The sequence below is a fragment of the Megascapheus bottae genome, chromosome 19, assembly GCF_031878675.1.
Source record: "Megascapheus bottae isolate mThoBot1 chromosome 19, mThoBot2.hap1, whole genome shotgun sequence".
In the NCBI taxonomy this organism is placed as follows: domain Eukaryota; kingdom Metazoa; phylum Chordata; class Mammalia; order Rodentia; family Geomyidae; genus Megascapheus; species Megascapheus bottae.
In genome coordinates this window covers 7,035,735-7,179,913 of record NC_143527.1, presented here as the reverse complement: position 1 = coordinate 7,179,913, position 144,179 = coordinate 7,035,735, and the positions used below count along the sequence as shown (strand labels likewise).

The 144,179-nt window shown below is 37.0% G+C and overlaps 1 protein-coding gene across 1 annotated transcript; it reads left to right on the top strand.

Moving 5' to 3' along the window:
• Positions 1-33,375: 33,375 nt before the first annotated feature.
• Positions 33,376-127,115, top strand: Cdh7 (cadherin 7). Its single transcript, XM_090352980.1, has 11 exons — positions 33,376-33,600; positions 75,130-75,424; positions 76,143-76,262; positions 85,148-85,315; positions 88,055-88,242; positions 102,524-102,777; positions 111,315-111,451; positions 112,792-112,913; positions 113,567-113,684; positions 116,423-116,674; positions 125,829-127,115. The coding sequence occupies exons 1-11, from the start codon at positions 33,391-33,393 to the stop codon at positions 126,320-126,322; spliced, it is 2,358 nt and encodes a 785-aa protein (XP_090209106.1). The 5' UTR covers positions 33,376-33,390; the 3' UTR covers positions 126,323-127,115.
• The last annotated feature ends 17,064 nt before the right edge of the window (positions 127,116-144,179 follow it).

The window sequence follows — 144,179 nt, the reverse complement described above, 5'->3', positions numbered from 1 at the left end:
GTGCAGCAGTAAGATTCATCCCTTTGGGATTCAATGATTTCTACACAGGGGGTTTCTTTTATAGGTGTTTGTATAACATGTGGAAGAAATGCCTAAAGAAAATAACAGGGTACATGCATCAGTGTTAAACTGAAATGAAAACATTTAATGGTGTTTCTTGATCAGTTGCCTTTGTCAGAGAAACATGATACTTTTTTAACTATGAAGAAATCAGTTCAGGTATTTTGGCACAAACATTTTCAAAAACTAACAAAGTCACTGTTGAATGATACTTTTCTTTTTTATATTAAGTTTTATTGTTAGGGTGATATATGGAGGTGTTAAAGTTACATTCATCAGATAGTGTTTACATTACTTCTTGAACATTGATACCCCTTCCCATGTTTTTCTCCCACTTTGCCTTCCTCACCACCAGCCAGCCATTTTGTTTTTCTCCTTCCCTTCCCCATTTCAAATGAACAAATTAACCTATATACAATAAACCTAGAACCAAAGTCAGATACAGTAACAGCATGAGATAAACCATAAAGGGAAAAGGGAGAAGAGGAATAACTTCACATAGTACACTAAGAACAACAATCACAAAAATAAACCTCTTCTTTCCATATCCTGGAGTTCCTTTTGCTAAACCTCATCTTATATGGAAATGTGTATGTATCTTTTGAGCTATTATGATCCTCTGTTAGGTGGATCCTAGATGTATACTGTTACAAATGAGGGAAACCATGTTTCTTTGGGTCTGGCTTACTGCACTTAATTTGACTTTTTCCTAGTCCTTCTATTTCCTTACAAATGGGGCAATGTCATTCTTTCTGATGGCAGCATAGAATTGTGTTGTATATAAGTACCACACCTTCTTGATCCATTTATCTACTGAGGGGCATCTGGGTGGGTTCCAGAGCTTAGCTATGGTAAATAGTGCTGCAGTTTACATGGTTGTGCTGGTAGGAGTAGTATGATCTTGTTCCTGGATGATTGGGTAAATGCCCAGGAGTGGGATTGCTGGGTCATAGGGGAGCTCTATGTTTAGTCTTTTGAGTAACTGCCATACTGTTTTCCATAGTGGTGGAACAAGTTTGCACTCCCACCAACAGTGTAGTAGTGATCCCTTCTAACCACATTCTCATCAGCATCTGTTGTTATTAGATTTCTTGATAATGGCTATTCTAACTGGAGTGAGGTAGAATCTCAAAGTTGTTTTGATTTTCATTTCTTTTCTGACCAGAGATGTTGAGCATTTCTTCATGTGTCTATTGGCCATTCCTATTGATAGACACTGCAAAGAAGTCTCTCTTTAAGTCTTTAGGCCACCTCTAAATGGGATGTTTGTTTTTTTGAGGATTTGTTTTTGAGGGATTCCATTTTTTGAACTCTAGGCATCTCGACACCCAGTGCCACCAAGGAAAATCCTGAAACTCACAGAAATTGAACACAATACATTGCTGAATCTCCAGTGGGTCATTGAAGAGATCAGAACAGAAATTCAACAGTTTATGGTATTTAACAAAAAGGAGCACACAAAATACCAGCTCCTTTGGGACAGAGCAAAGGCAGTTCTCAGGAAAATTTATCGCTCTGATTGCCAATATAAACTAATTGGAGAAGTCTCAAACCAACAACTGAATGGTGCACCTTAAGATCCTGGGAAAAGAGGTGAAAAAAACAAACCCAAATCTCAAAGATGGAAACAAATTATTAAAATTACATCAGAATTAAATGAATTAAAGTGAAATGAATTAGAGTACAAAAAGGCCATTAATGCACCTTCTATCTGGCAAATATCATGTAACCCTTTTATTAATTACAATAAAAAATATCAAAAAAGAAAAAATCAACAGAACAAGAGTTGGTTTTTTGAAAAAATTAACAAAATTGACAGACCCTTAGAAAATCTTAGCAAAAAGAGAAGACAGCAGAACCAAATAAAATCTGGGACAAGAATGGAAATATCATATCATGACTGAAATTACCAAGATCCCGAACATCATAAGAAAATACTTTTCAAACCTTTATGATAACAAATTTGAGAATCTGGAATAAATAGATGAATTTCTAGGAAATATAGATTTACACAAACCAAAGGAAGTGGAAAAACCTCCTATGTTCTTGGATTAGAAGAATTACCATTGTGAAAATGGCAATCCTGCCAATGGCTATCTACAAATTCAATCCAATATCCATCAATATCACAATTTTATTCTTTAATGAAAAAGAGGAGCAATCCAAAAGTTCAGGTGCAAAAATAAGAGATCTCTTATAGCAAAACAATCTTTAGCAGGAAGAACAACTCTGGAGGACTATCCAAACAAAACTACAGACTCTTGCAGAAGAATAGTAATACAAACAGCATGGAACTGTCACAAGAAAAGGCCTGAGAACCAATGGAATACAGCTAAAGACCCAGAAATCAACCCACATGCCAATGGCTATCAAAGCTTCGATAAGGGAGCCAAAACAACAACAACAAAAATAACAAAACCAAGATGGAAGGAAGATAGCCTTTTCAACAAATGGTGCTGGGAGAATTGGTTAAGAACCTGCAGAAAACTAAAGTTGGATCCTTCTATGTCACCCTGCACCAGGATTAACTCCAGATGGATCAAAGACCTCGAGGTAAAACCAGAATCACGGACAACTTTACAAGGAGGAATAGGAGATACAGTAGGGCTCCTTAGCACAGCTAAAATTTTTTTTAATAAAGGTCAGAAAAACAATAAATTAAAATATGTTTAGACAAATGTTTAAACTGCAGATTCTGTGTGCAAAAGACACAGAAAGTTAAATTGAAAGCCTGCAGAGTGGGAGAAGATCTTCACTAGCCAAACAACAGGCAAGGTCCTCATATCTAAAATGATACTTTTGTTTCCCTTTTCAATTTTGCTTCTCATTTGTTAATTGCCAGGAAAATCACTTATTAACAAGAAATCTAATTTATGTGTTTTTTGTTATATTTAAGATGAAGGATTTCAGAAGAAAATATCTTCCTTTTTTTGATAGTACCTAGGCTCATACATAACAATACATTAGTACAGGCACAATGTATTCAGCTTTGCGCTTTTCAAACCCACTTTTTTTTTTTTGCCAGTCCTAGGCTTGAGCTCAGGGCCTGAGCACTGGCCTTGGACTTTCTCAATGCTAGAGCTCTACCACTTGAGCCTCAGCACCACTTCTGGATTTTTTTCTATGTATGTGGTACCGAGGAAACAAACCCAGGTCTTTGTACATGCTAGGCAAGCACTGTACCACTAGGCCAAACTCCGGGCCCTCAATCCCACTTTTAAGTGTTATAAAAGTGGTTAGAAAAACACTGAAAACTCTTCAATAGTAAAATAGACTGAATTCACTATTTCTGCTAATCCAACATCAATAAAGCAACATATTAAGATTATTGTGGCTCTGCTTCATTTCTAAATGATGATAAATCTGTGAACATAGATGCTGCTGCTCCTCCTCCTACTTCCCACTTCCCCTCTCCTCCTCCTCCTTCCCCCTCCTCCTCCTCCTCCTTTTCCTCCTCCTCCTCCTTTCTCCCCTCCTCCTTCCCCCCCCTCCTCCTCCTCTTCCTCCTCCCCCTCCCCCTCTTCCTCCTCCTCCTCCTCTTCTTCTTCTTCTTCTTCTTCTTCTTCTTCTTCTTCTTCTTCTTCTTCTTCTTTCTTCTTTCTCGTGTGGTTAAGTATACCCATCCCTACCATGATTAGAAGAGTTAGTGATATATAATCTGATATGAATTAGAAGCATATAGATATGCAAAAATTTAAATGAAAATGCAAAATTAGTATTTCCACCTCACTAACTGTTATGAGGATCAACACAGGTAATACTCACTGCCCACACATTGTGGACAGCTGGTGGTCAAGATATGGAGCTGAGAAGACACTGTCACGAGCTCCAGGATGGCCTGTTTGTTGTTGGTAGACTTTGGAGAGACACCAAGCGTTAGGTACAGGCTCTGAGGATACACAACATGCTGTGGAATTGCACTGAAAGAAAAAGGATGAATGGAGAAAGCCTAACTGAACAAATCACATTTGAAGAGAAGCTTAAAGATTGAATGGGCATTGATATAGTAGGAAAACAAACAATGTAAGCAAAGTTAATGGGCATAAACATTTGTCTAAGCTCAAGAATAATAAATACCCAATAAAATATGTACTTCCTGCCAGAGCTAAAAGGCAACATGTGGCCAGAACTTGGATGCAGCCCTAAGGAATGTCAATCTGACTTGTTAGGTGATACAAGGATACTGCAGGTTGGAGGAGAAATTACAGGGTGGGGGGAGGTAGAGTAGGAGGGAACAAACTAATTTAGGAAAATCATTACGTCTGTGAGCAAAGGCAAAGAAACCCAGGCAAGAAGAGAGGCTAATTTGAATCTCCCTCCAAAGTCTACCTATAGGATAAGAACAGAAGCCTTCAGCTAAGTACCGATTACAAGAATGAAGAGGTGCAGGAAGAAGAACATGAAACTGCCTGTCAATGAAGAGAGGCTAAGGAGGCAGAGGTGACATGACATTCCCTTTGTGGTGATATCAGGATTGGAAAGTAAATTCATTATTCTGGCAAATAACTTGTTAGGGAAGATGACAAATTCCGTGAGAATCCTAATAAGAAACTCTTCTCACAATAAGAACCAGCAACATGAAGAGAACCTAATACCATTTGTCATGATAGGACAACCACGAATGTTCAGAAGTTGTCAGGGTTGGGGACCATGGCTTTCAGCCTCCCGAGGAAGTAAGATTATAAGATGGCACCTGGCAGCTCACTAATGAGTCAATACTTGCTGACCAGGAAGTTTCTTTGCATTTGTTGATTGGTTTCTTCCGTGCTTGTGGATAGAGTGGATCGCTAGATTTCTTCCAGGTTTGTTTGCTGCTTTGCAGATGACCTTTACTGTGATTGGCTGCTTAAGGATATAAATAGTGTGGGGTTTTCGGGAAGAGGAAGAAGGGAGAAAAGATGGAGAAGGGAGAGGAGAGAGGAGAGAGGCAGAGAAGAAACTGCTTGCAGCAATTTGAGTCTGTGATCATTCCCAGTACGCCTCCGAAGTGACATGTTGTTGCAGCGGGCAGTGACATGTCAGCAATCCATCATGTTTTTGGAAAAAATAACTAAATTCCAGAGGTATTAAGATCGAGAGCAAACTTCATCTGTAAACAGAACAATGTCATCAAAAGAAGGACTGTAGTATTTTGGGGGGTCGGTGGTGAGGATTGAACTCTGGGCTTGGGTTCTGTCCCTGAGCTCTTCAGCTCAAGGCTAGTGCTCTACCACTTGAGCCACAGTGCCACTTCCAGTTTTATGGTGGCTAATTAAAGATACGAGTCACAAACTGTATGCCTTGGCTGGCTTTACACCAAGATCCTCAGATCTCAGCCTCTTGAGTAGCTAGGATTAGAGGCCTGAGCTGCCAGTGCCAGGACAAGGCTGTCATTTTTTTAAGTGCCTGTGTCTATGCCTTGCCAATAAAATTGAGTGATTTAAATCACCCATTGTATGTGAAGATACAATTTCATGTGATAATATTCACAAAACTTAAACAGAAGATAGAGCAAGTTTACATGCATATATCAGAACTATACTAAGAAATCTCTTAGAGGACAATAATCTTTCCAAAAGTCTGTTACTAAATGCCCATAATGTTTTTGTAGGATTTTTGTCTTGTACCTGGTATATTTGCTCATTAATGAAGCTGTTCCTCCATGACAGCCTAATTCTAATATATGATCAAAGTAATTCACTGTAATCATTGAGGTTTTGTAGAAGTCTGGATGTACCGTTTTGACAGCTGACAACCACAGTGCAATGTTTCCACTCAAAATTCTCACACTACTCTTGCAGGAGGCTGGTGGAAACAGGAAGACTTTGAAATCGGACCAGCTCTATGGCTCACTTAAAGAATCCACTAGCCCAAGGGAAGTGGAATGGAAAACAGGTCTCAGATAAAATTTGGGGTAAAATAAATAGCTTAATAAAGGAGCAAACAAACCAACAAAACACCTAATGCACCTTCCCAAAGGAATAAGAAAGAAAAGTTTGGAAGGAAATTGAAAGCACTGGTAAATAATAAGCCATTTGGCTAGACACGGGAGCCTGTTTTAGCCTGATGGTTGATATATTTAAATTACATATCTAACCAACTGACTGGTGACTTCATGCTCACCAGCTAGCAGCCTGATGGCCGTGTGGCTTTCCATGTGGTGTGCCTGCAGGTGGAGTGTCTGGTTCCCTCTCCAATGAGATTGCTCATTACAAATTGATAAACTGGTGTGCATTGTTCTTTTGGAGCCAGCCTCGCTTGAGACCACTCTTGCTTCTGCTCTGTTGATAAATCATGTCTCTAAGCTTCCTAGACTTTGAGCCAACCCTTGCCCTATGATGAATTTGAGGGTGTCATTCTACGAAGCTTTTCTAGGAGACAGATAGAATTTCTTCCCTTCAGGCTTCCAGCATCTCATTGATTGCAGCTTTTATGAATTACGTCACAGTAATTGCCTCTATTGGCAGAGTGAAGGTCAGGATGAGATAAAATACAAGGTGGTGTGTTTGGCTCAGTATTGTCATCTTGCCAAGGTGAGCTTATAATTTAGAGTTCAATACCAGATCATATTTGTGAGTGAAATGCACAGCTCACAAAATGTGAGAACAGGAGGCATAAACAAACACAGTCCCCAGAAAGCCTGGACATAGAGTCACTTTATGTCTAACCCAAGGTGTTGGACCTACCTGAAGACTGAGCTGGAGTTTTTCATGATGATTCCTTGGTAAGTCTAGTAAGAGCCAGCAGCGGCACAGACGCAGTTACTCCTCAGTCAGGTAAGTGCAGATGTTCTGGAAGAGATGTCAGAACTCTCTGGGGGCGGGGTCCCGGAACACACACTGCTGTTAGGAGGATTGGTTACCCAGGATGAGATTAATCTTGACAGTATGGGGTGTGGATTTTTAAAGGATGTATGCTCTTTATTGTTCTCAGCAATGTTTATCTTTTCTTATATTCATTTGATTTTTATTAAAATAACCTATTTGTTTCTTTGCTTGCTTATTTTTTTTTGCCAGTCCTGGGACTTGAACTAGGGGCCTAGGCACTGTCCTTGGGCTTTCTCAAGGCTAGTGCTCTACTGCCAGAGTCTTCCAGCCTTTTCTGTGTATGCGGTGCCAAGGAACTGAGCCCAGGGCTTGGCACATGCTTTATAAGCACTCTACCACTAGGCCATGCTCCGGGGTCCCCGGCCACCCTCCTATTGATTACTGAGGAAGCTTACACTGACTGAAGTGGTGAAATGAGATGTTGAGGCTCAGGTTTCATTTGCCTGGAGAATCCCCTGGGAGCCCTTTCCAGAAAGAGACAGCTGCTCTACATCTTGTGAAACTAAATGGTATATTTCAAATGTCTGAAAATTAAAACACACATCACTAAGGGAATACACAAAAATAATTCTAAACTGAATAACAAATACCCCGGCTTAACATCATGGCTGTGTTTGAAGTTACTTTCAGCTGCAATGTCAGGGTCTGTGGAAGGAGCCTTAAGAGCCATTCTAAAGCCAGGAGCACCAGAGTGCAAGGAATTATATCTAGCATATCTAGCGAATGAGAGGTGGTGCATATGCCATGTTGGCTTGAGTTATGTATAGTATCATTTTCTTCTGAATGGGGAGAAGGTTGTCTTCCAATCTACTGTCAGACAAATTAATCAGATTTTAGGGCAGCCTGGTCTAGTAGATACAATAATCAAGATTTTTTGTTTGTTTTAAAAACTTTATGTCAATATAACTATGCTTACAGAAATACACTCATATCAGTCAACAGAATGCAATTTAAGTTTAAGTTACCTTACACAATTTCAACCAAAAAATTGATTTACAGGCTCCAGCTCAGAGCCCAGGATGCTGTCCCCTGTTATTTTGCTCCAGGCTGGTTTTCTACCACTTGTGCCACAGATCTACTTCCAGATTGTTAATTGGAGAGAAGAGTCTCTCAGACTTTCCTACCCATGCCAGCTTAGAACTGTAATGTTTAAAGCTCAGCTTCCTGCTTAGCTAGGATTACAGGCAAGAGCCATGAGCACCCAGCAAAAATAAATTGAAGTAAAGATAAAAGCTTTGGTTACATCATGTGGTTGGTGTTTGTATATGGCACCTCTATATATAATATAGTCAGAAAGAAGGACTGAGATGAATGAGTGATCTCCAATCCAATGCCTGAAGAATTAGGAGATTTATTTGTGTGGCATTTCTTCTGAGGGAAGGCAAAAGCAAAATGTTTCATAGTTTCATACATATCCACTAGCATATTTTTCTCTACACGTCCACTTAAATTTCTCTAGGGCACTTAATAAAGGATTCACCATCTTGAAGAAATTATTGCTAGGAAATTTGTGTGTGTAGAAATTTCTTCTACTTGTAATGACAAAATAATGGCATCATATGCTGATTGTGACAGCATTTGTGGAATGCTCACCAAACAGCAGAGATTCTCAAGGACTCCATCCACATCCCCTATGTAACATCGCAAACAGGCTGGCGGCATGAGGAAATGATGGCCGAAGGGTTTCTCAAATTCATATTGCTAGAAGATTGTGTCACCAGAATCCTTACCTAAGAAATCAGTTATCAGATTTCTCACCTTTCTTTGTCTCTGTGAGAGACAAAGCACAAGTGCTACATCACTGTGACATGCCAGTCTTCCTGTTGACTGTTAAATAATATTCATGAGTACAGGAATGATATGCAAACTATTCTACATATTGAAAATAAATACAGTATGCATGGAATGAAGTTTATGTGCTGAAATTTTAAAAGAAATCGTTTTAGAGTATTCTTAGTTTTTTCCCTTATTTTGAAAATAGATTCTGATTTTCATTAAGGAAATTTGTAGGCGATACTTTGAATTATTGACTGCATTCCCCTTACACACCCCCAGTCTCCATTCTCCTCTTCATTGGTATCTAAGATTCATTGGTCTAAACTTCTCCCTTTGGCCCCAACTGACTTCTTGCCAGTGTCTTGTTTTTTGGTATTTATGTTTCCTGGAAATTAGACATAAGCCATAGAATGGGAGAAAGCATTTGTAAACCAATTTGTAAGGGATTTGCATGTGGAATCGAACAAGTACTTTGATAACTCAATAATAAAAAGATATATATATATGCTAATTAAAAATAAGCAATAGATGACTTTTTTGAAAAGGGAAGTGAAGGATGCAGACTGTGATAATGCTGAGAATTTAGAGGCAAGGGAATCAATACATAGAAGGTCATTTATCCACAGGAAAATAAGGAGATTGTACACAGGCTCTGGACCTTCAAGGTATGCCAGTGTCCTAGGCCCACAGTGCCTGCCATATTTCCTGTGAAGTTCCAGCTGCTATTTGGGGTGTAGGCTTTACTGAATCTTGATGCAAGGAGCAGCCTAGCAGTGGAGAAGTGCAAAACAAATCATTCTACCCATGTGGCACCATGGAAAAGGGTGTCCATTTCAGACATGTCTGAAAACCATGTCCTATTCAGAGGTCTAAAAAAGGGAAGAAACATCCATCCCAATGTAGAGATGCCAGCTTTACGCACTTAAGCATTATACATATTTCGTTCAATACATTTATTAGTTATGAACAAAGATCAAAAATAAATCCAACAAGAAACGGTATTGATATTCAAGCAATCCTTCTTTCCCCTCCCCTACTTTAGGAGTTCTGTGAAAACTCAAGAGTTTCTAACTGAACTGTTGGACATTCCATGAACGTAAAGGTCGTTTCATTTCCATTAGTACTGGGAATTCTTTTCTGGGAAATTATAGGTGTTATTTACCATTCTGGAACTGACAGAGGGTAGATCTACTGTGGTAGCCAGTGCCAGATGTCTCACTGAGAGGAATAAGCCTTTCTTCACACACTTAATTTCCCAGTCCCGTGCCCAGGGGGTACTGTCTCCCTGACCCATCTGGAGAGCAGCTTCTGCCCCATGCAGGAAGATGGATAGTTGGTGAACCTCTAGCCCAGCCAGTGAAACAGAACTGCAGATGCTCGTCTTCCTCTTGTGAAGGCTAATTACTTGCAGTATTATTTCCTCTGGTTCACATTCTGTTGCCTAGCATTGCATGGGTTAAAAACTTTGTGAATCCTAAAGTATTATTCTGCAGCAAAAAAATAATGTTTAATACATTATTCTCTTTTAATAACTACAGGCCAATTTTCTTTAGCACGCTATTTCATTTTTGCTATACATGCTCAGTAGAGTGGCATTGTCTCAAAAATAAAATCATCAGTCTCATTTTCCTATGCCAAATATCTGTTTGTTTTCTGTGATAATTAACAGTCCCAAACAACTTACTTCACGTAAATTTCACTGTAATTTTCATTGTGTCACCATCCACCCTCTTGATTGCAATATTGGAGCACAATGCACTGAATTTATCTTTTCAAGGTGCTATTCATACCAGTGTTAGCAGTGTAATTAAATTCCAAACAGAGATATAATGCCCCAGCATCATTATTAATATCTATGTATTTGGAAAGCTGCTTTTACTTGCATCTTACCTTTTGTGGATAAATTCCGAACTCTATGTGAATTCTGGAATATGCAGGACCTCTAGGCACAGAACACTTTTTAACATATATGATACCCCATTGTTACTGAGGCAGTGACTCTGTATCAAGACATTTGCTGTGTGCTTAATGAGAACTGGAAAAAAATGTGCAATAAAAGGAAAATGTATATATCATATATGTGTATATATTGTGTCATTATATTCAACAGACTATCATTTCAACAAAATTTACTTGTTCATTGTGTTCCATGCTATGTAAGACTCCACAACGGTATACTCACATGGACAAGAAATGTCAGGACCATCAATTTTACATATGGGAAGAAAGATATCCAACATTTGGCAATTTAACACAATGAACTTCAACACAAAGATGGATGCTCTTTTCTTAAGGAACATAATACCTTCAAAGAAGAGAAGGAACCTCACCTGAATTTCAATAATATTCCAAGTATTCTCACCCAAGTTAAAAAATCAGGAACATCTTTTTTTTTAATAGTAAGAATGAGGTTAAATTATGTGTGTTTACATGTCTTCATTTAATCATAGCAAGAACCTGATTGGAGAACGAAAATGTCATTGAAGTGAATTTGTACTACGTTCCATTTAATTCATTCCTGCTACTATTTGGACACAGCTTTTCTACCATTTTGCTTTTGATATAAATCTTACTTGTTTTAAACTTCTTATGCCCATCTGTGCTGAAATCAAGAAACTGTATATGGCTTTGTCTAACTATCACTTCTTGCTATCTGGCTATTTTCCCTTCTTTCTTGTCAGCCTATCTGTAAGTGTCCTCTGCACTTAAATAGTTAGTTATATATGCAGAATCTAGTGAGAGCTCTTCAGGAAGATACAAAATCTACATGGTGCTTAATAATTAACTGAAATAATAAATGTCAAGGCCTGAATTTCTGTAGTTATTTATATAACTATCTTGTAGTTTCTTATATCATTAAGGCCTACTTTTCAGTAAGGCCATTTCTTAATATCGAGGGTATCAATTCTAATCCTATGGTTTATTGTAGGCAACCCCAGTGGGTCTGTTCTAAGCTTTTTTGCCTAGCTTCAACGTGAATGGAAGCTATACTTATGGCCTGCTGGTGGCTTGAATCACCTCCATTTGTTCTGGCAATCAGAGGCAGTTGCTTCAGAACGGCCTGAAGACCACTACATGTGACATTAGGACTGACCTCAAGCCAAATGTAACATTCTCAGCCTTTCTACCAAGCCAGCGAAGCATGTGCAAACAGATTTGTTGAAGTGTAAAATGGTCCAGTGATTTAAAGCAAAGCTTGGTCTCTTATTCTTCCCTCCCCCCACCATTCTGTCTTTTCCTCTCTCAGGTTTTCCCTTCAAAATGAAAGAGGACAGTGGATAGGCTGGCTCCATCTTAGCAACATCTGTTGGCTTTCACAAGAGCCTTGGCTGTAGACAATAACTTTTCAGAAAGGGTCTGGCCTCTTTTCAAAAAAGGTGAAATAAATGATCTCCACTAAAAGGAGTTGGGTCACACTGCCTTACAAGCAGTTGAGTTTGAGAATTCTATAAATACACACACACACACACACACACACACACACACACACACACACACACATACGCACACACACATACACACACAAAATTTTTTATCTCCTTTTTTAAATTTCTGATAAAACTGACAAAGAAAAATATTTTCCCAATTAATGTTCAGTGGACTTAAAGCACTGTAAAAAAAAGTTACCTATCAATTATATTTTCTTTTAGTCTCTCAGAGTCAATTTATCTGTGTGTGAAGTGTAAGGAATTTATGCACAGCATTTTTTCCATATCTATTAGCATGGCCTTTGTAGATCAAATAATATTTTTTTGCCAGTCCTGGGCTTGGGCTTAGGGCCTGAGCACTGTCCTTGGACTTTCTCAAGGCTTAGCACTCTACCACTTGAGCCTCAGCACCACTTCCAGCTTTTTTCTATGTATGTGGTACTGAGGAATCGAACCCGGGTCTTCGTGTATGCTAGGCAAGCACTCTATCACTAGGCCAAACTCCCAGCCCTCAAATAATATTTTTAATATGGTCAGACTGATCAAAATCAAGTGTTAGCCTATTTCTCCATATTTTCCCCCAACATTTTAAAATTACCCCCCTGGAATTTGTTCTGTTTATTTTATCATGATCATATGTTTATATTTACATTGAATTATCTGTTTGGATTTTTTTTGCATGGTGGGTGTTTTATAAGAATATTTTTCTATTTCAACCATTGTATTCTCTCATGTAAATGAGTGAGTATGCAGATTATGTATGTGAGTTCCAATTATCCTAGTTTCTTTTTTGTGTTTAACTGAGTGGAAGACTGAACTCAGGGCCTTGAGCTTGCCAGGCAAATGCTCTTCCTCTGCACTAAATCCCCAGCCCCATTACTGTTTCTTAAAAAGCGACCAACAAAAATGAACTGTAATTTCTGTGTGTTTATTAACTATAGGATAGAGTTTTCCATCCATTCCAACAACACATCACAGAAAACTTCCCCAGCATTGTAATAAGTATGTATAATAAGTATGTATATAAGTATATACATGTAGAAGTATAGAAGTAAATAAGTATAATAAGTATGTATAATAAGCATTATAATAAGTATGTACAAGTGTTTGTAATGTTTAAATGGAAAGCATTTAGTGTTTATTTCTGTATCTTACCTTTAATGGTGGAGATTCTTCTGATTTGCCTATAGACATTCAGCAGATAATGCAATCTCCCTATGCTGAGATGCAGTTAATGAACTTTCCAAGGAATTAAGTAATAAAGCAGAAATTTTTTTTTAGTTGGCTCAATCTGTAGAGAAAAGATAGCATCATAAAGAGACATAATAGAGAAATGTTTATAGCTATCAAACTACCAGTGTCTATTCTTGTTTAAAGTAAGTGTTTATTGTTGGGACAATTTGGTATTTTTGAACAATAAAAAGGCTGACTTGGGATTCAGTATGGATTTTAATACCAAATGACTTCTTGGTTTAACATGTTTTTCTTTAATATGTATGTACTTTAAAACCAAATGACTCATTCCATTCATTTTCTGCTAAGAATGAGGATTGTGATTAACCTTAGGATTTAAATAAAAATTGAAAGCACAATGAGTCATGTATGTAGAATGAATATGGATCTGTTTTTACAATTAAAAATCCACTGTAGACTAAGCTATGGAACATTAAAAATGAATAAATTTATAGTTATTTACTTATTCTGGATTTTAGAACAGTTAGAAAATGTAAACAAAAGACCTACTTTTTATTTGAAATGCAAAATATAAATATAATCTTCAACTAATTATATCTGGAAATGTGTCTCTGGGAATAATGATTTGGTTTTGATTCATATCTGCACATTTAAAATTTGTCATGAGATTAAGAGCCAAACCTTTAATTTCCTGAATTTCAGGTTAATCACTAATAAGAGAACATGCTTAAATGTCTTCAAAGATGTATTATATAGGTCATTCCATGTATAGGTACAGAGACCAATTATCTAGCATGTCTGTGCCTCCCTGGTAATTTACTTGCTTAATGAGGCTCTTTACTTCTATTCACAATTATATTCAGAAGGAAATCTTTACATGACACCCTAGCATATGGTTCTGTAAATGATAAATGGGAAAAGTACTAACTAAATAAATATGCTATAGCAATTATTAATTTCCACCAAATCCTATTCTCACACAAGTACAGAAATAAGTTGTGATATATTCATATCATGCTTTGTTCATGTGGCCTTATTTGTGTGTGTATGTGTTGTTTTTAGTAGGTGATTATCAACTGAATCTTTCACTATCCCTCAATTTTGTGTTTCAGCGAAGTAATCATTTTGCAATCTAGGTAGGGTGTAAAGATGGGTGTGATATTTCTTTTTAGTCATTGAAATTTAGAAGTGGAAGGTGGATATACTTTGCAGTTCTCAGAGATAACGACTGCTTCTGAATTCACTCTTGTGTGAGAAGCAGTTTGAGTTCATAAAAAGACTACCTTCCTTCATCAAGGTGAGTGTTTTCAAGGAAAGTACAGTTTCAATATTTTATTAAGTACATTTGCCTTCCCAAAGTTCACCTTCAAAGGAACGGACGCATTTCATCAAAGCCTTCTTCCTAAGGTATGTAGTTTCTTCTCACATTTCTCCTTTCTGGATTTTCCTTTTGAATATGAGTTTAGCCTCGAAGTCTCATACACCAGAGGTCTGAACTTCTGGCTCTATCCATCTGCTGGAAGTAGAGTCATTCCTCCATGCCCCTTGATGTGTGCTAGGCGAGCACTAAATATAATTGAGTAGCACCAACTATAAAACGTGCAGAACACAAGGCAAGCCAGCCTCACGCAGGGACCAATCAAGTTAGGGTTGCTGAGAAAAATAAATGTCGTTCCTGAGAAGAATCAGGGGAACCCCTGTCCCAGATGCAAACACCAGTGGAACCGGTGGTTACAGGCAAACAGCTTCGGCATTCTGTGTAAGTGAAGATGAGTTTGCAGAGGAGAATCTCATTTACCTACACAAAAACCTCCTCAACCCTTTTTCCTTCTGTGTAGTGGACTTTTCAAACACTTTCCTGATTATCTGCTCTCTCTTACTGGCTATACTTGTCTCAAGGCACACATGAAATATCTGTCATAATGAGTTATGCTGTTAGGACATATTATGTTAGGACAAATCACATATATCTACTTTTTCCAAACACTGCCTGATAATCTGACACACAGTATATTATCACTCTTTCTACATAGCTCTGCATATGCAAGTACTTCCCAGGGTCCTGGAAGCTTCCTTTATAACTTCTGCAATTTGTGTCATTAAATGGCTGTATAGCACACACACACACACACACACACACACACACACACACACTTAATGAATATTTGTGTGTGAAATAAGGCACTATTATAAAAATGATTTGCAAACAATAAAGTCCTCTGGATTATCACAGAGTCATAGATAGTGCCATATGCAGAAGAAATTTGCATTATTTTCTTTCTCTGCTTTTGTAAAAAGTTTTGATTGAATAATTGTAATTCAAGAGGCAAAAATAGGCCTTGCTTTATTATTTCGGATGACTTTCATTTGAGCTGTTTAAAAAATAATTTGTGTTCAGTATATTGAGTTGAGAGATGCAATTGCCTATCAGTAGTATCATTTACTATTTAACTAAGTAACTCTCTTGGCATTTGATTCTAAGTGCAAATAAAATGTTTATCAGAGTATAAAATGTCAAAAAAATTCAGCTTACAGCAGCAGAAATTAAAGTCCAGTTTTAGACTATAATGAACGACTCTCAGTATCTTAAAATTGTATTCAGGAGCCCAAAGAAGAGACTAGGATAAATAGAAAACTTGAAATAATTGAACAACTGCATTGCTGAATACAGCACTGAAACAGATTCCTCACCTCTGCTTTCCAGCTCAACCCAAGTTTTATTTTTTCTTTTATTCTTATTATATTTCCTTTTTTTTCCTTTCCTTTCTTTTCTCTCTTTCTTCTTCTTGTTCTTCTGAGTCTTGAATTCAGGACCTTGTCATTTAGTTTTATTGCTCAAAGCTGAGAGGCTCCAGCACTTAAACTACAATTCCATTCAACTTGTTTCTAGGTAATTTGAGATAAGAATCTCACAGACTTTTGTGTGCAGGCTGGTTTGGAAATGAGATCCTAAGATCTCAGACTCCTGAGCACCTAGGATTACAGATGTGAGCCACCAGGTTCCAGACTTGTGTTATTTTTGTTGTCTATTTCTAAAGATCTCAGGTAAAATCAAAGTTGACTTGCATCTTTGCAGTACAGGCTGAAAGTTTCAGAAAGTCCATCCCTGAGAATTTATACTTTCTCCACTCTCGACTACGTAGTTTACTATTCTTTTAATGACTGAGGTTCCTTAGAGGCAATTTTCCCTTTATCTCACAGGGGAATGTTTCTTGAAGGAATTTCAGGAAAATATTTCTCAGGTATTATTAGACCTTCTGAAACATCCTTGCATCTTGACACGTTCTTGTGGTGTCTATGCAGGTTATTATCCCTGCAGTGCTTTCAAAAACTATTGTTGGTGTGATATCCCTGCAAGTATCATTTTCTTCTTTTTAGACATATTGAGTTTTAAGATAAGGAATGAGAAACCCTTGAGGACATCAAGTGAGGCAAAACTGTATTAGCTCACAATTTTTTATTTTTCTTTAAGATCATGTTCACCAGTGAGATGCTACTGAGATAACATTCCATGATGCAACATTGATAATTATGTGCAGGCAATATTTAAATCTCTTGTATGTTCCAAATACATGCACGGGAGTAAAAATATTATTACCAATGTCAAAATGAAAGTTTAGACCACATTTTTTCTTACCTGGGTTTCTGCAACATTCTAAATATTTATAATTTCATCTCTCATCCAAACCAAAATTAAGGTTTATTGGGGATTTTTGCTGTGTGTGTGTGTGTGTGTGTGTGTGTGATATGTGTGTGTATCTGTCTATCTTTCTGTCTGTCTGTTGTCCATCCATCTTTAGTTTGATTTCCAACCCTCCTACTTTCCAAGCCTTATTCTGTTTGTTGTTGTTTTATTTTTGTGTTGTTTTCATTTTTGATTAAAGCTCTACCACTTGAATCATACCTTCACTTGCAGTTTTTTGCCGATTAATTGGATATTCACAATAAAATATAAAATGGCCTGATTCTTTAATAATTTGTCTGATGGAGGAGATTTTTAACTGTATCCAATGGAACAGATTTTTTTTATCTTTGTCCACTCCTAAGTTCTTCTTGCAACAGTTCTTCAGAATTATTTTTTTGTTAGTTCTGGGGCTTTAGCTCAAGGCCTGAGCACTGTCCTTGGGCTTTCTCAAGGCTAGAGCTCTACCACTTGGGCCACAGCACCACTTCTGGCTTGTTTTCTATGTATGTGGTACCGAGGAGTTGAACCTGGGTTGTAGTTCATTCTAGGCAAGCACTCCACCACTAGGCCAAACTCCAGGCCCCCAGAATTCTTTTTTTTTTCTTATGCGAAAGAATTAGTTTATTGTATGTATCCAACTTGTTATTTTTCATAATTAACTTAGTTTCAATAATAACTTATCATGTCTTTAGTATCACATACAATAATTGTATCATTGACTATCATTGAATTATTATCAATGGAATAGATGTTAACTTAAGCTAATATATCTTCTTATTTGGATCAAATCTACTTTGGAAAGTTCAATACCTATGGAAACACTACCCTTGCTCACAGAAGTAATAATAAACTTCTGTTATATTGATGATTCCTCCCTCTTCAAAAAATAGAAATAGTTCAAGTAACTTTTATTAACTGAATCAGGTCACTCATTGACTTCATGAGTTGAAAAGAATTCTTTAGCATAGAATGGATGAAACTAATCAGCTAATTTCATAAGGGCACTGGAGAAATGGAACTTTGAAGCTGACTTCCTGAGAAGTACTGAAAATAAGAATATGAAGAGAGTTCAAGGCCAGACTACACAGGAGAACTTCAATCCATTCTGAATAAGATAGCCCAGGGAGAAAAGTCCAAAAAACAGAGACCAAAGAATGGAAGCCAATCCTGATAGTGCCAGATCTACTGCAATCCCAGTGGCTATGTGCAATCTAAAAAGACACTAACTGTGGCCCAAGCACCAATTAAGACAGGACGTGAGACCCTATCCTGAAAATAAACAGTGAAATATCAGGCTCAAGGCATGGCTCCAGCCTAGCAAATTTGAACCCCTCAGTTCAAACCCCATACAGAAAGGTAGAAGAAGAAAGATAAGAAAGTAAATTTGATAGGATGAGACTAAATGAAAGGAACTCTAGCATATGGAAACAAGAGGTTTATCTTGTGTGATTGTTGTTCTTAATGTACTATATTATTTCTCTTCTCTTTTTTTACCCTTACTGTTAATCTCATGTTGTTACTGTATCTGACTGTGTTACCTGGTGTATATATATATATATATATATATATATATATATATATGGTCTGTCTATTTGAGATAGGGAATGGAAGGGGGAACCATATAATTGGGAGGGGGTGTGGGGAGGGAAACGGGGACAAAAACATGAGAAGTGGTATCAATGTGTGAGAAGTAATGTCCCTACTACCTGATGAATGTGACTGTAACCCCTCTATATATTATCCTGACAAAATAAATTTTAGAAAAGAAAGTAAATTTGTGTGTGTGTGTGTGTGTGTGTGTGTGTGCATGTGTAAAGAAAATCACCACCAGATACACTTGACATTTATAGGGAAACACATTATGAAATGCCATATGTAGTTAAATAATTCCTAACAGTTATGGCTTTTCAAAAAAATTATTTCATGGGATTGCAAACTGTTGCTAACTCTCACTATTTACACTTTTCAGAAAAGTGAATTGTCTGATGAGTCTGTAATCACAGAGAAAGGAGAGAAATAACCCAATAGAGCCAGTTTTTGCGTTAAGTATAACAGAGAACTCTTACTGTTTCCTCTTAATGTTTCATTTCTCCTAAGAACAAGAAGCCCCTGAAGGGTCTAGCCCATGGCACTGTCTGGCACAAACCACGTCCCTGCAGTCTTCACCCTCCCTGGCTAGTTATTTACACTTTTCACAGACACCCAACACACTCCTTCTGCAAATTTCACCCTTCTGAATTCAGCGGAAACCATTCTTCCTTTGGGTCTTTACAAAACGCATACTTTTTCAATATTTAAACTCAACTGAAGTGCTGCCTTCTTAGAGAGGGATTGAATATTAATACTGATGATCAACCTGCTTGGTTGAGAAGTACCTAGGTTAGTAAAGACAAGTCTCTAGGTAGTACTGCGAGGCCTTTTTCCTACCGAAGTAGAGTGGGTGGGCTCTGAGCTCCTATAGAATGGTACACCCCATTGGTGGATTCCAACGGTTGGACAGTTGGGTGGAGCTTTGGAAAGTGGTGCCCAAGAGAAGATAATAGTCAGCTGGCAGAATGTCCTTCCCCTGCCCACTTCCTGTTACTACCTGGTTCTTGTTCCAGTCTGTCCCATGTGAAAAACCTTGTTTGCCGTGTTTTCTAGCCACCATGTTGTTCTGCTTTATCACAGGAATATAGGCGTCAAGTGACTGTGGACTGACCACCATGAAAAGATGAACTCTAATTTATGTCCTGTGGTTGTGTAAGTCACAACCCCAAGTCACTTGGGGCACAGGAACAAAAAGCCTAACCTGGGTGGATGAAAGGAGGCCTCCATGACTGAAGCAGCACCCTGATGTCTGACCTCTTCCCTCAAGGATGTGCCTCACGTCAGGAGGAAGGGGGGTGTCTGTCTAGAATGAGCAGTTGCATGCACAGTTACTGAGGGAGCTGGCAAACTGAACTGCCTCTGCTCCCTCTCAACCTCCACAGCAGGTGTGCCTCACAGAACTCCTGCGAGGAAATGCAGATAGAAAGAGAACCATTTGAGTTCAAGGTGGAAGCCTGAATCACAACCCACGTTTATGTAGGGGTATAATGAATATAATGAACAAACAGTGGAAAACTGGAGGAAGAAATGTATCGCTAAAATAACTTTCTTTAATAGTTCGCTAACATTTTCATATCCTGTGTGATATTCTTTCATTGAGAGCCAGATAAAGAAGTTAGTAATGCACATAGCTTTTAGTCACACTTATCATCTTTCATCCTTCTCAACTTACCCAGAGTCAGCAGTTTGTAACTTGTCTGGCATGCTCAAAAGTTAAATGTCACTTGAAATATATACATGCAACTTTCTATTCGCAAGCAATTTACTACCGACAAGATATGTGCTGTTGTGTTGATACAGAATATTAAAATTTACCCCCTAAAGCATGTAATCCAGAGGGATGATCAGAAAATGTTCTATCCCAGAAATCCCCTCATTAGGTAACACTAGACAAATTTATGTAAGGCTATAAGAAGAAAATGTAAACGTCTGGATTGGGTGAAACCGGTGTGAGAAATTGAGGATGTTTAATATGAAAAACCTTTGCAAACATTCATCCACAGGCAGTGTGTTCACAAACGTCTTTGTTGAGTGGCAACCTCTTTGCACAACAACTTAAAGAAGAGAGAATTTATTATTATTATTATTATTATTATTATTATTATTATTATTATTTTAAGGAGGGAGGGAAGGAGCATGAGGGAGGGAGGGGTGGGGGGGGAGTGTGGTTGGGGTACCTTGTCTGTCTGTCTGTTTCAATGAACCCTCAGTTTACAACTGACATATGCTAATAAAGTCCTTTTGAAAAGTTTTCTTTAAAAAAAAAAACATATCTCAAAGAGCTTAAAACGAAGCCGCGTTTGTCTGGAGAAAGAGTGCTTCTCCCAGAGAAGCCCAGATGGGAGGACGTGCGGGGGGCTGTCTGGGAAGCCAGGAAGGGCTGTGAGTTGGGACGATCTCGGCGGGTGAGCGGAAATGGATCCTCGGATGAACCCCCACGCGCGTCAGGACGCGGGGGACTTGGTGAGGGGCGGGCAGCCCCGAGGCAGGGCGACTTTAACCCTCTGCTCCTGGAATTGCTAGCACAGAGATCCGCTTCCACGGGAGGCGACGCCAGGGGAAGGGGGGTGGGGGGGGGACAAGGCCAAAGGTCGGGTGGGGGTGGGAGGAGATGGCCGGGCGATGAGCCACCCGCTAGAGTGAGCAGGAGACCCGAGACCCCGGCAAGGACGAGGACACTCTCCGCGGAGCCAGGCTCCGGAATTCGCGCTGCGGGAGGAGGCCGAGGGCCGAGCCCGGGAAGAGGACCTGCCGCCGCCTCTCACCCGGGGACCCAGCGCCCCCGCTCCTCCGCGCCCGCCCGCGTCCGGCCCCGGAGCCGGGAGAGGAACCCGGCCGCGCTGCAGACCACCGGCTGCGGGGACCCTGGGGCGGGCGCACAGCCGCCGCCCACCCTCCCCTCTGGGCCTCGAGATGGTCTCCGCTGCCACCCTGCGTGGAAACCCCACACCTCGGAAGTGGCGCCTTCGAGAGCCCCGCCGGGGAGCAAGTAATCTTCAAGTCCACAAAGTGGAAGCGGGGCCGTCGGGGGAGATGGAGAGGGCCAGACCGCCATGCGGGGAGACGCCGGGCTCCCATTAGTTTCACGACTTCGTCTTTGGGCGCCTGGAGCCCCATCGATCCACGGCCGGGAGGGGGGCGGGCAGGAGAGGACGGGCTGGGGAGGGCAGTGGCCCTCGGGGGCGGACGCCCTCTCCAAACTCCCCGGCGCGGACTTCGTGGCCAGCTCCCCGCCAGCGCCGCCGCCGCCGCAGCTTCTCCTCCCAATGCTAGATTTTCCTGCGAAGGCTTCCATCTGCACCAATCTGTCAGGAGGGAGTTGGAGGAGGGTGCGCGTGTAAGCGTGTGTGTGTGTGTGTGTGCGTGTGTGTGTGCGTGTCGGTGTGGGGGGGAGGAGAGCGCGCCCCCGCGCGCGCGCCTGCTAAGCGGTTCCCTCTTGGAATCGTGTGCCAAAGGCCGCCCGTGGGTCTGCGGGAGCTTCTGGAGTCTCCCCGGGCGCCCGGAGCCGGCCTCGGACCTCTCCCACCCGCTCCGCCGCCGGGGGTCAGCGTCGCGCTCCGGCGCCCGGCCGCTCTCTCCGGGCTGCGCGCCCGACGCGGCGCCCTCTCGGGACGCGCGTCCCCGGTGGCTCTGGACCTGGTGTGGCAGCCGCCAGCAGGTGCCGAGGGTGAAGAGTGGGGAGCGGATCCTCCCTGGAGGAGGAGGCGGACCACCCCGGACCCTCGCAGGCTGGGCAGGGGCCCGACGCCCCACGGAGTGAGCTGTGATTGGAGGAAGCCCGCGGCGGCCCAGGCAGGTGCGCAGAGGGCGCCTCCAGTCCGCCCCTCGCGCACCGGGCTGCGCGCACTGGGTCCCCAAGCGCCCTCGGGCGCCGGGAGGCTGGGCGCGCGTTCAGTCGGATGCCAACGCCAAGATTCTGGGCATCTGACGCCTCCCCGAGGGCAGCGAGGCCTCAGGTAAGTGAGTGAGCGTGTGAGTGTGTGCGCGTGTGCGCGCGCGTGTGCCGGGCCCGGGGGAAAGGCTGTCGCGGCGCGGGGCGGCGGGGGCTCGCTGTGCACTGACTTCCCCTGGCGTTGCCAAGTTGCTGTGTGCCGCCGGGAAACCTGGTCCTGCCGGGTGCCGGGGGGCGCGCGGCTCCGGGAGCGGCGGTGGCGACACACACCAGGTGTGAGCCGGGGTGGACACACGCCCGCGGTGACGCGGGAAGTAGTTGAGCAAATCCTGGCTCCCTCCAGATGCAGCCATAAACACCACTGGCTTTCTGCGGGACTCGGCTTCCGGAGGGCCGCCAGCGGGCTCCCTCTCTTGACTTCAGACTGCTAGGGGCACCACTCTGGGCCACCAGGGATCTCCAGGGGTCTCCAGCTGGAAGGGAGTGGGAGCCTGGCTGCGCAGGAGTCCGTTGCGCCCTACCTGAACTCACCTAAGGCTGCCCCCTTCTTGGGGGACTGAGTATTCTGCCGCTCTGGTGTGGCGCATCTGCAGGGTTCATCCTGTTGTCCCGCTGCCTGCTTGTACCTTAGGGGTGCGCTGGCGGAGGGGGTGGGGAGAGGGCGCCCTGAGGCTCTGAATGCATGGTGAACTTCTCCCTGGGTTCGCGTGGTTCAAGACTCTGCTGATTCCAGTGTGGATTGATGTGCGTGGAACTTTGTTCCTTATGCCTGCTTGGTTTTAGACGCTTAAAGCTCCGGATCTCTTAGATGTCATAGTTCAGGTGAGTAAAGCCTGTCCCTTAGCTGGCGCGGGCCTGGGCCAGGGCTGGCAGCTCAGAAAAGGGACAAAGACTGTAGGTCTCCAGACTTGGGGGAATTGCACATTGAACTACGAATATGCTTAAAGCATACTTACCTTTGCAAGAAATGCTGTGTCTTTATTCGGTCATTTACTAAATGAAAGCTCTGGGTGAGACTGACCCTTCATAAATAGCTGTAAGCACACAGATGTTCAGGATATTTTTAATGCCATGGTATATAAAGAGTAATGGAACTTTTCAATACATAGCCTTTGAAAAGTAATAGTTAGCAGCCCTTTTAGAGGAAATCATTCACAGATACAGTGCTTGCTTCATCGAAATACTTTTTTTTTTATAGGATCTGTCTAAAGAGAGATTGATAAGGAGAGGGAACAAAAAAGAGTTAACAGAAAACACAAAGGAGTTGTTTTTGGACCTTTAGAAACTTGCAATTTGTACTGCATTTATAAAGAATCAAGGATACTTTCTGTTGACCTAAGTTCTTTCCTGATTTCTCTGTGCAAAGGAGAAATGCTTTACGAAAAAAAAAACTCACCAGTTTTCTTAATTTTAGGGCTATTCCTAAAAGTAAGAATTAAAATGCAACTGCATGACGACAAGTGGTGGGGTAAGTTGGTGGAAGGCTGGCTTGTATGCTTTACAGTGAGGGGTGAGTTCACAGAAGGTGACTGCATTTCGTGTTAATATTTTCTTCTGGTAAAGCTTGCTGAAAGTCTGGAAAGAAAAATAGCAGACCCAGCTATCGGTATACAGCCTAGCACTTGACTAAAAGGTATAAATGGTTGCAGCTTTAATAAAGGGACGTGGTGCATGTAAAAATGTGTGATATTATTGCAGTTAAGTGCTGCAATAGGTCATTAGAGTTGTGTTAGCCATCAGTTGACAGACCCACAAGTCTTCTTAAGACTACTTTTATTGATTTCATAGCACTAAGCCTTTTCTCTTTCTTATAAAAGTGTTCTCCTTGTAAAGCATCTGTATCGCTGCAATTTACCCTTGAATTGACTCTGGGTTTTAGTACCAATGAGGAAGAGAGTTAGGAGGGCACATTTATTTGGCCACTATTCAGCCTTTCTTGGGCTAAAAATCAAACTACTGTGTCTCTTCTTGAGCACAATTTCTCTGCCAGACTCACTATTATTCTGCATTTCTTGCTCACTTTAGTGGCAAAGCTGATATTTAAACTGCTCAGAATGCATTCGACTATGGAGTAGTAAATGGATCTTTGTGTGAAGTTTAAATAGTTTCTTTGTCAAAATTATCAGAAATTCTTTATGAAGTAAAAAATCCCCACATTGTTTTTTGTTATGAATGCTTACTGCCGAGGGATTTCGATCTTGTTGGATTTTAAAAGGTTTTTATATTTATTGCATTCACTTTGTGTCCATGTTTGCTCACATACAAGAATTAAAAAAAAGGTATGTGTGAGAAAACTATGACTGGAACAAAGCCTCAGCTTCCATTGGGAGATCCAGAAACTTCTAAAGTAACTAACTCTCATCCATTCATGGCAAAGGGACTATGATGGAAGCTCCTCCAGCTCCTCCCCTTGGGTGAAGGAATCGGATATTTTTTGGTGCCTTGAGAAAGGGGAACTGAGGACAAGGATGGAAGGCATGTGATCAGAGCCCTGAGTGTGACCACGTTGCCAGCCGCTGACAGCAGAGCTGATCTGGTGGCATGCAGTGATACAAGAGTGCCTCCTCTGGGAATCTGCTGGTCTTGCAGAGAGATGCCCTGGGAACATTTCCCCCATGGCATTAGACAAGTCTCCTCACTGATTAAAAAAAAAAAATATCAGCGCAAATGAATGTGGAGACATCTGTCCATACATTCATTCCAGAATGGAGTGGGGGTTTTCATCCTGGCACAGTTCATTTTGCTCTCAGCTTTTGCCTTCCACTCCTAGAAACATGGTGCCTTTTATTGAAGTCATATAAATCATACCTGGCTCAAGGTAAAAACAAGGACAGATGAAATTTAAAATAGGCACAGCTAAGAGGTCTTATAAAAGTACTGTAAAGATAAAACCTTCTTAAGCTATGTCCTTAGCATTTGTTTTCATCTAAGTTATTATCTAGTTCAGAAGGATTGTGATTTGTGACTTCATTAACATTTACATTTACCTAGGTTTCTTATGGTTCCTTATAAATCTGTCTTCTCCCTTTTTCCTCCTTTCACTAATGGTAGACTTAGTCTGTGCTTAGTTGAAACAGCTTGACAATCCTCTTACAGAAGTTTTCTTTCTGGGTCTGACAGCCAGATGTGCAGGACAATCTATGTGACTCATTCCCATGGCCCTTGCCTGCATCTTTCGGCCACTGAATGGCAGGTGGTGGTGATCTGTGTTGTCCTGCTATCTAGCCCAGGGAGCTAATAGAGTTTTGTTGAGAAGTTACATATCACAGACAATTCCAGCTTTACTCATTGAACTGTACTCACACATCTCTGTCTGTCTGTCTGTCTGTCTGATAGAATCAAATGATAAATTTTAAGTTGTATAAAGATGCCAGTGATCTCAAGGGTAATATATTCCTATGCTAGACACTCAAGGTTACGAACCTTAATCTAGAATAATTATAATGAAAGTATTCTGAGAAAAATCATCATTATCATAACATTCAAATAGTACAACTTATGTTACTTAGTTTTCCAGATAAAATTGGTACACACACACACACACACACACACACACACACACACAGACTCTGAAGCATATTTTGACTTGATCCTTACTTCTAAATCTTTCAATAGGACATTGTTCAATTTTTAGAGGAAATAGCTAATGTCTTGCTACCTCAGTGCAGTAGGAAGTTAATTTTTGAATCACTACGGTTAATGAGAAGGGGGAAGGCAATTTTAAATTTGGATAATGCTTGCTTTCAATTTTTATACCTACAGCACACCCAGAGAGATCGCTAGATGTTTCTGTGGCCTCTGAATCACCTGTCCTTGTCTTCCTGCATGCTAATCACCATCATGTTCCCTTTCTTTGAGATTCATGGTCATATACAGGTTTGATAATGATCAAATCTGCTTTTCTTAGCTTTGGGGAATGATGATAAATTGCAAATAGCATTCATTTGTAGAAATCTTTACTACCAGAATGAATAATTTTAAGAATTAAACAATATTGGTCACTTTTAGTTATGCCCAGCTCTGTTGCTTAGTAATTCCGTGGCTAAGGGATTTCATTGAGAATTCTGTCGTTTTAAAGACAGAATAGAATTCGTGTAGGTTTTTTTATATCAAGTTTATTTCAGCTTGAATATATGTGTGGTTCTACCACTTTAGAAATCTTCAAACAACAGTTGTAGTAGAAGAGTTGTAAGTTTCTCTCTGTGTTTGTATGTTTATGTGTGTAAGTGTTGTGTGTATGTGTGTGTATGTGTACACCCACATTCCCCTTGTGAAAACTGAAATATTTCATTCTTCTGTGCTGAAGTGATATTCCTTTCTCTTAGAAGACACAGAAATTGTACACGTTTTCTTAGCTTGTGATGTTATGGTTGGAAATCAACTGTGGCTTATGCTCTAGAGAGGTCATTTCTCCTGGCCTACTTCTCTTTAGTGTTGAGAGTTCTTAATTGCTCCATGATGAGTGAAACGTGATGGGAATATATCTTTTCCATTTCAGTACTTTTAAAAAATGGATTATATCATTCTACTTTAAAAATAGTTAAAATCAATGTTTTTGTTATTTCCTTTTAGCATATTTGCTTACGTTCAGTAAACTAATGTTGTGGACAGAGATAAATCAAAGGACAGGTGGTCCAAAGTGGCTGCTATCCAGGAAGAAGACAAAGCAGAAGAAGAAAAACACTGGCAGAATCAAAGAAAAACAGTGTCAAGAAAAACAGGTTATGGCTAGGGAATGTACATAGGAACCATGTTCCCCTCCTGCCCCAGAGGAAACCAAAAATCTTGAACGTAGAAAGTTCTTAGATAAATGATAATAGTTTTCATAGAGTCTTTAGCTACTGTAGAGTGAGTGGCCACCTTTCCCCTTTTAGACAAGGAAATTTGTTAGCCTCCATCAGTACTAAGAATTCATTGCTTCTTCCACTGTAGCTTATCTTTAAAGCCATCTCCATAACTTTTGTTTCCTCTCAATAGGCCATGAGAATGGATTCTTCCTTTCATTTATACGTTTCAGTACACCCATGACTTCTTGTATATTATGTGTTATAGATGAAACAGCAAACTATCCAAGAGAATATCAGTTAACATTCTGGAGTCTTAGTCAACTGAATAACTCTGATTTCCCGGAATGTTCTATTAGATACATGAGAGTGTCAAAATACCACTGGGATAATTGCTTTCCTAGGAAAAGCACAGTAATTCAATCTGTTTGAGGTAATCATGTCCTACTTAATCCACACCCTTCTTATTATATTTTGAAGAATTCGTTGAGGAATAACTTCTTGTCATAAATACTATGAAGTAAATACAATGTCTGTGTCACTGTGGCTAGAGCTAATTTTGTATGTGCTAGCACCGTTAGACCTATATCTGATGCAGATTTTGAACATAAACAATTGCTTCCTGCCCTGTAGGTTAGAGAAACTTTGGGTGTGTGACATAGCTGTGATTAGCCATACTTTATTTGTATTGCACTGAAATAAACAGCTCCCAATTTAACTAAATTTAAACAGGTAATAAGTTTCCTTTCAGTATAATTTATAATCCTTTAAGGGCACAGTTTATTTGTAGATAATAATGGAGCTGTTTTTAGAGGTGAATATATAGTAATTGCAATATATTTTAATCTATTGTTGTGCTATTAGCATGCTCACTTGAAGTGGGACAGGCCTTTTTCTAATTAACAATTGGAATGTTGTTCATTTAAAACAGTCTTTTGTATCAAGAGTCATCATTTTTAAGGAGAAACAAAATATTTGATTAAGAGCATGATCTAAATTGATCTCATTTTTAAAAGTGGTTTGCAGAGATGCTAAGTGAGCTAGAACATCCAGGAAATTTTATAATCATGAACTCATTTTGGTAAAATAATATTAGCTGTTCATGTGAAATGAATAAAAATATCTATTTTGAAATAATCATTTGACACTTAGATGAACACAAAACAATTGAGGCAAAATGATAGCATGACAAAGTGATTTCAGTTCAAGTAAGTGATTTTAGTTCAAGTATTGGTCCTTGAAGTGTCACAGTAAACAAAAATCTTCAAATCAGCCTCTCTGTTGAGTCTTTGGCTCAGATATAACCTCTTTCTATCATGTTCCTCCCAGAGATCCTCATTTATAACTAAACAGAGGTGAACACAATTGAGCACAAGTTATCTCAACTGGATGCCTTTTATGCTGAGCTATCCTTAGTGAAGCCTTCCATCGGTCATCCTCAAAGCTTTCCCACAAGGTCTACCTCCAAATGTACAGAGTGATCACAGAGGGCTCTGCTTCTTCCTCACGTGACTTGTGATATTGCCTCCTGTGCATGCAGCTCAGGCAGGAGGAAAAAGAGTGGGGCAAGGGAGAGAGTGAGCCATGCAGACCTGTGAGGGAGGATGGAAAAGGGCAATACTTTGCTTTGAGAGTTTTTGTTTTATCAGTCCATATTTTAGCCCATTGTGAAAAGGTGGCAGCTATAATTTGTCCTTGTTTAGAGAGGCTAGGGAATGCAAGAGGAAGTCATGGTCTGTTTAACAACCACACACACACACACACACACACACACACACACACACACACACTCACACATCCCAAAACAAAAAGGGTTTTCCAACTCTCCAAGGTCCTTTCTCAGATCATAGACCAACTCAGGGTATTTAGGAGGAACTGCTGGACCCAGCTTTACCTGCAGAGTCAGATGCAATGGTAAAGCAAAGCATTGGAGAAGGCTGGCTGAGACTGGAGACAGCTGACCTGTGTCAGGGAATAACCCTCTGTTCCCATGGGCCACGGTCCTCACAGAGGCCATAGCTACTGAAAATATTGGTAGCTGTGACTTGAACAGCCTCATAAGAGTTAATATATACTGGTGTAGTATTACAGATTCCAATGCATAGTTGTTTTAAAGGTTCAACACTTTGACACATTCTCCAAATAATGTAGAAGAGAAATACAATAGAATTGTTTATAAAATGGTGGTGAGTCATAAACTTGGTAGCATTAACTAATATATTTCTAATATATTATGTGTTTATTTTTCCATACCAAAAATGTAATTCACCACTGTGTGAATGTTACGTAAAGAGGTTTTGAATGTTGGTTGTAAACTTACCCCTTAGTCTAGATGCCATATAGCGAGAGATAAGAGTGGGATGAATCTTTTCTTTGAGGATCAGATTCACTTTGGATGCTGTGAGAACCCTCAGATTAAATGGGCAAAAGGAAACCAAATTCTTGGGTGCCTTTCCTTCACATCTCAGATCTCAGTTGTCACCTGTGGCACCTTCTAGTCCTGTCCTATGTATATTCTATCTGCTTTGATAAACCTCCAGTCGTGTGTGAAAGAGAAGTATTTTTAGGATAGAGCGTTTCCTTGTAGAGAACATGCTGCATTTCATAAGCAAACCAAATGATTCCTTAATATTCTGTCCACATTCTTAAATTTTTCTATCCTTTATATTTAATTATTGGACATATGCTCCTTATCACAGCTTTAAAATGCCAGAAAAAGTCTGTTTTATATAATTAGCAAAAGCTTTTATTTCAGATTCATGAGAAGTCTAGTATCTGTCAATGGGGTTCTGAGAGACTTGATTGACACTCCCACCGCTCTTCACTCCTATGCTCAGATATAACCTAATTTTCTTGTTTTCCATCTCAGCACTATAACGCTCCACATGTATGTGCATGTTAAAAATGAACACAGATCCGTAGAAGTTACCTTTATTTTCCTTCATGTTTGATTTGGATGAAACAAGACTTTATAGAACATGTTAGTTCAAGTTCTTCATTTTGTAAACATGGAAAATAAAGTTCAGTAGGATCCAAGTTCAGAGAGGAAGGTTATGATTGTAATGATTTTGGGGTTTTGCTCCTTATCCATGGAATCCATGTGAACTCAGCAGACTTCTATCATTTGGACAACAGAAACATAAAGTAATAGAAGTAAGGCATTTAGGAAATAATTACATTGCTTTTACTGAAGTATTTTGATGCTTCTGTATCTATCTAGATTTCTTGACTCATGAGCATAATTTTTATTTTCTGGTATCAACTAGAACTATCATGAGTATTTTCATTTAGTACAATAATTTTTTGAGATGTCATACGATTGGCAATATTAGAACAAAAAGTAATTTTACTCCACAAATTAACTTTCAGGCAGTATGTTACTGCCTGGTTGGTACTATATAATAGTTCCCATTATTTTCATTTACATTTTTGAGAGGCTGAACTGTTCTCTTAGAGCTTACTTCTTACAGTTGTACTTACTCAAATCCTCTCTTCTAGCAAAAGTGTACAATTCAAACATAATGGACCCAAGTTGGACTCTTAGCTCAGTGCAAACATCCACAGTCTTCACGAGTATAGGATTCTAGAAATGCCTCATGTTTGGGATTCCTAAGCTCATCTACTCTTCAGTTCCATTACAAGAGAGCCCACATTAACACTGAAGCACTGTTTTCAAGTGTACTCTCTCCGTAAAGAGCCTAGATAATATATCCTGGCTATATTGCATCTAAAGGTCATCTTTATGAAATAAAGCATGTGGCTATTTAAAAAAAATCATGTTTCTTTCTCTCTAGAGAAGTGGGTGTGGGATCTAGAAAGGATTTGGGCTCTCAGGCTCCCATACTGACCTCAGCCTTCTGATCGTAAATCCCCGCAACTTTCTCCAGTCTACTCACTCAGTTTGCCACTCAATGACAGAAACAGTGGCTGCGTGATTCCTTCTTCCTGTGGCTGAAGTCCACGGCCACTGCTTCATTCCTCTTGTAGCACCTGCTTCTCTTCTGTACCTCTTGATTCCCTCTCAGACTGCACCTAATCACCACCAGCTTTCCACCTAGCTGAGAAACTTGTAATAACCTTTCATGACATGACACTAAATAAGTTTAAGACAGCTAATATTCTATGGAGGTTCTATATGGGAAAAGTTCTGTTTCTTGGCCTTTTCACATTCATCAGTACATAATAATTTTAAATATTGTGTGGTACACTATGATATTTAGACTAGTGGACACCATGCAGGTAATGATCAAATCAAGGCAATTCTAAACTGTTTATAATTTCTTTAGGTTTTGAAAACTCAAAACCATCCCTTTTAGCTAATTTTGAAATGTAAATGGATATAACCATTACTGAGTCATCTTCCTGTGTTATTGAATGCTATGAATTCATCTATCCAGCAAGCTGAACTGTTATATCTTTAACCAAATCACTTTTGTGACCTTTAACACCATCCCCCAGGCCTGCCTCAGGTCACAGGATTTGGGGAGAACATATTTAATCAGTGAATGTGATTATTAGGAATCACTCATTCAGTATGCATGAATTTTGTGGATAGTAGTAGCTCATTCTGAATGCCCCTTGGAGCATCACAACTTGATAGTTCTTTATAATATATTAATAACATTCAAATCTGGAAGAATCAGTTTTGTCTCATATATGTACCATTTAATCTAAGTTTTTCATTGACAGTTCTCCTACTATATTTAATAGAATAGTTTTTTGTTACATGTATTTTCTTTCTTAAACACTTTGATGGTCAGAAGTGTTGGTCTTTTGAATTAGTGGATATTTTTGTCATGAAGAAAAGTGCAAATCCAAAGCTCATAGTACTCCATTTTCGCCTCTAGTTGGGAATTATCCTTTGGTTTTATGTGGTTAAACTTAATTTTTCTTTTGTCAATACACACACACATACACACACACACACACACACACACACACACTTACATGCTTTTCCTTCACTATCTCATTGATTTATTTACAGGAGAAGAATTGAAATCACAGGCAAAGTGAAATGTAAAGATTTAAGGGAGCAACTTATCATAAACACTCTTGCCTCTGCATTTTGTTATTGTGACTGAAAGTTTGTTTTGCAATTATTTAAGACCTTTTATATAATCACAATTCTGTGACTGTTATACATAAGCATTGGGAGAAAATGATTTTTCTGTGTGGTCACTGAGCAGTCCAACCTGGGTGCTAGCAAACCACAGTGGGACTAAGCTATCGATCCATGTTAGGTTCATAGGCCCTACTATGCACAAGCCAAGAGCAAAAGTCTTTAGCAAACATGTATAGCAGAGAAATGATCAGAGCAGTGTGACATCGTCTCGTACTCTGCATAGACTCCATGACAATACGTGTGAAGAGTGAAAAGCGGAAAGTACTGAGCTTTGTGTCTGATCACAATCAAATCAGAACACATCAAAACAACTGGCATTCTGTGACTCAGAATCGATCAACAGCAGATTGTAAATCACCTCATATTTCTTTATTTGTCTTCACTGGTTTCACAGAAGACATTAAAACCAGCCTCTGTCCTAACCATTCAATTTAATCCTGGCTTTGAGCTGCTAGGCTTTCACATTCTGTACCAGTGAGTAAAATTAATTGGTATGCATGTATATGCATATATGTATGTATGCATATAGGCTGTTGTTAAAATGGTCTTTATAATAGTGCTGCTTCATTTGGGTGAGATAAACCATATGCTCAAATAAAATGCTCCAGAAGTAACATGAAGTTTTAAGGCTGACTGATCGAATGTAGATTACAATACATCAAGATTAAAATATATCACAAATATACTATATGTGTGTGTGTGATTTCATATTATGGCAATGATTATTGCATTTAAAGTGTATCATTCATACAGTCGCGATTATAATGGCAATTCAAGGTACGTTGATAAGTGAAAGAGCAATATTGTTCTGTGTTCTGGTTGGTGACATGAGCTCTTCTCTTTTTTCTGATAGGTACTTCTTACAACATTCTTTGGCAAAAGCTATTCTGCACTGGTGACCCCATCCAATCCACCACTCTACAAATTATTATCTCTGGACTCGCAGTTGACACCCTGCCGGAGGCAAGAGCTACTAAGCCAACTGGAACTGTGCCTTTTCCTTTGTCAAGGTTTCTTTCTTACACAGGAAAAAGAAAGAAAAAAAAAAAGGAGATGAAGTTTGGCAAAGTGGAGTTCTGCCATTTTCTGCAGCTGGTAGCTCTTTTCTTGTGCTTTTCGGGAATGAGTCAAGGAGAACTCTCAAGATCCAGATCCAAGCCGTATTTCCAATCAGGGAGGTCCCGGACCAAGCGCAGCTGGGTATGGAACCAGTTCTTTGTGCTGGAAGAATACATGGGCTCAGACCCCCTGTACGTCGGCAAGGTAGGATTTGGCCTTCCAGACCTGCCAGTGGTCTTGTCAATGTCTATGGTTGCATGAAGAATGAATCATTTTGGCTTTGGAGATTGGAAACAGAAAACAGAGGAGTTTATGAAGTGTTTTGTCAATGGCTACTGTGAAGTTACATCCAGGATGTCATCTAGCTCAATGAAACCATAATTTAGGGAGTGGTGTCTTAACCTGTAGAACAGCTGAGGTCTCCCAGAGGCCTGGTTTTTCTAGTATACACAGATTGCAAAACTATTGTTAGCAAACTTACAATATCTGTCAGTAAATGAAAAATAATGGATTACTACAATAGTTGAGATTTTAGATGTTTCTTTATGAGATGCTGTATTACGTAAAATACATTTATGTTTATGTAAGTTTAATGTGTATTTATTATGTGTATATATATATGTGATAGAGCTTAGAAACAGAAAGTGAAATACATCTGTATACACTATCTATCTATCTGTCTGTCTGTCTGTCTATCTACCTGTCTGTCTGTCTATCTTTCTGTGTAATATAGATTAGAAGCAAAGTGAAATGATTGAATTTAAGCTTTCCAGATTATGAGTAATTCAACCCATGTTTGGGAATGGCCGTGTACATAGGTTTGGGGTTTTGTTTGTTTTTCTTTCTCTTTAATTCTCCTTTTAGTTAAGGTGAACGAGAATGGAAGTCATCAGAAGTGGTGTTACACAAGTGATGAGATGTTGTGTCCTGTTCCTTTAGTGGTTGTTGAGACTGGAATAATCTCAGGTATATTTGGGTAGCAAACATTTGTCATCTGAGACCTGGCTGAAAGAAGGGCATGTTCTTTCCCTTGGAGTACTTAGATAAGATTTGTGGTTTCTTCTTGTTTAAAATCTGTGAAGATTTTCTGAATTTCTCAGACTGCTGTTTAGCACTAGTGAAAGTTTCCAAGGCAGTGCATATTCCAGAGGAATCTATATATCTTTATTTCTGTTCTTCAACTTGTCATTTTAATGCATGTGCTCCTTATTAAACAAAGTATAGCTAAATGATGAATTGATCCAAAAATCAATTTTTCAATAGAAAGATCAAAGTAGAATCTTAGCAATATTATATCATGGGGTACATTTTCATTTGAACACAGTCAAGGAGGGTAAAATATTTTTGTGATGAGAATCTACAAGTCTAAGGCAATTTTTATGATATTTATTACTTTTTAATAATATCCCTGAATTTTATAAGTAGTGATTGGTATTATACAATAAACAGGGGTATTTAATAAGCTAATTTGTCTAAGTATATAAATTATTTTGGGTTCATGCCAAATAGCACTTTTCTTCCTTAAGAAACCACATATAACACATACATTCTACTTTTTTTCTAATATTTTCTTAACTTGTTATCTTATAGAAAGTAAAAACAGAGAGAAATCTCATAATTCAATCTCTTGAACAAGAATCTAGCTCTTAATTCCATTCATTTCAATGACTATATAACAAAGGAAGCATTTTTCAACTTATGGAACATAATATATAATTAATTTTAAGTGGTATTTACTATTAAGTGATGGCAAGATCTTTTGGAAAAAAATATATACTTATATGGGTTATAGTGCTTCAGTCAAGGCCCTGGGAACTCCCCCTGAGCCTCTTTTTGCTCAAGGTTAGAACACTTCCATTTTTGAGTGGTTATTTGGAGAATGACTCACCAATAATCTCTAGTTATTTAAAAGAATGAAATTTGATAACCTTAAAGTTATTTAAATTCCAATGTGTATGATGTGATGGGATAATACCGTTTGGTTTTTCAAGAAATTGCATGTGTGACTATTTTAGCAGAATCCACACAACAAGAACCTAAGTGTGTGTATATTTGTCTTTGCATGCTGAGTATTTCGGGTTTGATATGAATGTTCTGCAGGAAATGTGCTTTTATTCTTTTTGAAAAATAATATAAAAATGTCAAAATAATCATCCAAGATGATGTCAAGATTTTATAGATTAAAAAATAAAATAAAAGTACTAGCATTCCACTTCTAGTTTATGATTTCTTAGAGCAAGGTGACAGATGGGAGAAGTTGAGATTGAGGACATGAGCGGATGGTATGTTCTTTCTCAATATATATTGGTTGGAATAAATCCCTTTCAATTTAGAACATTTAAATTCTTTTTTATGAGTTTGCTAGGGCTTGAAGTCAGGGTCTATGTGCATAAGATTGGCGCTCTACCACTTGAGCCACAGTTCTGCTTCTGGCTTTTGGTGATTAATTGCAAATAAGAATCTTTTGGACTTTCCTGTCTGAGCTGGCTTTGAGTGATGATTCCCCAGATCTCAGCTCCCTTAGTAGCTAGAATTACAGGTGTGAGCCATTAATGCCTGGCATTCAGTACATATTTTATCCCTTTCATATGTATAATAAATGCATTTTCTGTGAGTATTTGTTGCACCTAAGGAAAAAAGAGCATATAATGGAAGATTCTAAACAATGCTTTGTGGGAATGGCTAGGCAGGTAAACACAGGAAAGGACTTTAGACAATAGATGTTAAAGTTGTGCTATATTGATTTTCGACTGTTAGCCATGCTACTATGGGTAGCTCCTTAGATGATTTGTCAAATCTAGATGAATACTTTGATAAAATTATGGCTTATTTTGATCATATAATGAATAACATAATGAGTGTCAACTACTTCAGCTTTATTGTTGACTCTACCAAAGCCTACTGGTTGTATAACAGCTTTTTCCTCTTATCTATAAAATTGGCATAATGATATTTACCATCTTATTCTGCTACTTAAGAAGTGACCTCAAAGTATTTTAGTATTCGTTTGACTAACATAGGCATATTTTCTACTTTGTTACACATGAGTGATCAATTGAGAATACAGACGATCTACTGTATTTGCACGAGAAATGCTATATGTGTGATTGATCAGAAGACAATCGACACTTCAATAAACTGAATAGTATTTGTGTCTATTCCAATTAATCAAGGGAATAATCTGCTTTGAGTCTATGCAGAAATTCAGAAATCATATCTCTACAATTTTTCCAGCCTTTTAAATTTGGGGTTGGTATTAAAGTCTTTTCCCAATAAGATCAATTACATGACTTTGGGGGTGAATTATATTTGATCAGTAAGGCACTAAGGATAATGAGGCAACAATATGTCTTTCAGCCTTATTACTTGAACTAATGTACAGAACTTGCTTGACACATGATAACCTAAGACTGAATTAGAAAAATCTGTTGAATGGGCTCAGGAATATCTCACTGAAAACACTCAAGGCAGAGATTTCAGGACTATTTGGGACAACGATAATCTGACTTTTACCATTGGCATTGTACTGTTTTTCTTGTCATGTAATTTGAACAGATGTTGCTTCTAACTGTGTAAACTTAAGCAGAGTTCTTAGACCTTTCATTGCCTGATTTAAAGAATCAGAGCTATATTTTATAATAGATAGCATATATGTTTACTTGGGATATAATTTGATAAACTATTTGTCATTAATATGTAAGACTTAAGGACAGAGAAATTATCTTGACTATTTAGAATTCAAAGAATAATAGCCAAATTTCATATATATAATATATATAGGATATATATTATGTATATACATATATGATTCACACACCCATTTTCTTGCCCTTCTTTGGGGAGTACAAATTGGAAAGCCTGCTCACGTCATCTTCTATTCTGTTTTTTCCCCAGAATATTAATTTTCAGTCATTGTACAGAGGATTTTCAATTTGCCATGTCAGGGTACGCATAGAATTCATCTTGATCAAAGTCACCCCTCCATCATTCTACTCTGTCTTTCACAGCCCCATCCATCCCCTCAAGATTTCCCCTTCCCTGTCTCATCCTCCCTGTGAGTATGTTGTCTCATCTCCCACCTTTCCTTCAGTGCTCTGGCTACTCAGGGTACTCAGAAAGTCACAAATTCCACCCATTCCATTGCTTCCTAGTGAAATTTCCCAGCCCATGTTTTCCCCACCTTCCTGTGGTTCACTTGAAGTCTCATCACCTTGAACAAAAAACACAAAGCAATTCTGCTCAACCGCCCAGCCTCTGTTCCAGGAATTCAGTGTTTTCCTTCAGTCTGGGATGGCTGTGCCTGAGGCTTTTGCACTGACCTAGGTCTGTGTTCTCAGCCTACCTTGCTGGCCACTCCCCCTTTCCTCTAGTCACTCAAGGAGAATTAATATCCATTTCTCTGTCAGAAATGCAATGCACAGAGATCCACCATGCAGGATACACTTTCTTCTAAATTGAAGCTTGAGTGGAACTGTCAGGAGCAATGCCCCTGTGGTTTCTGATATCTCAGAGGCAGGCACCTCTCCTAATGCAGTCTCCTCTTTCCTAGTACAGTCTCCCCTCTCCTAGTACAGTCTCCTCTCTTCTATTACAGTCTCCTCTCTGCTAGTACAGTCTCTTCTCTCCGAGTATAGTCTCTTCTCTCCGAGTATAGTCTCTTCTCTCCCAGTACAGTCTCCTCTCTCCTACTATAGTCTCCTCTCTCCTATTCCAGTCTCTTCTCTCCTAGTACAGTATCCACTCTCCTAGTAGTCTCCCCTCTTGTAGACAAAGCTGCAAACCTCACCACTACAAAAACAAAAGATTGCCTTAAATAAACACACTGAAAAGATTTTATGTTTGGTACACAAAAAGAAAATAATGAATTCCAAAATTTAATTACTTAAGAGAAGAATGTGTTCAGAGGAGTAAAACTTACATTGTATATATTCTAGAGAAAAACAAACAGCCTTTGTATATGTATTTTTCCTCACATCAGATTAAATCTTAGTAGAAAGCAAAGGCAGATTTTTTTTAATGAATGTCTACAAGCACAGAAAGTTTATAACGAGAGTTAGGCAGTGAGGACTCTGTTCTAATATACAAGGTGGCCTGCTGATAAAAGCGTGGAATCCCTACTGGCTTCAAAAGGCATCTGGACATAGATCTGCTCTGTGGGAGGCAAATAAGTTCAGATTTTTAGAAATTGCCCCTGGCAGTCATTTTTTGCTCTTATAATAATCCTGTGCTTCTATAAGGTATTAAATGCATTTTCTCCACACAAAATCAATAATTCAACATTTTTGTTCTTATTTTTTTAACCTTACAAAAAATAGAATATGTTATACTGTGACACTAAGATATGGAAACCAAAGTTATATAAACAGGATGGGACGTGTTGTGTTCAGTATCATCTCTAGGACAAGTGATGATAATTCCTAAAAGCATTAGAAAATGGAGCTAGGTAGATAATAGTCGGAAGAAGCAGGGAAGTTTCCATTAGATTCCTAATATGTAGCCACACTAGGCAGGTCTTGATCATGCTGCAGAGTTGTTCTTTTGAGACTATAAAAATCATCTATAATGCTGTCTCCCTTCTTTACTGTGTGTGTTTATACACACTCACCTTGATACCTGTTGGGTGAGGAGAGGCCATACCTGAACTTTTATACTATATTAATGATGCTTTTAAGTATAAAAGCAAGGCATAAACTGACTTTTGGTGGGTCTGTAGAAAGAATACTATAATTGTTTGGGTTAGGCCTAGATAAAGAGTCAGTGAATATGCCACAGTCTTTGAGATTAAGATTAAGCCTTGCCTGTTGTAAGGACATGAGGCTAGTCAGTATAATGCAGACATCTTGCCTTGAACAGTTTCATGTTATGTCTACCAAGTGTATGTCTTAAGTGGGCTGCAAGGAGGAAGCTAGTGGTATACTTTACATTGTATCCAAAACTGTTCTCTTTCAGGGGCTGTTAAATGGTCTTCTTTCTTCCCCCTTTCCTTTCTGCTTCACATGCTGACCAAGTTCTTACTTTGTGATAGGTTTTGTACTTGACTGAAAAGTTAAAACTAAAGAGACTGTTATAAAATCACAGTCTGCTTGACAAGCCAAGCAGGTAACCAAATTGCAAAGAAAGGCAGTCAATTTTGAGGCTAAACTCCAGCTGTTGGAGTGGATCAAACAGAAAGCTAGCGCAGGGATCCATGAACAAATGTTTGCATGAAATATGTAACTCACCTGCATTTTTTTTTCAGAATCATTTTTATGTAGAACTCAAGTAAAATAAGGAAATTGGTTTTCTTCAAAACTAGGGCAGAGCCTTCTACAACTCTATTAGGAGAAACTTTATGTAGTAAGGGGATCTGGTAGAGAGACACAATCCTTAGTTTATCATTACAATTTCCTCATTACTCTGAGCAGTGCTTTGAAACAATACATTATGATTTTTTCTCATTTATCCAATTGAGATCACCTAGGTAAGACTTTACATTCTTTTCCTTCAGTTTACTTTTTACATTTTTATTTATTTATTTAGACTTTGCCAGACATGGGGCCTGACCTCTGTCCTTGTACATTTTTTCTCAAGGCTAGAGCTCTGCCACTTGAGCCACAGCACCACTTCCAGCTTTTTTCTATATATGCGGTATGGAGGAATTGAACCCAAGTCTTCATGCACACTAGGCAAGCATTCTAAGATTAGGCCAAACTCCCTGCCCACGTTTACTTTTTTTATTTATGAAGTACCAGTGATTAAACATACAACTTGATAAGAAAAATCCTCTGCATTATGCCTAGCTTTGTACCTACTTAGTTTTTGTACTTTTAAGGTAGGATCTCAGTGACTTTGTCTAATCATGTCTCCAACTTAGAATCTCTCCACCTCCCTGTGCTGGATCCTTGGATAACACCATACCTCGCTAAAACCCACTTCCAAGTGATCTTGGACTTACTAATGATTTGTAAATTTTGTTCTTTAAATACATGTTCCCATCCAAAATTGCGATATCTTCTGTGATGACAGCACCGCTTTAAAGCAGGAAATTAAACTTGATGCAACACCAATCACCACATGAGCTTCATGTTTTGCTAAGCATCCCAACGAAACACTCCTTTTCACTTGGATTACATTTGAGACAGTGTCCATGGTGATGCCCTGATTGACCCAAACAGATACTTTCCTATTAGTGCTGAGACCCAAAGCATTGGCTGTTGCAACCAGTTAAAGTTTGTGATATGAGTTTTCCTAAGTCCTTGTCTGCCCTAAATTGGAACTGCAATCCTTCTGATCTCATCCTTCTAAGTATCTTAGGATACCAGCCTGAGCCATTGCGTCCTGTTATTGTCTTTCTTGAATGAGCTCATTCCATGCATTGTACTTTTGGCTACAATACTACAGCTAGGTTTTCCATGCTCATTGATACATATGAGGAAATTTGAGAGATGGTATATTTTATTCCCAGTGATATTTGCTATGATTACTTGTTTAAAGTGGTGGCCTTCCAATTTCACCTGCTGGAAAAATATGGCATCCATAAGTTTAGAAGTTTTGAAAGAGAAAAATAATGATCCATGCTCATCGAATAATGACTCAAGGCATTACAGATGATACCAAATGCAGTATCAGAGAACTCAGAGAATGCCACTGCCAACATTAAGGAGAAAGACAGAGCTCATCTGAAATCTGGGCAAAGCCTAAATCTATGATGTCATTAAAAGAGTGCACAATTCTATGTAGTCATCGATCAGGGTTTTCAGAAGGCCATCAATTAGTTTGTCCAACAAAATTGATTGTATTTTTCTTTCTGAAAGTTTCAATAACGCTGCTCATAGTTGAGGATTCTAAGGCAGTGTACCACCAATCTAATGTTAAAAACAAAAGCTCCTATTCAGTTATTTACAAAATACAATGAAATATTTTACACTGTAAGGATGAGAACTAAATAGTATTTTATTAATATATCACGATATCAAACATAAAGGGCAGAAGAAAATGCAATCTAATATCTTCCATACTTTATACATCAATCTATTCAGACATGGAATATAAACAGGGAATATAATTATATTTATTATTGAATAGATTTAGTTATACCGACAGTTCCTTGTAATTATTCTTCTTTAATCTATGAGATTATGTTTGAAAATCATTACTGAATAAATCTTCAAATGCCTTAGATGTCAGAAAGCATATTCTTTTATGTTAGAAAAGAAGTAATAAGTATATATGAAAATAAAATATATGCATTTGAACAGAAGTGAGAGAATTAGAAACAGATATTAGAACTGACACAGAAAAGAGTTAGGATGCCTACCAGTGTGTGCGTATGATATGACCCCCTCCCTTTAAATTATAAAATCTTTGAATAATTCACACTAAAATTAGCACTCATTTTCTTTTCTTTTTTTTTTTTTTTGCCAGTCCTGGGCTTGAGCTCAGGGCCTGAGCACTGTCCTTGGACTTTCTCAATGCTAGAGCTCTACCACTTGAGCCTGAGCACCACTTCCGGCTTTTTTCTATGTATGTGGTACCGAGGAATCGAACCCGGGTCTTCATGCATGCTAGGCAAGCACTTTAACCACTAGGCCAAACTCCCGGCCCTCGTTTCATTTTCTAAGGGAGCAAATCAATGATATTTTGATATGTTGCATCATGTATTAGTCTCTACAAGCTTCCATAACAAAAGGGTAGGTGGCTTCAGCAACAGGAGTCAATTTCATACCATTTGGGGAATGTAAAGTCCAAGATCAAAGGGCCCACGGAACAGATTCTGCCAGGGACTCTTTCTTGCTTGAAGAATGCAGCCAGTATCCTCAGAGGGAAAGAGAGGGAGGTGCCTTGCCCTCTTGTCAGGCCACCTGCGCTATGGATTTAATTTTCCAAAGGTAGGTTCCCACACAACCCTACCTGCCCTAGGCATAAATTCCATCCATTAGGAGCCAGAGTTCTGGCCTATGAATTTTAGAGAGCTGGAAGTCAGCTCACTTAGCTAAACTTCCACTAACTCACAAAGCAGTGGCCTTTAACAACAGTTCGTTTGGCCCTTCACATCTGCTTGTTCTTTATCCACTTACTCAACCAGCTATGGATGGGTCAGAAATCTTTGGGATAAAGTTGTTTTGTGCAAAAGCCCTTCCAAGTAATAAATGCCTAATAATAGAACAATTGTTTTGATAAATTTTATGTTATATCACAGATGGAAAGTAATATAGAAATGCCATAATATATAGAAACTGTAACTTATACATGATTTCTCTGCTGATTTGAGAGAATTGGACATTTGTGCATTCTTGTATCCAAAAAGGTTTTGAGAGCAAATTTTTCCCTGAATACTAATTTTTTTTACTTTTGAAAATATCTTTAAGCAATTGTAGAAGGGAGTGCATTTAACAAAGCAGTTTATGAGCGCAATATATCTTGATCAATGCCACCACTTTCAGCATTCTTACGCATTCTTGTCCTACCTATCCTTTCCCTCAGTCTTCTTAGTTTTGTGAGGATATACATTGGACTCTTGACTGCATTATCCCTCTCCTCTCTTCTTCATTTCTATTACTCACCCCTTGAACCCAATCCACCCCTTTTGAGGGCCTACTTCTTTGTGTTTTATTTGGCTGAACTTTCTCATGCTTATTTAAATGAACTACATGTATTATTGGAGTTTTTTAATTTCTTTTCATATATTTTTTACTGTAATTAATAGAAGGGTTACAGTATATTCACCAGATAGAAGGTGCATTACTTCACATACTTTGATACCCTTTTTCATGTCTTTGTCCCCATTTTCCTCCCCCACCCCCGCTCCTTATCTTGTTTTCCTCCCTTCCCTATCCGACTTCAAATAATCATATACAATATATCAGATAACCAGGTGAAATATTGTAACAATATGAGATAATCAATGGACAACAAAAGAGATGAGAGATAACATAGTACATAAAGGACAATAATCACTCATTATATGGCTTTTGTTTCTATATCCTAGAGGTCCTTTCATTTAGCATCATTCTATATGGCCTTATGTATCTAGGTTTTGCTCTATTGTAAATTTCTGCTAGGAGATCCCAAGGTTTCTACAGATTATGACAAATGAGGGAAACCATTGAGCCCATGTTCCTTTGAGTCTGGCTTACTTCACTTAATATGATTTTTTTTCTAAGTCTTTCCATTTCCTTACAAATGGAGTAATACCGTTCTGACAGGAGCATAGTATTCCATTGTGTATAAATACCACATCTTGTTGATTAACTAAGGGGCATATTGGTTGGTTCCATATCTTAGTTATGGTAAATAGTGCTACAATGAACATCGTTGTGCTAGTGGATTTAGTACGTCCTTGTTTCTGGATGGTTGGGTAAATGCCAAGTAGTGGAATTGTGTCATAGGGGAGCTCTATGTTTAGTCTTTTGAGGAACTGCCATACTGCTTTCCATAGTGGTTGAACGAGTTTGCACCCCACCAACAGTGTAGTAGTGATCCCTCCTGACCACATACCCTCCAGCATCTGTTTTTAGATTTCTTGATTCTGGCCATTCTAACTGGAATGAAGTGGAATCTTAGAGTATTTTTTTTATTATTTATTTGCATTTCTTTTATGACAGAGATATCTTGGAATTTTTTTCTTGTATCTGCCATTGTTATGCATTTGTGTCGAAGACTACTTAATTAAAATATGATTATTTTATTATGAAGACGATTGTGTTTAATGTTCAGTTTTAATTAAAAGTTCACTTACTGCTTTAAAATATTTTGTGGAAATGTGGCTTAACTAAATGGTTTAAAAATTTCTCTCAGGTTTTCTGGAGAGTAAGAGAGAATTGTTTGTGAACTGTCTTCTGTCCAGTTGCCATGGAAAAGAAAAGGAGAAAATGAGAAGTTAGGGTTGGCGGAGGGAGGAGGACAAGCAGGAGAATATGATTCAATCTTGTCTACATTTTAACTAGGCTCCAATCCTTGTCTTCTGTGAGAAACACGCAGAAGGGTAATTTCTCAGGATGTGGCTGTTTTACTGGAACAGTAATTAAAGCACCAGAACCAGAAAGATTAGCATCATTCCAGCAAGTTCTGTGTGTAAACAGTGCACAATTATCTAAGAAGAATGCTTCCCTTAGAATCCTTATTTATCTCCACAGTTAAAATTCTGACATGTTTTAAGGTATTTAGCCAAAAACATACAAACAAAATTTGGCCAACATATACATAATGTTCAACAGATGTAAGATTGAAAGGTTTATGATTGTCACTAGTGAGATTAGTCAAGCCAAGCTTAAATTAGATTTTTTTTCTGATTCGTGAGTCACTTAGGGTCCATACTGGAGCTCCGTATGCAGAGAGAGAGAGATTACACATTCTATACTGTGTTCTTGGGAATAAAGATGTAATACGAGAAAAACTGGCATTTTTTCCCCCAAAGCATATGTAAGAAACTCCTTTCCATATCTCACATCTTCTCTATCCCTGACATAGTTTACATAATTTTCTGAACCGAAGCACAACAGGACTGATTTTAGGTAGTTAACTATTCTGCCTCACTTGTTCAAAGAAAGCAAATACTAGTATGCTCTAGAAACTGAATTTCTTTATATTATACCTGTGAAAGTAAATCTTATATAAAGTTCTACAATTTTTATATCAATTAAAATGATTATTAAAAATATAGATGAGAATGATCACACTGTGATAAGCACATCATGTTTTCTTGGAAAGCTAAAGTCTTGCATAGAATTTATGAAGGAAATATGGGAAAGGGAAGGGGGAAAACAAGATGAGGGGAGGGGGTGGGGGAGGGAAATGAGGACAAATACATGAGAAGGGGTATCAGTGTGTGAGAAGTAATGCACCTCCTATCTGATAAATATAACTGTAACCCATCTATTAATTACAATGAAAAGAAAAGAAAATGTGTAAAAAAATAAAGCAAGTCTGCACATACACACTTGTAAAGGTATGCTTAGGAGGAGAGTGTTGAATATGAGCTTCTCATTGAAATGGAGACATGTCTTTAATACAGTGAAGTTATCCACTTGGCAGATTGTTTTAATACTTGAAAATAGTCATTTACTTGTGGCCACACAGCTGTGTTTAGTGAATTTGGTGGAACATTTGTGACATGGAATAATCTGAAACGAGATTGCTTTTCCCATTGATTAGGTCACATGTAGGGATTTTGGGCAACATGGATGATGAAAAGTAGACACAAGTAAGGCAGGAATTGAAGTGAGCTTTGAGGAGGGATTCCATTCTACTTCAGATCTAACTAAAAAGCCATGGGGCGTGCATACGTTCTCAGACTGTATTTGAAGATGGATATCTTGTGATAGTCTTTTCTCAGTGTTCCTTTTTCATGTCATGCATTTTTAAGCTTATTTCCTCTGTAAATTTTGATGATAATAAAAATTGATGATTTGCTGATTTTGATGATGATTAACAAATGGCAACACTTCATTTCTAACTTTCTGCCTTCTCAGAAAAAAGGCACATATCAGAGACAGAGAAATGTTATTGATGCAAAGTTCATCTTATTTAAGAAGCCTGAACTTCTATTTAGCAGCCTTTTATTATTACTATCTTTCCAAGCAATGATTTCTCTTGGAGTTCAATAAGATATAAAATTAAGACACACATACGTCACAAACCCACCTATAATGATATTTTTATTATTCCATGTTTTTGTAGTACATCCAAGTATGTATTATAATCAGATATTTTCATTGTAAAGAAAAATAGTATATTCCTTTTTTTTACTAACTTTAATATTAGAGCAGCTTGAGGCTTTTAATTTCATTTACTGTTATTCCCCAAAACTCCAGAATCCTTTGCATAACATGCCTGGTGGGTGATCCGGCAGCTCAGCTCTGTTTCTTAGAGGGTGAAGAGGTTGTCGTGGAAACACACACTGAAGAGTTATAGGATCTGAGTCTGCCTTTTGGCTTCACCACATAGAAATGGTGCAATTTCAAGCAAATAACCTATTTTCTCATTTTATTCACTTGTAAAATAGGTATAACAATGCTAACCTAAAAAAGCAGTGTAAACACAGAAAGGAACACAGGAAGAATATGAAAGCATAAGTGTAAATAAGAGAATAGATTTCCAAAAGCTGGTGAGCTGCCTGAGCAAAGGTTCAGTGCAAGCACAGTGATCCAGTGTCCAGGGCTTCATTGTGGGTCCCAGAGAAGACCCTAAAACGTTCAGGAACAACGCCCACCTCTAGATATATAAATTATATCTAGCTGTTAACATATTAGAGGGCAAATAGTTTTCACCCTTAATCCCTTCCAATTTCAAATGACCACTTGAAAAATGTTAATAATGCTTGATTTCAAGAAATTCATACATTATGATTTTCTTCCCCGCCCCACCTCCCCTGAGCTTTTCTGACTATACTAGGACTTGAATTCAGGATCTCACTCTTTCTTGACAGGCACCCTTCCACTTGAGTGAATCTTCTAACTCGATTTGATTTAACATTGTTTTGAATAGGTTCCCCAACTTTTTCCTGAGTCAAAAGTTAGTCTGAAATCTTCCTGCATTTACAAACTACAAGTGGAATGAGGCACTGTCATTTTTAGCCTGGTGCTTCTTGAGAGTCTACAATAGAAGTAACAGAATTAAATTTCTGTAACCTACAGTAAGTCACAAGCACATCCACAAACAGAAGTAAAGAATTTTTTCTTCTTAAAACAAGGGTTTAAATCAGGGCTGGGAGTTTGGCCTAGTGGTAGAATTCTTGCCCATCATGCACAAAAATCTGGGTTCAATTCCTCGGTACCACATACATAGAAAAAAGCCAGAAGTGGTGCTGAGGCTCAAGTGGTAGAGCTCTGGCCTTAAGGAAACCCAAGGACAGTCAGTGCTCAGGCCCTGAACCCAAGTCTAGGACTGGAAGAAGAAAAAGGTATGAATTATATCTTCCCTTGAAACACTGAGCCATAGTTACAATAGGTATTATTTTATATTTAATTTCATAATTTTAAAGATAGCGATAGAGTGAAAATTAGAGTTTGATATTAACATATGCAGTAAAACATAAACCAATGACTACATTAAAAAGGAACCTATGATAAAATTAAATATTAATGCTGAAAGTCTCTCCAAGACTTTCTCCACAGGAAAAAAAATAATAGCAGAATCTTCTTTTCCATGAAAATCTCTGTAACTGAAAGCTATTTGTTTATGTTTCTTCCGGCCTACCAGCCATCTTATTCTTCTCCCACATTTTGAAACGACTGTTTTCATCCCCTGTGCAGTCTCTCTTCCATGCTGGAGCAGGTTATTGCGAGGTTTATGCATTTCTTGGCTGTGGGCTGACAGACTTCCTTTCATGTTACTGGCTCTCTTATGGCCATGTGGACATTCTAGCCATAGCATTGCAGGTGTGGGTATGGCTGGCAACTCTGGTGGCTCTGGTCATGCTGATGGTGGGATAGGCTCAGGAGACAGGGGGCTAAGAATCTGGGCGATGGTTCAACCAACCTGTCACTGTTAATTCACAAATTGTGTCATCTTCAAAATATGTTTGATAATTTTGACTCTTTTCCAAGATTGCCCACAGAGGAAGTGGAACAACAACAAAAAAACATGATTGGAGAAATACCTAAATTGTGGCTGTCAGGAGAGGTCAATGTATGCAGCAAAACTTGTCAACTGGTTTTCTGATCGGCCTAGAAAATAACAGGAAGGAGAAATGGCATGTAAAGAAGTGATACTTAACATTTTAATCTCGTTTTATTTTTCACATAGAGAATTGGATAAAGCCAGTGTTTAATTTTGAGGAGATAGTCTTGATGTTACCTTCTTGACTCAAGAAGATCTCAATATGTTACAACTTAATCACTCAGCTTAAATGTCTCAACTCCTCTGGAAAACGAATTTAAATAAGTCTACTAAAGTACAGTCCTAAAACTAAACTATGACACTCCACGTTTACTCTATAGAAAGCATTCTCTAGGAATTTGTTGTTATTGTTAGTAATAGTGGTACTTGTTTTACTCTGTTCGATTACTGCATATACTATAAAAGACCTGATTCAACTGTTTTCTGAAAGCATTTATTAAACATCTTGTTCAGTGTAAAGAATAAATAAGAAGAGACCCAAGCATGAGTCATCACAATATTCACAACTTCCTGTGCTTTAAATCTCTTGCTGTGTTTCTCTTATCATCACACAGTGTCTGGAAGAGCTCTGCCTCCTCCCCACACCAATCAAATTTCAATCAGATAACCTCTGCTAATGGGCGTTGTAATGCATGCAGTAATAAATGTTATGTTAAGGGTATTGTTCTTTGAAAGAGAATGCACCCTGATGAGACATTAACACAGGAACAGAATTTGTAGCTCAACCATATGGCACTCTTATTGATGAAGAATACTTGGACAGTGTCTTCTGCTTATTTCAGAGGAATAAGACTCTTAGAACACCTTCAAAATGTGACTGTCGATGCTCCAGCTGTTGTGTTCAGAATCAAATCAGATTTAAAATTACCCTTTGACAGCTTTGCAAACCACATCTTCAAAATAAAGTCTGGGTGCAGAACAGAAATAACTGTGATTTTTGAATACCTTTTAAATCTTGGAAAAAGAATGGTGACTTTGTGAGTTTTCCAAGGGGGCAGAGAATCTAGAGCCATTAAGACTCAACTGTATTAAAGTGATTCCTAATGAAACTAAAAACACAAGATCATTCAGTCTTCTCTCCATGTCTCAGTTCATGTCCCCCGTTTTTTTTTTGTTTTTTTTTTTTTTTCTGAAGAAGACTGTGCCTCAGGTCAGAACATCATTTAGTCTGAAATTTGACTCAAATATGCTGTTAGGATTTCTGTCGCTTCATGTCATTAAATTCCGAAATCAGGAATTGAGTTTTGAACAGTTGCTTGCTTTTTCCAAAAAATGATAACATTTAAACGTTTTACTTAGGTATTCAGAATCAATAACGATGGCATAATATTTTAGAAATAGTAACATTTTGACGTTTTGAGGGGAAAAGGGACTAAGGATTTTTATTATAATTTAAGTGTTTGCATAAATAGGAGTTGTTCTCTGTAGATACTTTTTAGAAACTGATCTTTTAGCAATTGATATTGCCTTACAAACAAACAGAAGGGGACCTGAGAATGTAGAGCTTCATATTGCAAGTCTTCTACGAATTGCCACAGCAAAGGGATAAGTTTAAATGTGCGGAGATTACATTATGTAATTAATACAAACTAAGGAAAACAAAGACCAGGCATTATTTAAAAATTTTACCCGCTACCTTAAGAAAATCAAAAGCTTTGCCATCTAAACAAAATTGTTTAAGGACTTTTTGAAATGGTGTTCTAGAGAATAAAAATGAAGATATTTGGGGGGGGGCAGGAGTGTGGCTTAGTGATAGAGTGTTCACCTAGCATGCACAAATCCCTGGGTTTGGTTCCTTAGTACCACACACACAGGAAAAGCCTGAAGTGGTGCTGTGGCTCAAGGGGTAGAGTTCTACCTTGAAAAAGAGCATGGACAGTGCCCAGACCCTGAATTGAGGCTCTAAGACTAGCAAAATAATTGAAGATTTTATGATTCATGCAGAAAAAATACCACACAATAATATAAATAAAATCAGTTCTAGGATAAATTCTGTAGCATGAACACTGTACCTGACCTTTAGTGGAATGAAAGCTAACCCTACTCAAAACCTCATGGAATATTTGTGATTTGTTCTTTATTCTCATGCTAGTTTACAGGGGTAGAACATAACTCTTCACCTGTATTTAAAATTTATCCATTTGAGTTTATAAATTTCTCATTTACCTATCTATATACACACCAAGTCCAATGTACAGAAGGTATTTCAATGTATCATAAGTTCAGTAGTAAATATGAAATCATATTTTCTTTCTCCTTTTCTCTCTGCAATCTAATCTGTGAAACCAATCCATGAGAGTTCCAGAATACAAGATCTTCTATTATATATAACATGAACATAACTAGCATTCTAAAATTACAGTTTATATATGTTTGCTAAAATATATACACAACAATTGCAAGTCTTGAGTTATTTTTGTAATGTCTGCTTAGAGGAGGTCATTTTTGGACTAAATTTATTGCACAGTTGATGATATCTCCTTGATTTAATCAGCCGTTGTGCTTTATGCTGATCTAAACATGACAAGCATTTCGAAGTGATTGTCTTTATCATGTCTTATCAAGGACCAGTGGCTCTGTAATTTCCTCAGTATGTGACCCTTAATTCACACAGAATTAAGTGAAATAAGGGCTCTTTTGCAAAACCAAAGTGCATTCACACGCACACACACATACACACACGCACACACACGCACTTGCATGTAGAACACATATTTCATTTATATTTCCAGAATTCTTACCTTAATCCATTCTATCTACCATCAGAATTGTATGAACACCTATTTAATCCTTGTGTTCTGACATTTCCTCTCCAGAAAGCTTTAACTTTCAGGGAAATATAAAGTCATTATTAATGCTTATCCAGTAATGAGACTGAGGCTATCACATTTTGCTTCCTTCAACAGTCTTCTTTTCTCTTTAATCCTGCCATGTAAGAGGTTTTTTATTCCTCCTACTTCTGACATGGATTCCATTGTGATAGCCAAGGTCACATTTGCACATTAATACTCTGGGCAAGTCAGTGGAATTCTAAAAGTCCTCTCCAAGATGGTGCTAGAATGGGAAGAAATACTGCTATCTTTCAGTATTTTTGAAGGGATTGTGGCTGATCTTGCATGTTCATTGAGAAATGATAACTTACACAGGTGGATTTCAGAGCAGATGCACATAAAGCAGCGAAGAATAGAGTAATGAAATGTTTAATCAAAGGTTGGAAGAGTAGACAAGAGAAAGGGATGTGGAGAGATGACTTCATGGGAACAAAAACTCCAGGAGCTAGGAGGCCTCGTTTTTGCTGCATTGTCACATGAAAGGATGGGTTTTGTTCATGCTTGATGAGATTTTTTTTCTTAATAATGATCAGATTTTATTTTCATTCTCATTGCTAAGTGATGACGAATATGTCAAAGAATTGACATTGAATCCTCAGAGATATACTGGATTCAGTTACTTAGGGCCCATTAATTAAATTGGCTCTATTTCAACTTCCGTCTTGGTACTCATAGTTCAGCTGTTTTCAAGTTTGTGTCACCTACATTGAGAGGATGATAAAACATGACCGACAATGGAAACATTGATCGCAATGAGAAATCTGTCGATGCTGAGATTTCATGTTTTACCCAGGGTCGTTGTAACCTGAACACCTATACAAATTACATGTGTGTGTGCAAGTAATGGTATCTATTGGATGCATATTGTGTACTTAAATCTAGATTTTAGTATAAATCTGGAAATACTTTGAGATTTATGCAATTTTGAGATTCAGGAGATTTCTTACCTTGAGAAAAAAGACTCTGGATTAGCACGTCAACCGACATATTAAAAGATTATATCAGAATGAAAAGTATTCAAATACAATTTCCCCATTCTTCAATATTTTGTTTTCTCTTGCCATTCTTCCATCTCATTTTAATACCTACTTATTAAAGGTATATATTAGGGGTAGCTATTGTTCTTAAATAAGGAAAAGAACCTTACATTGTCACTTGATTCTTACTCATAGGTAGTGCTGGGATTTGTAGGCTGACGCTGGTGTTAAATTGTCCGAACTGTTTGTTGGTGGAGGAATTATGGAGATTTGACCTTTTATATGCCAAAGCCACTGAGAACACTGTAGTGACTGATACTGACTACTGGTTTGAAGGAAATGCAGGGCTAAAACTACATAACCCTCAGTTCTGGGGCCAGAACTGCCCAGTCTGGCTTCAAAGTGCGCTTCTTCGGGGCTGGGAGTTTGGCCTAATGGTTGAGTGCTTGCCTAGCATGCACGAAGACCCGGGTTCACATACATAGAACCCTCAGTACCACATACATAGAAAAAAGCTAGAAGTTATGCTGAGGCTCAAGTGATAGAGCTCTAGCCTTGAGAAAGTCCAAGGACAGTGCTCAGATCCTGAGCTTAAGCCCAGGACTAGCAAAAAAAAATGTGCTCCTTCAATCTCAGGTTTGTGAGCTGTTAGGATCACAGGCAAGAATCACAGAGCCTGGATGAGAAATTACAATTTCTTTATAAGGGTGATGAACTTCACCAAAAGTGTTGTTTCAATAAAGCAAATAGGAAGGTGGAGGGAAAATAGACACAAGGACAAAGTCAATATTTCACCTTGTTATCTGGTATATTTTATATGTGCTTAATTGGTTATTTGAAATTGGATAGGGAAGGGGGTAAATCAAGGTGAGCCGGGGGAGGGGGAGGAGGGAAATGGGGACCATGTCATGAGAAATGGTATCAATGTTTGTGAATTAATGCACCTTCTATCTGGTGAACATAATGTAACCCTTCTATTAATTACAATAAAAAATGTCAAAAAAGAAATATAGAACAACTAAGAATAGCAAAAAAAAAAAAAGAGAGAATGCTGGGCAGGGTTGCTCTGTTACATTGGGAATTGAATGATGAAGCACAGATTAGATGATAACAGAAGGAAAGCAGGGGTCCACTACATTCTCTGACCAATGACAGAAGTCCTTTCAGAAAAGTGTTCTAGTGTTCTTTGCTGTAGAGCCATTGCGCTGCAGTTACAATGTGCTGCAAGTACACAAAGTATTAGAGAACACCTCTAGGTGCCTGCTGGTTAGTTGTCTCCATGACCACATTAACTCAATTCCATAGAAGTACTTTGATGGATTTCTTTGGAAAAGCCATTAGAGTAGCTTTAATAACAGGAATCATTAGATGTAAAATCGGTGTTCACATTTCAGATCTCTAATTTTTACCAGGGTACTTAGAACTGTATTTACTACTCAGCCCATTAATACATGTCAAGAAGTTCTGTACATCAACTTTCACTCCATATTAATTACTAGAGCCTCTCTAGGATTTTCCAAACGAATATGCCCTTTCTGTGCTGGAAAACAGTAGTTACTCTATGACTCACCATCCCATCTGGGAACAATCTTTTCAATAGAAAGTTGAAAAAAATAAATCAGACCACATAGATATTCAACTTGATCTCTTTGATGACATTTCTGTTGCTAGAATTTTGATTTTGTTTTCAGTTAGAACTTGGTTAGCTTGTTGCAAAAATGCTCATGCAATGCAATATATTTAAACAATGATCTCATAGATCCCAGTAGTGACATCTGAAGTAATGGAAGTGATTATTCGTGGTAAACTTTATATAAAATAATCATATGTATTAAAGAGGGGCTGAATATAAAATATGCATGCATATATGTATTCTATAAATTTATATCTTCTACTAACACATACTTCAATTGGATTTCAGGTAAAGGAAATAGATGTATACATATATGTATATATATAACACATTTAGTTCATCGCATAAAAATAAATTCTTAGATGATATTTGATAGAGATGAATAGTTTGTATTACTGCAATTTAGCAAAAGTATATCTGATTAAAATTGCAGCATGATTTTCATTCTATCACTGCTGTGCCAAATTTTTATTTATTTTGACAAATATATTCTCTAATTCAGACCACTTATTAGTTGAAAATAAATTTCTAGTAATCTAAGACAACTCCCCTTAATATATTAGAGAACTAACAATTGCTTAAGGTGAGAAAGTGAACAAAAAAATGGAAACATTATGTCATGTTGCTTAAGAAACAACATATATCACCTTCCCAGTAGCATTAGCTTCATGGTTCATTGTGGAGGATTTTTGAACACTCCCATTTTGTGTGAAAGCATTTTCAAGCAGAAAAGTATTTTCTATAGAGAAAAATAAAAATCTACATGTTTAATTATAAGTTGAGGGACATAATTTTAAAGAACCATTGACAATTAATAGTTGTTCAAAGTAAGCGATTTTGTTACAACATTTAAGTGTATGCCTATAAATTTTCTTTCAGTTACAGTTACCCTGCCACTTTCTGCCCTGTCTCCTCCTCCTCTACCATCCACATCCCTAACACTCTCTTAAAAGGGAGTGTTTCATGTTGTCTCATGTTTTCCCGCTAAGTTCCCTCTAAATTCTTAACTTTATGAATGCAGCTTGCTTCCTTTAATGTGGTGAGATGGATCTTCATTTATTTTCCAGCCAGTGACTTTATTTCACTAACTTTTTGGTGGAATAATGTGTGTGTGTGTGTGTGTGTGTGTGTGTGTGTGTGTGTGTGTGTGTGCGCGCGCGCATGCGCACTGGAGTCTTTTTATTCTATTGATGGGCATCTGGGCTGATGAATTACAATTTTTAAGCACCATATTATCTTTAAAAACGAAATATTCTGGGGCCGGGAGTTTGGCCTAGTGGTTAAAGTGCTTACCTAGCATGCACGAAGATCTGGGTTCGATTCCTTGGTACCACATACATAGAACAAAGCCGGAAGTGGTGCTGAGGCTCAAGTGGTAGAGCTCTAGCCTTGAGAAAGTCCAAGGACAATGCTCAGGCCCTGAGCTCAAGCCCAGGAATGGCAAAAAAAAAAAAACCTAAATATTCTATTTAAAAGGCATTTGTAGTGTCTGTATTATGTGTGTGTGTGTGTGTGTGTGTGTGTGTGTGTGTGTGTGTGTGTGTGTGTGGTAACTGGTATTGAGGCTTAACCTGTTAGATAGGTGTTCTGTCACTTGAGCTCTGTCTGGGTTGTTAACTGGGGATGGAGTCTGCCTGGCTTTGAACCTCACTGCTCCTGAAGAGCTTGGGTTATAAATGAGAGCCTAACTGGCACCTAAGACTTCCATTATTCTCAAATAGTGCCTTGAGCATGCAGTGTGAACAGACATGTAGTGGCTATTACTATTTGGAGTGTTTGGTTCTGTCAGCCTGCAATATTACATAGAATGAGAAACATCATGAGAGTTCAACTAAGTTAAACTGCCCATTAATAAAGGCTGTGTCATGAGTCATCCTCTATACTTTTGATGATAACACCCAGCCTATTTTCAGCCATGAATGTATCAGAGGGCACTGAGGACGTGCTTTTCTGCTTCAGCAATTTCTCTAATGTCTGATTCCAGACCATTTCTGACATGTACAGTGATAAAGAGGGATGGATAGAAGTTGTGTGCATTCTCACGCTGGCATAAATAAGGGCAAGCTGTAGCTTCACTAATGTGAAAACTTTGAAGATTTTTATAAAACCTTATCTTCTTGACTTAGCTCTTGGTCTAACAGATAACCTGTGAAAGCAGGAGGCTGTATGTCACCTAACTGTAGTAGATTTGGAGTCAATTCCTCTCCCTCGAAAACATATATCTGTGATGAAAATGTTTAATTGATTAGATTAATATAATATCTGCAAAGGGATCAATTCGTGCTTAAAACAATGATGGAAAAGGACAGTGTTAGGGAATGACAGCTCTCCTGGTGAGATAATTTCCTTGCATCCATGCACATCAATGCTAACTTATTATTTCTCATGCAAGATTGTCACTGTTTTTTTGTGTGTGTGTGTGTTCTTGAACCAAAACAAATTAACGATTGTTATCTTTAGCAATCTTCATTGACATATGCTGGCTGAAAGTCATACGTGAAGCACATGAGAAAATGTATCTTTAGGGATTCCTGTAGAGACTTGATGTGAGTAGAGGAGGGACTGTTGTTAAAGCAGGGTTTGGAAGGACTCCTTTCCTGGCTGCTGCTGTTGATTTCACAGTATCAGCAGGGGCCCCCAGAGAACTGGGGCAACCATCCAATTTAATCTACCAAGAATGTATTGACCACTTGGCCTTCATTCTAAAAGACATGACAAGAGCTGATTTGCAGCTGGAGGGTGAGGATTAATTATCAGTAAATGAGCAATATTTTAAGGAAATTTTCGATCTACATCTCAGAAGACTTTGGAAGAATGATTCGAGCGTGGGGAGTCATGGAATGAAATTAGCTTTGCATTCAGTGTCATGAGGGAGTGGCTGAGCTCCCAGGTGGTCAGTCTCAGAGTGAACAGCATGTGAACAGTAAAAGTCACTACCTCATTCCTGCACCTGGGGACTCTATGGAGTGAGGGAGGCGTTTTCCTCCACATTGGTATTGTCAGTGCTGAGACAATGATGGAAGACAATGATGTAATACCCACAACACCGATAAATGAAGCTACTCATCTATAGCTCTAAACCAACAGAGAATTCAGCAAATGTGGATGGGTAAAAAAGAGAAGGAAAAAGAAAGAAATAGAGGGGAGGCGGAGGGAGAGGAGAGGAGTGCGGTGAGAGAGTGACGGGTAGGGAAGGGGAAAAAGGAAAGGAATGGAAAAGAGGGATAAGGGGAGTAAGATGGAAGGAAAGAAAGAAAGAAGCAGGAAGAAGACAAGAAAGGAGCAGGGATGGAAGTAAGGGAAAGACAAGTAGGGAAGGAACTGTGTTTGTCACTGTCACTGTGGTGGTGTCTGGCCTGCCGTGGCTGTGAACAGGTATGTTGATAGATAATCACTCTGAGTGTGGAGATCACAGGGACCATCTGTGCTGGGCAAACACAGATGCTCGGGTCTCTCGTGGCTCACAGCCTTTTGAAGTCACCAGCCTACTGACCAGGTACATCTTACTGCGGAGTGTTTGCAGACATCTGCATTCCAGAAAAAGCAACAGTGACAGCTGCTTGTCTTTGAGGCAAGAAATAGATTAGGGTTTCATCTACTCTTTTAAAAGATGGAAGTCCCCAGATTATTATTCAAGTAGTATGTCAATATTTTCAGGGAAGAATTCATTCTGGTTTGCTCTGCCATCCTTGCTATCTGATGGATTTGAATGAATCACCTCTAGCACAGTGAATCTCATTGAAAATCATAACAGTGGATTAAAGTAATAAGAAAGAAATGTCTTCAACATTCTGCTGTCCTCTTCTGTATTGTCATGAAGCAGTTCCACACAGGGTTGCAATTCCGTAAGTCAGGTTGTGGGTACAATCCTTCCTGGGCAGGGACATATTCTTCATTCTCTCCCTTTCCCACCCTCCCCTTCCCTACTCTCAAAGTGAACAGTTCCATTTACACGTTATGTAAACTGGATATAATGACTATATCTGCTCGCCCCTCCTCCCTCTGCTCTGTGACCCCTTCTCATTGCCTATTTTCCCAAACCTGTCTCCACTTCCTGGTGTTGGTGTTGGTAAGCAGCAAATGTTCTGGTTGTTCAGAGAAGTTCTATCTGTGGATTCCTCCCCTTTGGGAAGGCTCCTTTACAAAACTGTTATGTTTAAATGTTATTCCTACTTGAACAGTTAAAATAGCATGGATATCTTTTAAGGGCATTCTATTCTATTAGTTTACTCTTTGAACAAATATTCCTGGTTATTTAGACTACAGCGTCAAGTGACTATGCAGTTAGGATAGAAATGTAAAGCTATTCTTGACTTTCGGATATGTTGGAATACAATGAGAATACAGACAACTAATCTAATAGAGAAAATTTTAAGTGTTCATGTAAGGTTGTGGAAAGCATAATCAAAATCTACCTGGAGGGCCTGGAGCATGGCCTAGTGGTAGAATGCTTTCCTAGCATGCATGAAGACCTGGGTTCAATTCCTGGGTACCAGATACAGAGAAAAAGTCAGAAGTGGTGCTGTGGCTCAAGTGGTAGAGTGCTACCTGTAAGAAAACCCAACGACAGTGCTCAGGGCCTGAGTTCAAGCCCTAGAACTGGAAAAAATAGCAAAAAGAAAAGACAAAAAAATCAACCTGGAAATATCAGGCACAATATGGAAAAGGAATAAATATTTCTTGTGAGTGTTGAAGGAAAGAAAGTGGAAAGGACAACATAAAGGATAGTTTGGGAAAGGGAAACAAATTGTTTTGTCCCAAGGGGGCAGTATATGTAAAGACTTGCAGCCATAGAATAAATAAAATTTGCATAGAAGTATACATTACTTAAATGATGAAAGACAGCATGAAAAGGATCAGAGATGGACTGGCGCCTATCATGAAGTTGAATTGTCTTATACGGGCTCTTGCCGTTTGATCTTTTTATCCCTTTGTTATGTTTGTGGGGTTTCCTGTAATAATTTAGGAAAGATGATTCCAGTAAATTCAAAGACAACAGTGTTGAAGACTTCTATAAACAGAAAAAAGCAATTTTACAATCATGTAATATTCTAGGCAAGAATTAGTAAAGGCTTGAATGTGATAATAGAAAAAGAGAAATAAAAATGCTGGGGAGTGGAGTAGTTTGTAGATATTTTAATGGTCAAATGCTGTTATTTTGGGAGGAAAGTGGAGGAAGTGCTGCAACGAAGCTGAAATTCAGATATATTAAACTTGATAGTCATACAGGATGCATTCAACTCCTTAAACATAGGTGTTTTGGCAAACCAACTAGCTTAAGCTTTTCTGCCAGAGGACCATGCAATCTAGAGTGCCTACCACTGAAGAATTGGCTATTTAAGCTTGTTATTGACTGGATCCCTTGAGAGTAAAGAGGAGTACAATGTACTCTACAACACGATTTTATAGTATCTTTTGTCTCTCTGTTATTATTCAATGAACACATCAGAAGTACTTTTTAAAAATACTGTAATACAGTATTTGGAGTCTTTGTTGAAAAGCCTTTGTTATTGTCTGTTTATGAGAGTTCATCAATTAGATCCAGGTTTTCCCAGGAGAGTATGAATTATATACTAGTCAATGTGTCCAAACCAGATTATTATTCAGGCACTTTGAAGAGAAGAAAATCTATCAAGTACAAAATTTCTTTCGGAAACTTTTAAAAATTCATTAATATATTTGCTTACTTAGAGAACAATTATCCTATACATTTTTGAAACTATTTTAAGAAATATCAAATCCAAATGTTCAGAATGACACTTCTATCTTTTAATCTCCATGCTTATCATCTCTACTTTAAACAGGAAAGATCTGAGTACGCTTACACATATGGGTTTTATATACGTACATATGCATATATGTTAATGCCACAAGTCAAATCAGCATACTCAGCATATATTTATAAAAATAATTTAGTAAATGAGTCTGATCTGAAAGTTGCAATATTTTAGTCAATAACACTGACATTATGAAATCAGACCTTCATTCAGTGTCGTGTGGTATGGAAGCCACCCTCTAATGGATAGATGAAGCATTATTGTCATGAATTTCCTACGCTATATAAGAAAAAAAAAACAAAAGAAGTTTTCTGTTTTAAAATATACATTCCTTTTCTTTTCCCTCTATTTTATCTGATATTTAAAAATTATTATTTTTGTTTGGTAGTTTTTTTTTAATTTAAAAGGAAGTTTTCTACATTAGTTATAAGCCACAGAGCCATTGAGAGCAGCTACACTCATCCCAGCATTCCACTGGAGCCACTTTGTGTTTGGACTTTTGACTTAGATCCCACATAAGCCCAATGCAATAATATTACAGTGATGTCATCTCTCTTTTGCAAGGTGGAGAATGTTTTAACGATTGGTTTGGCCTAGTATATGTGGTAACATCATCAGTCTCGAATCTCTTCAGTAAATCCTATTTAAATTTTGTTTAATAGGACAGAATTACCAGGAAAACAACAGAGCAACTTGATCAGCTAGGATTCTTCTGCTGTAAGGGGTCTACATACTCTCATATCCACCTGTGCCATTTGTTTCTCTTTTTCAGTTGTGATACCTGTCTTTTGGTTAAATGGGATTTGACTAAACATGATTGCCATGTTCAGTACACTACTTTGTTTATACTCCATATGGATACTAAGTTTTGAAATAGTATTAATATTTCTTGTAATGACCTCCTAGATATTTTTCGGGAGAGCCCCTTCAGGCAGAAAATCTGTGCAGTAAAACCACCCTGAGAAATTCTAAACACTCCTCATAGCACCTCAGAAGAGCTTCAGCAGCCAGGTGGTTCCCAAGAGGAGTGAAAAAGAAGAAGGCATCTCAAGAATCTTATTTTTGAGAATAAGAAAACAAAAAGGACAGTTTTCTGACATCTACATTCTTCTTTCCCCTCCCTTTCTTTTTTCCTTCTCGTCCTCTTCTTTTCCTATCATTCCTCTCCTCTGTGCTACTTCACTTTATCCTGCCCTTCCCACTTCTTCCCCAGACCATTACCTTCCATCTCCTCCTTCTTCCCATCTCCTTTATCTCTACTGAAGGATTCAGCAATCATCCTTAACTTAATCATTTGTTTCAAGGTTTCAGTGTCTCCATCTCCATCCTGCAAAGTTTATGAGACATTTCTTCAACACAATCCTACCTAAGAGAAATCACAAATGTGCACTGTTTCCATTTAAGTAAAAAAAACAACATAGAGAAGTATTTCTCATAGTACCGAAAATAATATTATTTACAGGCCAGTCTTAGAATAGTGTTTAATATTTAAGAAAGATATTGTTGATGTTGTTGAGGGATGAATTGCTTACAAAAATTTCATCATGTTGTTCATATCTCCAGCATATGATATCACTCTATGCAATGGCAGTTGAGATGATTTTGCAAGGACAATAAAATTATCTGAAACACAAAACTGTAGTAAGAGAACTAACTAAAGCATTAGCATTTTTTGGAGCTCTTGTCATGATTTTCAATGAGCTAACCTATAGTATTCTCAGTTTTATGGTCTCCTCACATCTTGAAAGATATTTTCTCGATTTTTGGCCAGATGTGGATAGCTATTATGGAATCCAATGGATTTATTTGTAGAAATGTTCTGGGCCATGGTTTGTTGTTTTGCCAACTTGTTTTATGCTCAGGGCATATGGGGACGTGTTTAGAAGAATAGACAAAACTGGAGATCGGAAGAAGTCCATTAGAAGTACAAATAAGTGAATGCAAACAATTGTAAACTGCGTATTTTCTTAAAATCAGGATCCGATACACATGTTAGAATGAATGACATCTTAAAATGATCTCAAAGAGCTGGTTTTCTTCCATAGTGATAGATAGAGGTGCTTTACCTCCAGTGAGCTGTGCTCTACTGGACACAACATTGCCCGCTCATCTGATCTTCAGTATGGAAATGTTGAGCTAAAAAGAGGTGAAATTGTTCTGCTTTAATAAGATGTTTATTTACGTGATGTAATACCAGAATGATAAGAGGGCCTCTCTAAAATTTGTGCTAAGATTTGTACGTGAGTTTGTGTCCTCCTGTGTGTGTGTGTGTGTGTGTGTGTGTGTGTGTGTGTGTGTGTGCGGGTGTGTGTGTGTGTGTGTGTGTGTGCATGCGTGTGTGTGTGTGTGTGTTTGTTTGTGGGCCCATGTTTGCAAAGATCCCATTGCTGTGCTGTTAAATCTTGGTTATAAATAAATGAACATTGAACACTTTGGCTATAAACCTTGATTTCTAAGGAGAAGTGACACAGGGAGAAATATACAGAGATTTTGAGGACTGTGGAGATAGAATTTGAGGAGCTGTTAAATGATTTGGAGTGCAGCCCAAACAGCAAGGAGAGGTCAGACATAAAATCTGAAAATTCACTTGGCCTCAAGCCAATGGTACTGATTGGACTGGTTTTTTTTTTTTTGGACAGGCAAGAGCCCCAGCTTGTCTGGATTTTTACTCTGTAGAAGAGATGAGCTGAGGAACTATTTACCATAGCAAAGATATGGAACCAACCCAGATACCGCTCAGTTGATGAGTGGATCAACAAGATGTGGTATTTGTACACAATGGAATTTTGTGCTGCTGTCAGAAAGAACGACATCACCTCAGTTGTAAGGAAATGGAAAGACTTAGAAAAAATTATATTAAGTGAAGTAAGCCAGACTCAAAGGAACTTAGGCTCAATGGTTTCCCTTGTTTCAAAATCAGTAGAAACCTTGGGCTCTCCTAGCAGAGATTTACAATAGAACAAAACCTAGATACATGAGGCCATATAGTATGATGCTAAATGAAAGGACCTCGGATATAGAAACAAAAGCCATATAATGAGTGATTCTTGTCTTTAATGTACCATGTTATCTCTCATCTCTTTTACTGACCCTTGGTTATCTCATATTGTTACAGTATTTCACCCAGTTACATGATATATTGTATATATGCTTATTTGGTTATTGGAAAACAGAGAGGGAAGGGAGGAAAACAAGATGAGCGGTGGGAGTGGGGGAGGGAAATAGGGACCAAGACATTAGAAAGTCTATCAATATTTTTGAAGTAATGCACCTTTTATGTGGTGAATATACTGTAACCTTTCTATTAATTACAATGAAATATATGAAAAAGAGACATGAGCTGAGGAGAGACAAGGCACAACTTAAGAAATAGAGTAGGTAGGAATACAGCACCTTGTAATTGGAAAGTCCGAGACTTAAATCTTTCAAAGCATTTTGTGACCTTTGGAATGCTGAAATCATAATGTTCTTATATAAAAATTTGAAGCAGTAATGCCTCATACAAAACAATTTCTTTTTAAATTTAATTTAATTTTCAAGGTGATGTACAGAGGCATACCAGTTACATCGATAAGGTAATGACTACATTCCTTGTTAAACATTGTCACCTACTCCCTTATTTTCCCTACCCCAGCTGCTTCCCCCATCCTGTAAAGTGTATTTCCAACATATTGTCTTGTGAATACTGCTGTGGCATTGGTTTGCCCTTTGTCTACTGTCTTACAATTCTGTTGTTCCTCTTCCTTCCTCAATTCAGATAAGGATAGATGCAATACACAAAGTACAAAAATCAAATACAGTGACCACGGGGGATGAGCCAAAGAGAAAAAAAGGGGAAGAACAAAGAAATATTTTCCACAGTACATTAAAAATGCAAACAAAGGAAAACGTCTTGTGTCCATATCTTGGTGTGCATTTCACTTAGCATGTATTGTCATGTGTACATAGTTATTGAGATATTGTGATCTTCTCCTATGATTACCTTAGACATACACTTATTACTGCAAATGAGAGAAACCATGGAGTCTATGATTTTTTGGGGGTTGTGGCTTACTTCACTTTATATGATTTTTTCCAAGACTTTCTTTCCATTTCTTTAGAAATGGGGCGATGCCATTCTTTCTGATGGAAGCATAGAATTCTATTGTGTATAGACACACCATATTTTCTTGATCCATTCATCTACTGAGGGGCGTTTGGATTGGTTCCCTGTCTTAGCTATGGCAAAAATGCTGAAGCGGACATGGTTGTGCTGGGAACTTTAGTATAGCCTCATTTGTGGGCATTTGGGTAAATGCCCAGAGTGAGATTTGTGGGTGATAGGGGAGCTCTATATTTAGTCTCGAGGAATCTTCATAATGTCTTCCAGAGTAATGAACAAGTTTATACTCCCATCAACAGAGTAGTAATGTTGCCTTTTGGCTAGATCCCCACCAGTATTTGTTGTTACATAGAGTCCCCCAAATTCCCCCGAAACCCCAAATCCTCAAAGAAACAACCACCTGATTAAAAAGTGGGCTAAAGAGTTATAGACAGATTTCTCTAAAGAGAAAATAAAAATGGCCAATAGATCCATGAAGAAATGCTTAACATCTCTGACCATAAAGAAATTCAAATAAAAACAACATTGATATTCAACCTTACCCCAATTAGAATGGCCATGATCAAAAAGCTAATAACTACAGAAAAATTTCGCTAGAAGACTTATAAGCTCTTTCACAATTTCACACATACTTACTCTCAGTAAATATTACCTGTTACTTTTAGCTGTTACTGTTATTATTGAATAAAAGAGATTGAAGCAACATAGGAAGCAGAATGGATAAAGAATGAGTTTGAAAATAGAATGAGAAAGGACATTTCTTATCAGTAGCAATGCCTTTCCAAGTTAAACTGGATAAAGCTTGCATGGAAATTTTGCAATATTTTACTACGACTAGAACTGCTCATCTTGCGTAGTATTGGAATCCAGGGTCAAATCATTCAATGAATTATTTTTTTTTCATATATGATGTATTACCACTTGTGCCCATTAAGGCTTATTTTTTTAAATCATCAGTGGTGCAAAAAATGCTTCAACTAGTATTTTTTTCCATCATAGCAAAAGATGTTTAAGCAAATGGAAACAGCGTTTGTAATTGCAAGGAATCCACCCCAAATCACAGCCTCCGGCAACGTTTTTCTGTTAGTACTTTTCTGTAGCACTCTCTACCAGGAAATCATTATCCTCATCACACTGCTGCAAGGAGTTTTGAGTAGTTTGAATCGAAATAGAATAATACATCTGAACCATGTATCTCTAATGTAACAGAGTGGCACATAGAGGATAGACAACATTGTAATTCTCCAACAAAGAAAGAGCCAAATGGGCTTTCTTGGTGTGTATATTTGTAAGTGATCCTTGCTATTGTGCACAAGATATAAAATAAATTGCAAGAACTATTCATAATGTGCCCTTTCAAGTAACGTACATGTCCTGAGAATTGTATGTTTTAGTCCACTTATTATATTGACATAGCCTTTCTAGATACTTTGTATACATTCTTTTTTTGTTGGTGGTGGTAGGTTTGTTTTTTGTTTTTTGTTTTTTTGCCCATCCTGGGCTGGAGCTCAGAGCCTGAGCACTGTCCTTGGACTTTCTCAAAGCTAGAGCTCTACCACTTGAGCCTCAGCACCACTTCTGGCTTTTTTCTATGTATGTGGTACCCAGGAATCGAACCCAGGTCTTCTTGCATGCTAGGCAAGCACTCAACCACTAGGCCAAACTCCCGGCCGACTTTGTATACATTCTTGACATAGATTTTTTTAAATCATAAGCTAATTTCTTCTGTAGAAGAGTATTTTAAACAAATTGTATGTTAGTATACATAAACAAACACAAATCCTCATCTACAAATGCCCAGAAATAAATCTTTTAATATCTTTCTCTCATAAAGTCATTTGTGAGCAGACATTGTGAATTAGGGAAGAAGAATCTTAGAAAAATAGATCTTTATGGTTCTCTGGGGGTAGACTATTCTGCAATATTCTAAAAGTTTCCTGATTTTACCAGTATGTAAAAATTCTGAACATTCTAAATTATAATATAGAAATTATTCAAAATGAAGTCAATCTCATATCTCAAAAAAACTCACCCTTCCTCCATGTCTCACTGTATGTCCTTGATCCACTTTGTATATTATTGGCAGACCCCATATTTATTGACAGGCGAATGAAGATAGTTCACCTGGGTTTATGCATACAATAGTCTCAGATAGTTCAACATTAGAAAACATGGGTGATGGCAACCAATCCTTCGACATTCATTTCATGCCTTGTTGTATGAGACAAATAGGAGTTAATTTCAATATTACTATGATTATTTCTAGTATCTGGGACCATGTAGATAGACTTTATTTAGTTCATCTTGGACCCGCTGGTGTGGATTAATAGATGAAAGAATAGGTTTCTAATATTTGCTAGTCATTTTTTTAAAAGAGGTCAAGGGTCCTACAATGCAATAAATGTGACTGTTTTGACATCAGAGAGCCTATTACCTCTTTCAGTGTCTGACAGAATATAATCACTTTGGAAGCTAAACGCCATTGTGCGTAATGCAGTCATAATCCAGCAAGAGCAGTATTCATCATCCCTCAGGCTGTTCCTTCATCTTGGGGAGTGACCACTTTCACTGGTGGGACTGTGATGCTCAAAAATCCGATTTGCAAAGATAGAAAACCCCTAACTACTCTTTCCAAGGAAAATCACGGATGTCTTTCCAAGCAGCCTTGTGAGGAAGCCCTGCTGGTGTGTCAACCTAAGAAAGAAGTATTATGATAGTTCCTGCCTGGCCCATCTGTTTCAGGATCCTTTCCCATTCTGTCTTTCCCACATCCTTTAGAGTTCATTAGATTTTTTCATGGAAACTTCAATCCTTAGGTCATTAGATGCTGGGATCCAAACTGTCAGTCTATAGGAAAACAATAAAGTGAAGATGGTAGAGTTGAAGAAATGGGGGTTCAGAGGACTAGCAAGAGATATTTTTTAAAGGTTCTTTATTTCTCAATGCCTTTTATTAAATTTGCCTTCCTGAGACTTAAAAATCGGGGCCTAGGCACTGTCTCTTAGCCACTTTGTGCTCAATGCCAGCACTCTACCACTTGATCTGCAGCAGTATTTCTGATTTTTTCCCGATTAGTTTATTGGATATAAGTCTAAGAGTTTCATGGATTTTTCTCTCCTGGCTGGCTTCTCACTGTCTTCCTCAGATCTTAGCCTCCTAAGCAGCAAGGAAAATAAGCGTGGAAGAAGATACAATACCTTCTGTACTGACCCTGGGTCAACTAAGTCATGGCAGGGTCCTATTTAAACTCCTGCTGTGCTTTAGATGAAATAATTACGTATCTCACTGAAAAGCCTGTCATGTGAAGCAGGTTAATTTAGTTTTTTTAGGAAACATTAGTGTTTGTTTTTAAAATTTAAAGTATGCGTTTCAAAATTTGCATGGTTTCAGGAAATGGAACCCCTGGTTTCCCCCCCAGGATTTCTCTGTTTGTTTGTTTGTTTTTGTTTTTCTCTTATTTATAATCCTAAGTCTCTTGTCTCCTTAAAAATAGCATCAGTGAAATGGAGCAATGTTTTCTTCCCATAGCTTCTATTTTCCTTTCTTCATGTTAGGCCAGTGTTGCTTACTTTGAGGGAAATATAGTTTGACCCAGAAAGGTTTGACAAATGAAAATAAAACCAGGCCTGTACAGAAATATTCTGATTGTATTAGTGTATCTTGGCCTTTGAGCGCATGCTGCCTGAGTGACCATAAATTGCTCATCATGGGTGCAGACATGAGGAGAAAGACATGCAGGTGGGGTCCCTGATTTCCCCGAGCTAAGACAAGTTTACTTATGGTGTCTCAAGAAGGAAACGCACTGTAAATCCCCTCCTTCTGTGGACTGGTTCATTCATCGTGTGAAGTGCCTACACAACAGAACGTTTAGGAACACATAAAATTTAGAAGCTATCAGGAGTCCACTGGAAGAAAAGCAGGCTCTCTGTTAGGGTTATGACTTTTCTGAATCTTGCCTCCCTACATTGTCTCATCCACCGTTTCTCAGCAGGTTCTATAAATATTACTCTCAGGTCTGTCCTCAGAAGGAGAGAGCATGGCATGGTTCCTGTGATCACAGATGTGCAGAGGAATTCTGCCACTCTTAGGTGATTGTGTGAGACTACTTGTGCAATCAGGACCCTGGGAAGCTCACTTTGAAACAGGGCTTTGCCTGTGGCCATGGATGGGTATATTATTGAAATAAATGCCCATGACCGAGGAAAAAAGAAGTGGGAAGGAAGTAGGCAGACCACTCTATGACATGCAGATCTGGGGAGGATGGAAGGCCCTTTAGATCCTTTTACTAAGATCTTCCTAATGAGAATAATTGTCACTTGGTCCATTTGATCCACAGTATTTCCCCATAGGCTCATTCCTTTTCCATTTGCCAGCTCTGTGTTTTCTCTAGCAGTGAGTTTGCGGATGTCTTTCCCCACATACTAGCATCTGCTAAGTTGCAGTGTACACCTTACCTTTTTATTAGAATCAACAAGGTACTTCCTTGAGTTGCTCAAACTTTTCAAAAATGTATACTCTAAAATTGCATTTCTCTTATAGTAATTATTATCCTTTCAGTTTCCTAACACCCAAGACAGTACAGTGCAGACAACTTTTTAAAAACTATTGCAAGCACACTGCTGATTTCTTATGCCATGAGTGTGAATGTGCTTTCAAAGGCGAGGTGTAAATTATCCTTGTAAGGCTTAAAAATGCTTTTGCATGTTCATTCTCCATCGTCTCTGCTCCTTTGCATTGAGTGTCTTCTCTAACATTGGGGCAGGAAGGTAGTGCTAGAGGCTGACTTCAGACATATCTTCAGAAACATCTTCAAAGAAGGCTTTGGTCCAGTAGTTGCCAGTGATTTTGGAAAAAAAATGGCAAAGTTTTCTCTCTGTCTTTGAAATGTTTTCACGTGTTTATTTGATTTTTCATAACAGAACACACTCGATTGTGACTTGCTAATAATTTTGAAAAATACAATGGAAGTGAATTGCTTAAATTAAAAAATCGATCTCCCTTATTTTCATTGTGACATTTGGGCCCAGCAGACTTGATTCGATGAAATTACTTGAATAGTTGCTAAGCTGTTTCCTTCTTCTATTGTATTTGGAAAATTGGAACTGGTCCTTAATCAAAAACTTCAGTGGGCACTGTTGCACCTTCATTATGAGATGAATTTTGTCTCATCAACCAATTCCCTATTTTATTTTTACTTTTTTTTTTGGCCAGTCCTAGGGATTGAAATCAGGGCCCGAGCACTGTTCCTAGGGCTTTTTCCTTAAAGCTAGTGCCCTGCCACTTGAGCCACCGCACCACTTCCAGCTTTTCTATGTATGTCGTATCGAGGAATCAAACCCAGGTCTTTGTGCATGCTAGGCAAGCACTCTACCACTAGGCCAAACTCCCGGCCCATCAGGTCCCTATTTTAAAAATGCCATCAACTGTCTGAGAAAGCTACACTAGGGGCTTTCCCTTACCTGCTTCTGGCTTACTTGTGGTCAGGTTGCTATCCTTGGAAGCCATCAAGAAAGCATGTGACTGGCTCTTCACTATTGACCAAACAATGGGGTCCTGCTTACTCATCAGGACGTTGCCTCTTTATTGACTTCTCCATGACATGGGAGTTTTAGGTGTGATTTAGTGACAACAGTTAGAGATAATATAAGGTTAGTGCTGTGGGTTTTTCCTCGGGGTGAATGGGATAGTAGAGAGAGAGTGAGAGGTCCTGAGTGTTGTTGTCTCTCAATGTGTGATTTTATAAAAGTAACGGTGGCAATGAATCCACAGCTCATAATTATCGCATCATGGGCATAGATGTAAACTCTTTCTGAACAGAAGCACAATGCCTTTCTCTAAGGGACATGGGAATTGACTGTGGCAATACAGCAAGCCTGTAAATTTGAATACAAAGTTACATTTTTGCAAAATATCCTCCAAAGACATTATTTTATCCTTTCTTCAAGCTTCAAGCCTAAGTGGACATATGCAGATATGGATCTAAATCAGATGAATAAACTGAGATCTACAAATGGAGAAGACATTACAGGTAGAGGAGGGGAGAGATGCAGTACTGTACTCAGGTCTCCTTCATCTTGACCTTGAGACGGAACCATTCCCCTCACACAATAAGTGAGGACACCCAGAGTGAATGATTATCACAGCTGAATGATTTTGAGAATAAACACAATCTGAGTTGTTCTGTCTCTTTTATTTGCTGTTGGTTAAGGAAAGAAATGAGATATGATTAGCAAGTTTAATATTACTTATGCATTTCCTAAATTATACCTTTTTGTTACTCTATGTATAGTAATTAATATCTAAACCTCTGAAACTAAACATCTTAATCAAAGATGCTTCACAAGTAAATTGTGTTCCATTTTCCTAGACCACAATGATAATTATAAATTAGGAATACTTCAACCAGAAAGAAATGACTCAGACACTTGTTTGCCTTTGCAATATTTCTTCAGCAGCTTGATAATTGCAAGTTAGCTAGTGGCATGTGGAAAATATTTATTAGACAAAATGAGAAGAGATTTTCTATGTTATGTGTATATTTAAGAAGTTTCATTTGTGTCTAACCTCTATATTTATGGCTTTAACCTTGTAATGATCTGAAATATATCTCGGGCAGTTATGAGTTTAAACTTGCAATGATATAGAATATACTCCTAAACGTTAAACCTGAGGAATCGATAATAAGTAAATCAACATTAGGCTGTCCATTGTAAATATCCTTTTGATATGTCACTCTCAAGTTGATAAACATACTGTTGTTTTAGTTTCATAAAGTAAAGGGGCCTCTTCATGATAGTCTCTTGATCTGTGGTTTACAGTGAACACAATCACTCTCTGTATACAGTGAGCAAGTTTAGTTTCTCCATCTCATTTTCTTTCCTCTCTTCCCTATTACCCACAAACTCTTTTGTTACCCTTAAACTTCAATAATGTTTTCTTCTCAGTCATCCTACCATGCAGTCCTCTCTCAGACTCCCTCGGCATCATCACCAATCATTTTAGGTCTCCTTATACTAATTGGCAAGAGCAAGTAGCATTTGAATTTTAAGCTTGACTAAAATCAACACTACCTCCAGTTCTATCCTTTTCCTTACACATTATGTAATTTTGGTTTTTTTCCTATAGCTGAATAATATCTTATAGAGGCATATGATTGTTTGCAGGGGAATATTTTCTTTTTCTATTCATCACTTGTAGGGTACATTGTTCATTTGCAATATTTGGCTATTGTGGATATGGTATAATAAGTATAGGTATGCAGATACCTGAATTGTATTTGATTTGCATTCTGAAGCACATTTTCTTTACTTCCATTTTAATTAATTACTGGTCATTTGTTTGAATTCAACTCCTTGCTATCTTATCCAGTGTGCTTTTTTTCTGAAATGTGCTCCACCACTTGACCCATGCCCCCAAATTGGATTTTGCTGTTTAATTGAAGATGGAGTCTAGTCGGCTTTCATGGAGCTTATAAAATTAAAGTCACTTTGGTATTTCTCATATTTCTATATGTATAATGATAAAATAATGACTTTCTACTTGGTGCCGGTAGCTCATATCTATAATTCTAACTACTCAGGAGGCTGAGATCACAGGGTTTGTGGTTCAAAGTCAGCCTTAGCAGGAAAATCTGTGAGGTTCTTATGTCAAATCAACTACTAGAAAATTCCAAGTGAGGCCTATGGATCAAAGTATTAGATTTAGCAGAAAAGTTCAGGGACCAGGCCTTGAGTTCAAACCCCACAACCAACCAAAAATAAAGAAATAAAATCACCTTCTGAGTTTACAGAATACTTGCGTGTGCTTCTCTGAGTATATTTCTGCCACATCAGAAAGGAGACTCAATTGAACATTCCGTATCAAATACTGTGCTTATTTGAAAAATAACAACACTGATATAACGCAAATATTTACTTTGGATACATAACACATGCTTTGTGAGTCATCTAATGAAAGTGAATTTTATGTCATGATTAATTGTTAGGGTTTTTAATCAATATTTAGATTATTCTCAGGATCACACTTTAAAAAGACGTTTGCATATGAAATAGACATAACATTGACATTTATATTCTGCCTTAAATAGGGTGTGGATACTTTTTACTGGATTTGTGTTATTTATTTATTCATTTGTTTATCATTATTGTAGGGGCATAAAGGGTTTCTACTTTATGAAAAAAAATACTGTTTGTAATATCTAGATATTTACAAGGATTGTGTGTGTTGTGTGTGTTGTGTGTGTTGTGTGTGTGTATCTGAAAGACATATAAGCCAGACTCAAAGGAAATTAGGCTCAATGGTTCCCCTCATTTGTCATAATCAGTAGAAACCTTGGGCTCTACTAGCAAAGATCTGCAACAAAGCAAAACCTTGATACATAAGGCCATATAGTATGAAGCTAATTGAAAAGACCTAGGATATTGAAACAAAAGCCATACAATGAATGATTGTTGTCCTTAATGTACCATGTTATCTCTCATCTCTTTTGCTGTCCCTTGGTTATCTCATATTGTTACAGTATCTCACCTTGTTATCTGATATATTGGATTTATTTGTATTTGGTTATTTGAAATTGGATAGGGAAGGGGGGAAAACCAAGATGGGGGGGGTAGAGGGGTAGGTATGGGGACCAAGACATGTGAAAGGGTATCAATATATGTGAGTTAATGCACCTTCTATCCGGCAAATATCATGTAACCCTTTTATTAATTACAATAAAAATATAAAAAGACATATGAAATTAATATTGTTTACTATTTCAAAATTTAGCACTTTCCTTCTTCAGAGAATTCATTTTCAATCAGGGGACAGGAGTTTTTCATTAGAAGTATGCATATCCTTCACCTACAAAGATTAGTATAACTCACATAGTCCCAGATTTTGAATGTCTGAAAGAGTCTGATAATTCTCAATCCGTCTTACGTCTCTAAAGTTGATTATTTCTTTTAGCCACAGATGCTTACAATAACTTGCAAGGGCACTGAGGTTAGGCTCCAAGTAATTCTCTGCTTGTGAATTTTGGCAGTGATTACAAGACTATTGATGATACCAGGCAGAGAGAAAAAAAACTGTCAGTGATAGGTCCGATTGTAAACTGTAAGACTCTTGAAAGAATATGTATGAAGTATTCATATATACATATGTATGTTATGTGTGTATGTATGTATGTATGTATGTATGTATGTATGTATGTATTGAAAGAAAGTAGTAGAATGGAATCTTGAGAATAGAGAATCAAATTGCTTGATTTTACCTTTGATCTCTTAAGCTCTCAGTAATGAATAACATTTCACATCACCACAACAGAAAATCAGATTTTTTCTGGATCAGAAGTTCAGTCACCACATGACCATGTATTTCATACCAAGTAGAATTGTACAGCCTTGCTTACACCCATAGCACAAGGACATTCTACCACAACACCACACAAACAGAAATCAGTGGGGACCAGTTGAATGAATCATCAGTCTGGGTTCTGCATTTTGGAATCCTGTATGCAGGTAATTTAGTGAGAAGCTGTGATTGAAATCACATCCTATGCTTTACTCCTATGTCTGTAGTCCACTGCATGAGCCCCCTACAGCTTCACGCCATGTCACCCGCACTGTGAATCAGCTGGCAGAGAAGAAAGCAGGATCAGAAGGGAGTGTTGTTGAAAGCATTGAGTGTCTGTGAGAAGAAGCTTCAAGGCAACTGACTTATGTCTGTTATTCACATTTGTCTCAGGACCCAAGTATTTTGATTTTTGTTACTGGACGTAGTGCAGCAGTTTTAGATAGTGGCAAGATAAGACTCTTCTCCAGGGATGTTCTAAAGAACGTTGATAGATACCATGAAGAACTGGGTTGGTTCCCAGTGGCCTTCTTTTTGCCATTCACTTTTGCCATGACGTGTGAAGTCCTGTACACATAAAGCAGCTGCTTCCACCACAGCAGGATCCAATGCAGGCTCGGTGCATTGGGGCCTCATACGAGGCAGACAAATTTTACATCTTGATGTTGCCACAGATCTGGTCATGGAGAATGAGTCAGGCACAATACTTCATGCTTCCTCTATCTCTACCTCGTTTTCTTCATCTATTCCCAGGAATCATGAACATTAGCTAAGCTAGGAAGTTCTCAATAATTCAACCCATGATATTCACAAATTCTGACTCCCTAGATTAAGAGATTTTGCATTTGGTTTGGGTTGTCTTTGTCGGTCCTGGGGCTTGAACTCTGGGCCTGGGCACTGTCCCTGAACTCTTCAACTCAATGCTAGCATTCTACCACTTGAGCCACAGTGCCACTTCCCGCACATGTGCTTGTAATCCTGAGAATGAGTGGAGAAAGTTAAGACAAACATCATAGCTGCAGACTCCATCTTTGCCCTTAATTAAATGTGGTAGCTGAGTGATCCATTCCATTATGGTAAGCTGAGAACAAAATTCAATCACCAGCTATGTCTGAATGAAAAGCTCTAGGAAACAAAGGATAAGTCAGGTATTCAACTCCCCAAATTGGTACATAAACCCAGCTGTTAGTGCACAGTGGAGACTCTCTTAGAAAGACACATGGAACAAAATTCTATACCCTCTCTGGTCCACACTTTCCTAAGGGGGTTTCTCTTTTTAATACTTGTAGTACCTTGTCTTTTGAAAAAAAGTAAATATACCTTTGTAGGGCAGTGAAAAGCCTGGCAATTTGGTAAAAATGAGTTTTTCCATTCATGTTAACCAAAGTTCAGAATGATAGCATTTAGAGGGGATGGAGGATTGTTGTAATGACGGATTGACTAGCATGTTTCTGGGGTTATGTAGTTCAGGAAAATGTGTAATTATTTCTGAGTTCCCTATGGCTCCTCTGTTCAACATAATGTTCTGACATACAGTGGGGATGGTTGGAGATATGAAATGCAAATCCGTAGGTGCAAGCCCTGCTGTGCATGCTGGAGTTAATCATGCAAATCTAATGCAGTACTTGGTATTTCAAGAAAGGGTTTAGTTGAAGCCCCATGCACGTATTGATTTAAAATTCCTGCTTTAGACAGCCTCAAAATTTAAAATACAGAACAGAATGAGGAGACAGGTTTCAAAAGTGGACATCCATCCACATTAGTTAATCACAGAAAAGACACTACGTGGGCTGTTACAGGAGAAAGGAAGGCACTGAAAGAAGGTGAGCGATGCTGAGTTCTGGTGGATCACACCTGTAGTCTTAGCTGCTCAGGAGGCTGAGATCTGAGGATCATAATTCAGAGTCAGCCCAGGCAAGAAAGCAAAAGGCCACAAGCATAGCTATGGCTCAAGTGCTAAAATACCAGAATTCAGGGAATCAGCTAAGGGACAGGATGCAATTTCTACATTCAAGATCAAGTAATAGCTCAACACAAACAAATAAACAAATAAGAATAAGGGTTATTAATGGCAAATTAAGTCTTATAAGAAAACACAATTTATAAATGGTTTATAGAAAAAAATCCTTATAATAAAACAGGCAGTAACTATACATGCTTATTGAACATTGGCTTTGTTCAAAGTAGATGGAGACATCTGGCAAGAGTAGAACTAGTCACATGACACCGATTTTCTAACTTTGGAGAGAATACATTTGGAAATAAGACTGTTTATAAGAAGAAATGGAATCATTGTGCTCTCAAGTGCACGATGACATGTTGTAATAGTCTTTCTGTTTTGCACAATAAGCTTTCAGCTTGTCTTTCCAAGAACAATATAATTTCTTGTACGGCTGCCTGACTCAAGAGTTATTTTTATACATTTGCACATGGCTGTCTCTCTTATAAATTAATCTCATCTTGCACACATTTTTTCCCCCAGCTACACTCTGATGTTGATAAAGGAGATGGTTCCATCAAATACATCTTGTCTGGAGAAGGGGCCAGTTCCATATTCATTATTGATGAGAACACTGGTGACATACACGCCACCAAGAGGCTGGATCGTGAAGAACAGGCCTACTACACGCTCAGGGCCCAGGCACTGGACAGGCTCACCAACAAACCCGTAGAGCCCGAATCCGAGTTTGTCATCAAAATTCAAGACATCAACGACAACGAGCCCAAATTCTTGGATGGTCCCTACACGGCGGGCGTTCCTGAAATGTCTCCTGTGGGTAAGTCAAAAGTACTGCTGCTGTAGCTAATTTTAGATGGTTCGTAGATGGTCCGAAATCTGGAGAAAACTCACAGAAGCCCATGGGTAATGTTTGTCCATGAGCAAGAAAGAAACCAAGGTAGCATGATAGCAACATTACTTTATTTACATGGAAAATTAGGAAATGTGGTTTACATATGTGCATTACATTTCTATCTTAAAGAATATAAGGAATTAAGCATGCATTTTGTTTCCCATGTAGTATTTGTTTTCCTCTTAGATACATCATAATAGGTATGTATAATTTATAAAGTACAGTCCTTTCAGACACAATCTGGTGATGGTCTTTCACTCATCTTTGCACATCAGTATAAGGATTCACTCACCCGTGTCACACTCCATCTCTGCATGCACATGTAGGACCTCATGGAATTGCTTAGTTTCCTGGGTCTCAGCTCATGAATATCCAACATACACATGTCCTCAGAAAGCTTTTGCTATTTTTTCAAGTGAAAGTCAATAGTGAATTGTGGATAATAAGAGTAAACCCATACTCAATTAGAAAATACGTAAGAAAATAAGTAAGGCTATCTTATTCAAAGTTCTTTTCTGATGTATGGAATGAAGATGAAGTTCATTTAGAATGTAGCTGAAATATGGCCTTGGTGGTGGTCTGGCAGTTGTGGATTGTTGGGTGTGGACAGGGTTCATTGACAGGGTTTTGGATTGTCTTCTAGGGACTTCAGTGGTACAAGTGACAGCCACAGATGCAGATGACCCAACATATGGCAACAGTGCCCGGGTGGTCTACAGCATCCTACAAGGACAGCCCTACTTCTCTGTGGAGCCGAAGACAGGTAACTTGCCAAGGCAGACATCCTTGAACTTGTCTCAGATCTTGGCTTAGAATTAGGATCTGTTGAAAACTGATCGCATATTTTTAGTATGGGTCTTTCGTCATGTTAGCATCCTTCAAAATAACATTTATGAAGGAGCTTACACCCTCATAAGGATAATTCACTGCATCCATTTCTGATTCGTAAAAGGAAAAAATGAACAAATGAATAAATGGAAAAAATGAGTAAATGAACAGCATTTTAAGTGCTATTGGATAACTTTATAAGAAAATTTTACTTCCCTTATTTTTTGCTTACTTTACTTAGTGGATTCATATAGGGAATTATAGATGGTAAAATGTAAAATGCTGGCCAAAGACACTCCACCATATGATAGAACAGATTGTCAGTTCAATTCCTAAGATGATGTGTTTATTTTCTTTCTTATTTTTACTTGAATTTTATTGTTGTGGTTAAAGTTACAAGAAAACTCACTGAAACAATGAAGATGTTACTCTACTTAGTAAAAAAATTATTTCTAATCAGTTTTAGAGAAATTTTTATTGGCTACATACTTGAGGAGGAGAATGTGTTTGTCAGGTGGCTTATTTGGTTTGTTTTGCTTTTAAGCTGAAACTGTTTACTTGAAATTTAATCATACCATGGAACATTATTGTTTTTATTGGTGATAACACATTCAGCTTTTCTGGTTCTTCATGTGCAGAAAAGATGCTTGTGAATATTTTGGAGTAGGTTCTGCTAATATTTTCTTACTGAAAGCATTGCTAACTGAAAATAGTTCTGCCTTTGTCAGAGAGCAGAATTCTTCTAGTACCCACATATAAGATTATGAATATTTGGTTGCAGTGAACATTCAGTGTGTGTGTGTGTGTGTGTGTGTGTGTGTGTGTGTGTGTGTGTGTGCTAGGACTCGTGTTATATATGGGGGGGGGGACTTGGGTACTATGCCTGAGCTTTCCACTCAAAGCAGGGGCTCTACCAATGTGCCACTGATCCACTTTTGGCTTTATGATAGATAACTGGAGATAAGGGTCTCATAGAATTTTCTGCCCAGACTGGCTTTGAATCCCAATTCTCAGATATCATCCTCCTGAGTAGATTGGATTACAGATGTGAGCCACTGAAGCCAGATTTTTCAAGGTAAAGCTAGATCTTAGGCCTGGGAATGTGGCTTAGTGGTAGATTTCTTGCCTAGCATGCATGAAGTCCTGGGTTTGATTCTTCAGTACCATACAAAAAGGAAGAGCTGAAAGTGGTGCTGTATCTCAGGTGGTAGAGTGCTATCCTTGAGTAAAAGAAGCTCGGGGACACTAACTAGGCCCTGAGTTCAAGCCCCAGAAATAGCAAAAGAAAAAAAAAGCTCATAGAAAGCACCTGGAGCATCTATAAAAGCAAGAATTATGATTAATTCAGTACTTAGAGAGAAGTAAATGAAAGTACGTGATTGAAGTTATGAATCCCGCGAATATAGAAAACTGCTCCTATTTGACACCTACCTTTTTCTTATATATCTACATTTTTAAAAAACTAAAAAGACATTGACAAGTTTCTGACAATTTGCTCACATCTTGCATTATGTAACCTATCCAAAAATATCATGTACTCACCTCAAGGGTTAAATATTTTGCTGCTGATAATAAGTGGTTTGTGATTTTAATCTTGCAATAAGATAGTGGAATTTTCCTATCAATTTGTAGAGGTAAAACTGCAATTGAATGATTGGATCTGATTATTACTTAAACATGTAAACTTAATTTTAAGCAAACCCCATACCTTATGCTCATTTGAAGAATAGTTTCTAACTAAACTTTGTTCAGATGAGGTTGGCCTTGAATTCTAGATCCTTCTGTTTCTTCCTTCTAAGTAGCTGAGATTTCAGGCCTAAGCCACTAGTAGTTTTAATTTTGGAATCCAAGAGATCATATACATTTAAAGAATTTGTTTTGATAATGCTGTGGCCAGGGCAGTTATGGGAAATTCTTTTTTTTTCATTATAGTGACTGTATAAGCAATTTTTTCCTCAGCTACTTCAAGATGCAGAAAATATACTTTCTGAAAATAAAAAATACTTTTTTCAGAAAAAAGTGGAGTTTTAATCCCTCCAGGGCATAAGGAACTATAAATCAAGTTTCATTTAGTCCTCTTTACAGGGTGACAGCAAAATTCTTATCAATGGGAGAAATAACATTATTTTGCACTTTTCTGAATCTAGAGGTTTTAAAGAATAAAGCCAGATTTTGACAGGAAAAAAATGTTGAATATATGCTAAAGAGTAGCAGAAATAGGTGGAATCAGTCACTGTAAGGTATATTTGTGTAAGTCTGTTTAACTGCTAAGAAATCAGTGTGGTTGAAACTTCAGAGAACGTATTTCACTATAGCACCGTTTACAGACCAAATGACTACAAGCTAAATCTATTTATTCCCTTAGTTTCTCTTTCCAGAAAAAGCATAACAAGTGCTTTCCTAAAAGCCAATGTTGACAATTTACTTCCACAAGGAAATAAAGTGACATTAAAATCAGCTAATGTGAGTTTGCACTCCCACCAGCAGTGTAGTAGTGATCCCTCCTGACCACATCCCCTCCAGCATCTGTTGTTATTAATAAGTTTTCTTGATCCTGGCCAGTCTAACTAGAATGAGGTGGAATCTTAGAGTTGTTTTGATTTGCATTTCTTTTATGACCAGAGATGTTGAGCATTTCTTCTTGTGTCTATAGGCCATTTTTATTTCTTCTTCAGAGAAGACTCTCTTTAAGTCTTTGGCCCATCTTTTAATGGGATGGTTGTTTCTTTGGAGATTAGTTTTGGAGTGATTCAATTTTTTGAGCTGTTGATATATTTTAGGTATGAGGCCTCTGTCTGTTGTATGGTTAGTGAAGATCTTCTCCCACTCTGTAGGCTTCCTAATTAATTTACTAGCTATGTCCTTTGCCATACAAAAGCTCTGCAGTTTAATGCAATCCCACTTATCCAGCCTTTCTCTGATTTGTTGTGATTCTTGCTCCTTATTAAGAAAGTTTTGACCTGTCCCAAGGAGGCCTAGCGTATCTCCTATTCCTTCTTGTAAAGTTTTCAGTGTGTCGGCTTTAACTTCGAGGTCTTTGATCCATTTGGAGTTAATTCTAGTGCAGGGTGACAAAGACGAATCCAACTTTAGTTTTCTGCAGGTGCTTAACCAGTTTTGCCAGCACCACTTGTTGAAGAGGCTATCTTTATCCCATTCTATTTTTTTGGCTCCCTTGTCAAAGATTAGGTGGCCATAGGTCTGTGGTTTAATATCTGGGTCCTCAGTTCTGTTCCATTGGTCTTCAGGCCTGTTCTTGGGCCAGTACCAAGCTGTTTTGATAATTATAGCTCTGTAATAGAGTCTAAAGTTTGGTATTGAAATTCTTCCTGCACTGTTCTTTCTGCTAAGAAGTGTTTTTGCTTTACGGGGTCTTTTATTATTCCATATGAAAGTTTGGATTTCTTCTATTTCATTAAAGAATGACATTGGGATACTGATGGGTATTGCGTTGAATTTATAGATAGCCCTTGGCAAGACTGTCATTTTCACGACGTTGATTCTTCCAATTCAGGAGCATGGGAGGTTTTTCCATTTCCTTAGTTCTGCTTTAATTTCATTTTTCAGGGTTTTAAAGTTTTCATCAAAAAGATCCTTTGCATTCTTAGTTAAGATAATTTCTAGGTACTTTATTTTCTTTGAGGCTATTGCAAAAGGAGTTGCTTTCCTGATTGTTGCCTCATTCCTCTCACTGTTGGCATAGAGGAAGGCAGTTGATTTTTGAGGGTTAATTTTATACCCTCTACCTTTCCAAAGTTTTGAATCAGCTCAAGGAGCTTGGGAGTGGAGTCTATAGGATTCTTTAAATACAGGATCATGTCATCTGCAAAGAGGGATGGTTTTACTTCCTCTTTCCCTATTTGGATCCCTTTATGCTTGCTTCTTAAACTCTAACCACTACGGAAAGTAGTATGGCAGTTCCTCAAAAGTCTACACATAGAGCTCCCTTATGACCCAGCAATTCCACTCCTAGGCATTTACCCAATTGTCCAGAAACAAGGTCGTACTAAATCCACTAGCACAATGTTCATTGCAGCACTATTTACCATACCAAAGATATGGAACCAACCCAGATGTCCCTCAGTTGATGATCAACAAGATGTGGTATTTGTACACAATGGAATTCTATGCTGCTGTCAGAAAGAATGACATTGCCCCATTTGTTAGGAAATGGAAAGACTTAGAAAAAAATCATATTAAGTGAAGTAATCCAGACTCAAAGGAACATAGGCTTAATGGTTTCCCTCATATGTCATAATCAGTAGAAACCTTGGGCTCTCCTAGCAGAGATTTGCAATAGAGCAAAACCTTGATACATAAGGCCATATAGTATGACGCTAAATGAAAGGACCTCTAGGATACAGAAACAAAAGCCATATAATGAGTGATTATTGTCCTTAATGTACTGTTATCTCTTATCTCGTTTGCTGTCCCTTGGTTATCTCATATTGCTACAATATCTCACTTTGTTATCTGATATATTGGATATATTTGTATTTGGTTATTTGAAATTGCATAGGGAAGGAGGGAAAGCAAGATGAGTGGTGGGGGTGGGATGGAGGGAAATGGGGACCAAGACATGAGAAATGGTATCAATCTATGTGAATTAGTTCACCTTCTATCTGGCGAATATAATGTAACCCTTCTATTAATTACATTAAAAATTATATGAAATAAAACCCAGCTAATGCAACATTTTGTAAAAAGACCTAGAACACTAGAACATTCTTAAGTTTTTTTTTTCCAGTCCTGGGCTTGGGTTCAAGGCCTGAAACTGTCCTTGCATTTTTGTTTTTGTTGTGTTTTTCTTATGGCTACAGCTTTACCACTTGAGCCATAGCATCACTTCCGGCTTATTTCTATGTATGTGATACTGAGGAATCAAACCTGGATCTTTGTGCATGCTTGGCAAGCACTCTACCACTAGGCCAAACTCCCTGACCCAAGACTTTTTTTTGCCAGTCCTGGAGCTTGAACACAAGGCCTGGGCACTGTCCTCGTGTTTTCTCATGGGCTAGAGCTGTACCCTTGAGCCACAGCATCACTTCCATTTTTTTCTCTGCATGTGGTACCAAAGACTTGAATGCAGGGTTTTGTGCATGCTAGGCAGGCTCTCTACCAGTAGGACACACTCCAGGCCCCATGCCTCAGCCTTTTTAATGTCCACAGAATTAATAGGAAAATATGTTATTGCTAGATTTGTTGATAAACTCTGTAACCTATGAGAAAAAAAAGATTCCATTTATAGCTCTGTTTGTTAAATGGAAGGATTACTAAAACAATCAGAATTCAAAGCGTACACCAGAAACTTTAAAAATAATGTGTCAAGGATTCATAACATAATCGGTAGTACTTTAAATGAAGCAAAAGGTCAATGTGAACAAACACATTCTACCCCCTCAAGCCAGCTCTGGACCATGGACTCACTGTAGAGATCACTTTCAGTTAGGAGAACTTTCTAGATGGCATTTTAGATTGCATGCAGAATTTCTTCATTATAATTTTATGTAAGTGACATCACCCTCTCCACCTAGAGCTCACTCACAGCCAAGTCTCATTCTGTGGCATAGTGCAGCTTAGAGAAGGACCTGGTCAAAGGACACCCCAGCCAGATGCCAGGAGTTCTTCTCTCCTAGACTCTTTCTTTGCTGCCAGCTTTGGGATTTTTGGTGCTCTAGAAACTTCCAGCGTCACAACTTCTGGGTTTCTCTGTGAACACACACACACATATACACACACATACACACACGCACACACACACACACACAAATAGTCCTTTTTTAAGTATTTGTACAAAGGAGTTGCTTGTTAATAAGAGTTTATGAATACAATGTATCTCATTCACTGTTGCCCTTCTCAATATTTTCACTCACCCCTCCTTTACTGCTTCCTCCCTCAGTCTTCTTAATTTTGAAAATATGTATTAGATTTTTGACTGTATTTTATATTTTTTTTATTCCAGGCTACTATTAGAAGACTAAGCAATACAAGTCTTGAAATAAAAAACTGAGGGAGAAAATCACATTTATTCAGAAGAATTTATCCAAAATTTTTCTAATTTTCTCTTTCAAAAATTTTTATTTCCAGAACATGTCTTAGGTAATGAGAAACATTCTTGTAAGACCAAGTATTGTGCTTATTTTTCATGTTTGAAGATCCCTAATGAATATCAATAATAAAAGTATCATACTTAATTTTACTGCCTATTTTTAATGAATTCCTAACTTTTTCCTAGTACTGAAATTGTTATCATCAAACAATTCTTTTTAAAAGTGGTATGCACATTTTAAAATTTAATGCTCATTCAAGTTTCTGTATTTTTTGACATGTAATTTTCAAGATTCTTGAATACTTATTTTCCTTAAAAGTCAAAGCTCCTCTGTTCAGGATCTATTTCATCATGCCTCAGTTTCTCTATATTTTTAGCCTAGCCTGTATTATTTCAAAGACTCTGCATATATACTCCAGTACATCTAAAAGCATAGTAACTCTTTTATATAAACTAACACATTTATTTATTTAATTGATTGATTGTGGGGCTAGAACTCTGGGCCTGGGCGCTGTCCCTGAGCCCTTCAGCTCAAGGATACTGCTCTACCCCTGCAGCCACCGCGCCACTTCCAGTTTTCTAGGGGTTAATTGGTGATAAGAGTCTCAGGATATTTAGTGTCTGGGCTAACTTTGAACGACTATCCTCAGAGAGCTAGGATTACAGGCATGAGCCACCACACCCAGCTACATTTTATTTTTTGAATGTCACTAAAATCTCAAAGTTATAGTCATCTAAGAGTGTTTGTTTACCCATTTTCCACTTCCATTTATTTTTAATTATCTCTTTGTATTCTAAGCCTTGAGCTTTAAAAGTTCTTTCCTAATTCCCTTGGTTATCAGTTGATTTCATCCCAGAGGGAGTTGTTGGGTTACTACAGTTAATGAAGCATTGAAGAGGATGAAGTGGATTTAGAACCCTGAATTGACAAGAGTGACCATTGTCACCCAGTCTAAATGACAATGGAGCTGATCAAATTGTATCAAAATGCAGATGTGTCTTTAAGAGCAGTGGTTGACATTGCAATTCTTTCCTGAATGTGCACTATATTTGAAGCATTAGCTAAGATGCCACTAATTAATGTAATGTAAAAATTTACTAGCTTCATTTTGGAAGGAAGCACCGTTGAATAACTTTAAATATTAATTATGCATATTGTTAACAAATCAAAAGCTGTATAAAGAAATTTATTCAATTCCTAGTCTGTTACATGCAAGTTTATTTTGCAGTTTTATTAGCTTTCAGATTCTTACATTCACATCACCTATCAATTTAAGGTAGGTGCTAGCAAAGTAAAAGGAAGCACATATCATGGATTATTAACTAATATTTTACTTGTGGACAAAGGGTCTTGTCCACTTACTACCATATCAGTTAAAACTTCAATTTTCTCCAGTTATTCCATTTGAAATATGTTGAAATAGTCAAAGGAATTGGAAGTTATCCTTGCCAACTGCAATCATTTGCAAACTTTGTGATGATTTTTGACTTTGGAAAAGTGTTACTTATGAAACTCCTTTTATACAGAGAAATACAGGTGTGAAAAACAAAAAACCAACATTGATTTGCGGAGTTCCATCAAATTATGCTCTATTTGCTTAAAAAATGACACTATTAAGGAAAACTAGGAGGATTTTTCCCACTGCTTACCTGGAATGTTCGAGACCTCTTGTGATCACAGTCAAATTGAAAATACCATAGATGCCTGGTACATATTAATGTAAGGAAGAAAAATAGAAGATAACTCAAGAATTAAAATAGAAACAATGAGCAGACATGTTAAAAATCTGTATTTTTAATATTTCATATAGATAAGATAGGTTTGTTAGTCAATTCTCAGTTATGAACACTTAATTTAAATAGTTACACAGACCATTTTAAAACTGAAAAAAAAAATAGGACCGGGAAATTGGCCTAGTGGTAGAGTGCTTGCCTAGCATGCACAAAGACCTGGGTTCAATTCCTTAGCACCATATACATAGAAAACAGCTGGAAGTGGTACTGAGGCTTAGGTGGTGGAGCTCTAGCCTTGAGAAAGTCCAAGGACAGTGCTCAGGCCCTGAGCTCAAGCCCAGGACTGGCAAAAATAAAAAATAAAAAAAAGGTTAAAATGTATCTTACAAAGTAACAAAAGGTAAGTTGGAATGTGAAAGAAAGAAAAGAAAGATATGAGAATATTTAAAAGATGACACTGATGCATCATATTCATAAACTACTATTTTGAATAACAACTTCTTATTCTTATACAACTAGTTAAAGATTTTTTTAAATAAAAGGCACAAAGAAAAGCCAAAGATTGATATGCAAGCTATAGAACTCTTAGGTAAACATTGTCAGTTTGTACTCAGCAAGTATTTATAAACCTAAGCAAACTAGAATTAGAAGCACTGAAGAAATATGAAATATTCATAGAATATTATGACAGTTAAGAATACTTATGTTGTACATACTAAACAAGTAGACATTATGCATCTATAACTTTTGCAATTTCATTATAATATTGCAATGATCAATTACAAACCATGGATAGACAGTGAAATGAATTCAGTATAAACTAAAGAAAATGTCATTTTCAGAATGAAGAAGGCCAGTTGTTCTCTGTGTTTCAATACTGTGTATAATTAACACATATATTTGATTTTTACCTGTGCATCAAAATGATTAGAAGAAAATAATGCAAACAAGAAAAGGCAGCCACTTGTATCAGTATTCATTGTTAGTTTCAATGCAGTGATTCATGATGCATTTTACTGGGATTTGAAATCTTACAGGAGTCATCAAGACTGCCCTCCCAAACATGGATAGAGAGGCTAAAGACCAGTATTTGCTTGTCATTCAGGCAAAGGATATGGTTGGCCAAAATGGCGGGCTGTCAGGAACAACCTCGGTCACTGTGACACTAACTGACGTCAACGACAACCCACCACGCTTCCCGAGAAGTAAGTGCTCTTTGTCTTCAAGAACTCTCTTTGTCTTGGAAAATCATTTTACTAGTTTAAAAAATATTTTTAAGGGAAGAATTGTCTTTCTGCATTGTCCCAAATTTGGATTGCATCAGGAACATAAACCTAAGCATGTAAAATTATCACCAAGATGCAACTGTTTTTTATTTTTATTGTTCCACAGATTGAACATGCCTTTGTTTTTTCATCACAGATTTATTTGTGTTTGGCATGTGAGGAAGATGTATTTATTTTAACAGTTTCTTATCCTAAGAATGGCTTTGCTTTTAAAGACTAAATCAAACTTACTCTTCATTCTGCAGAGCAGCTATAGTCACGTATTAACTGTAAAATGTAATGAGAGTCCTGTAGTATTTTCATAGACATCCATTCCCTGTACAGTTTATCTATATGGCATATTGTGTTACAGTTCATTCCATACTTCAAAGGAAGTCAGTCCAAAGTATCAGAACTACACATTCCCTCAACCCCAATTCTATCTTGACCAAAGTAATTTTGATTTTCTGAAGCAAAAGGGAAAACAAAATAAAAACAAAACACCTCAAACAGAAATCTCTACGCAGATGTGTCTTGTTTAAGACATTTCATCTTGACGTTTTTCAGTTGAACTATTTTTTTTGGCATGGTTGGTTGATTTTTGTTATAATGATAAAGAAAATAAAACTTTCTCATGGTACTGTCTCTAAAATGCTTCCCCGATTAACATGGGGAGCTAAATTTTCTACAAATACTCCATATAAAACAAGGGAGCTTTATAAAGAACCACGAAAAACACTTCCTTCCTTCAACTAGTCCTTTGTTAGACATTTCATTCTTATTTTCTCTTATATTTCATTATTTATACTATTATGCAACAAAAATCAAAGTACCTGTAGCAACATAAAAAAAGTTATCTCAAACAGAAAGGTCTGTGTGCATCTGGTCATATGAATTAATATTTGCTGAAATGACCTCCAGGAAATGATAACAAAAGTTGTTTTTGTTTTTGTTTTCCATTTGCACTGTTTGTTTATTTCTGTATCTCTGGGACTGTAACCATAGGCACAGAAATGAAAGAACAAAGGTTAAACAAAGGTAACAATGACAATCACTAGATACTATGTTGAAAATGAACTATACAACAATAGGTGACTGGGAGAAAAACTGGGAGAGAGTGAGGGAATGTTGACCTTGTCCAATAGAAATGTTTTCCTAACATATAATTGTAACCCTCTGTTAATCACCTTTATGATAGCCATAACATTTTAAACTTATCTCAAGACTAACTTTATAGCAAGTAAACTGATAATCTTAAGTGTGTTCATGATGGCCTGTCATAGTGAAGTAGAAGTTTTAGTAAAGTGTAATAATGTAATTATTTTGGGCTTCTAATAAAATTAACTGCTTGATGTTTCTTTAATCCCCAGATGACAAGAATTGAACCTCACAACTCTTGTGGTTTCACTTGTCATGCTTTGCTTGGATGCATACAGCATTTGGAGCTTATTAGATACTCCCCTGTGTATAAAGGGAAGAGAGCCAAGGCTATTGCATTGACTCCCCCCACCTTTTTCCTTGGATTTTCTCCACAATTTAATTATTAATCCTATTTTGAAAGTTTCAAATTTGACACTTCTGTATGTGCAGAAATAATAAGCATCTATTGCAATCACACAGGAAATACTACAGTCTTCAGGAAACTCAAACATATCTGAGCCTAAAACTACAACATGAGTCTTCAGCCAGAAGAAGGCTAGCTGCATTCCTGACCAAAAAAAAAATCTATTCTGTCTTCATGAGAAAGAACAAAGGCATCACACCTGAACAGATTTGCTAAAGGGAAATAGGAATAAGGCCCAGGAGGCCTGAAAGTAAATGATCACACAAAAAAATAATGATGAGGGACATTGTTCTGGGAGAGACTGTTTTCTTCATCTTACCCTGAAATAATGTTTTGTGTGCTTTTTAAAATTATTTTTTTCCATTAAAGGATGCTGAAAGGAGTTATGAAAAAGCTTTAAACAAATAAATTTTGCAAGCAATCTGTCTGCGAATTTTCTTTATCCCTATTTAAATAATATCCTCCTTGCTCTCATGCTATTGCACCTTGAATCAGTTCTTTATAAAACCCATCCAGATAATTCTGAAACTTGGTAAATGTATAAACTAAAATAAAGATTAATTTGGCCCTTCACTCTTCCTTATCTAGTATACTGAAAAATTCTGAATAAGGGATACTAAGACTAAGATGGGTGCTTGCTGGATCATACCAAGAATCATGACTATGCCCATGGTTGAGATTCACAGTGATTTTGACACCAGCCAAACAAGTCCATTAATCCCTGAGCTAAATTGATGTTAACTTGTCAGAAACATTTAGGCTTGTTTTGAGCAACTGAGACAATATATATATTACTTTTATTTGTCAATATTTATAGAATATCCATCATATACAATGCTTATAGTGATGACATTTTAATTATGTTCAATTTATTTTAATAATAACTGCATTTCTTTTCACCAAGAGTAGCAGAATTGAGTCATCTTATTTCATCTATTTCTCTACTTAGTCCTTATAATAAACCTCTTTGAGGCTTTGTGAAATTTGTCCCTCTTAGCATCTTAGTGGAAAATGAAAACATTCGACAAAAATACTGCATGAAAAACTATAAATAATTATTGATGGAGGTTGTCTTAGGATAGGGTTTTGTTCATGTCTTGTTTTGAATTTCCTAGGGTCTTACCAGTACAATGTGCCAGAATCCTTACCTGTGGCCTCGGTTGTGGCTAGAATCAAAGCTGCCGACGCAGACATAGGGGCTAACGCAGAAATGGAGTATAAAATTGTAGATGGTGATGGACTGGGGATTTTCAAAATATCTGTTGACAAAGATACACAGGAAGGAATCATTACCATACAGAAGGTAATGTCTCCACATCCTTGTTTTTGTTTTTATTTCTACAAAAACAACACCAAAAATGCCATTCTTGTGTGAGGGAAAATGTAAGAGACAAAAGGAATGGTCAGATGGGATCATTGTCATTTTATCTTTTTCTAAAAAAAATATTTTTAGGTTTCAGTCATACGGAAACTTGAATGATATTTGTAAAGAATTTTTTAATCAATTCTGCTATGTAAATATACTGTCCTTTTTCTCATCAATATAACAATTATGTACTCTCTTAAATGCACAAAGAGAAAGATTTTGTTTCTTGACCAGTCCACTAATGAAACTCTATGTTCAACTCAAAGGTATCCTATGAAAAGTAGATACAAACACTACTATTTTATGTATGTATGAAAATAAAATAGATAAAATCAGAAGTAGAGGCTACATATTGGCTTGCTATGCCAGGAATTATCACTTCTTTATTAAAAGTTCATTCCAGTTTCAAAAATAATTTCTCAATTACTTCAATAGAAATAAAAGAGAAAAATTTTACTGCAATTGACAAAAATATGTATATCACAGAATATTTACATATAGCACCATAACTGGAAAAAATAACAAGTACATTTTACTGCATCTTCTCTCTCTCTCTCTCTCTATATATATATATATATATGATATATATATGTCTATTTGACAAATTTTTGGTAAAAGAGCAGTTATGTGCTATATATTGTATTATATAATTTGATATATATATACATGTGCATATATAACAGTTAAATGCTAAATATTATAAAAATCTATCTTCATAAAAACTGAACTATGCATTGGCATGGCAAGGCAGCTGTATAACTGTGCAATTATCACTCACCAATAATTAAAATAGTAATACAGAAACATATTTTAGTTGCTTTACTAAAAAATATGTTTCGTTTCAGGCCCACAGGCAAAACACTGATTATAATTATTTCCACTGGACAGCTGCTATTTGAGCTCAGCTGGTAATAATATTTGTACATAAGTTTTAATAAGTATGATAGGCGCATTATTGACAAGATGTTTGGTTTTTTGTTCTGAAATAAAAGGAATGTGATAAGGTAATAGAAATGTTTGAACATTTCAAATATGTGTGTTAAATCAATCTGCCCATGCTTATGAATTTTGAATATATTTTGAATTATATTTATTGAACTTATTTATGTATGTTGTACAAAAAGGTGACAGGAGGGGCTGGGAGTTTGGCCTAGGGGTAGAGTGCTTGCCAACATGCATGAAGACCTAAGTTCAGTTCCTTGGTACCATATAAATAGAAAAAAGGCAGAAATGTTACTGAGCCTCCAGTGGTAGAGATCTAGCCTTGAGAAAAAGAACTCAACAACAGTGCTCAGACCCTAAGTCCATGCCCAGGACTGGCAAAAAAAAAAGGCCAAGAGAATCATATCTGCACACACACACACACACACACACACACACGTTATTTGAAATTTTGGAATATAAAATTTTGGAATGGATTTTTGTTGTAGTTGTTGATAGCATCCTGACTAAGCCAAGAACCTCAGAAATAAGATAAATTAGGTTTTCTTAAATCATTCTTAGCATATTTTGGACTTTCACTGAGATATGCAGAGTGCTGTGGGCAGTATACCAACAAGAATTATTTGTGAGTAGATCTTTCAGTCTTTCCTATATATAAAAAATCTTTCATAAGCAAATTGGTAGTTTGTTGACCAGATTAACATTAAAACACAAAATTATTTGTTTTAATGATTCAGAATATGTAAACATCACTTTTATTCATAATGTTTATTTCAATAATTGTATTGGAATTAAAATATATATTTATCTCTTATGCATTCATGATTATCATCTGCACTTAGTTACTTTAGATTATTTATAAAACTGCTGCCAGACACCTGTGGCTCACAGCTGTAATCCTAGCTACTCAGGAGGGTGAGATCTGAGGACTGCAGTTCACTAAATCCATGAGACTCTTACCTCCAATTAACCATCAAAAAAACTGGAAGCAGCGCTGTGGCTCAAATGGTAAAACACTACCCTTGAGCTGAAATGGTCAGGAACAGTACCCAGGCCCACAGTTTTAGGCCCACAAGCAAACAACATAAAAAATCTGCACTTTTTTTTCATGAATAACGTATTCTTATAGAAAAATAATACATTTCCCAGTTTTAATAAACTCTAATATTCTCAAATATTTATGTATTTTAAAGTAATGCATGGTGTTATGTATGATACATACTCTCACATTCACATGCACATACATAGATAGGCATAAATGTCTTACATAAAGGTCTTTTTTTTTTTGCCAGTGCTGGGGCTTGAACTCAGGACCTGAGCATTGCTCTTAGGCTTTCCTAAAAGGCTTGTACTCTATCACTTGAGCCACAGCACTACTTCTGGCTTTTTCTATGTATGTGGTACCATGGAATGGAATCCTGGTCTTTGTGTATTCTAGGCAAGCACTTTACCAGTCAGCCAAACTCCTTGCTCTTATAAAAGTCTTATCTGAGGAACAGAGGTAACAGAGAAACTATTCTTTATCGACATAAAATTTTATAGAATTTTTAAGGAAAAGAATTGTGAGATCACTCATTTTCCAATGACTATAGAAAACAGATATTATAAAATATGCAAAATGATTGAAACAAAATGTTTTAACAGAGATTCATATAATGTATAATTTAATCCTCCCATCTCCTCTAAAATAAACATCACAGTTTAGTCTGTTTTCAAAACTGCTATAAAAATAGCATTAACAAATCAAAACAATGTGTTTGGCTATTTTCAAATGCTTGTGTGTGGATGTTTACAAGCAGTGTCACAGGGATTGCAAATTCACAAAGTGAGTTTCACTTGAGTAAAATCTGTGGTTTTCATTCCACCTAGAATTCCTCTCATGTATTTTCATACCTGAATTTATAACTTAGGACCTTTAGTAGATATTTTTTTCTTCCTCCTTTGAGACATGTCAATTCATTCTGTAATGTATTTTGTTTTCTATATAAATCCTCAGTTGGAATTAAATATGGCATTTTTCTTCAATATAACTCAGTCCTCAAGCTAGAGTATAGTAAAAAATAGATGAACATTTTCAAAATGCATTTCCTTTGAAGGATAAATACCCTCTCAGTGTCTGGCACTGAAACCACTTGTGAGGTGTCTCACATTGTCACACATCCAAAAAGACACACGCCAGTCCCTGGAGGACAAATTCATCGCATCATCTCCATAACTTTTCCTTATGCACATCAACAGGAAGCTAATTGAAGTTGAAGAATAAGTCCCCTTGTGAAGGCCTCAATGGTGCTGCCTTCCTCCAGTGCAGTGAGGGAAACTGAAGGGTGGAGTTCCTCTCAGGTTCATGTGAAGTGAGTTTTTGTAATGATTACTTGCAAGAAAGAGAAGCTGATGCTAAAATCAAGTGTGTTATCTTACTAATTCTTGACTCTATTTCTGATGTGTGGTGGAGAAAAAGCCAGTGTCTTCCCATTTTTCTTGTCAGTGTACTTTTTCCATATATTTTTATTGTAATTAATAGAAGGGTTACATTATATTTGCCAGATAGAAGGTGCATTAAATCACATACATTGATACCCTTTCTCATGTCTTGGTCCCCAATTCCCTCCCCCCCCACCTCCACCCCTCATCTTGTTTTCCCCCCTTCCCTATCCAATTTCAAATAACCAAATACAAATATATCCAATATATCAGATAACAAAGTGAGATAGTGTAACAATACTTCAAGGATTTTACTCAATGAATTCACCTACCAAGTATAGGCAGAGATACAGAATGTATCTCAAAAATACTGCCCCCATTTGATGAGGGAGTGAATGCACTTTTCATCATTTTAGTGAAAAGACTGAGATTTTAAAGGACTAACACAATGACACTTATTTTGTGAGCTGTTGAATTTCAGGCAGTATTTTTGTCTACTTCATAATTTGAATGTCACTGTGACTATATGTTTACATGTAAGAATATTCTTACATCAGTATGATCATTATGCATTTATGTTTATATGTATAAGTTTGTTATCTGCTTATCACAATATAAGATTATCCGTGATTGGGTTCAGTGATTAACAGTTGGTTTCACAAAGAAAGGAAGGAGTGGAACAATATTAGCTGAAAGGTGATATTAACCCAAACTTCAGAGCATGACTGATATAATCATAGCAGAACAAGAGTCAAGACACCTGCAAATACTTTCTGATTTTTTTTGTTTGACAGTGTTCTCAGCATATGTGAAGTCCAAGGTATTTTTTAACAAGTGCATCCTCCTTGGTTATCTCATATTGTTACAGTATCTCACTTTGTTATCTGATATATCAGATATATTTGTATTTGGTTATTTGAAATTGGATAGGGAAGGGGGTAAAACAAGATGAGGGGTGGGGAGGAGGATAATGGGGACCAAGACATGTGAAAGGGTATCAATGTATGTGAATTAATGCACCTTCTATCTGGCAAATATCACGTAACCCTTTTATCAATTACAATAAAAAATTAAAAAAAAACAAAAATAAAAAATAAAAAAACAAAAAGTGCATCCTGAAATTTGAATGGCTAAATAAAAGCAAAACAAATTACTTATTTCTGTCTTCTTATGTGGTATGTAGAGTCATAAATGAGCTTCAGAAAGCAGAATTCTAAGAAAGAGAAGTTTGAAAAATAGATGTTATAATTTAGCTGTTTTATCTAGAAGGTCATGGGGAAGCCTTAAGGACAAGGAAAATGTTTCAAGTCTGAGTAAATGTTAGCATTACTGTGTTTTTCTCTAGAATGAGAATGTGAAGCAGGCATGGGGCATGTAATTTTTGATGTGCATATATGCATACATGCACGTACTATGCAGGGAGGTATACCTATGTACTTGTAAATAGAGACGTGAAGCTCAAGGAAATGGTCAGGAATAATAATTTAGAACAGGCATCATGCGCATAAAAATGGCAATCAAAACGAAAGGGATGATTGAGAGTATCTTTAGAAAACATACATATGGGGGCCGGGAGTTTGGCCTAGTGGTTAAAGTGCTTGTCTAGCATACGTGAAGACCTGGGTTCAATTCCTTGGTACCACATACATAGAAAAGAGCCGGAAGTGGTGCTGAGGCTCAAGTGGTAGAGCTCTAGCCTTGAGAAAGTCCAAGGACAGTGCTCAGGCCCTGAGCTCAAGCCCAGGACTGAAAAAAAAAAAAAAAAAAAAAAAGAAGAAGAAAACATACATGTGTAGATAGATAGATAGATAGATAGATAGATAGATAGATAGATAGATAGATATAGGTGTATATATATGAGTATATATGTATACATATATACATAAACCAAACCTGAAAATTTTGTTGTATGAAATATAAAAATTGTGAAAACAAAAACTGGCAATAGAGCAATAATTTCCCTGCTGAAATTGTATTAGAGGGTTTAAAATTTACTAATCAGAGTCCTGGATTTTGGCCTAGTGGTAGAGTGCTTGCCTAGAATGCACAAAGACCCGGGTTTGATTCCCCAATACCACATACATAGATAAAAAAGCCAGAAGTGTTTTTGTGGCTTGAATGGTAGAGCTAGCCTTGAGCAAGCCCAAGGACAATGCTCAGGACCTGAGTTCAGTCCACATGATTGGCAAAAAAAAAAAGCAAAGCTACTAATCAAAAGTTCTAAAAAATAAGATGAATATTGACATGCAAGAAAAGGAATTGAATATTACAACACCAATTTGGAAAGACATTTTTATGGGTCTTAGTTTAGAAGATAGATGAGACTGAGAACTATTTCTGGACTTAACCCCTTCTTCAGTTTGTTCAGGTAAGTCTTTTATTTCTCATTTTCCTAAGCAGGTTTTTTATGCCATATCAAAATACAGAGCCATCTCTTCTAATCCCTTTCCTCTCCACAATTGTATCTATAATTTATTGCTGTTTAATAACTAGTACAAAGTTAATTCTTTAAAAACCAAGGAAGCTTTTTGTGGATTAGCCCCAGTCTGGACTGCTTCCTGCTCATCGTTCCTGGGCTCACATAGGCATCATTGGTCCTCTAACTGGCCATTGTTGTAGCATGCAGCTACGGAGGCGTGTGCCTAAGACAGGTGCCAAGTAGTCTTTCAATGCTGATATCTATTGGTAAAACAATAACATTCTGATACAACATGGTGCTAAAATCTAGAAGGAGAAAAATCCAGATTCAAGTAAGGAATCAAGGAGGAAAATGCATGAGAAGAGAGAAAATAAAGCAATTTTAGACACAGGAATAGAAGAAAATTACTTTGTCTTAACGCTTCTACAGAGAAGCTAGATAACCTTAACTGTGTAAGAGCACACAGTCAGGAATTGGCATTTTAGTTCCTCATACACCTGATAAGCAAAACAATATATAACATCAAACTCTTCAAGGAGAAAAGCATTCGTTGACCCCCAGGTTTAGAAGTTTCAGTCATTTGGGTCTGAGATAAATCAGAGCAGGCATATTTCAGAGAACTTGAGCAGATCTGAGGTTCTGACAACAGCCAGGAAGTAGATGGAAAGCGCAAAAGCCCATAGGACTGCCTCAAGAACATTCTCCACCAAAGTATCACCTCTGGCCATTTCCAGAACTTCTATAAAAACATCTCAAACTGTTATAAAAGTATAAATTTGTAAATAATTATGTGAAAACCATCATATTTTTTTCAGCAACTAGATTTGCCACCAAGGCGTACAACTGATAAATATTTGAAAGAATATTACATTCAAACATTTTAAAAACATGTGGCAGCAGTAAGCCTAAATCTCAGTTTTGCTAAATTCTACCATTATCTCTCCTCTGTCAACCTAAGTCACAAAGAATTTATTTGGGTAAAGGTCATTAAATATTTGCCACTGTTCTATGGAAGTCTCTAACAAAACATATGCTAAAGTATCTGTGGATCATAATCTGCATTCAAGCCTTTTGTAAAATGATTGAACGTGCCAGTACAGATTGTGAAGAAATATAGACATCAGCATGGTAAATGAGTGCCAGTCACCTTTTTCATTTTGGTAGAGTAGTCAATTGTAAATATAGTCATTTAGGGTTTTATTTTTGTGGGCGTTATTATTTTTATCTTAGTTTTTGCTTGAAAAGTGATTTTCAAAAACCTACCTACAGGTCCGGGAGTTTGGCCTAGTGGTTAAAGTGCTTGCCTAGCATGCATGAAGACCCGGGTTCAATTCCTCGGTACCACATACATAGAAAAAAGCTGGAAGTGGTGCTGAGGCTCAAGTGGTAGAGCTCTAGCCTTGAGAAAGTCCAAGGACAGTGCTCAGGCCATGAGCTCAAGCCCAGGACTGGCAAAAAAAAAAAAAAAACCCAAAAACCTACCTACATTCACAGTGTCAGATCCTGTTAGACATAAAATGAGAAACATGGAACTTCGAGTATTTCACTTCATGTGACAAGTGGAAATGTGCTGGTTTGATTCTGTTAAAGAGCCTTGCAAATAGTTGATTATTCTCTACTATAAACTTTAGCTCAGTATGCACACAAAGATGTTTTAAGGAGCACTGCAGGGTGAGGGAGGGTTAAAAAAAGACAAATGATTAAAAAAGACAAAAGATTATCTGCTTAGCCAGACACCATGGTTCACACCTGTAATCCTAACTTCTCAGGAGGCTGAGATCTGAGGATTGTGTTCAAAGCCAGCCTGGGCACTAAAGTCCCTGTGACTCTTATCTCCAATTAATCACTAGAAAACTTGACGTGGCTCTGAGGCTCTAGGGATAGGGTTGTATACTTAAGCAGAAGAGCTCAGGGCTCAGGTAAAGCTCCCAGTCACAGAGTTCAAGCCGCACAATCAAAAGAAAAAAAAAGAAACCCAAAACAGATTAAATGGTAACCTTTAAAGATGGAGCCAGAGGCTCAGAGTCAAAAATACTTGTCTCTAAAAATTGGATGAATTTTCTCATGAGGCCTCTAGATTGAATGAAGCCCATTAATACCTTGATTTTCAACTTCTGATATTCAAACCTATTAAGTAATAAACTTAAACTTGTTAAGTGATTATATTTGCAGCAATTTTTTTTTATCATCACACAAGGTAATTAGTACCGAGTCTAAGGGGGACATTTCAGAGGGTGTGGAAACTAATTTGGACAACAGAACAGGATAAGCTCTTTAACCTGGGTGGAGATCAGGGTTGGGGGGAGAGGAGCTGCTGAGTCAGGCCCTCTGTATTCAGAGAGCATGGCTGTCTTCTGAGCTCAGCTTGCCCTTCCATTACACCTGGCTGTCTCCAGCACGGAGTTTTTAGGATTTGTTTTCCTATATCTTCCCATATATCACTTTCACATTTCTTTTTGGCTTTATATGATTGGTGTCATGTTTCTGACTCACTCTCATGGTAGTTATGGGTTAGTGGGAACACAGGTCTTGAAGCTGCTCTGAAAAGTGTGCTACCATGCAGACTGCCAGCAAGAAATCTGCACTTGCTTGCCTCCTTTGCCATATCACACCAAGGAATTGGTGTCGCTCAGAGGTTCTCTTAAATCAACCTGAGAACTAGTTTTGAGTGAACACTTGATGAATTCACGTCATAAAATTCCAATCACCTCTTTGACATGGTGAGGACTGCAAAAAATCTACATTGTTAATGGGAAAATGCACTTGAAGATGCATGATGCTACCATTGCATATATGTGTGTGTGCATGTATATGTGTGTGCATGTTCACTTGGGAATCTGAAACATGCTACAAATTATATATTAATGGCCAAAGATTTGGTGCACACACACACACACACACACACACACACACACACTCCACATGGAGCCATAAGAATTCTGTAACTTGAGTTATGCTTGCATTCCATTTTGAGTTTTGAATATTTTTCAAATCAGGTATTACCTTTGAGATGGGAACTTCCTAATTTTTGCCCAGGCTTGCTTATATCCAATATTTTTGTGATGGAATTATAGGTTTGAGACACTGTGCCCAGTGGGGTCATTATGTTTGAATACTTTAGAAAAATATGCATAGCTTGTTATAGTTACTTTGAAGTGTTAACTGAAATAGTGATTATAATAAATATAAAATATTAATTAAGATACAAATGTGGAAATTGGTATCTATAAACTTAATATTGCCATAATTTAATGTTCTCATTCCAAACAATTCTCCAGTTGTTCATAATACAAGTGAAGAAGGTCAGAGTAAGTGCGGATTTTCTCTGTCACCTGATTGGAATGGAAATAATAAGAAATGTTCTTTCATGAAGACTATAGATTATATGAGTGTAAGGAACTTTCTAAACATTAGTAGTGGTGTGTTCTTAAAATTTGATTGTCTTCATGAACTGTTCTGAGAGTCAACTGTGTTAAAGTGAATTCTTATTTGTTCCTCTTCCTCTTCTTCCTTCTCTCCTCCACTTCTTCTTTTTCCTCCTCCTCCTCCTCCTCCTCCTCCTCCTCCTCCTTCTTTCTTTCTTTCTTTCTTTCTTTCTTTCTTTCTTTCTTTCTTTCTTTCTTTTTCTGTTGTCATCCTCTTCTTATTCTTATTGCAGTTCTGAGATTGAATTCAAAGCCTTGCACCTGGCTAGGTACACTTTCTGTTACTTGAGCTGCACTCTTAGCACTTTTGTGATTTTTTTTTTTCTGATTCCTGGTCTCCCTGGTAACTTCACTTATTTTAGACTTTTTCATAGTCCTCCATTCACCTTGCAAAAAGCTAATATTACAGTCATGAGCCACCATGGTCATTTTAAATTACAATTCTTAATTAAAAAAATGACTCAGAACCAAAAATGAAAATGAACCCCATCAGGACTTGTTTTAACTCATTCTCAGTCTTCCTGTATTTGTTTTGCAATTTTTATAATTCATTTGTCTTTATGTACCTTTTGGTCATTCAACATTCAGTGAATCAATATTAGGTTAAAGACATCTACCATAGATATGCAAGCTCAATAGTTTGGAGGTATTATACTTAGTATTTGAGTCCAGTGTAGTAAAGAAACAGGAAAAAGTTAAATTCCTCAAAAAGAATATACACAGAATAAGCAAAGTCTACGCGGACCCGTTCCCCCCACATCACATACACACCAAGCAGTATGCCTGTAGGATTTCCCTTGCAGTATCCACCCAAATGGAATAATTTCAGATAACTTAGACTTATGTACAATTATAGAGAAGTATTTCTGTTGAGATAACTTTACTCATAGCTGCAGATCACTTAGAGGTGATTTTTTTTAGAGTAAAAGTATCTTAAGAGGAGTTATAAGGAATATTTTTTATTTCACATGACTAAAACACATTGCAATTGTCAGAGCAAAGATTGTACTGGACAAGACTAAACAATTAAAGAACACTTTATTCAGAGCTATTACTATAGGGGAGAAAGAAACATTTAGAATTCAGTCTAAAAATATTGACTTTGCTAGCATTAAAGTGCTGGAGATATCTTAAGATCCGATATTAGAAGGGAGGCTTAATATATATTTGATAATTTGTTTTACCTTAGTATCAACTATTTTCATGCAAGAAATACTTTTTCAGGATGGAGTAGGAGTCCTTTAAAGTTAAATCTCTATAAAGAAACTGAGGCAGAGGCTCCGTCTTCCTTGATGGCAAAAGGCTTTTTAATATTTTTTTCTTGAAGACTTACATCTTAAATCCAGATGAGGAAGAACAAGCATGACAAGTTTTCTAAAGTAAATGCTATAAGAAAAGGGAGGCCTAAATGTACCTAAGCTGGGAGGAACATTGAGGCTGTTTTGGTCACAACCCAAAGAAGGAAAAAAAATTAAAGTGCTAGCAATTCAATTGTGCATAATAAAGACATGTTTTACTTTTTTTGTGGAAGTCCTGGTGTTGAGCACTGTCCTTGGACTTTCTTAAGGCTAGAGCTCTACTACTTGAACCTCAGCACCACTTCCAGTTTTTTTCTATGTATGTGGAACTTCGTGCATGCTAAGCAAGCACTCGACCAGTAGGCCAAATTCCCGGCCCACATGTTTTGCTTTTTGAAAGTTCTTGGCAATAACATTAGAACTCTTACGATTGTATGAAAACGTAGAGAAATATTATTGTAGAGATAACTTATTCAAAGCTACCAATTGGTTTTAAGGTTCTGAGAAATTATTTTATTCAGAGAAAAAAATCTTAACAAAAAGGTTGAAATATAAACTTGTTTTTTTCTAAAGTTATAATCTCATATGAGCCTCCTATTTGGAGCAAAGTGTAGGATTTATATTCCTTTGGTTGAGAAATAAGCAGAATATTAAATACAGAATAAGTTTGATCTAATAGAGAAATTGAGACTCCAGAAAAAAAAGGAAAAGCATTGAACTTTTGAAAAAATCCATTATCATCTATGGTTCATTAAATATGTAGAGTTACACATACACCAGTGAGTATAGCATATTATCGGTAGATCGTAGCATATTTTGGTGACAACCACAGGATGAAGAATTTTCCAGAAGAGTGCATTTTCCAAAGACAAAAGTGTAAAGGCAAGTCATTGTGCTTAATGAAAGTATATTGGGCTGATAGGCCATAATTTATACTTCTAGAAACAGAAAAAAAAGGGAAAATGGTTTTATTTACTAGATGCAGTGTTACATTTTGATTGTGGTTTAGTATTGAAACAGCTAAAAATGGCAAGTGGAAGTAGATGTTAGACTCCTTATGTTTTAGTTCTCCAACGAATGTAATAATCTGACTTTGTCAAATATAGACCTAGGTACCAGAGAGGAAACAAAATATGAGCCAGTTACATTTACTTGAAAAAATTATTTTGTCTTTTTTATAATTTGATTTGGATTAGGAATTTCAATATTTCATAAAGGGTAGCAATTTTACTCATTGTGACTTTGTCTTCATTTTCTATTTTTCCACAATTAGCAAAAATAATTTTAATAACTATGACAATGAAATTCTGAGCAGGATATATTAAGATACATGGAAACCATATAGAATTTAAATCTCTGTGTCGGTCTGTGAAGAATTACAGACACACATCTGTGTTCATTTCTTTATACTGGGTAGAGAGATTTTAATCCCTGAAAGCTTTAAGATGACTATACAGCTCTTATAGAAGTTAGACAGACCTCTGTCTTAAATATTTATTCATGGTTAAATTTTATCATCTTTTGTGACAATGTTATGAAGAACCCTCATTGATAATTTGAGTACAAACTGTTGCATCAATGACATTGATGTCACATGACAGATGAACAAGCTTTTGTGAGAAGTCCTAGAAAGGCTCTACGAATTACCTTGTTTAGATCTAAGTGGCATATATCTGATTTCTGTGTGTTATTCACCTATTGTTTTTAGTGTAGGTTCAGTGTAACAAAATTTGTAATTTAATTTCCAAATCATTCTATCTATCTAACTGTCTATCTATGAAATTACATATATGTATACATATATGAATACATAGTTTCCAATTGTTTGTAGTTGCAGAGATTGAGGAGAATCTGGTTAGGTAGTTCCGTTTTTTTCTTCTTTTGTCTATTTGTCATACCTTAATTATCATTTCCAAGTTTTCAAGCTTACTATTCATAATGAAATCTTACACTTGTGTGATGAATTTCTCATGTGTAAATCGATAATGACAAACAAACCTGAAATTAAGATAGTCTTGCACAAACATTCTCTTTAATTTGTTTTAAGTCTTTTCTATCATACCACTCTGTATTTGCAAAGCTAATCTCTAGCTTATTGTAGTATGGTCTGGAAATACTTTTATGTAGCAATCTCCTTTGTCTGTTATCTTGATTCATAGCCTTTCATATGGATTATTTTATTGCTCTGTTTTCATAATAGGTTTTAGGCAACCAATCATCGTGTGAGCATTGCATTTGAATATGACTTGGGCACCCAGATGTTGATGTCTCATGCAGGTGGCTTTCAGATATGCTTAAAGCAGAACTTGGTACAAAATAATGACACTTACTTCTGTTTTAATTTTTAAAGCATTCTATTGTGAGACAAATTTTCACTTGAGTATAGAAAAGCATAATTTTTGTAATATAAACAATCTGCATGACTAATTTAAACATAGTGGTGGATTTGCTTTCATTTGAAAAGAGATTAAAGTGATTTATATTTGATTTATATATGTGCATATACATGTGATGTGTTTATGTGTGCTATGACATTTTATATAAAATATTGTATATATCCTATATGCTACAGTACATATCAACTATATAATGAAGCATATATATATGCCTTGTATTCTATTTACTTACCTATATTTTAAATTTTATTTTTATTGAGACTTGGAAATTGTCCACAGTCACATTTTCAAAGACATACAAGGTACATTTTTATTGCAGTTGCTTTGTTGTTAGTACGTAGAAAAAAAGTAAAACATGCATAATATTTGGCACCATATATTTCACATTGCTTATTGATTTTAGTATTTTCTTAAATTTTATCATTATATGGAGAGTGGTTGGAGTTGGAATTTTTAATGCTCACATTAAGATTGAAAAACGTAAAACAATATGACGCTCTGGGTCCATTAGAGAAAAGAGAACACATTACTGTCACAAATATCTCTACCTATTATAAATATGTACATCCATAAACATATATATATATATATAATTGTGTTTTCACTGATGGCGCTTTAGGGGTGCAATCTTTAACTCTTTGAATTTTTTGTCAATTATTTATGGTTTTCACTCTTTAAGAGGAACTCTTAAGCATGATTAATCCTCTCTGAAAATTAAGTGTGAAATAGATTCCAGACTGTAAGTTTCAATCATCTAAGTATAGGATGTGTGCATATTTATTGGAGAATAATGGAGGCTGGATTGATGATGCTTCCTGGAGAATGGCTGTTTGGGGTCTGGGCAATCTCAGTGTGCCTGACACTGAAACTACACTTTGAAAACCTGGCAGGTCAGCATCTCCACCTACACCCCAAATCATTGTGTTTCCCAATGTGAAGTTGAATGGGAAGGTATGTTTCTCTTTCTTTTGATTGTGAACGCCTGAATAAATTTTGCACTTGCATTGCGTAGGTGGTGAATATTAATATTGATGTCTTGTTGGAAAATATTTTTAAAGCTGGTGTCTCTCAAATAAAGATTTCCATCTGTCCAACAGAATGGTCTAAGTTAGCTCAGTAGCACTTGCCATTGTCTGTGAGCCAGAAGAGCAGCAGGGTCTGGTCCTGCTTGGCAGGATTACTTAGGAGAGTTGAATGCTGATGGCGCAGTTTCACAGCAGAGCCCTTCCTATGCTCATTGACATTCAGAAATGAAGAGACTCTGCTCTGCTGACTGTCTAATTGGTAATTTAATTTTCCTAATAACTGTCCTTACAGGAACTGGATTTCGAAGCCAAAACAAGTTACACGCTCCGCATAGAAGCTGCGAATAAAGACGCCGACCCTCGCTTTCTAAGCTTGGGACCCTTCAGTGACACAACGACTGTGAAGATAATTGTGGAAGATGTGGATGAGCCACCCGTGTTTTCTTCACACTTGTACCCCATGGAGGTGTCGGAAGCAACCCAAGTTGGTAATATCATTGGCACAGTCGCGGCTCATGACCCAGATTCATCCAACAGCCCCGTGAGGTAAAATCTTGATCTCTTCTTTCTCGATTTTGCATCAATACACCTGTCGACACTGCTTCTGATGCAACAACGATGTTCTTAACGATGTGATTCTTAATTCATAACCAATAAGAACCCACGTGTACATGTGCAGAAGCATCTCATTTGTATGGGAAGTTATCTCAGGAGAAATGAAACAGGATTAAAACAAGTACTATTTTAACAATTCAAAAAGGTCACCTGGTTCTCCAAGGCCTTTATCAAGGAGCCAATTTTTTAGGTACCATTGTCATGCACAGATATTAGCTGATATCTGTTTAAATTAGGGATTTACTAGCTCATTTTTAGAGGGATCTGTTTATATATATATATATATATATACACTGTTCAATAATATATATATATAGCTTTATTGTTTCTACTTATAAAAATAATGTCCTTATATGTGTATAAAATACTTAAAAAACTTGTTTGGCAGCCTTATGACTAGATTAAACCTGCTTTATAATCAAATAATCTATTTGGGTTTAACATTTCTTTAGGTCCAAAAGTTGTTTAAACTTCATCTAATATGGCAACTTTCAAGTCTGTTCTTTTAGCCATCAATTTAGAATCTGAGGTCTGCCTGGGGGTGTATGTGCATTCACAAGGGATAAATGATACAATTTTTCACTAAATACTATGAATAAAATGTACTTTCAAAATATGGACAATGCATTGGAAAATTTTGGATTCTATGTGGGGAAAATGTAATTTTTCAACAGAAATGATGAGATTAAAAATCAGATTGCTATATCAATGTATAAAGCAACCTTGGATTTTTAGATTTGGTGGTTTAAACTAAATCTTGGTATTGTCTGAAAAGGGCCAAGGAATGTATATATAATTCTTAGTGTTTCTTAGTCTTTCTTTTAAGACTGAGTCTTAATCTCTTCTTTACATCTTGTTCCTTCTAACTTTATTAGGACCTAACAGAGTTGCTATAAACTCATACTCCATACACCTTCTCCATCTTTACAAAGTAATGGGAACATTTGACTGGCTACACTCTTCATAGAATCATTAATGATGTAGTCTGCATGCTGGAATAATTGTCAGCCAAATACACTTTCACAGTAATAAAGTCGATTCCATTGTCCAAAGTAGTTCTTTGTCTTCAACTTTGTCCAAACTGCCTGTTGAAACTGACTTAGACAATCTTCATTTTGTCTCTTGTTTTGACATTCCATGTTCTGTAAGACATTCAAGTCTGCTGACCCTAGGAACAGTCTACAACAGCAGTGTGCTAGGCATAGATTTCATGTTTCTATCCCTGTGCAGGTTCTGGATGGCTGGATCTCTTTCCAGCTCTCTTATTTGTTGAATAAACTAAATGATGTTGCTAAATGTCCTATAAGTCTCTATGAGCCAGCAAAAAGAAAAAGTCAGTTCTAAATACTTTATTCCAGGAGCTTTGTGGAGTTTCTTTTTAATTATATAAGAAACAGAACTTAGATAACACATGTAGGTATTGACAAATATTTTCTAGTGCTGCCATATTATATTTTGATTACATATATTATGAGTATTGTATTCCTAGAAATGATAATGCATGTAAGCAAGCATGTTTTTGAGTGAGTAAGTAGATTTCAAAATGTCATCCATCCTTAAACATCAGCATAGTAGGTAAAATGTCCAATCTTCAGAGGTATCATGGGTCCTGTGTCTCCAGACTGAGATATAGAAAGTCTACTAACAGCTCTAAGCTCTGTGCTTTTATGCAGTTAGAACCTGATAGTTCGTTGCTGAATGGAAAAGAAGTATTTGTTTCATTGTTATCATTTTAAATCAAGCCAATAGCTCAAGAAATGTAAAATTAAATACTTGAAAAACACGGCAATTGGATAAAATTTCAACTTCTTGTTATATAATGCTGAAATCTAGTATATGATATTTTATGTTTGGAATATTTACTGTTAAATGGGGCATGAGATTTTAATTCTAGAAAGAGATACATTTCTGTCCCTCCAGCAGGGAAAGAGAGAGCCTTTCCCCACCTGATTCCTAGCTGGCACAGCAGTGGATTTTTTTTTTTACCTTCTTCCCTAAGGAGAAAATCAAAGGCTAAGTGTAGCTCCTCTATGAACATCTGCTCCTTCCTGAAGAAAAACTGGGGCAAGTGTACTACTGTCAGAACTTTAACATTTTAACTGTGCATCAGTATAATATCTATACTTGAAAGTATTACATGAATCTAAGGGCCAGCATATAGCATTATTAGGAAATTTGGTACTTTCTTGTAGGTTTTTATTTCCCCCATTCAGATGTTTATGTAGATCTAAATTACTATTTCATGAGTACTTTGCCTTCCCTTTTCCTATATAGAAACTAAAAGTATAGTAAAATGTAAAGATCAAAATTAGACAAAATTATTTGTAACATTTTAAAGCAAAGTAGGTCATTGAGAACAAGCATGTTTCTATTTATTTATTTATGAGCAATTTTCGTAAATATTGACCCATAGTACCGAAGAAAATCCGCCTGTGCCTGTGGAACATGGAAGGGTGTGAACGGGTCTTCTGGTTCTGACCCCATATCTTTGAATAGTGTCATTTCAGAGCTTCTCACCCAAAACCTGAAGAGCTTCCTGATCAGCCAGAGATCTCAGGCCTCCACACTCACTCATTCTGTCACCCGCGGCAGACGAATCAATGACTCAATATGCATTTATTAAGAACTTGCTCCGAGAAAGCCATCGGAAAAATGCTCTGTATGAAATAACGATGAATAAAACATTTCCCCTGAACTCTAGGAACATCCAAGCTCAGTGAAATAACAAGATCCCATCATAGTTAAAAAAACAATGTGAAGAGAATCAAAAAGGGATAGCAGCGTGGCAACAGGGCAAAGCGTGAGAGAAACCCCAAGTACAGGAGTTCTCTGGGTTTGTAACTTCAGGTGAACCAGTGATCCCATAAGTATGGCAGCACAAGCCAAATAAGATGAAAGGATGACCAGGTGCTATTTAGTGATATGACAAGAGCCTAGTGCAGATTCATTTCCACAGACTAAAGGACAATCTGGAATATCCAGCGCTAAAAATAACCAGTGGCTAAAACATGATTGCATTACAAAGGAGATGGCTTATGAAGAAGGAAATACACATGGTTTTCAGGATTTCTATCTATTTAAATACACTGTATTCATACTCACGTTCAAAGACACTTGGATATAGTTTACCAACCTGAGAACCTGGTTTGCTTTGCTTGCAGATAGAACAGATTCAGAAAGTGACATTCTCCACTGGGAATAGTATGAACTTATTTGGGAGGTCTGAATTATTCAGCATGCACTTTTGATTCATTTACATACATTCATACATTTGTGTGCATTATTCTAAATCACTTAGAATTATCTACTTTTTATAAGGCACATAGTGAGCCAGGAACATAGAAAATGCTATTAACAACAAAACTGGGTTTTCTATAACGTAGCAGAAATCAGTTATATAGAGAGAATTCAAGCTCTGCTTTCTTTTACAGTGTTGCTCATTCTAGCATAATTACACTAAAAATGTAAAAGGAAATGGAAAACAAAGACTTGTTTTGTTAGACTAGTATATTTACTATGTAGAGATCATTTACAAAGCCTGTTAAATAGGAAATGTGTAATTTAATGTCTATTTTGAATATATTATTTTAGAATTAGAGTGATGATCACAGCAAAGGTCTGAGTTACTTTTCTCAAAAGTTTAATCAAATGAATTATATTAAAATTATGTGTTTCCTAATTAACCCCACAATGTTTTCTTTAAATCTATTGTAACATTAGATTAATAAAGCAACACACTAGTCTATAATCATGTAAGTAAATGTAAGTGAGGAAGAATTATAAATGGAATTGAAAGAGTAGCAGAAGTGGCTACTTACCAACCTTCTAATTGTCTTGTTTACAACATTTAATCAACAGAAATGATCTAAGGTAACTAATAGAAAGTTGGAATTTTTTTGAATAATTGGACTAAACTAAAAAAATAATAAAAAAGTTGAATCATCTGTCTTCAGAACAGAGAGAAATAAAATCCCCTTATAAGTAAGAAGAGCAAAAATGGTAAGAAAAGCAAAAATGAAGAGTCTCTTCAGGAGGGAGCTGCTAAAGATAAATCATACCTAACCCCCTTTTCATGGCCTGGAGGTCAGGAATTAGAGTTTTTGAAGAGGTTTTGGTTTATTGTGAAATGTAGGCCATTTCTAACCCAGAATATTCTGAGTGTCTATTCTAGTGCCAGTACTACATGAGCTTGAGAAGGTTTGAATCCCCCCAAAGATCTGGTTTGTTCTTATCATAATAAGGTGGGGGAAGGGAGTGACAAAATATCTTCTGCTGTTTTGACGAGAATTCTGCAGTTTATTGAGAGCAATTTTCTTTTCCCTAAATAAAGCCAAGAAAGGCATTTTTTTGTTTCTACATTACAAATAAATGAGCTTATGGTCACAGAGTTGACAACTGTTATTCCAGTATCCTAGTAAAGAATTCCACCTGTGTAAGAGTTAAATTATTGTACATAAATGCATAAATATACATACACACACCTACCTACACCCACACACAAACACCAAGTTTGGCTCCATTATTTCCATTGTGTAAATTTGATGTGCTTCCTTAGTATTTTATCCATTGCCACGTGTGAAGTTTTCATATATTTGTGCTCACCTTGTGCCCCCTGCACGTTCCTATTGTGAGCAAATTTGATCTCTTGTAGGTACACAGAAAACTGTTCTCATTAACCTAAGTGGCTTATCAATTCATCAGTGAAAATAAAAGGCATTTTCTCATTTTGTAACAGATGTGAGGAAGAGGAACACTTAAGAAACACAGAGGCAGAGAAAATTCACACCCCTCCTGCTATATCTGTAGAATAAATCTTGAATTAAAAGTACAATATTAAATCTGGGAATGAAAAATCCTTGTGTATCACACTCATTTTTTTGAATTTCATTTTATTGTCAGGGTTATGTACAGAGGGATACAGTTACATTTGTAAGGTAGTGAGTTTATTACTTCTTGAACATTGTTCCCCCTGCCCACTCATTTTGAAGATAAAGAAACAGATAATGGAAATACTGAACTGAAAGTCTGCAAAGAAGCATAAGTCATCTGCTCAGTCATTCTTGAAGGGTCACCCTTTATGTCACAGTTCCTGTTAGCCTAAAGAAGAGGTTTTGGTGAATTCCACAGATTCCCCATGAGAAAGGCACAGAAATTAGGATTCATTTGATATCTCCTGTCATCCATGAGCTAAGCACCCATGATAAAATGTAAGGTACCAAATATATACATATATATGTATACATACAACATACAATCATAGATACATGTGACCATATTCTATAGTGAAAGATAAAAGTGGATTATAGCTCTGTAGAGACACATGGCAAACTAAAATCTGGGTTGAAGGGCTTATGATGCTGAAATTATAAATATTTTAATGATAGAATTTTCAAAACTCACAGATGCTTAGTTATTTCTAGATACCCAGTGATAAGTAATTTTACTCTACAATGAAGAGAGACTGAAAACATTTATCATATTAAATGAATTCTCAAGTAAAATGTCTTTTACTGTAGAATAGAAATTTTGAGGCTATTGATAATAGAATAAAATAATTTATTTAGGGTTTTAGATCTTCAGAGAATCACATGAGCTCATTTAAAAAGAAACATGTCAACGTTAATGATTATTTTTGCATTGTAGAATCTACATGTCTAGCCTTCCAGGAATGTACTCTTACTACATTAGTAATTAGCTTTTTGAGAAAAATGAACAAATATTGTAGTCTTGACTAAAAGAGAAGATAGGTATTGGATTATTTTCATCTTGCTGAACATGAATACCAAATTTGTTGGGTAAATATGTAGAAAAGTATATATTTATGAATGCATGTTTACATACATGGTTATGTATACACAATAGTATGTACATATTTTTATTCAAAGTTTATACATAGTTGCAGAAAGGAAAGCATACTCCACATTTCCTCTAACAGCCAATGCTAAGCAACATTGCAGATAGACATTTAGATTAAAAACTCAAACTGTAAGTGTGGACACAGAAGTTTGACAAGTCTGTCTTACATCAAGAAAACAAAGTTTTAGAAGTCAGTTTCAACAAGATTGAACTGCAGTGATGGAGAAAAGAGCAGTACTTACCACTCCTGCTTTTGAGAGAATCTGTAAGGCCAGAGTGTTTTGGTGATCACCTAGTTCTACTTTCTTTCTGATTTCAACTGTGATTATATGTCCAATATGTATGTTGGAATTTGACGACTATTATGACAGAGAATAATATCTGCTACTTTGTATCAGCAATATAATTTTATTCATTATTACTTTTTCTTTTATTGTTGGGGTGATGTATAGAGGGGTTACAATTCCATTTAACAGGAAGTAGGCACATTACTACCTGAAAATTGTTGAAAGTTATCTTTCCCATTAGAATTATTTTAAGGGAATTGCAAATCCATTATAGTACCCTGTGAACAACAATGTTTATCAGAAGTAGATTCATTTTCTGTGTGTGGGTCATGGGGCTTGAACTGAGCCTGTGCGCTGCCCCTGAGTTCTGCAGTTCAAGACTATCACCCTATCCTTGAGCAATAGAGGTTTTCTAGAGGTTAATTGGAGATGAGTCTCAGGTCCTTTTGTGCCCTGGCTGGCTTTGAACCTTGATCCTCAGATCTCAGCCTCCTGAATAGCTAGGATTACAGGCATGAGCCACCATGCCCGACTCCCAGAAATAGATTATTTAGAGAGCCTATACTTTGGCACTCTCTTTAGGCTAAAAATTATTTCAGAAATGTCAGGATGGCTAGCCCCATTTCATTTTAGTAGTGTTATGCTCAAAATTTATTTTTTGAGAAGTTAGCAAAGCTCTTGTACAGCATACAATTGACTGTGTACTATGATCTGATAAATCTGGTATTCTCCTCAACTTTCAAGTTCACAGTGACCCATGTGACTAAAGAATCATGAAGAAGACAATGATGTGTTCTTACAAGGCTCCACCACAAGGGTTTTGGTCACTGCACATGTGGATTATGCTTTGATTGCTTGTTGTAGAAGCAACTCACATTATTTAGCACATTTTAATACTGTGTTATGGAAGGAACTGTATTTTCCAGCACCAGGTCTTTACCCTAGCCCTCCCATACCATCTATGAAAAGAAAATATTTTGGAAATCATCCCTGCTTCCATCCAGTTCGTAAAATGTTGATAGTAATCCCTTCTGTAATCCCTTATCTGTAATCCCTTCGGAGATCAAGGCCTAAACTTCACCCTGCCAACAAACTCATACTCACCCATTCCCAGCCCTGGACCCTTAAAGGTATATAGCATGAGGGATGATTGGTTTTTAGCCACAGATGCTATGTTGCAGTAGGAGTTATTGTAAGTAGGGACACAATATACAAAGTGCAAGAAAAAAGTAAAGACAAGAAAATAGAAGTCTCACTAGACACAAAGATGTTTGATGCATCAAGAGGATGTAAATCCAGGAAGGAGGACCATTCCTGGAAGGAGAGGAAACGACAGCAGCAAGCATCTTTTCCAAGGCTTATTTACTGCTTGTTTGAAAGTTAGAAAGATGAGTGCGTATTCATGATACAATTACATTAAGAGAATACACACTAGAAATGTCTGAATTGACATAAAAAAATCCCATAATTGGAGGCAACATGAACCAGGGACTCCTACTGCATGTTCGTGGAGTAGTTGAGTCAGTTAAGAGTCATCAGAGCTAACCTGGGTATCCATATATTTTGGAATTAATTCTTCCTAAGGAGCCAACCAGCCGAGAAAATTATAAGAGGAGAGTAAAAATAAAACTGAGGCATAAAACTGTTTAGTATTCTTTGTACTATAGATATTTCAGGTATCTTCCTTTCGAAAGGAAAATTCACATGACAAATTAGCCATACAAATTCTGAGTTCTATATTGTAACATGTCTTAGAATTTTGACCAAGTACATTCAGGGAAAGATTCAAAATATAAAGGTCTTAAAAATCAGATTGATATTATTTAAACAAAGTGTGGTAATTCCATAATAAATATGCAATAGGATAAATATATGCTAACTTCTTAGGATAAGCATATGAAAACAACAGGCTACTTGAATGATTGATTTTTGGAATGACCTAATATGAATAGGACCTAACATGAATAGGACTATAAATGCTTTTAGGAGTAATAAAATCAGTAATAATTACCATTTTTATATTAACTGTAACATTACTAATTGATATATTTACAGTATCATTTTAAATATAATAGCATATGCAAATCCACAGTGAACATAATGATTCCTTAGAATTCATTTTAAAACATCTGCCAGTAGAGCTAAGATATGACTTTGAATATGAATCAACAACTATGAAGAAAATTTAATCAAGGTTTGCTGTTCCGTTCCTAACATAACAACCATAGAGTCAGCAGGATTTGGTGATTAGCGATGCAAATATCAAAATAATTTTAACAAAAATATAATCAAACATGAAAGCTAAACTTTTTAATTTTCAATTAGGTATTCAATTGACAGAAACACAGACTTGGAGAGATATTTCAACATCGATGCCAACAGTGGAGTGATTACAACTGCCAAGTCTTTGGATCGAGAGACAAATGCTATTCATAACCTCACAGTCCTTGCAATGGAAAGCCGTAAGTTCAGAGGTTCAGAGTTTCCATGAGAATGGAATGGAGCAAGAGCACACAGAGAGAATCATTAAATTGCAGAGTTAGTTTGGCTGGTATTGGTTGCATAACTAAATTGAACAACAACCTAACAATCCAAAATGACACCGCTACAAAATAGTATATGGTCACTAGATTTACTTGTGAATGTTCACCTTAATGAAAAGAGAAGACTAAAATAATGGTTCTTATTTGCCTTCTGAAGACTTCTATGGTTCTAGTCAAACTTCCTATATTGAATTGATGCTGATAAGCAGTGGGTAAAATAATTTATAAGAATTAGTAAATTAAGAGCTCTTGATCCACTTATATATTACCTGCAAGAACTAAAAAAAATGTAAGTTCTCAACTTAATGTACTGAAATTTATTTCAAATCGTACAAAATTCCGATTTGGTTTTATTATTGCCCTTAATTTACCTACTATTAAGGTTGAATAATTGCAGCATGCATAGATAAAGGCTTTCTACTTGGAATTGATTTCTTCAGGTTTTGATTCTAAAATATCATCAGCTTGCATACTCCTCCCCTTACTCTTTTATATTCCTTCTCTGATATTCTACACTAGAAATTTTTCTTCGCAGTTGTACAGTTGTACAAAGAAACTGCTATGTATAATTTCATGTAAGTTGATTTGGGAATTCTGTCACCTTCAGTGAGTTCTTCCAAAATACAATTTTTTTCCAATAAAAAAAAGAATTAGTAAATTAATCTCTACCAAGTTTAGACTATTCAGTTATTGAATGACTTTTTGTCCCTGGCAAGAAAACCACTGAAAAGAAAAATTACTTATTTTCAATATGAGCATTATGTATTAGATACTGCATATGCACATATAATGCATGCTTCTATAATATAAATTCATGTTTGTATGAATATGAGAGGCTAGCTGAAAGAATTTTGATCTTGCATGGTTGATTGTTCATTATTTTTTCAAGAGTTTTCTTATGAGGGACTACACATACACAGGAATAGACATGCCACATTTACATAAATAACAATATATTTATGTGCACTTAGAGACATATAGAGATATATAGACTACATTCACGTACATAAACACCCCACGTGTACATGTCTAACTTATGTTACATACACACATTAATTTATGCAGTTAGATCAGGCTTCAGATCTGTTTAAAGAATGAACTATCAGGTTTTGCGATTTTGAGTCTTGTGATACGGCATGTATTTGCCTGACAGTTGACATTTCCATGCTTGTCTTGTTCATCTAACTTTCTGAGCAAAAGAGCAACAGTGTAACAATTTTTCTAAATGCAAATTCTAATGCTCTCCTTTCATTTCTTAGAGAACCCCTCTCAGGTAGGAAGAGGCTACGTGGCCATCACCATTCTCGACATTAATGACAATGCGCCGGAATTTGCCATGGACTATGAGACGACGGTCTGCGAAAATGCCCAGCCGGGGCAGGTAGGAGCCTCTCAGCTTCGCTCTCTTTGCTTTTGATTTCCTTTAAATCATGCAGCAGCAGTGCCTTTGAAATATTCCAGCTTTAAGTGAGCCTACCATCAACTTGTTTCAATAAAGCTAATGCTTTGATGTGTTGCACAAACTAATATTAAAGGAACTTTCAAATTCTGCTTTAATTGAGTGGTGAAAATTCCTGAGGAAGAGAAGACAAGATATTACTTAAGTCCTGTTAAATGCTGAAGGGCACGGATTTCTTTCAGGAGAAATATAGCATATTAACCGAGGCTGTTTGCCCACATGCCATGGCACAGCTTTAAATACCTTGAAGTTTTAAGAATGAAGTACTGTGCATCCGTTTGGCTGGCTCCTCTGTGTGGTTGGGTGTCTGTCATGTTTGTTAGGAGGTCTAATCAATTGCTGCAGCTTGTTTCTGAGGTTCACAAAAGTAAGTTCAAACACAGGCTTTGAAAAGGCCATGGTTTGTTTATCTCAGCCCTGTTGTAGATTGGGTTCACATCGGTAGACTGGATTCATTTCCTCTCACTCACTCAGGAAGATGACCTTTATTATGCGCTGTGAAATCATTCTTCCTGCCTCAGAGGTTTTAGCAGAGCTCACCAACACGCCTCCCCATTTTCTTTCCCTATCTCTAGGTTATCCAGAAAATCAGTGCGGTAGATAAGGATGAGCCATCAAATGGGCACCAGTTCTACTTCAGCTTAGCAACAGAAGCCTCCAACAACCACAACTTTTCACTGAAAGATAACAAAGGTAAAGTGTGGTGTCTCCAGTGGAGAGCAAATGTGAAAGGCGCTGCAAGTAAGGTGCCTGTCTGTCTCCCTTAAGATGGCTGATTGTGGAATTTTTTTTTGTTTTTAATTGTTTTTTTTTTGCTTTGTTTATTTGTTTTTGTTTTGCTTTTTGCTTTTTAAGAAACAGCAAGGACATTAATTTATAGAGCAATGAATAAAGATTACCTATAGATTTTTCTGTCATGAAGAAGCTACTATTCAAATGATCTTAGACCAAAAGCCAAATGGACCACCTAGAGAGCTAATTGCCTCTTTTATTCTTATTTGTACACCATAGTATGGTCCAGGGATCTAATACATTGAATAATAATTGTGAGACTTTAACAGAATCTGAAACATGAGAAAAAGGACTTGTGCTTTGCATATTTCAACTTTGATTTAATTGTATAAAAGGAGTAGTTATTTTCATATGAAAATAAAAGTACCCGTGTAAACAACAATAGTTAAACCTTAATATGGCTAAAGTAGAAAATAACTAAAGAAATTCCTCTCATACTTTCTTGCTTCAGTGTTAACCACTCTTAGCAATTTCCTAAATTTTCTTATAGAAACACTTTATCAAATGCCAATAAATTGATTCTGATCTTGTTCAATAATACATATGGGTATTAACAAGGAACTTAAAATAATGCATCCATTAAAAGACTCTATTCACATATTTTATAGTTACAAACTCATCTATTAGGCTATTTTGAGATTCAAATTTCAAGGAGAAATGCTTCATTAGCTACATTCTTCCAGAAGATAGGGTTATGAAGTTACTGTCTTAAAGCCATTCTTTAGTACCCCTCTATACTGCAAACAAAAATTCCAAATTGGCATAAAAATTAAATATGGAAGAAGCATTTTTTTTCTGATTCTGTTCTCTCATGGTGGCAGCACACTGTTGTCTCTTTAGTCATGGAAATGAGAGAGCCTGCTCTATGTACAGTAATCTCAGACCCTGACTTAAACTGTACTTGGAAAACATTGTTCTTGGACATATCCCACACAAACACAGACTACAGGAGCTCCATGAGAAGAAAGTGACCACATGGCTCAAAGATCATAATCTGATCCAGCCGTGATTGTTGATTGCTGTATATGTGTACAAAACCACTCCTCAGCTGCATCTGCCCAGTGGCACAGCTGGTAGCTTAGAGGGAAGAAGGCTGTCTTCCGTCTTGGGAAGCAAAGGCAGCATGTTGTGAGTTTCATTACCATGTTCCTGAAGAGATAACATAAAAATTCTCTTCTCCACTGCTGGATGCTTCAGCTCACGCTTGCTGGGTGTGTATATATGTGAGCTCGCACATGTACCTGAGCGCACTATTTTGATGTCTTTATATCTGCTGTGCTACATTAAAAACCAGCAATTTACAAATCTCTTTGTAGGAGATTATACATACTTGCAGTACCTAACCCGGTGTTCATCAGCCTGTGTGTATCAAAAAGTGTATGCTCAGTCTATAAGCACTAACACTTCCATGCTTAATTTTTCTGTATCTTTTCAAATCCACAAATTTCAAGACAATAAGGTATACTTACCTAAAAAAAAAAACAACACATCAGGAGCAATCTGGTAATCATTTTTATTCCTGTCTCATCTATGAATGCATTTAGTGTTTTTTGAACAGTCTACTCTGAACTTGCTGTGTTGTTTTGAGACAGAACTGAAGCTTGCTCACTGTCGTGCTACAATACCATAAATCAGCTCAAGGGAGTATTGGATAAGTGCTTTCTTTATTGCAAGGCAAATATACAAATGACTACATATTAAATGGCATCATGATCTTGATCTGCTCTTTTTGCTTTATATCATTATTAAAGAACACCCCAAAATTTCTAATTATTTAAATAAGATGATGAGCTAAAAAGACTTAACAGTTCTTAAGGAATCTATTACCGATCTGGAAATCACAGATACATAAATCATTTTGTAAGCCTTGTAATTAATGTAATGGTATTTTATGAAATCAAAGGATTAATCACTGAGTATAATGGCCTGTTTGTTATTAACAAAGGGTTTCCCAACTTGCTCTTAGGGAAAAAAGGAATATAGGTATATAATTTCTAAAAATATTATACCATAATTGCTCTGGTCTATACCCCTATTCAATAACTTGCTTCCTGTTAACATTTCAGTCGCTGAAGGAGCTGCAGGTGTGTATTACCTGAGGAAATCACTACCACTTTGTTTTTTACTTTGGCCATCACAATGAGATTGACTGGCTTATTTCCTAGCCTATATTCTCTACGCAAAGCATGACTGTATGTTCCATTTGAGTAAGAGTACATTCTTCATCTTGCACTTTTGTACATGCAGTTCGGAACTTGCCAAGGAAGGGGTGGCCCCTAACGTTCCTTTGTATTTCACTGAAGAAAAAAATTAACCCATTAATTGTGCTTTGAAACAGAAGATGAGTGAAATGGCCTACGTAGAAACTCTTGGTCAGTTTGCACCCACACACTCAATGAAATCTGTTTAAGTGTCCACACTCCCGTGTCTTTTACAGTTGTTTCTCTGGGCTGTGCGCCATTGAACACAAATATCTAACTAGATCCCACCAATACCACTCTGCCCAGGAAAATCTCAGGGAGAGAAATATGGATGAGCTGTCCCTGATTCACCAATCCGAGCCAACAGCCTGGCTGGAAGTGTGGAAAGGCCCCTTCCACCAGGAATCTCCTAAAACACCTTTGCTTTGTGTGCTTTAGACAACACTGCCTCGGTCCTCACCAGGAGAAATGGCTTCCGGAGACAGGAGCAATCCGTGTACTACCTGCCCATCTTCATCGTGGACAGCGGCTCACCTTCTCTCAGCAGCACCAACACGCTCACCATTCGCGTGTGTGACTGCGATGCTGATGGCGTGGCCCAGACCTGCAACGCCGAGGCCTATGTCCTGCCCGCCGGCCTCAGCACAGGAGCCCTGGTAGCCATCCTGGCCTGCGTCCTCACCTTGCTGGGTAAGGGGTGCTGTTTCCAGGGTGGCTCTGACCGGGGGATGGAGAGGGTTTGGTGTCTATGTGGAAAGGCGCACTATCTAGTGGTGGTAGGACCCAGAATAAAAAGTGAAATGTGAAGGCCTGGGAATGTGGCTCAGTGGTGGTGTGAGCTTGCCTAGCATGGATGAAGCCCTGGGTTGGATTCCTCAGTACCATATGCACAGGAAGAAAAAAAGAAAATCTGGAAATGGCAAAATGGCACTGTGGTTCAAGGGGTAGAGCGCCACCAGCCTTAAGCACAGAAGCTCAGGGACAGTGCCCAGGCCCTGAATTCAAGTCCAAGGACTGACAAAAAAAAAGTGATACATAGAATAGAATGACATCAAATGTATGTCCCGAAATAACAGCGAAGAGGCATGCTTTGTGCTTTGGATTGAGTTTTTTTCATATATTTTTATTGTAATTAATAGAAGGGCTACATTATATACTCAGCAGATAGAAGGTACATTACTTCACAAATATTGATTCGCTTTCTCTGGACTGATTTTTTTAAAGCTGTGTTACTGAATACTCGAATCTAGATATTCTAGATTAGAAGAAAATGTTATCGTGTTTCCATTATTTTCTTATTTTAGAAAGTATGGCCTTATGATCAACCTTAATTGTGAATTGTAAAATCCCACTACAGATGCTGAAGAATGGGTAACACAGCTGATTGTATTTCTCATGATTATTTTCTCATCTGGTTAAATAAGATTTAACCTTCTTAGAGTGTAGTTCTGTAAAAGATTATGCTGCACCCTTTTTTCACTTTTTTAAAAATTGTGTTTTATTGTCAGGGTGACATACGGAGGGGCTACAGTTACATTCACCAGTAATGGGTACATTGATACCACTTCTTATATTTTTCTCCCTATACTGCATCCTTTTAAAACTTGAGAGACATCTGATCTGGCCCTGCAGAAACAGGTTTATCCCAAACCTGTCTCCTTCATTGTGTTGCCTCAGGTAGCAAGGACAAGCAACAGGTCAGCTGGTAACCCAAGTTGATGCTGTTTCCTTAGGACTTGATGGAATTAGCAAAACCATGGATAACCTATTCTAGCAAAAGTAGCCTTTGGAACGGAAGTGAAATGTTATGTGATATTTAAACACTGGATTTGTGCTGGGTTACTGGGACATTAAGTCTGAGGATCAGAGCTCACACACAACCTGGACAGAAAAGTCTGTTAGATTCTAATCTCCAATTAACCAGCAAAAAGTCAACAATGGTCATATAACTCAAGTGGCTCTAGGCTGAAGCCCTGGACTGACACACTTATGACCCAGTTTTTTGGAGCTAAATAAGCCACTATTTCTACCTCCACGGTATACTACATCTACACAAAGGAAATCACTGCTAGCTTGTGCATATCTACTTAGTTGTCTTAAAGTGGCAAATAATGGGAACAAGTATCATAAGGTTGTTGTGAAAATTAAGTGACATAATTCTTATAAAGGACTGGATGTCTACCTCATAGTGTAGACTTTAAGTGTTATTGATGAAGTCAGCAGCCTTACTCTATTAAACAGGTGAAGACCTAGTTAGGAGTACATTGATAATAGTCTCATAGAAATGGAAGTTATTATCTTCAATAACTTCAGCTGAACAAATAAATCTAGATGAATATAATTAAATTGTTGTTCTTATTTTTCCCATAGAGCTTTACACAGGTGATAGAAACCTCAGACATTCATGAAAAATGACAAGTAATTCCCAGTTAATGCCTGATTAAAATATAAGTGGACAGAGTAATTTGACCACAGGCTCACCCCTGTAATCCTGGGTACTCAGGAGAGCTGAGGATCATGGATCAAAGCTAGCTGGAGACTCTTCTCTTCAATAAACTAGTGAGAAAAAGCCAGAAATGACACTGTGACTCAAGTGATAGAGTGCTATCTTTGAGTAAGAAGAGGCTTAGGGACAATACCCAGAGTTCAAGTCCCAGAACTGGCAGAGAAGAAGAGAGCGAGAGAGCAAGAGAGTGAGAGAGCAAGAGAGCGAGAGTGAGAGATCCAAAGTGGAGAACTGTTATTGATTTTCTGGCCTCCAAAAAAATAAAAGCAAGCATGAAAACTGCATACATTCACTTTATAGTAACAGAGTAACTTACTTAAGATTTTTAATTTCCTTCACATTCAAAATGGACCGTCTTTACTTTTCAAGCCTAAAGTGAGTTAAAGGAGGTGGCACTGATCAAGATGCACTGTATTGATAAACTGCTTTGAGAAATGACACCTCTATTATATAGTTACTTAAAGATAATAAAAATTAAAACCGCAAAGAGTGAGAGAAGAGTTAGAAGGTATACTGAATATTTTTAAGATGTAACCAGTTTATCCTAAGCAATATCAGTAAAAGAGAACTAAAAGAAGATAAAATTGTACTGGCCACATGCCATTATAGAAATAATTGAATTTTAATTTTGAATCCTGTTTGTCTGTTGAAGCCTGAATATCTTATTTCAATTGTAGTAATAGTGTCAAATATGATTGTGGGGTCCTTTTCAGTTGTGTCTTTTAGTTAATAATCACTTAGTTGGAAATGGTGACACTGATTAAAATACATTGTAGTCATAAACTGATGTACTGAATTTAAACCTCTTTGTATATTTATTTCAATATAAAATCATCATTATCAACAGCATCATCATTATCATCATCATTCATTTGTCAATGAAATCCATTTCAGTATAATTTACTATATGTCATTCTTCCTCATATTTAAGTCTGTATGTTAGGATACTTACCCTTCATTAGACTTGAAAATGTCTGCCAAATATCAGATAAGTGTGACTCTTGTTTCTATTAAACTCCAACATTTTTGTTTAAATATTTACCAATTAGAAACAAATTTTAAAATCTAAGGAACACATTTTGTTCCTTATATTTTCCTCAGTTTTGAAAGTTCTTATTACCTCAAATGAAAACACAGCCTCAAGACCAGGACAGTTTTGAAGCAGAGACGTCTGCTTCCATGTCTACTCTGATGTTATGCAACTGACAGTGTGTCTCCATTCAGCTCATTCAGTTTTTATTTTCTATCCTATGAGAGGTAACAGCTGAGTATGATGTGTTACATTCATTTGTGTCTGCCTTCACATGGTAGGTACAAAAGCCAATACACAGTAAGATGCAGAAGGAGTTCCCCTCCTGGCATGGGACTGCTTTTCCATGAACCAACAGCTCACTCTTCTTAACACCTCTTCTCTGTAGAATGCAAGTGGGAGAATTTTAACTCAAATCTTTTAAAATTTCCATAGAAATACTACAAGGAAACAAATAATGGGAAACTTTGGGACATGGTAAGGAAGAATTTGAAATTCAAGTTCAACTAAGGATGCTTCTTAGGAAGCCTATTGATTTTGGAGTTTTAAAATTGGAATACACATGACTTACATGGCAAGATTGTGTTCCCTTTATATGACACATCAGAATGACTTGTAACTTGACAGTAAGTGATTCACTGAAGATCCCAGAATGTTAACACGAGAAGGCATCCAAAAATATATAAATATATCAGCCCTAATCTAAAATTGGCACTTCAGGAGGAAAGGGCTGTAGAGAGAAGTTTGGTGATTTCAAGAGTTCATTCAAGTTACAGGCCACACGAATCAGATGGAAGATCTTTTTATTCACTACTGCTGATTTGGGAACAAATCAAACAGCAAATGATCATTCTGTGCTACTAGCACATATAAGGTTTTATTTCTCCAGAATGAGTATTCTTTACTTCTGCAGGGGGACTTGCCGACAGTCCTCTTCTGACATTTTTTTCTTTTCTAACTTTATGGGTGTTGTCCTGTTCTAATTTCATTCAAAATCTGTTGCTCTTAATACCCTCTAAATGTCCTGTACACCTTAATACTCTAAATGAAGGTGATGACCCCCCCAAAAATAGAATGGGGGATTTCATTTGGAAATAACAAATGCAGCTTGAAAGACAGAATCACATTTTTTTCTGTGTAGAAACTATTCTTGCATCTACTGCAAGGTGTTCTCATATTCTAAATCATTAACAAAAATTCTATCAGCTAGCTAATATAACACTGATTTAATTATTTTATCATAATTACATATTTGTTAATATGTATAGTAATTTTTCCAATAGACAAAAAATTAAAGAAACATAATTGTATGAATTACTGACACATTAAATGATAACTTTAAAGAACATAGTAGAGATAATTTCAGATTCAGTACTGAAATTGTACATCCAGAAAAGTACAGAATGTTGATACAGAATTAAAAAGATTTGATGAGAGCCAGGCATGGTAGCTCATGCCTATAATGCTAACTACTCATGAGGCTGACATCTGAGGATCATGGTTCACTGCCAGCCTGGGCACTAAAGTCCATGAGACTCTTATCTCCAATTAACTCCCCCCCCACACACATACACCGGAAGTGTGGCTATGACTCAAATGGTAGGGTGGTGGTAGCCTTGAACTGAAGAGCTCAGGGACAACATCAGACCCAGAATTCAAGTCCCTTGACATACAAAAAATAAAAATTAAAAAAAATAAAGATTTAATGAATGGGTAAAGTTAATGAGAATAGAAAAATCTAATTTTTACCCTCAGTTATAAAAGGGATATTTTTAAAAAAGTGTTTTTAGCACAAAAGAATAGGTGCACAAGTAAATTCTACTGTTCAAAAAACTGTATTATATAGAAAAAATATTTAATTATGGGAATGACCCTGAGAGAAAGATATTGTTAACACTTTTGGTAGGAAATTAAGCCTTACAAACTCAAGCTTTAAGATTAATAAACTCATATAAAGTGGGCAAAAATATGCATTTTTGTAGACAATCATAGGTAGATTCTGCCATAATACACAAGGAAGATTTTTTTTTTTCTGCTTACTAAAAAGGGCCATAGAATTTGCTAAATGACATTTTCTTATTTCCTATTTGGATTTCATATTCCAAGTAATTGAAGTCCTGTAACATACCTTTTATCTCGTTTCTCTTCACACAAAGTTTCATAAACGGGTTTATTGAGGTGTTTATTCACTGTGTACAATTGTAGCTTTCCAAAGTTCCTGGGATAGGTGGGTGGACATTTAGCTATTATATGGCTTTTCATTTTGCTTCCCTGAAGTCTGAACTTTATTTGGCTTCTTTTACTGTGGCTACTTATGATTATGTTCAACTAAAAAACAAGTTCTTGGTTTCATAAGTTACAGCAAATACTTATGTTGTAAAAACAGGCACACAATATAGTGAGACAAAGGACAAGGGCAAATCAATGCAACAGAAATACCCACAAGACACTGTGTTGGAAAAGAATTTTACAACTGTAGGCTGGGGGAGCTGAGTCCACTAGGAGTGAAAGTATTTCTTGTGATCCATGATGGGAGAACATATTCACTTGGTAGTTCACTTGGTAATTCACATAACAGAGAGCTAGACTCCAGCTAGCTAATTTATGGAATAAGTGTGTTCCTGTGGCAGACAACCATGAAACAGAATGTATGGGAAATGAATCACATTTCCTAATCGCATACTATGAGCTGGACATTGCTTTATGTACATGTGATGAAAATATTTCTTGGCCTACTGTGGTTATCTGTACTTAGTCTATAAAAATACATATGTAATTTCAAGGATGCACCTCAGTTGTCTAATGTGAATGAGTGTCAGAGTCAGAGTTTCACACTTGCATGAGAAAGTTCTTGTTACTTTTCCATTTGTGTTTTCCAATTTAATGGTTACCTATGTCCTGGAAATACTAAAGGTCTGTAGCTGCTGCCACATTAGAGGTAAATGTGTCTTTGATCTGTTTCACATAACAACTTTATAATTTATTTCATTAATTCTGTGCATCTGCTTTAGAATATGCTCCAATTAATTTTGACCTTGTGAAGACACACTAGAAACTATTTATTAACTGTGAGCACAAAATTTAATTATAAACAAAATATAACCTATGAATGTTTTTCAGGAAATAGTCATTGGGCTTAATTCTTAAACTTAATTTAGATTTAAGCAAACAAATTCTGTTGTTTGTTTATATTAGTTGGAACAGACTCCTTGGGTCTAGGACAACAGGTGGGCAGCTCTAGACCTGGGTTGCTATGGAATCATTCAAAGCCACACAATGAAAAGGAGAAACCTTTTATGATACTTGTTTTAAGAAAAATAATTCATTAAACTTGTAGTTTAACTTTTACATCTGAAAACATGAAAATGATTATGTTTAATGCTTTTGCTTTACAAATCTCTAGTTCACACTCTTTGTTTTCTCAGAAGGTGTAACTTTGTACAGTATTTGTTCTGTCAAATAGCTGAAGTTAGTGATATCAGTAGAAATACAAAAGCCTGGGCAGTCTTCCAGCTTCCCACCTCTGTCCCTGCTCATTTTATTCTTATGATGTTTTTTGGGTGTGAAATGTGTATGTGGCTTTTATATTTGCTATGTTCAATTTTTCATTTTCTTAGTAAAGTAATAAAGTACTTTCTAAAAGCAAAAGTACTTTTAAAAAGTAAAAAAAAATTACCTTACTAAGTAAACCAAGTAAAGAAAGTTACTCTACTTACTACGCTGCTTCTGCAGAAAATATTCTTCTTAACGCAGGGATTATCTCAATAGTCTCTCCAGGGAGCAGTTAAAAGCTGTTCTATGTAAAAGTTCAATTTAAAATTTTAGTTTTATGTGTGTTCACAGCATTAGAAATAATCTCATTATAATATTAAATTATCAGACCAGGGGTGTGGCCCTGAGTTGACCTAGCATGCATGACCCAGGTACAGAGCTGACCTAGCATGCATGAGACCCTGGGTTTGATCCCTTGGCACCATATATATCGAAAAATGTCTCTAATGCCCTCCTTCAGGGCATTAGAGAATTAGCTTAGGAATGGAAGGGTTTGTAACGTAAAGAGATCTCCCTCCCCCACCCCCCTACTGCAACCCTTATCAATGGTATCTTCTTTTATTTGCTTTGTTTTTTGCCAGTCCTGGGGCTTTAACTCAGGGCCTGGGCAATGTCCTTGGGCATTCTCAAGGCTAGAACTCTATTACCACTTGAGCCAAGCTCCACTTCCAGTGTTTCTATGTATGTGGTACCAAGGAATCAAACCCAGGGCTCCATGTATGCTAGGCAAGCACTCTACCACTAAACCACAGTCCTGGCTAACAGGACTATCTTTCATTGAGAGACTTCTGGACTACCTCCTGCTTTCCTTCTTCTTTATTTTTCTTTAGTTACAAAGAAGCAGTATTTTCAGTGTGAGGCTGAACAGACCAGATGATGATAATGAGACCCACTGTGTTGTAATTTTTTCTAAGTGCTCAGAAAGCTGCTATTTGTGTTCATGTCTTTTTTAAACTTTTTTTTTTGCCAATCCTGGGCCTTGGGCTCAGGGCCTGAGCACTGTCCTTGGGCTTTCACAAGGCTAGAGCTCTACCACTTGAGCCATAGCACACTTCCAGCTTTTTTCTATGTATGTAGTACCAAGGAATTGAACCTGGGTCTTCATGTATGCTAGGCAAGCACTCTACCACTAGGCCAAACTCCCAGCTCTGTGTTTGTATCTTTTACACATCTGTTCACTTCTTTAACCTGCACACTGAGGTAGACTACTATCACGTAGCAATAGCATCTATGAAAACTTCTTCCCCAGATGATATGAACTAACCTGGGCTTTCATTCATTGCCTTTCATTCGAGTATTTTGACCTTTAGAAATGATAGGGTTTGGGAACGTGTGAATATGGAAAATTGAGGTGAAGCAGCTTATGCCTGGCTATTGTGTTATGAGACCACTGCAGACAAGCTTAACCACTCTTGAATTTGGTGGTTGGGGATTGAAACAGGGAGGCCCACTCATGCTAAGCCGGCACTGCGAGCTCTACCCACCGGCTACCACACACCATTTTGAAAAGGGTATGCTGATAATAAGGTGTCTTGAACAGTCATCCATGCAGCGTGTACTTTGACCTTTCCAGGCTTTCACAATGTAATAACAATACTAAGCACAGAATTAAAATAATTCATTACTTTCAACATGTTTTTAATTTATAAAATCCATGAATACTTTTTTTCTTTCTACTTTGTTTCAACTCAGTTATAGGACTGATAACCTTTACTATACTCTCAATTGAAGTCACTGTACCACCAGAGAAAGCTTCTACTTTACTGGTGTATTTTGGTTTTTTTAGTGTTTATGGTGAGGTTCAGAGTTATTACCTTTTCATAAATCAGGGAAGGAATACTTCTTTTAGACAATGCCACCCCTTCACTATCTCCCAGTTTCCTCTTCCCATCCCCACACATGATATGTATAGTTCATTTTCAACATAGTAGCTACTGACTAACTGTAGCTACTATAGTATCACGGCGGCATTCTTTAAAATTAGAAATATAGCAAACTAAATTCCAGTTACATTGCTGTCTTTGGGTGTTCGATGCAAACACACACTTGTCATGATCCAGTGTTAATTTTTGATATATGAGGGGACTTCCGAATGCTAAAGGAACGATTTATTTCTCAGATCTGCCTTTAGCTGCTGCTTGCAGTCTCACCACCTGGATTCTAAGTGTAATACATGAAGACCAGGTTCAAGATTTTCCTACGTAGAAGTGGGACTCCATTTATCACAAACTTTTTAATCTTTGTCTCTGATTCTATTGAACAGCTGAAGTTCATAGACAGGGACCACACATTTCTTCAAAGAACCTGGCCAAATGCCTGTGATCCTTTTCCTTCAGAATCCGCCGTTTGTTAAATTAGACACAAAACATTTATGAACACATTTCTTCTCCTTTTTTTTTTAACTTACCCTTTCCAGCAATTAAGGAGTTCAAAAAGATCTCTTTGTGTAGCGTAGCTTTGAAATGAGAATCTTTATCCCGAACTGGCCTCTCCATTTGCTCTGTCAGACAATTTCCAGGGGACAGCAAGGCCTCTATCCTGAGCAGGTGCCAAGCAGGGCTTCTTGATGTATCAAAGTGCTCTATTTTTACAGGCATTCCATCTTTTCTTTCACTCTAGCAGCCTTAGCCCATGCGCTGCTGTGCCACCCGGCCCAAGGGGGCGGCCAGCCCCTGTCCCCGTCTGCGTCACCAGGGGCAGGCCTGCTTCCACCCTGAAATCTCCCCTTTTGTTGTCTCCCCCCACCCCTGTTCCAGTGCTCATCCTTCTCATCGTCACCATGCGGAGAAGGAAGAAGGAGCCCCTCATCTTGGACGAGGAGAGGGACATCCGAGAGAACATCGTGCGCTATGACGACGAGGGCGGAGGGGAGGAGGACACCGAGGCCTTCGACATGGCTGCTCTGCGCAACCTGCATGTCCTGCGGGACTCCAAGGCCAGGAGGGACGTGAGCCCGGAGATGCAGCTCCTGAGTCGGCCCCCCTTCCGAACCATCCCGGACAAGGTGCTGTTCAGGGAGTTTATCTGGGAGAGGCTGAAGGAGGCCGACGTGGACCCGGGGGCTCCGCCCTATGACTCCTTACAGACCTACGCCTTCGAGGGGACCGGCTCGGTGGCCGGGTCGCTCAGCTCCCTGGATTCCATCAGCTCCAACTCGGACCAGAACTATGACTACCTGAGCGACTGGGGCCCGCGCTTCCAGCGCCTGGCTGACATGTACGGGCCAGGCCCCGAGGGGCTGGGCTCTTAGCCCTGGGACCTCCCCCTGGATGGGATGGAACCAAAAAACTAAGAATAATTGATAATATTAATTAATAATCATAACAGCAGAAAAGAAAGAAAGAGAGAGAAAGAAACAAAATAACATCCATCACACCTGTCCTGTGTTGAAACATCTGAACTCCCCTGGGCTGGAGAAACCTGCTTGTAAATATGTTTCCATTTGTAAACTTCTTCCCTAGAACGAGGAGGGGCAAAGGTGATTGAAGGATGGGGATGCTTTCGGCTTCCTTGGGATAGAATTCAGCAGGATGTGACTGCTGGGGGCTGGCAGAGGTATGGGATTCAGTTCTTGGACGACCTTCCTCCCATGCACCCCCCCCCCCATGCCACACAGTGGTGGTTGAGGGAAGGCAGCGGGAATCCATTCCTTGTCTGGCTGATAAATGACAGGAGGAGTTTCCAATGGCAGAAAGCGGTCAATAGTTCTCCTCCAGGTTTGGAATGGCGCGTGGCCATGCTTGTGCAATTCTGTTAAGCATCAAGTCGCTGTCTGTGCGTTTGATTTTATTTAAAGTCATCTCTTGTGATTTGCACAGGAGGATATTTTAGTTGTCCCTTTTATTTGACACATAGGATTCCATTTATTCCAGAGAAGCCAATCTCCATTCGAATCGGGTTCCATCTTCTGCCTCCCAGCACTAAACTCATTGGAACACGCTGGTCTTCCTCCCTCTGGCTTGAACGAAATTCAAGGGGTAAGCATGGAAATGGAGAATTGATAGTAGATTAATGGAACCCAATTGCTGTCTACATCTCAGCAAGGAGCAAGGACACGTGCGTTGTTCTGCTGAGCTACTCAACTCACACAACCTCTGGAAGGAAAGATTAGTATTTCAGAAAGACTTCAGGAGGCAATGTGTATTTCCTGGATGCACAATTTATTTTCCAAGGTCCTGGCTTCCTATGCTCCGAACACTTTCAAGGTTCGGTTTCCCAACCACTTTCTGGGAGTAAATATGTTGAGGAATAAATGGCTGAATATGAAAATCTGTTTTAAAATTATAATGTCATCAATCTCCTACCCATCTCTCAATCCAGATTCTCATGCATCCCTCCCAAGAACCAAGTGAAGTGTATGTTTTCCCAGTGGTTTAAAAGGTGCCAAAGTGAAGGGAGCCATTGCTTACACCCACATGGATACAAGATAGAGAGGTATCTCAAAATAATAAGACTTTTTCAAAAAATAATATTTCTACTTATTTTTCCTAGATTATGACTAGTTTAATGTGCATATACTCAAGTAAGAATGGGTTTATTTTTTCCCCATACTTTCTTCTTTGAAAACTATTTTATTGTTGGTCTCCTAAGAAATTTCCAGCTAGTGAACATGGTGTAGGAAATTGTGTTTTAAATGTAATTCTTTCCAGAATAGACTCTGGAGTGAGAATATGAAAGTGTTGATTACCTGAAGAGAAACTATGTAGGAATATGTAAATGTGCAGTGCACCTTTAGAAAGTATGTGAAAGTGGCCTTCAGCTTCATAAAAATAAATGATATAATGAATTTGACTTTCTGCACAGTCCTTTAATGTGAATGGAGCTCTTTAGCTATTTCATGACAATATAGATATGCTTCTGGCTATATTATCACACTCATGTATAACAAATTAAAACTGAGTAAAAGACTGGGTTTAAAATGTGACTCACACATACATGCTTCTCTAATATAAGAACCATAATATTTTTACCCAGTTCAATGAAATCACTGTGTGATAGGGAAATTATATTACTGCTAAATCATCAAGGTGTTGTAATAATTTTCTAGAGTTTTGGAGCAAGACATAATAGTTTACACATATAGATTATGATGTTAAAATAGATGGTTGAGGCAAATATCTCTAAAATAAGGTTTGGCTATCCTTTAGTAAACAAGCATGATGTCAAGCATCATGCCTTTTCACTTTTTAATATACAAATACACACATATGTATACTTATGTATAAACATATATGCATATATGTGTGCACATATATAATTCCTCTTTTTGCATATTTGCCAATAATGGATTTGGAAAAGATAGATCTAAATTTATCTAATGACTTAAAATTCTTTCATATGTTCAATTTATATTTATACAGAAAAGATGATATCAATATAGAAATGTACTGTAAATTTTCATGGGCGGTGTTTCTCATTTATTTTCCTTCTAAAAATCTAATGACATATTTGATTATAAAACACAACATTTGGTAAGATTTGTTTGAAAAGAAGACATTGGATCAAATAATTGACAAATTGAATCTTAAAATTGTTAACATATTCTGCACAAGTCATTTCCTTGGGGTAGAGATGTGGCTCAGATGTTGGCATACAAGCTGAGCAAGTAATCCAGTTGAGGACAAGATCTAGAGTTCAAATATATTTCTATTGTTTAGTTATATAAACTTACTATTATAAAAATAAAGGCAAAATCACCACCTCAAGATTCAATATTTTGTAGATTTTCAGCTATGGTAGTGATATTTCATCAATGTAATCAGCAAATAATATCCTTTTATGAGTAAGCACTTGCAAACATTTACTAGCTGTCCTTACTATATAATTAAAAGACATATTGTGACTATAGATACACAATGAGTGAATAGAATATCAGAGATTGAGATGAACTTAACTTCTTCTGTGTCCTAACCTTAAATTTAGATGCGTGAAGAAGTGATCGTACATTTAAATTCCTTTGTACTTCTTGTATGAAATGAGAGACACTAAAGCATTGGCATCACAATTTTAAGTACAGATATGATTTCAAGAAGCCAGTACATTAAAGTAGTTTCCATTTACTCAAAATTAGAAAGAAAAAAGGTTTAAAAATCTAAGTGTGCAAAATAAGTTCACTGTTAAAATTTTAATTCCATATGGAACATTCAGAATTGTAATTTCTGAATGACTTTAACTCAGCTTAACAAGACAAAAGTAGAATCTTACCATGGATTAAGCGAAAATTACCCTCTTGGAATAACAGATCATTGTCTCTTGAAAAGCAAGTCTAGGATCATCTGTAGACCAAATCCAGCAATGATACAATAGCAAAAGTTAGACTTGTAAAAGCAATTTTTAGTTAAGTCTCCAAGCAATCAAAAATTGGAACTAAAAATCCTATTTCTCTGCCATAAGACTTTGCAGAGACTGACTGAAGTTGAATTTAGATAACAAATATGTGCAAGAAGTTGCTGTGTTTAGCTGCTTTTTCATTCTGCGCTCTAGAATATTTAAATTATTTTTACTTTATGCACAATTATATTTATTACTTGGGGGATAAGCAAACACAATTATTCTTACCTAAAGGGCATAGTTGTACAAAGTGTCAAAAAGATGTATTTTCTTGTGATAGAGTGTTATTTGCATTTATATTTAAATATACAATCTAAAGGAGCTTAAAATAAACTACAAGATTAATGTACAGCTAGACAATTTGTTTTCAACAATTTAAAGTCTTTAAGCACTATCTGTATTATTAAATTTTAATTTTTAACTAGTCTGACGTGTATTGATTTACAAACTGTTTCAATTACTCTGTTTCTTAAATTATCATTCAAAGGTTTATTTACAATTGATATGACTGTAACTTTAAGTCTTTTTTTTACTCTTTTGGATCAAAGATAGCTGTTGGCAGGTAAAATATATGTAATCGTAATAGAAAATCAGTTTGTTTACTGTTAATGTACTTATTTATGAGATCTTGCCTAGAAGGTCAATTATTTTAAAATTATTATGTATGTGATGTTCTACTGATGTTTGGTAAAGAAAAGCTAATGCAATTGTGTTAGAAAAGATTAATGATGTTTGGATTTTGGATTCAATTGATTTTCTTTATTTTTTTGGAAAACTGATGATATTAACTTTACAAAATATGTGCAGAATGGCAATATTTGAGCATGAATTTTAGGGTATAATTCTGAGGAAATTTTATGAAGCAAGAGGAGGCACTATGGAAGGAAACACTGCTCATTGTTATCTTCAATTATTCAGAATTTAAAAAAAATGACATGTGCTTGCTTGGTTGGAAATTCCTGAAAAGTATCTCTGAAGTAATCAGAAACAAATAAGTGACACTAGTACATAATGTCACTTTCTAAATGCCTGAGTGGTGATAGAAATAGGCTGATAATCTAATGGAAGGGTATAGGTAAGTAAGAAGAGAGCATTTCACTAAATTCTCTGTATAATGTTTTACTACTATTGTACAGATGTGATCTCGTCAACAAAAATATGTATTATGTGATGTCACCGGGCTTTGTTTTTTTGGTATCAGTAAGAATCCTAAGAAATATCTGGGTCAGAAACTCAATTTGAGTGTTCTACTAAGCCTTGAATTCCATCCTAATTCTCTGAACTTTTGTATAGTCATTATTTAAATGGAGTTAAGGATAGTTTTGCTTACTTCAGAAACTTGTGGGATGAGTAAATGGAAGTACAAATTTCTCTGTGATACATTGGGAAGTAGGCTTTATAAGGAAAATTTAGAGAAATTCTATATGAAGGTTGATTGTGTTTATTGTTTTATAGGAAACACAGTTTAAGCTTACTTAGGTATATGAGCATTAAGAAAAATGCATGTAGCCGTCCACGGGGGCTCAGAAAGCTGAGATCTGAGTATCATGATTCAAAGCCAGTTCAGGCACTAAAATCAGTGAAACTCTTATCTCCAATTAACTACTAGAAACTGGAAGTGGCGCTGTGGCTTAAGGGGTAAGGCGATAGCCTCGAGCTGAAGAGCCCAGGAACAGTGCCCAGTCCCAGAGTTCAAGCCTCACACCCCACAAAAAAAGAAAGGAAAAAAGAAAGAAAGAAAGAAAAATGCATGTACTTAGAAACATAAAATAAGGAAGAAATTTGAAGGATAGAGACAATTTACCTGAGTATGTGATATGATACTGTAAAAAAGTAATGTAATGAAGACTTTAAAGTTAGGGTTGATTTGATTTGATCATTATAAGAGCTCAATATATTAAAAGAGACAGGAATAACAGACAACACCATTCATGGTGTTCTGAGTGGAATTGAGATGAACTGAGCAGATGAGAAAGATTTTTAAATTATCTTGACCTCACTGAAGAACACAATGCATTCACCTAGAGAAGATTATCCTTAAAAATAAGTACAGCTGGATGTGAATCTCAAATGATAGAGGGTCTATCTAGAAAGTACAATACCCTCAGATCAAAAAATAAAATGAAAACCTAAGTAAATAAGAATTTAGATGGTCAGTCAGCTATTCAGAAACTACCAAAAATGACAGCTAATTCAGTGATATTTTGCAAGTAATAGTGACACCCATTGAATGATTCTATACATTCAAAAATTAGAGTAAGATAATATTGCCCTAACATGAAAATAATGAATGGGATCTAGTCTCAATTTGATTACTCAATAACCTTTCAGTGGTGTTACACTAATACACCTTATTCCTTTATAAATGAAGAAATTGAGCCATACTCTCTGGCTCATGCCTTATTCCTAGTTATTTAGTAGAATGAGACCTGAGGATGGTTTGAAGCCATCTCAGGCAGGAAAGTTTGTGAGACTATTATTTTCACTAAACTACAAAGAAAAAGCAGGATATGGTGCTGCAGCTCAGGTGGCATTAGCCTTGAACATAAAGAAGCTCAGAGACATGATCCACACCCTGACCCTTATTTAAAGCCCCAAGGCCAGCCAAAAAGAAAGGAAGAATACAAAAGAAAGGAATAAAAAGGAAGGAAGGAAAGGCAAGGGAAGGAAGGAAAGAAGGAAGGGAAGGAATGATTACTATTGGTTAGTAATGTTCAAATCAATTTATGATTCTACTTAAGCTCATATTCAGCTATTAGTATAACTTGCCAATTTCAAGAGATTCCATGAGCAGATACATTGATAATTATATGATATGTGAGACTGTTCAAAAGCAGACATATATTTATTAGAAGCCATTAATTTATGGGTCTTTTATTTTGATTAATTAAATATACTGAGGGTCTCAAAATGCTAATTTCATTTACCACAGAATTGATCCTGAATTCCAGTTCCTTGGAAATAAGATGTTGGGTATAAAGCTGGTATTAGAATGTATGTCACGATAGGAAGATGCCATTTGTGCTTAGGTCTAGCCATGCAATCACTGAGTGAGTATATGACTTTATTTAGCAGATGGAAGAAATAATGTGTGTCAATAAGAATAGAAAATAGAATGTATATAATCGATGTAATGAACCGAACTTAATAGTAGGGAAACAAGTGGTAATGAGAGTCTAGCATATTGTTATGATTCATTAATACGGCTTTTGCTTAATTAAAAAAAGACAGAAGAAAAATCACAGACTAAGAGACTATAGAAAATACTTTCAACAGTTCCTAATATCTCAGAAGACTAAAGTGACAAATTTTCACTACCCTAAACTGATGCTTTGAATTTATACCTTCTGACATCTTGCTACAGAAAATGAGTATTGTAAAGAATGGCTGCTGTTTTATTCTAAATACGTGATTTATATACAATTAACAAAATAAAAAGTTTTCTGTATAAATGTCATTTTAATTCTATACATTCCTATATTAAGGTTTCTGCAACCTTAGAATGTAGTCGTGTTAGGCACTGAGTTTTTGTTAAAGGCCTACCAATTGAGGGGAGAAAAAGTGGACCTCCGAATAATTACAAAGTATCCAAAGAAGCATAAAATAAATCATACAGATGAAAAGAAGGACCAAAAATTCATAAGGAAGTCTTAAGACATTTTGCTCATTAACTTTTCTATTATTGTAGACTTTCAAGTAATAATGTTCTGCTTTGGGTAGATAAGAGAATTGAAACTCATTTCAAAATTGGACTCTCCAATTTAATTTCACTTTGGGTTTTCACAAAGTCTTCTCAACATTTTTATTTACTCTTTTAAAAATAACTCAATTTTGAAAATGGTGTGTTCTGGGTTTCAAAGAATCATGATAATGGAAGCATTTATTCTGTCTATCACATTTCATTATCTCAATTATCCTGTTCCTACTATCTAAGTTAGCATATTGTCCAAAGAACAGAAAATAATCCAACAGTATACCAGATATTCGAAGTGGTGCCATCTCTAGAGAGACACATTCTGAATTCATGCTTCTCAATGAAAAAGATAAAAGAATTCCCAGCCACCCGCCTTTGTAAAATTAATGGGTCACTAATTAATTAATTAAAAATGAAGGAAAATAAAATAGAAAATGATAATATTGAATCCTGTGAAAAAAATGTTTCAATCCACAGGGACGCTTCAAGAGAGCTGCGGCCAGCTCTCAACACACAATGCACCTTATGCAACACCAGAGGAGACATGCATAAAGACTCAGAAGGATGGTTTCCATTCCCTGCCATTGTAAATTTTCATGCCAATATGAAATTACTATGTGGAGATAGTGTCTTAAAAGAACATCAAACATTGTAATTGCCCAAACACTAAAAGACAATACATACAATGTTTGCAGAAACATTAAAACTGGAAGAATTACGAGATTTTCAATGTTGTGGTACAAAGGAACTAAACCCTGTACTAGAGAAAAATATTCAGTGGTAAATGTCACAAACATAAAGAAGCTCAGAGACATGACCCACACAAAATGCACTGGCAGCAAGAAAGATGACATAAAATTATCTGGAATGTCATATAAAAACATAGAAAGAGACAAAACACAAGAAAATAAGGAGAAAGTCAATGTGTAAGTCTGACATACTTGAACTCAGGGCCTCCTGTTTTATTCAGCTTTTTTCATTTATCCTGATGCTCTATCATATGACTAATTTTTTTTTCCGTTTTGCTGGTAAACTGCAGAAAAAACAATCTCTTGAATTTGTCTGCAGGGTCAATTCTTAGTCCTCAGTTTAGCTTATCCAAGTCCATGCACTTATTCAATTTTTGCAGACATTTTAAACCAAGTATGTATTTTGGGGAAATAGACTTTAATAACTCCACAACTATTAGGTTTTTTTTCCAGATGTGGAAATAAGGAATAATTAGGGTCTAAGGACAGTTAGGAAAGCACATTTATAGAGGCCTTGGGCTCTATTCTTTTGAGCTTATTGAAGCCAAAAGATCTCTACATCAAAGAATCCTCTTCTGATGCCCAGCATAACTACATGACTATGCTAAAAGGGTCCTCAGATCTCAGCCTCTGAATAGCTAGGATTACAGATTTCAAGATGAAAATATAAATGACTACCTGTTAATTCCTTTGCTGTGCTGTTACAAATATCAAAACATTCACATAAACCTTTCCATGATTAAATATATGCTTTATACAGCTGGAAAATTGCAAGTCATCTAATTCACCAATTTATAAAATTCATCTGAAAAGATCAGGTATTTTCACATGAAAATTTTTCCCTAATTCTATAAAAATTTCAATAACGAGACTTGTAAGAGAAAAACATTCTGTTAAGGATTTTATTGTTCTTAAATTTTAAGTTTCTATAACTCCCTGACCTGAATTTTAAAAATGATACCTGACAATTAAATAAGCACAGTGCCTTTCAAGAGAGAACCAATTTAAAGTCACCCAAATCCACCTATTTTACAGAAGGCGAATAGTCACAGAATGCAGTGCATAAGAACTACCTAAAAGCCTCATGGAGGAACTGAAATCTGCCCAAGAGAAATGAATTTCTATTAAAACAGAGCAGAGTATTTACCTGTACTGATTGCCAACTCTCCTTGGAGATAACTTCTTTTCAAGTAGTAGTGATGAGTTCTTTTTACTTAAAAATGCTTTACTTTTGCTCCTAAAAATACTTTTCCTTGCTTTACAGCAATATCCATAGAGAAATAAAAGATACTTTGTGTGACATTACATTGCATCTGGCATTCAAGGACACTGTGATGATTTGTGAATTAAATAGAATTAAAACTTTTTTTCCCTAGGTAAAATAGAAAGCTTGAACAACTTCTGTTTCTATTCTTTGTACATATTTCCTAATCAAGGCTAGAAATGACAGCAAAGAGATTAAGCAAACATATTTAAAACGTCTCAGTTCTAAATCATTCACTATTTGTATTATATATAAATGCAGATTAATTAGATCATTGAATTGAAGCATCCAAATATAAATCATTAATAAATTTAGAATATCTGAAAGTATGGGAGAATATTACCCTTAATAAAATCATTATATTTTCTCAACTATAGAAATTATCTATATATACCATGTTTAAAATACATAGTAAAGATCATCCAAATGTAAAAGATAATTTAAGATTTGTCACAGATTTGTGAAAAGTAGTTTTATTCCTCTAGTCTACAGATGTTGAAAGGAAACATAATATTTTAAACACTCAAATAATGAAAACAAGAAAACATTGCTAAGTTTCTTAATGTATTAAACACCTCAGGAATAGTAAATGAAGGAGAAAAGCTAGATGGAAAATACTCATGTATTTATGAATATGTAGGTGTGTACAGGTATATAAGTTCACAAAACAAAGTATGCATGCATACATGTGAACTTAACTATTATACTGGTATCTAATAGGCATATGTCAAATAGCTTATGTTTTATAGTTTAAGTTGCCAAATTATTAAACACCACCTTTTCAAAATTCAGTTCTCAATTTTACCTCAGAGATAAAATGCAGTTATTGATAGATGTAGACTTTTTTCCCTTGAACATTATAAATCTAAAATAGCAAATTATTTGAAATTTTGCAAAGCATGAGATTATTACTCCCCTGTTTTCTGGGGGTGATTTGCTTTCTTAAAGTTCAGGAAAAATGACTGGCCCCTTTTATTTAAAATACTGACTTAAGTTTATAGGACTCTATGTAATTAAAATGTGTCCAAAAGTCCATAAAGGTTTTATATTTACTCCTGGAAAGAAAGCTGTTGAATTTTGTCAGTACTTTATTTTTTGTCAAACCCTCTATTACATTCAAAAACCAATTTCACAAATATGTATTGCAGGTGTTTCTTGCTTTTAATATGAAAGGAGTTGTTCTGTTTGCATTACAGAAGATTCTTTGAAGTTGTGATTATCTGTCTTTTTTTCTTGATGTGCAGTCTCTTACACACTGAACTTACAGCACTTTTGTGCTAATTCACATGGCACAATTCAGGACTCCTCACTACAAATCTATTAAAAGTGTACTGATGTGCTTTGAGCATTCCCACAGGTATCGTTGCACCCTTATTTTCAAAATGTACCTGTAATTTTGTCTGTCCATTTCTTTTTGTTTTTATTTTGTGTTTCCTTGTTGTGTGAAAGAGTCATGATACATATCTCAGACTAGCCTGAAACTGGTTATGCAGCTCAGTGTCAGCCTTTCCAAATGAGTAAGATTTCAGGCTATTGCTACAGCACTGAAAAAAAATGCTAATTTTTTCAAACTTTATTATTTAATTTTAAGAAAATATGAAATAATATTATTTCATTTTTTAAATTAAACATCATTTGAAAGCAACAGAAACCCCTTTGAAAGCATTTGTGATAGATGGTAAGATCTCAGAGATATAAAGCATATAGCAGGAGCATGTGTCTACTCAAAACTGCTGAATAGTTTGTGTTGTCTGAGCAGAGCTTAGGATCCTTTGAAGACATGTTATCTTAGGTTTTTTCCATTTTGCACACTTTGGAAAATTTAAATTAGAGGAAATCTACAAGTACTCTGGACAACAATCAGGCTGCTCTTTTGAACCTCTAAAGCAAGCATCAAATGTACATAGAAAGAAGAGGTGATAATTTAGTTGGCAATTATCAACAGCAAGTTTGTGTTTTACAAGATGCCCTGACCACTGAACAACACGGAATGTAGACTCTTCACACATTCCTTGACTCTTTTTAAGTGTTGGACTCTGTCCTTTATGTGAGATTTATACACTCCAGCCTCTGCAAATACTTCATACGAAGAAAGTGTGGTATTTATGTCACAAAAAATGTGTGAAAGAAGAGCTAAGTTTAATAAATGATGCAAATTATATTCTAGGACTTGCCTTGTAATGCCTTCCTGTAACAGAACAAAGAGATCACCACACTCTCAAATGTTGTGAAAAGAATAATTCAGAATTTTTCAAATAGTCCTTTTAAGAAAATTAGATAATTGTGTTCTTGTTATATCTTTAAATGCTGGATGAAATAATTCAAATTTATTTTTCTACATATATGACTTAATTCTTAATGATCTGTACATAAGAAAATTTGACTAACCAGACACAGGGCAAATTATGACCACATTATGAATTCATTAATTGATTTTACCAATTTATCAAGATAGTGGTAATAGAAAAATACTCATATTTAACAGAAAACTCAGAGAAACTGTACATATACACCATAACACACATACCATGTATATGATATACTCATCCATATATACCATACATTTGTCCTGTATATGTGTTTATGACGTACTTTACAAAACTATTTTGCATATATACTGTATATTTTGTATGCAAATATGATAATTATCACACAAAACAACAAAGAAGCAAGATGTTTGATTTATGTTATTTCTGCTTCACTGTGCTCAACGGAAAAGACCAACTCAAGGAAGGAAAGATTCAGCTCCTGATTGCTTAGTCCAGACTGGGATAGGACATGATGGCAGTGGAAGCAAATTTATCTCCTGGTAAACAAGAAGACAGGATGAAATAAACACCTGATATAGCCTTTAAGGTTATCCTCTCTAGGAGTAGCCTCTTGTGTAGGCGCCACCCCCTAATGAAGCCACAGGCTTCTAAAATTCCAACACTAGAAGTGTACCAAACACAAGAATTGAGGGAGACATTGCATATGCATGTGTACACCCTAACATTCTGTCCTTGTGGCATGGAAACCCATCACTATCTCATGATGCAAACCTGTTCTTCCAGGGTCCTCAAAGTTTCCACAGTTCTAACATCAAGTCCAGATTCAAAGGCTTTTGACTTTCATGGCAAACTATTAATCTTGAGTTCCTATAAATCAAAAGGAAATTGATATTTTGCTGAGGAACAATGGCACAGAAAAATAAATGCATTATACGGAAGGAGGATTTGGAAAGGAAAGAGAGCAGGGCATGCCATATTTGGGCAACATGGTTTATTTGATGTAAGATTCGGTGTTCTTGGGCAATTCTGTTCCTATGGCCCTTGTATCTGAGCCCACATGGCCCCTTTCTCTTGCTTCTTGGCTTTCCATATCCTCAGTAGTCAGCGTGCTCGTGGAATCTGCAACATGTTTGGGTATCCGTGTAGGCTTAGTGTTCAGCCTCATAATGTCACACTGTCCTAGAAGAAGACTGAGGACTCTGAGCTCATTGCACATTACTTGATCTTCCAGGTTTTTCATTTGCAATGTGGGTGGAAGCTTCCATAGGCCTGCCATTCTTGCTTTCTTCATGCTTTTAAAATCTGCATGCAAGGACAGACCAAAGTGCTCCTGGCTCAAGCCATCGGTATCATGATATCAGAGCACCTTGATGGCTGAACAAGGTCAAATGATTCCTGGTGAAACAACTTTTCATACTTTCCCAAGCCAGCAAGGTGCACCAGAGGTCCCCATTCTCAAAATAACATCGTTCCATCGGGTTTCCTAATTCATGCTACATCATGGGTGGATCCAACCTATTTCTGAGGCAGCTCAGGCATCTTTCACATTGTCTCAATTGTTCATCTTATGTTATAAGTTATACGTCTCTACATAAACCAGGTCTATTCCAACACTGTAACTTTGACCTCCATCCCTACCTTCTTGCAAACAGTGCCTTCAGAGCCCCAACATTAGCCCGGCCTTTCTAAGAATCGCAGCTTTTCCAGATCTTTCTACAGTGGCTTTTTGCTGCCCAGTCTTAGTGTTAAACTATTTAAAAGCAGTTAGCAATAATCATGCCACAGCCTGAATGTTGGTCTGCCTTATAACTTCCTCCACGTCATCAGTCATTCCATCACCTCTTTCAACTCATTTTAAGAAAGGTCTCAGAAAATGGACAATGTGCAGCCAGTTCTTTGACAGATGTGACTGGAATGGCACCTACTACAATTCCCAGTGGAGTCCTGGTTTTTGTTTGAGGCGTCAGGAGTCTGGATTTCATTTTGTCCCTTCCTATCAGCATTCTGGTCTCCCGAGCTCACACAAAATTGCGCCCATAAAACGTTTTAGAAATTTTCTAATAACATTCCTTTTCCGAATTCCTCTCAAAAAGTTTTTGAAGCGGCTCATCACATAAAAGTACAGGGACAGCCCCAACTCTTGCTTATGCTTTTCTGTACTAGTCACATTCATTTTGTTGTGACCAAAATGCTTGAAAGTACAACTGAAAGAGGAAATATATATATATATATTAATATATATATAGTCCCTTATTATTTCAGAGGGTTTATTTCCTGGTTTCGGGCCTTATGTACTTGAGTAGTGAAACATCATGGCAGTAGACTCAATTGAATTGCTTCTTCAAGCAGAGAGAGATGTGAACTGGTGGAAGAGGGTACAGATCTCAAAGCCACAGCCACACAAGATCTACTTCCTATAGCTGCCCTCCCCTCAAGGGTTCACAGCCCCAGAATGTAAGGCCACCAGCTGAGAACTCTACCCAAGCCCCAGGGGCTCACTTCAGATGAAAGAAATAATATTATAGGGCCTTATGAAGTGAAGTGCTGGGACTCCTGTTGAATTTTAATTATGTGTGTGTGATATAGAAATAGATTTTTTTTTACTTTTTATTGTAATGAATAGAGTGGTTACAATTATATTTGCCAAATAGAAGGAACATTATTACATTATTTCTCACACATTGACACCACTTCTCATATTTTTCTCCCTATTCTTTAGCCCCTCCTATTTCAAATAAACAAATAGACACACACACACACGCACACACACACATATGTATGTATATGTATACAACATATACCAGATAACAAAGTCAGATACTGTAACAATACGAGATTAATCAAAGGGCAACACAAGAGAAGAGAAAAAAGACATACTATGTTAAGAACAACTGTCACTCATAATTGTTTTCATGTCCTTGAGGACCATTAATTTGGCCTCATCCTATATGGCCTTATGTATCCAGGGTTTGAGCTATTGGAATCCTCTGCTAGGAGGGTCCAAGGTTTATACTAATTATTACAAATGAGGGAAACCATTGAGCCTATGTTCCTTTGGGTCTGGCTTACTTCACTTAATATGATTTTTTCTAAGTCTTCCCACGGAAATGGATTTTAAACTCAAGCCTCTCCACTTAATAAGCAGGTAAGCAGATCTGAATTCATTTGAAAAACACTTCCCACCTTTTTGGCTTTCCACAATTTTTCAATAGGGTCTTAAATTTTGGACAAGAATCAGCCATAGACACTCCTCCTGTCTTTTCCAGGTAACCATACCTTGCTTCTTGTTTCAGGTAAAGTATCCCTAACATTTTTCTCCCAGACAGATATTGCTGATACTCCTGAATAACTGGGATTACAGGTGTGTGACCTGTAGGCAGTCATAAAAAATCAGTTGTTAATATGCCTTAATTTAGATGTTAAATTGATCGGTCAAAACTCTAAATTAGTTTGGGGTATTTAAGAGTTAAGTCTGGAAGCATGATTTAGGTGAGAATCTTCCAGCCTAGCAAACAAGGCTTTATGTTCAAACTTCAATACTTCCTCAAGTTAAAAATAAATTAAGGACTGGGAGTCTGGCCTAGTGGTGTGCTTGCCTAGCAACACTAAGACCCAGATTCGATTCCTCAGTAACACATACATAGAAGAAAAAGCCAGAAGTGATGCTGAGGCTCAGTTGATAGAACTCTAGTCTTGTGAAAGTCCAAGGACAGTGCTCAGGCCCTGAGCTCAAGCCCAGGTCTGGCAAAAAAAAATTAATTAATTGATTGAGAGTGAAGCTTATAAAACTAATTTTATATAGAGTTGGAAAAGATAGTGTAATTAGACCTTAAATCCAAACCATATGAACAATAAATCTATATATTTAATGACAGATTTTAAACAATTTGTTAGTTGAACATATTTTTTTATAGTCAATTACTGGAAGTGAGAGAAAATGAGTACCTCTACTATTTTCCTCCACTACAAAAGTGTGAAGTCTTGCATGTTAGTTGCATTTAGCATACTCTTAAATTATTTTCAGTTGAAAATCTAGAAGCAATGGAGGTGAAGCTTTTTAACACAATTTGCATTACATAGCTTTGAGCAACTAGCTACTGAGTCATTCACTTTGAAGGATCAAGCACATAAAGTCATAGCTGGTATAAAAGTCATAATGTAGGAAAACATTCAAATGTTTCTCTTATTACTGTGGAACTATGTAAATCTTTCTGTAGATTATTCATATATTTTATGCATATATAATATATACTAATCATATTTATATGTTCATAGATATACATATTCATATACTCAGCATATATATATACCAGATGTTTATGTTTTCCATATATTATATAAACAAACATATGTACATGCACACAGACATACACATCCACACATACATGTATAGAAATTCAGAATTCAGTAATCTCTTAAAATCCTGCCAATCTCAGCCTCCCGATAAGCTGAAAGTGGTCATGAGCCACAAGCAAAAGATTAGTGATTTTTAACAATGAATAAGTAAGAAATAAACATGAATTTTAATAAAATCACAAACCATATAAATGACTCCTGTAGGCTTATACTCAACAACTTAAAAACACACATTATATTTTACATTCATATTTAATGTTCACCTTGAGGATTTTTGATAATTAAACAAAACCAACATGTAATATCCTCTCTCAGTAAAATAACTTCAAACAAATTAGAAATTAAGAGACCATACTCTGGACAGTCATATGATATCATATAATTATTGTCGATATCTTGTTATATCTTATATTTTCTTATTATATTTTCTTATTAGGATGGTATTAAAAATTAGAGAATGCCTTAAATGTCAGTGATAATGATATAACAATATCATTAATGTATTAGGTATAAGTAGACCTGTTCTTGCAGAGAGATTGCCTGCTTATGCTTCAATTCTAACTAAAAATCACTTCTTCCTCCAATACTCTTCTTCTTTTTTTTTTTTTTTTTTTGCCAGTCCTGGGCTTGAGCTCAGGGCCTGAGCACTGTCCTTGGACTTTCTCAAGGCTAGAGCTCTACCACTTGAGCCCCAGCACCACTTCCGGCTTTTTTCTACATGTGGTACCAAAGAATCGAACCTGGGTCTTCATGCATGCTAGGCAAGCACTTTAACCATTAGGCCAAACTCCCAGACAATACTCTTCTTGTTTCATGCATTAGTTTACATTTTCTGTGACATTTTATAAATAGCACGATACTATTCACAGTGAAGTTTTATTTCAATCAGCAGAATCATTGTGATGTTTGTCACTGTTAATGAACTCAGCAGTTATTCTTCTTTCTCTGAACTATTAAACCAGGTACAGATATACTATTTTTTGTACATTCATGTCTCTCTAGACTTTGGAAGGTATTTCCAGTTTGGGGTTAGTTACCCATAAAACAAAGGTGACTGTTTAAGAGACTGTGTGAACATAGTCTTAAAACTAGAGCCTCATTATTCCAATCTGTATAAAAATCATATAGACAAAAATTCATATAAATCATAAACCTCCTTCCACCAAAATAATCACAAATTTACACCTTACATACTCAGGAAAATTCCTGGCTCCCTGTCTTGAAGAGTGATGTTCATGGTTGTCTAAGTAACGATAATCCTTCCTATTATGTCTTCTGTGAGCATCATCCCAGAGTCAACTTATTGTGCATTCTCAAATAGTAGCATATAAATTAGATGATAAGAAAAATGGAGTGATTTCTTACATGATTTAAATTTAGTGAATATAATTTACTCTCCAGTTTTTCAATGTACTTCCTGTATTTGAGATATAAAAACATTCTCTCCTTTGATGTAAACTGTGCAACATTTCTTGTTTGGGTTTTATAATGTCCTTATTTGAAAAAAAAACAATAATATTATGCCAATGACATAATACTCCCTTAAAAAAAACACTGACATATGAGAAGAAAAGCCTAGAGCTCTCTTAGTCCCCAAACATTCCAGAATATGGTCTGCTTCTCTGTAAATAAAATGTCTTCCCCATCGGGCCCTGATGCTCCTGCTGAAGCAGACACACAATATCCTTCCTGGTAGGGGAGCTCTGTGAGTTGATTTAATATGCAAAAAAGGCTTAATATTTCCAGTAATAAAGGAGAAAGAGCCACAGAACAATAGTGACTGTAACACTTCAAAGTCACTCCCTCCCCACCAACTTTTCCTACTTAACTACAAGCTGAGCAGAAGATGAAGTTTGCGTAAACACTCATTAGAAGTACTACATATAGACAAATTAGCTAGTGGGAAAAAATACTGCTCAAGCAATCACCACAGTAGATAGTTAAAAGAAGGCAAAAAGACTTGGTGCCTAGTTCAGCTCAGTTTTATCTTAACATTCACCCACTCAAAACAGAGGACCAGAGGCTTGAGCATGGCCAAGAGAAGGGGTAATTGTCTTCACTGGAGAAGAAGTTTCTTCTACCATGAAAAATGATGCATTTTTTCATATATTTTTATTGTAATTAATAGAAGGGTTACATTATATTCATCAGATAGAAGGTGCATTACTTCACATACATTGATACTCTTTCTCATGTCTTGGTCTCCATGTCGCTCCCTCACTCCCGCCCCTCATCTTGTTTTCCTCCCTTCCCTATCAGACTTCAAATAAGCAAAATATGCATATATGCAATATATCAGATAACAAGGTGAAATATCGTAATGAGAAGAGATAACCAAGGGACAGCAAAAGTGATGAGAGATAGCATAGTACCTTAACAACAATCATTCATTATATGGCTTTTGTGTCTGTATCCTGGAGGTCCTTTCATTTAGCATCATTCTA

What these genes read in the sequence shown, in the direction of transcription:
- Cdh7 (XM_090352980.1), top strand. Translation starts at nt 33,391, where the DNA reads ATGAAGTTTGGCAAAGTGGAGTTCTGCCATTTTCTGCAGCTGGTAGCT. An exon ending in TCCTGAAATGTCTCCTGTGG is followed by an intron (nt 75,425 to 76,142) that starts GTAAGTCAAAAG and finishes ATTGTCTTCTAG; the next exon opens with GGACTTCAGTGGTACAAGTG. An exon ending in AGTCCTTGCAATGGAAAGCC is followed by an intron (nt 111,452 to 112,791) that starts GTAAGTTCAGAG and finishes TTCATTTCTTAG; the next exon opens with AGAACCCCTCTCAGGTAGGA.